General features: G+C 30.8%; 16 protein-coding genes and 1 non-coding gene across 21 annotated transcripts; 9 read left to right on the top strand and 8 right to left on the bottom strand.

Moving 5' to 3' along the window:
- The first annotated feature begins 4692 nt into the window (after positions 1–4692).
- On the top strand, positions 4693–8157 carry LOC137817315 (receptor-like protein kinase HERK 1). The gene has a single exon (XM_068620567.1). The coding sequence runs from the start codon at positions 5298–5300 to the stop codon at positions 7809–7811; it is 2514 nt and encodes an 837-aa protein (XP_068476668.1). The 5' UTR covers positions 4693–5297; the 3' UTR covers positions 7812–8157.
- Positions 8158–11371: 3214 nt separating this feature from the next.
- On the bottom strand, positions 11372–11797 carry LOC137817331 (uncharacterized). The gene has a single exon (XM_068620593.1). The coding sequence runs from the start codon at positions 11795–11797 to the stop codon at positions 11372–11374; it is 426 nt and encodes a 141-aa protein (XP_068476694.1).
- Positions 11798–14874: 3077 nt separating this feature from the next.
- LOC137817333 (histone H4) lies at positions 14875–15664 on the bottom strand. The gene is made up of 2 exons (XM_068620595.1): positions 15578–15664; positions 14875–15467 (listed from the first exon to the last, which is right to left on the bottom strand). The coding sequence occupies exon 2, from the start codon at positions 15428–15430 to the stop codon at positions 15119–15121; it is 312 nt and encodes a 103-aa protein (XP_068476696.1). The 5' UTR covers positions 15431–15467; positions 15578–15664; the 3' UTR covers positions 14875–15118.
- Positions 15665–25205: 9541 nt separating this feature from the next.
- LOC137817343 (small nucleolar RNA Z247) lies at positions 25206–25344 on the bottom strand. The gene has a single exon (XR_011081951.1). It is a non-coding gene; the product is annotated as a small nucleolar RNA Z247 (small nucleolar RNA).
- A 2818-nt stretch (positions 25345–28162) lies between these two features.
- On the top strand, positions 28163–33752 carry LOC137817323 (uncharacterized). The gene is made up of 6 exons (XM_068620579.1): positions 28163–28717; positions 29448–29525; positions 29608–29688; positions 31684–31838; positions 31932–33211; positions 33406–33752. The coding sequence occupies exons 1-6, from the start codon at positions 28292–28294 to the stop codon at positions 33528–33530; spliced, it is 2145 nt and encodes a 714-aa protein (XP_068476680.1). The 5' UTR covers positions 28163–28291; the 3' UTR covers positions 33531–33752.
- Positions 33753–40423: 6671 nt separating this feature from the next.
- LOC137817341 (zinc finger protein CONSTANS-LIKE 1-like) lies at positions 40424–42895 on the bottom strand. The gene is made up of 3 exons (XM_068620629.1): positions 42492–42895; positions 41704–41877; positions 40424–40983 (listed from the first exon to the last, which is right to left on the bottom strand). The coding sequence occupies exons 1-3, from the start codon at positions 42822–42824 to the stop codon at positions 40759–40761; spliced, it is 732 nt and encodes a 243-aa protein (XP_068476730.1). The 5' UTR covers positions 42825–42895; the 3' UTR covers positions 40424–40758.
- Positions 42896–58272: 15377 nt separating this feature from the next.
- LOC137817320 (ruBisCO-associated protein-like) lies at positions 58273–59243 on the top strand. The gene has a single exon (XM_068620575.1). It carries the CDS (start codon positions 58326–58328, stop codon positions 59127–59129), a length of 804 nt encoding a protein of 267 aa, XP_068476676.1. The 5' UTR covers positions 58273–58325; the 3' UTR covers positions 59130–59243.
- Positions 59244–67466: 8223 nt separating this feature from the next.
- On the top strand, positions 67467–73683 carry LOC137817317 (kinesin-like protein KIN-5D). Its single transcript, XM_068620569.1, has 22 exons — positions 67467–68046; positions 68159–68288; positions 68587–68742; positions 68829–69305; positions 69600–69697; positions 69802–69958; positions 70059–70128; positions 70284–70360; positions 70448–70501; positions 70590–70670; positions 70760–70871; positions 71010–71096; positions 71184–71359; positions 71445–71606; positions 71681–71788; positions 71861–72019; positions 72126–72209; positions 72306–72511; positions 72603–72704; positions 72785–72894; positions 72991–73142; positions 73249–73683. Exons 1-22 carry the CDS (start codon positions 67871–67873, stop codon positions 73468–73470), a joined length of 3156 nt encoding a protein of 1051 aa, XP_068476670.1. The 5' UTR covers positions 67467–67870; the 3' UTR covers positions 73471–73683.
- A 1723-nt stretch (positions 73684–75406) lies between these two features.
- Positions 75407–81199, bottom strand: LOC137817316 (uncharacterized). The gene is made up of 3 exons (XM_068620568.1): positions 80564–81199; positions 76117–80378; positions 75407–75824 (listed from the first exon to the last, which is right to left on the bottom strand). Exon 2 carries the CDS (start codon positions 80281–80283, stop codon positions 76129–76131), a length of 4155 nt encoding a protein of 1384 aa, XP_068476669.1. The 5' UTR covers positions 80284–80378; positions 80564–81199; the 3' UTR covers positions 75407–75824; positions 76117–76128.
- A 1268-nt stretch (positions 81200–82467) lies between these two features.
- LOC137817318 (phototropin-1) lies at positions 82468–93841 on the bottom strand. Of its 4 annotated transcripts, none has more exons than XM_068620570.1 (24): positions 93413–93841; positions 92068–92743; positions 91563–91745; positions 90676–90767; positions 89148–89472; positions 88635–88854; positions 88445–88515; positions 88155–88261; positions 87736–87785; positions 87476–87580; positions 87188–87247; positions 87011–87100; positions 86592–86668; positions 86156–86240; positions 85730–85810; positions 85426–85529; positions 85030–85079; positions 84657–84763; positions 84425–84556; positions 84079–84130; positions 83616–83728; positions 83187–83327; positions 82861–82968; positions 82468–82785 (listed from the first exon to the last, which is right to left on the bottom strand). In XM_068620570.1, exons 2-23 carry the CDS (start codon positions 92679–92681, stop codon positions 82864–82866), a joined length of 2964 nt encoding a protein of 987 aa, XP_068476671.1. In that variant the 5' UTR covers positions 92682–92743; positions 93413–93841; the 3' UTR covers positions 82468–82785; positions 82861–82863. The 4 variants fall into 4 exon arrangements, with proteins under 4 accessions (XP_068476671.1, XP_068476674.1, XP_068476675.1 ...); XM_068620573.1 differs by having other exon boundaries at positions 92068–92737; positions 93413–93835; XM_068620574.1 differs by lacking the exon at positions 87476–87580 and having other exon boundaries at positions 93413–93828.
- A 4438-nt stretch (positions 93842–98279) lies between these two features.
- LOC137817322 (uncharacterized) lies at positions 98280–100538 on the top strand. Its single transcript, XM_068620578.1, has 3 exons — positions 98280–99367; positions 99641–100183; positions 100305–100538. Exons 1-3 carry the CDS (start codon positions 98351–98353, stop codon positions 100407–100409), a joined length of 1665 nt encoding a protein of 554 aa, XP_068476679.1. The 5' UTR covers positions 98280–98350; the 3' UTR covers positions 100410–100538.
- A 2022-nt stretch (positions 100539–102560) lies between these two features.
- On the bottom strand, positions 102561–105383 carry LOC137817342 (probable serine/threonine-protein kinase PBL5). The gene is made up of 5 exons (XM_068620630.1): positions 105194–105383; positions 104340–104590; positions 104008–104197; positions 103498–103889; positions 102561–103215 (listed from the first exon to the last, which is right to left on the bottom strand). The coding sequence occupies exons 1-5, from the start codon at positions 105270–105272 to the stop codon at positions 102787–102789; spliced, it is 1341 nt and encodes a 446-aa protein (XP_068476731.1). The 5' UTR covers positions 105273–105383; the 3' UTR covers positions 102561–102786.
- A 3121-nt stretch (positions 105384–108504) lies between these two features.
- LOC137817321 (enoyl-[acyl-carrier-protein] reductase, mitochondrial) lies at positions 108505–112394 on the top strand. The gene is made up of 8 exons (XM_068620577.1): positions 108505–109022; positions 109866–110009; positions 110099–110201; positions 110395–110494; positions 110738–110814; positions 110901–110979; positions 111827–111945; positions 112085–112394. Exons 1-8 carry the CDS (start codon positions 108614–108616, stop codon positions 112176–112178), a joined length of 1125 nt encoding a protein of 374 aa, XP_068476678.1. The 5' UTR covers positions 108505–108613; the 3' UTR covers positions 112179–112394.
- A 542-nt stretch (positions 112395–112936) lies between these two features.
- On the bottom strand, positions 112937–117116 carry LOC137817327 (mitochondrial hydrolase YKR070W). 2 transcript variants are annotated; one of them, XM_068620588.1, is made up of 12 exons: positions 116957–117116; positions 116747–116859; positions 116610–116645; positions 116353–116426; positions 115980–116020; positions 115787–115858; positions 115470–115671; positions 114576–114671; positions 114415–114482; positions 113966–114167; positions 113792–113875; positions 112937–113233 (listed from the first exon to the last, which is right to left on the bottom strand). In XM_068620588.1, exons 1-12 carry the CDS (start codon positions 117040–117042, stop codon positions 113174–113176), a joined length of 1134 nt encoding a protein of 377 aa, XP_068476689.1. In that variant the 5' UTR covers positions 117043–117116; the 3' UTR covers positions 112937–113173. The 2 variants fall into 2 exon arrangements, with proteins under 2 accessions (XP_068476689.1, XP_068476690.1); XM_068620589.1 differs by having other exon boundaries at positions 116747–116850; positions 116957–117105.
- Positions 117117–127826: 10710 nt separating this feature from the next.
- LOC137817330 (uncharacterized) lies at positions 127827–131650 on the top strand. Its single transcript, XM_068620592.1, has 4 exons — positions 127827–130420; positions 130511–130607; positions 130687–131303; positions 131445–131650. The coding sequence occupies exons 1-4, from the start codon at positions 127827–127829 to the stop codon at positions 131482–131484; spliced, it is 3348 nt and encodes a 1115-aa protein (XP_068476693.1). The 3' UTR covers positions 131485–131650.
- LOC137817329 (uncharacterized) lies at positions 131634–132779 on the top strand. Its single transcript, XM_068620591.1, has 4 exons — positions 131634–131928; positions 132012–132253; positions 132336–132542; positions 132616–132779. The coding sequence occupies exons 1-3, from the start codon at positions 131634–131636 to the stop codon at positions 132423–132425; spliced, it is 627 nt and encodes a 208-aa protein (XP_068476692.1). The 3' UTR covers positions 132426–132542; positions 132616–132779.
- On the top strand, positions 132471–133767 carry LOC137817328 (uncharacterized). Its single transcript, XM_068620590.1, has 6 exons — positions 132471–132542; positions 132616–132708; positions 132780–132881; positions 132962–133171; positions 133261–133425; positions 133505–133767. The coding sequence occupies exons 1-6, from the start codon at positions 132471–132473 to the stop codon at positions 133535–133537; spliced, it is 675 nt and encodes a 224-aa protein (XP_068476691.1). The 3' UTR covers positions 133538–133767.
- Positions 133768–144179: the final 10412 nt, after the last annotated feature.

Raw genomic sequence — 144179 nt, 5'->3', positions numbered from 1 at the left:
CATTATTAATATTATTTTTTATTTTTCTATTTACTTATTTATTATTATAAGTTTTATTATTATTATTACCTTAATTTATATTAATATTGTTATTAATATTTTGATTATGGGCATTTATTAATAGATATTAGTTTATTTAAATTATTGATCAATAATTATTTGTCGATAAATATAAAATTTCTTACATAAAAACACTTCAAATTGAAATATCTTTTTGTCCAGTCAATGAATTGCATGTTTAATTTATAATTAAATATTAGAGAAATTAAATAAATTTTTAAAACAAAATTTAAAGTTGATGTCTTATTCTCAATTGTTAGCTATAAAATTAAAGTTTTTATTTAAAAAAGAAAAAGAAAAACGAAGGTATAATGAAAGAAAAGGAGAAGAATAAGTGAGGATTCAAACAGAAAAGGATTTTAAACTATAAACTCAACAGATTTCTTTCTTTATTTTCTTCCTCCACTTCTATATTTTTTTTTAAAAATTTTAACACTACCCTTACGATTATATGATAAAAGTATGATATTTTCTTTTTTCTTTTTAAATGATGATAGTTATTTGTAGTAATTGGTAGTTGATGATAAACTTTGGTAATTATGATAAATTTTATGATATTTTTAGTAGTGATGATTTTTTTTTAACTTACTAAATTTTTTTAAAAAATAGCTATGTATAAAAATAATACAAAATTCAAAAAAATTACATTAAAAATATTAAATACAACGAATATTTTTGTTTATCCTTTTTCACACACTCAAATAATGTACCTATTCTCTCTCAAATGTCACTATTAAAAAAAATAAAAATATTAGGACTGAAAATGAAAATATGTAATTAAGGGGTAAGTTATTTTAAAAGTGAGGTTATATTTATTTTAGATTATTCAAAAAAATTAAAAAGGTTAAAGGTGAAAGTCATATGGAGCTGGAGAATTTATCATATTTAATACATGTCTCTTTTCTCTTGAGTCTTTAAAACTCACCTTAACAAACCCAAATCATTCCCATTACACTTATCCTTTAATTTTTATTCTCACCTCAATTGAAATAATTTTTAATTTATTTACTCAAAAAATTTGAAACTCAAAGAATTTGTATTTCTTTAATGATTTTTTTACCTTGTCCTCAATGAATACTACTTCATAAATAATAAGGTATAATATTTGTACAATAAAAAATAATTTATCATAACAACCATTCTTATTACCTAACCAATCTTATAAAACATTTAAAATATTTTTTATTATAAATTGATATTTTCTTAAAATTACTTAACCCAATGATTAATTATAACTGACTCGAGTTAGATTATCAAATAAAAATAAATAAATTTAAATAAACCAAACTCAAGTAAATTTATTCAAGTTAAATAAAAAAAATTAGATTAAACTCATTATAAAACAATACTTTTTAAGTTAAATTTTTTATTTAGTTAACATAAATATCCTTTATATTGTCCATTACAAAATATTCAAAATAATTAATAGTATTAATTAAATATATTATATTTATTATATATGGTAGGTAATATCTGATGAGATATTTACATTATTAATAGAAAAAAAAATTGGAGAGAGAAAAATGTGGACAACATCTGTATTGTAGCCCTAAATTAAAGGCACGAAATACGAAATGTGCATTCCTACACATCTCTTTCCTACCACCGGCTTCTACTTTATTTTACAAAATATGAAAACAATATCGAACTGAAATTAAAATCTAACTTAAAATAATCATAATTATATTTCTAGAAAAAAGTAACATCAAAATTCAGTGGTTGTTTAAATTACATGAAATAAATGTGATATAGGAAAATTTTATTGATGTTATTTTAAATAAAAAATAACTTGAAAGATTTAATTTTTTACATTATGTTATTTGAAGGATAATTGTATTTTGACTAGTTAATAAGATAATTAATTTTTAATTTATCTAACTATTTGTATATTAATTATTTAAATTTTGAGGTCATAAGTTTTGAATATTACATTGACCTAGTATACTTTATAAAAAAAAAAGTAGGAAAAAATAATTTAAGAAAGTGTTTGCCATGTGTCAAGCAGAGACGCAGGTTGGTTGGTCCACGCATAAAACAAAAAACCTAAATGAATGCTCTATCTATTTCACTTCACCACGCGTTTTCAGTTTTGCTGGCTAACACTTTCTCAAACCTAAATAATGTTATTCATTTTCAACTTATATTTTTCTATCATCAAATTTTATAAAATTTATGAATAAATATGCTTTTTATCTATCTAATTTTATGTAAAAAAAATAAATTATAATATAAATTTTAAATTTATTGAATACTCGTAATAAAAAAATATTGGAATGAATTTTTTACATTAATATTAATTTAGATATTAAAATATTTCACATAGATTGTTTTTAATATGAATTAAAATTTTAAAATATTTAAATATTATAATACAGACTGAAAATTAATCTGTTACATAATACAGACTGAAAATTAATCTGTTACATAGAAATCACTCATAAAAATTCATTTTAATAGTTTTTTTACTTAAAAATATTTAGAAATCTAAAATTTGAAATAATAATAAAAATCAATTTATAGTACAGGAACAAAATATTTACGACACTTAAAATTTTGACTATGAATAAAAATTAAATTAACATGAAATACATTAATAAACAACCTATTTAACCCCTAAATCTAGATTTATTTATTTTTACAAAGTATATTTTTTTATTGAAATTTTAAATATAAATAAATTTACTAAGGTACATTTTTATTATTTATGCAAGAAAACCCCTAATGTATTATTTAGCACTTTCATTTATCTTTTCGATTTTGATCTCAATTGAAAACTCCTTCCCTTCCCTGGAGTGTTTCAACAATATTTCTCAATTTGACTTAAACTTTCACATTAATGACATGGGCATCAAGAAAATTAAATGAATATGTTCGAATGCAAGTATTGATTTTGTAAGATTGTAACTATTTCTATACTTCAAAGTTTAGTGTATATTGCGAATGCCACTTGCATTAATATAATTTTCACAACTTAAACTCCATTGCAATATTTTTGTTGAATTAGTAACAAAAATAATTTCATTATTATATGACTATTATTTCAATAACGGTTATTAATAAAAAAATCAATTTAGACAAGTCTTAAATTAGTAAAGACATAATAACCTAGTCCACTTTATTAGACAAAAGTTGACCTACTTACCTACATGATGGCAACTATCATTTCCTTTCTAAAGAATGAAAATTTTACTATAATTTTAGACTCACCATTTACATAGCATGAGTGACTATATTGTGTCCAAGAATCAGCATGAAAGTTTTGATGGACTTCACAGAAATTTTTGTACCTTTCCACCAAACTCATTCACCAAACTCAACTTTAAAGTAATAGTGGCAAAAATTTCAATTTAATTGAAGCTATTTTAGTAACATAAGATGAAAAACGGTGTCATGGAATGATACTAATCAACTATCAAACTTTGACATTAGTAATTTGTTTCATGTGCTAACAGTTTTTTTTTTCTCCTAACACATTCTTTTCTTTATGCTTTGTTTGAATTTGAGGGATAAGTAAGGTTGTTTGTATCAAGAGAAAAAAAAAGTGAAAAATGAATGAAAAAAAAAGAGAAAATTTATGAAAATTATTTTATAATGTGATAAGTGTGATTCATAAATTTTTATTTTCTAATTGATAATAAATTAAGACTATAATTTTGTTTAAAAACTATATTTCTTAACCACTTTGTTGATCCAATAATCGATTATAAATCAAACACCAGGATCACAACACAAACATCACACCATCACCAGCAACACAAGAACAATAAACCACGAGCATCATACCAACACCACCACAACAAGTTGTTTCAGCAAACCACACCACCTACAAGACAATAATCAAATGGGTTCAACCACATCATACATTGTCCAAGGGTAGCCATGCAAAGAGATAAACATACATGATAAATGTTGGAAATCTCACATCAACTAGAAATTAGGAAATTTCATAGTATATAAGTGGGTGTAAACATCCTCTTATAAACCGGTTTAATGGAGTTAAATTAGCTTTAAAGTTCACTTCTTAATATGACATCAAAGTCTATTCTAATGATTGTTTCTTGATAAATTAGACTAATGTTACAAAAGACCATGACTCAAATTTCTAGATGAACAATATTCACCACAAAGCAAATAGAGTGTTAAGGTACATTGTTCACCAGAATTAAAAGTTTTATAATTATATTTTTCTTATATTCCTAGTTTACAAGAATCATAGTTTTTTAATATGAAAAATATTATTTTTTTTATATCTTTTTAAAATTGATTACTCAATCACGACCAAATTTTGAAGTCTTGGGTGTTAGTGGAGTTTGAGAAGCTTCAATTTTACGCGATAAGATTACGGTGGATTGAGTTTTTCTCCACTTTTGCATGTTGGCACTGTTACTACCATATTGATACTTTCACACTCTAACAACGACTTTTTCTTCCATTATTTGGATCCATTCCATTTTCACATGTTAACGTGAATTTACTTTCATCAAAATTAAAAGTTTTTATAATAAAATAAAACATTAAAGTTCAAACTACCATACCAAAAAAAATCAAAATTGTCAAATCAAACCACACTGATATTTTTATAATTGTTAATTATAATTAAAATAATTGCAATTTTTTTTCCCTTTTTATTGCTCTGGAACATCTTACCTAAACACACTACTTGACCTATCTCACTTTGTTTAATCTCTCTACTTGCAAAACACATGCTTTCACCGAAAAATCTCGCAACAAACCCTTTCGTGGTCTGACCCTGCTTCCACCGATTTTTCCTTCACCAGCTCTCTGTTTTTTTCTAATTCCGAAATATTAAACAAATGTTTGAATGAATGTGTCAATAGTTAAGGTTGTCATCTGGATAATTCCAGCTTGTGCTGAGCTAGATTCATGCTGAAATGGATTTATTCTTCCCATGTCAGTAGCAGTATTAAACTTTCTCTCAAAACAACCAAAAGGGTCTCTTCAGAATTCAGATTTCGTTTTTGCTTCTCTACCTTGGTTCATGTTGTTTATGCTGGAACTGTAAGAGCAATTCCAAAGGTGCCATCTTTTTCTGTCTGTTTCCCTCTTTTTCTCTGTGTTTGACTTTGTATGGTTTTCTGGTTGATGGGTCGAAGGTTACCAGTTCTTTTTCTGCCTGTGCCATGATCTTCCTAAGCTTCAATTAGCTTCAGAGAGAGAGAATTGAAAGGAAAAATAATAATATCCCCAGTGGTCTCTGTTCATTTGTTGAGGCCACAATGACTTATTGGAGAAATATTGGTTTTTTTCTCTGTGTTTTATCAATCTTCCCCCTTGTATGTTTTTCTGCCACCTTTGTTCCAGTAGATAATTATCTCATAGACTGTGGAGCATCTGCAACTACTACAGTAGGCAGGCGCAATTTCACAGCAGATAGTTTGTCCAAGGATCTGCTTTCTACACAAGAAGATATTCTTGCCACTAATCCCTTAACATCAAGTTCTTCCTCTGATGATTCGCCTCTCTATCAAACTGCAAGAATCTTCCGTGGATCCTCAAAGTACACCTTTCCAATTAAGCAAAAGGGGAGACACTGGATCCGTCTATATTTCTTTCCATTTACTTATGAAAAGTACAATTTGAGTGCTGCAAATTTCACTGTTGCCACACAAGACCATGTTCTTTTCAGTAGCTCCAACATGCAGAAAGATCCTGTGATGAAGGAGTACTCTGTGAATGTGACCTCAGACAACCTTGTTATCACCTTTGCCCCTTCTGGCAATTCCACTGCCTTTGTGAATGCCATTGAAGTTGTTTCTGTCCCCGATGACCTCATTGTTAACGATTTTTCCGTCTTGGATCCATCGTTAAGCTTATCTGAGCTGGTGACGCAAGCACTGGAGACAGTTTGGAGGGTTAACATGGGTGGTCCAACTGTGACCCCTGTGAATGACACCCTTCAAAGAACTTGGATTCCAGATCAAAGGTTCCTTTTGGAAGCTGACCTTGCCACATATGTTTCTAATATTGGTGCTGTTCGGTATGAGAAAGGTGGTTCAACAACAGAAAACACCGCTCCCGCTACTGTTTATGGTACCCTCGCACAGATGAACTCAAGCTTTGATCCCCGAAGTAATTTTAATGTGACATGGAATTTTGATGTGAGTCCTGGATTTCAGTACCTTGTTCGATTTCACTTCTGTGATTTGATCAGTAAAAGTCTCAATGTACTCTACTTCGATGTTTATGTTGACTCCAAGATGGCTGCTGCTGATGTTGATCTCAGTCTTCATGGTAATAATGTTTTGGGTGTTCCATATCATAAGAATTTGGTCACACCGTTGGCTGTCAGCAATAAACTTCGTGTAAGTATTGGTCCTTCTGATTTAAGTAAGGATTTCCCTAATGCTATTTTGAATGGGCTTGAGATCATGAAAATGAACAATTCCATGGGCAGTCTTATCACAGGAGCAGGACCTGTGGCTATTAGTTCAGGTTCAAGTTCTAAGAGCATTGGCATGATTGTGGGTGTGATTGTTGGGGTAGTTGCTGCGGTTGTCTTGGCTGGAGTTTTCTTTGTATTATGCATGAGAAGACGAAAGTTGGCTCGGCAAAGGAAGTCAAAGACATGGGTTCCTTTATCCATCAATGATGGAACTACTTCTCATACCATGGGAAGTAAATATTCTAATGGCACAACACTAAGTGCTGCTTCAAACTATGAGTACCGCGTGCCTTTTCTTGCAGTTCAGGAGGCTACAAACAACTTTGATGAGAGTTGGGTTATTGGGATAGGTGGTTTTGGCAAAGTGTACAAAGGAGAGTTAAGTGATGGCACAAAAGTAGCAGTGAAGAGAGGGAATCCACGGTCCCAGCAGGGGCTTGCAGAATTCAGAACTGAAATTGAAATGCTGTCTCAGTTCCGCCATCGCCATCTGGTGTCTTTGATTGGTTATTGTGATGAAAGGAATGAAATGATCTTGATATATGAATATATGGAGAAAGGAACTCTCAAGAGTCATTTATATGGCTCAGGTCTGCCTAGCTTAAGCTGGAAGGAGAGGCTTGAGATATGCATTGGATCAGCCAGAGGACTTCATTATCTTCACACTGGCTATGCTAAAGCTGTTATTCACCGTGATGTGAAGTCTGCAAATATTCTACTTGATGAGAAACTAATGGCTAAAGTCGCTGATTTTGGACTATCAAAGGCAGGGCCTGAAATTGACCAGACACATGTGAGCACAGCTGTCAAAGGTAGTTTTGGGTACCTCGATCCAGAGTATTTCAGGAGGCAACAACTAACAGAAAAGTCAGATGTGTATTCATTTGGGGTAGTCCTGTTTGAAGTTCTTTGTGCAAGGCCTGTCATAGATCCAACACTTCCTAGGGAAATGGTAAACTTGGCAGAATGGGCAATGAAATGGCAGAAGAAAGGACAGTTGGAGCAAATCATAGATCAAACACTTGCAGGCAAAATCAGGCCAGATTCTCTTAGGAAGTTTGGAGAAACTGCTGAGAAATGCTTGGCTGACTATGGTGTTGACAGACCTTCTATGGGAGATGTCTTGTGGAATTTGGAGTATGCTCTCCAACTTCAAGAGGCTGTGGTTCAAGGTGATCCTGAAGAAAACAGCACTAATATGATTGGTGAACTCTCTCCACAGATCAACAATTTCAGCCAGGATGCAAGTGCTTCTAATGCACAATTCGAAGGCACGAGTCTGGATGATCTGTCTGGTGTTTCTATGAGTAGGGTCTTCTCACAATTGGTGAAGTCTGAGGGTAGATAGATGGCTCTAGTTATCCTATCTTATAAATTATGTCTCATCACAGTGCTCTTATGTTATGATCTTTGTTGTTTTTCTTCTGATGACTAGTTCTCTTCTTGCACATGGAAGACTAGTTATTTCATAGATTTGTAAAGAAAGATTGAGTTGAAACATGCTTGGTTAGTTGGTAATCATAGCATCTCCTTGTTAAACCTCTGCCTTGTCAAGTTTGAATTGGACTACGGTGAAAATCTAGTGTAAGTTATGCAATTATTCAGGTGCATCCCTATCAGCCACAAGTTTCTCAAAGTCCTCTGATTAAACTGTCATATAGAGTTGGTTTATATAAAGTTGGGTTACATGTTTTGATTTGTTTTTGTATGTTACATATTTTTTGTTACCAGAGAGGGTACTGTCGGAGTGGATTTTAGCCTAGTGCAAGGATGCGGTGTCTCTGAAATATGCATTTTGCATGGTTTGTTTCAGTCATTCATTTACTCCACCTTATTTCTTATGTATTAGCTATTAATATATTATTTGTTTATCAGCATTTGCAAATAATGTGGCATTTGTTATAATCAATTTCCCTTTCAGTTAAAACTTGTCTTAAAGAAGATATAGCATTTTCCCCTGTCAAATCAAACTCCTTGTTTGTTTGCTCTCTTCAAAAGGGTTTAGTTTTCTAATATTTAAAACTAAAAAACAAATTTGATACGGTTTTTCTCAATTGAAGTTACAGAATTGTTCCAAAACATATAAAACAGAAACAGCTCTTATGCAGTAGCATCTGGAAGCCACTCAATTCTGCATTTCTGTCCTTTTAGTACAAATTGCATTGCAAAAGCTGCATTAAAATAAGTTATTCACATATGATTTACTTTAATTCAGAAAAATGTTTTCCAGATAAGAAGTTTTCATAACTGAGCATGTCTTAAGCACTTAAATTAATACACTTTTTTTTTATATTTTGTCTGCTATTTAGCAGTTCATATATGACACAAAAGTCCTACAAGAAAATGAATAACAAAATGAGAACCAAACGAAATAAAATGACCCGTGAACCTAATGTTTTCTGATTCTGAAATTATATAAATATGTGATGTTCAGTTCACTAGTATGATTCATCCCTAATGCAGTTAATAAGTTCATTGAATTGCAAAAGATGCTGATTTCTGATAAAGAATAAATATTCACCACAAAAGATGCTGATTTCTTACAAATCTCACACAAATAATTGTCACAATGGGCATTATGCCCATATTTACCATTACAAAACGCAATAATGCAATACAACCACTTCTTTTCCCCAGCCATGATCAAAACTTAATTAAAATTTGAAAATTTGGTGTTATGTTGGTTCTATTTTGTTGACATACTATTCCCAGAGCTGGTCCCCAACCCCATAATGAAAAATGCACTTGTTTTCATTTAGAGTTATTCAATAGTGGTAATAAGAAACTCCATGATTATAAAGATTTAGACCCAGTTTAGGTCCTTCACTGCCACCACCACTTCCAGTTCCACTCACTTCTAACACCCTTTTCACCTACTACCAACTCCACTACCTGCAAGTCATCATCAACATCAACCAAGAGGTGCTCATAACATCACACATGAAAATATCTACACAGAGATATTAATAACACATTGTTCAACCTACTTTTCAGAACATTTTTCATTAGTTTGCATGATTGTGACTGGTGCATCTTATTTGATGATTTTTTTTCATAATTTTATAGTTTCAAGTAAGTTTTAATGAAGAACAAAGGATGTGTTAAGTGAAGTCTTTTGTTAGCATTCCTCTAATCCGCTTATAGGAAAAGATGTATTTAATAAACATAGAATAAGTAGTCAAAAAACCTTTTTTTTAATAATAATTTGTCATTTGAATAATCCTTACATGTATATTTTATTGTGAAAAAAAGTAAATGTTAGTGTAATTTTTATATCATCTTTCAAAATTGTCATCTAATCGAAAATTATTAACTTTTTGTTACAATTATCTTAAAATTTTACTTTAAATAATTTATAATTTATTATGTAAAATTTAACATTCATAAATTTTAAATCTAAATCTTAAATCCTAAACCATAAATTTTAAATCTAAATCTTAAATCCTAAACCATATGACTAATAAAATATAAATAGGAGGGTGTCTAATGACAAATTATTAGTAAATAATCTTTAATATTTATTTCAAATAGTTGTATTATCTTTGATATAAAGTTTTTTTCATAAAGTTTTTTTCCATGAAAATAAGATAATTTTTTCTTTTTTTATTAAAGTATAATTATTTTTTAGAAAAATACAAATATATAGAAATTGTGTCACAACTTTTTGATACAAGAAAGAAGATAAAATCCTGTTAAGATGTCACAATTTTATTTAATTAGTTTGAAGTTTTATCTAGTTACACATATGAGAAATCGTGTTTTCTTGACATAATCTCTTTAAATAAAATCATTCTAAATATCTGTAATTTTATAAAAAAAAATCATAATAAAAGAAACTCATTTTAATAAAAAAAAAATCACTTTGATAAAAAATTCCATTTTCATAAACTTTGCTCTTCTTTTGGTATTATACTCTCTTTTTTTCAATCCCAAATTACTGTATATAATAAATTTATTGTTTTTTATAATAATCATGTAATGCAGTAAATTTAATTATTTTTACCCAACTCGTCACCACGTGCCTCGCCGGCTTTTCCGACGGAAACTCCAAAGGCCGCCACGTTAATTCTATATTTCCGTCAAATCGTTTTCATTATAAAATAATAAATAATATATGCGTGAGAATAAATTTTTTTATATTATTCTTTAAACATGAATATAAGATAAAATTATTATTTTGAAATAATCATTTTAAAAGCATATTCTAATTTCTCTGATTAATTAATAAAAAATAACTCTGCATTAATAGTACATATCTATTAAATACAATATAAATATGGAGTAATTATTTGTCATTTCATGTTATTGGTGAATTGCATTAAAAACCTCGAGAATTAACATAATAACACACCAAGCGTCTCTTTTTTCAGCCCCATTATTACTTATATTCTCCACAGCAATGCATACATTTATTAGTTTCTACAAATAACTATCTTTGCTTAATTAAATGTTAGAATATTTTTTCTTAACTATTTTTAATTCTAAATAAATTTCCTATCAGCTAATCATATATAATTACTTCATAAGATTAATTTGTCTAACACAACATAACACCTCGTAGTGCAGTGGAAAGGGCCAATATACACTTGTATGGTACTAAAGTATTTACAAACAAATCAACTAAAAATAATAATAATACATATTAGACACATAAAAAAAGCTTTATTCAAGTTCTTCCTCACATAATCACAAGAGGTAACAGCTTAAATCAATCTGCAGCAGAAAGAAAATTGGCAAAACACTGCTGCAAATTTGCTTGAAATTTGTATACAGCACTTCTTTATCTTTTCCTTCTGTTTTGTTTTAAATCAGAAAAAAAAGGGAGGAAAAAAGAACATAGATAGAACAACATAGTATAAAGTAGCAGAACATGAAAAAGGACAGAAGCATGTAGATTGAGAATTTGGATTAGAAATCATGCAGAACATCAACCTTAGCAGAGCAGGGTAGAAATGTTTGAAAGATTGAAAAAGCAGCAAAAGTAACATCCTTGGCTCTCCCTAGAACCCTATTCTTACCCTTCAATTTTAGCTTATTACTCACACAAGCCACCCCTTCCTTTAGTTTATTGAAACACTTGAGGGTCTTCTCTGTGACACCAACTTTCTTCTTTGAGAATTTGTAGCTCCTCAGGTACATTTGCCTACAGGAGAAGCTATCAACTCCTTTTGTTTGCACATTAGAACCTACACAGATGTTAGAATTCACACTCTTGACAAATTCTACATCAGATTCTGGCCACTTGTAGAGGTTTACATAGGTTGGCCTAAGGGGAAGTGTTGTTTTGTTGACAGAATCAGCCATAGGTTTTGGGAAGGTTCCACAGCATAGCATTATAGCATAATAACAGTAACCTGAAGCTTATGTAGTGAAAATTTGAGTTGCCCTAGAAACAACATGGTGCAATGGTTTTGTATAAGATAAGTGCGAGGGGATGTGACAGAATGAGTTTTTTAATTATCCAACCAGATATATTGCTGTTCCTTTTCAATCTCTCATTTGAAATCATCCTTTGACAATAGAATGGCCCTATAACCTATACCTTATACTCACACATTCAAGGCTTCATAATCGCTTTTCTGATTATGAAACCTAATGCTCTCATCAATTCTTCACTCTTAATTTGATCCTAAAACACTCTTAATAACTAATAAAAACGTAGTATCCATACTTAGAAGCACAACAACAAAACAAATCCAAGTATACCAAAACTGTTTGAACTTGTACTAGGCTGTCTTCTGTACTTCACATAAATGTTGATTCTGGTGGATTATGATAAGTAATCATATTTGCATCACTTATAATAAAAATATATATCATCTCTACTTTTTGTAATTATTTGTTTAAAAAAATTATCTCTACTAATTTGCAGAATTTATTTAAAAATAATAAGTTCAGAGCTTAGTTTTCGGAAAACATTTTTAGAGAATTACGTATATAAGAAAACAAGAACAAAGAAATGAAAAATGTTACGAAGGTGCTATTAGAGTTTATAGGAAGAGAAGTGTGCGAAAGACAGATAATAAATAATAACAAATATAAGAAATTTTTGGAAAGCACCTTACATTAATTATTCAATAAATAAATGCATCTTATCTATTGTAGACACTAATCTCTAAAATATAAAACAAGAAAATATGAATTTATATATTATATAATTATAAATTATATATATGACAATCAAGATTTATGTGTTCAAGTATGTTTAAGTTTTTTTTAGTAGAAAAATGTTTTTCATAACTGTTTCAAAAAGATTTGTTCGTTATTTTATAATCACAATAAAATATTATATAATAAATTTAAATTTAAAAAAATTAATGTATTTTTTCTCTTTAAAATTGTGTTAGAACCGTGTTAAAATTGTCAGAAGTCCAACAAATATTTTTTAAATTGAATATTTCACTGACACATATCTTACAAATGTGTACGAGTATCGGTGTCCGACACGCCATTTAAAAGACGTGTCTGGACCTCATAGAATACATGTACGTAAATGTGGATGTAAATTTGTATTCTAGAAAAGAAATTGCATCATGGATTATCCTTTCAATTATCTATACCTATATATATATATATATATATATATATATATATATATAAAGAGAGGGATTCCTCTTTTTTTGTGGTGTTTATCAATTTTACCTTTATATTAATATTTATTTTATTGTTTTATCTTAGACATTTCAATCATTTTATTCTTTTTTAAATATTTAAAAAATAATTAATTACTTTTAAAAATAATTAGAATTTTTTTAAAAAAAACTAATATTCTATCATTTTTGTAAAACACAATTACCAATTTTAAATTTTTGAATATGGAGCAGTTTATTAAATGTTTTTTTACTATGTAGAGCAGTTTTTTTCTATATCTTCATCTCTTTTAAAAATCATAGTTGTTATTTCTTCTTATCATTTGGTTTCTTATTCTTTTTTTGCAAAAAATTATAAATGAATAGCAAGCTATTAAAGCTTTGCGTGGATGATCTGGATAAATATGTGAACGAAGAACGAAAAAACCTATTCCTCTTCACTCCAATTACATCTTTCTTCAGAGATCATCTACTCTTTTCATCACAAATGTGATGTCACATATCATCACAAATATGACATCAAAATTTTCAAATTTACTAATAAAATTTTGAGTCTATGAATTCTGACGCGATCTTTCTCGCGCTAGATAGGAAAAAATTCACACGAAAAATTGAATCTTCATAGGCAAGAGTAATTTGTTGTTGGTCTCGTCTTTCCTTTAAAATCATTATTTAGAGACAGTACTCACATTCTCTTCTTGACAAATTGGCTTTCTATTACTCTTTATCAAATTGATCATTTTCTCATTTTTTTTATTTCATTAAATTGAGAATTATTAATAAATATATAATAATAAATCAATTTTTATTTATTGTGTAATAATGTTATGATTCTAGAAATGTCACTCATAAAAATAAAGAATGCCAACACATCCGCTCTTTTTCCGCTAGTTTTAATAAACAAAATAATCACCTTAATCTCAGTTTGGTTAAAACTAAATGAGAAAAAAAAAGACAAAAGACAACATAAAAATTTGTTGTGGTAAAAGGACTCTAGAAAAAATAAACCGTAATCGTATACTATTTGATATTTGTTTATTATATTTATCTTTCTATATTTTTTTCTCCTTTCATCCAACCAAATACATAACTTGTGTCTGGACTATAAATATTTAGAAAGCCAAACACTTTTACAGAGAATTTAAATTGTTTTACGGTCAAAATTTAATTTTTGATTAAAAATATTAGTTTCTTATTATTCGAAATTTTAAAATTTATAAAACCACTAAAAAGTTACAAAATTCTCATTCTTTCTCTAACATCTCAATCTTTTCTTTCACATTAAAATGTTTACATTTTACGGATATTTAATATTGATTTTCAATTTTAAATATAACACCAATATTTTGAGTATAGCAGAAACTATATCTAATCTAAGAATTATAATTTAAAATATAAGAACACAGGATTAGGTTTAACATCTCAAATTCTTCTCCCCAATTTTCGTTCATAAATTTTATTTCCATCTTCCTCATTAAAAGCAACACAAAGAAATCGAAAGTAGAACTTAAAAATGGCACATATATAAACATTTCATCACATCGAATCTGTTGACATTGCTCCAACCAAAAACATTACAAATAATTTGTGTGCATTTGCCCTTTTGATGATGAGCAATCGATTCTTGTGTAGTTTTCAGAATCCATCAATAGAGACAACTAGAAATGCTCTCCAACAAAATCAAACTGAAGCAGAAAAACATAATCAAATAAATAACAGTTTCCCTAAACAGAATTCGATTTCTTCAAAACTATGTTAGACAATATAGCATTCCAAAGTGAAACGCATAAAATTGAGTGACAGATGAAATTGGAGATGCAATGAACTGGGAACTGAAATCAGATAAAATTCTAAATCTCAAGAGAGCTAGTTACATCACATCACATGATCAAACAACCCAAGTAAATTACCTATTGCACAAAACATAAATCTGATAATCACAACTAGGTTTTCCCTTCCAGCTACAGAGAAAAAACCAAAACCTAATTTCAATCCCTGCCATTTTTTCTTGACAGCAAGACTTTTCCCCAACGAGGAAAATCAAGCGACCGTACAAACCAAAACCCTAACCCCCAAATCCGTAGAGGGTCCTTCCCTGTCTCTTCAGAGCATACACAACATCCATAGCCGTAACAGTCTTCCTCCTTGCGTGCTCCGTGTAGGTAACGGCGTCACGAATCACGTTCTCCAAGAAGATCTTGAGAACCCCACGAGTCTCCTCATAAATCAAACCGCTGATACGCTTCACACCACCCCTGCGAGCCAATCGCCGAATCGCTGGCTTCGTTATTCCCTGAATGTTATCGCGAAGAACCTTACGATGTCGTTTCGCTCCTCCCTTTCCCAATCCCTTGCCACCCTTTCCACGACCAGACATCTTACTGAGCACAACCTTGACAAATTCGAATCAAATTCTAAACAAAAACAAAATAAATTTAGAACCAACAATCAAATAAATTAAATAATTAATAAGCAAATAAACAAAATTGAAAACTAAGCCATGTTATGGAAAATAGATTTTTACCTGTGTTGGAGAGTTGCAGGGAGAAGAAGCTATGCGTGTTGTTGTAAGATGAAAGTTTGGATGTGGATCGTTTTTATAAGGAGTCAGTGACACTGTGTCGATCCGTGTGCTGGGTTTTCTAGCGCGTTTTCTACCGTTGATTTTGTTTGTATGTACAATGCAGATGCGAAAAGGGAGTTCATGTGGATCGATGACGTGGCTTGGTTGGTTTAGTGAAAAATGATTCTTGCATTGGCGGGTTTTAATTATTTTGGTGCCGCCAAGCAAAAAACGCCTTACCCACCAATGTTTTACTATAATCATAAATCATCATAAAACTAAATTACGTTTTAAATGCACAGAAAATTATTTGTTTGATTGAATTTAAAGATTACTTATGCTCTCTTTGATTGAATTGAAAGGTAAAAAAATAGAGTGAAAGTAAGAATTGAATGAAAACACTTCAGGTTAATAAAATCTTAAGTTGTATTTGCCTATCATATAGTAACTCATGTCTAATTATTTAAAGATATTGTTTATTATATTTATTTTATATTATTTGAAATATAATTTTTTTATAATTAAAGTTATATATAGAGTAATAATGAAAAATAAATTAATATATTTTTATTTAATGAATTTTGATAAAATAAAGTTATTTATATGTTCTATTATTATTTTTATTTTTATTTTTTAGATTAAGAATAAAACTTTATTGCATTAAGAAATAGTCATAAAATTTGCTGCATTAAGTTGAAATTATATGCTAATATGTGAGTCTATGCTTAGGAAGGCACAGTTTGGTATCCTACGAGATGAAAGACAAGGATCAAGGTGAGGTCTAATGAAGTATTTATCAAGTAGGTGAATATCTAGATAGGTTAAAACAATCCCTATATTAGAGTAATCATAGGCTAAAGTTAGACCTATTTGATTATTGCTAAACAACATCAAGGTTATGTAGTAAATATATATCTCTTTGTATGCCATAAATAACCAATGTTCTCAAACAAATATTTATAATTGTACCAAAAATTTTAATGATAATTACTCATTTACCTAATCACTCTTAAAGTAACTTTGATGTTCATAGTGAATTATCAAAAGTGAAATATGAACTCATATGTTTGATAAAGTGAAATTGAGTCTCATAATTATAGATCAATTCATAGACTCCTTTGTATTGTATGTTAAGTTTGTTAAGATTGATATTTAAGGTTTATAAATACTTCGTGTTTTTTTTTCATATGTACGTGTCATGTGAGAATAGACAGAGTTGTTCAATGAGATCTTTATAGTGTATGAAAAGAAGGGAGGGAGGAGAAACTGAATATAATATTAATTGTATTTCCAACAAATAGGTAATGGGTATTATATATAAAGGCAAAGTTAGGTAACCTAGTGAGTATAGATATCATGTATACCCTTAACAATGTAAATTCTTAGTTTTATCTATTATGGTGAATAATTCTTATTGTTGTGGAAAACTTATATATTTTTATAATATATTGTGTAAATATTTAAAATGTAGACATGCGTTGATTATATTATGATTAATCTTCTTTTTAAAAAATTGTTGTTATTAAAAAAAAACTACACTCACAAATTATAATTAAATAACAATGAATTATATAATAATTTAGGTGTTACATAATACATCCATACTTTCCAAAAACTTTTTTTTTTACTTTAAATACAACAAATTAGAAAAGTTAAACCCAATTTAAATCATTTTTTTAGTTCTTACAGGGTTGCCAGTGATTTTCTACATCCATGAATATTCTAAGAGGCATGAGACTTGATTTTATGTAAAAGTCAATTTAATTTGTAATCAATGTCATGTTTTAGGTCCTATTAGATTTTTGTTCAGAAAAAATGTTACAAGAACAAACCAAGTATAAGTATAAAGTCTAAAGAAAAAAGATGATACTATAACCCCTTGTAGAATGAGATTTCTAATGCACCAAAAGAGACATTGAGAGTAAGATAAAAAAACAACTTTCTTATGCCATTACATAATCTCAAAAACAAATTATTTACAATAAAAGTAAGATTAAATTGATAAGTCACCATAAATGGAAAGATGTGGGGGTGTGGGAGGGAGATAATTGGTGAGATGAGTAAAAACTCTCAACACATTCATGTCTATGACAATAAAGATTAAAACAAAGTTGGATTTTGGATTTGAAAGGTGAAGGCTCAGCTTCAAGGTAGTGTGTTTCGTAAATAGAGGAATTTTTTTATTTTATTTGGATTAGGGAGTGAAAATGAGAGAGTGAATTTGAGATGATTTGAAGAAAAAATGCAAAGAAAGTTAGAGTGTTTAAATTAAAATAAATAGAGTGAAAAGTGTGGGAAAAGTTTATAAAAGTTTGTGAGTGATGTGATGGGTGTGATTGAAATTATATTTTTTTAATTGATAAAAATGTAAGTTTATAAATTTATCCTTATATTTAAAAATGGTTAAAAAATTTATTTATAGATTATAATCATTTTTAATTAAAATATTATTAAAATATTTATAATTATAAAATATTTGATAAAAACTTATTTTATATTAAATAACATTATTACTTTTATCTTTACTTTTTTTAATTAATATAATTATTATAAAAAAATATTTTTTTATTTATAATTTATTATATATATAATATGATTAATTATGTTTTTTATAATAATTTTTTTTTTATAATTTTGATTATACTTTTTATACTTAAATTGTAATTTTATTTTAAATTAAAATATAATAATTTAAGTTTAAAATAAGAAGTATGAAAAAGTAAATTGAAATTAATTAATTATATAAATATAAAAACTTTCTTCACACATATGTGAACAAAGTTTTGAATGAAAAAATAATCCATTTTTTCTTGTGCATCGTAAATATATATATATTTTCCGTCAGTAAACAAACACATCGAATATATTCAACAACTTCATTAATATAAACTATATCATCTTATAAAATGGATTTTTAATTTAATTTAATTTCATAAAATTAACTTATAAATTACATTTATTTTTTTTATTATAATTAAATTATATATTTAATTAATTTTTTTTTTTATAATTTAATATGTGTCATGCCACCGAATTTCAAAAATTAGACACTTGATTTTACTTTAAGTTAATTTATTTAGGTGTAATTCCATAAGTACTTATATAATTTGATTTTACTTTAAGTTAATTTATTTAGATGTAATTCCATAAGTATCTTATATAATGTATGATAAAATATTTTTATCAAACTAATGTTACAAATTTTCCACACTACAACTGAATAGTCAACTTAATCATAGTTTTAATTTGATTAATTACAATTGACTAAAAATCAACTTTTAAAATCCTTTTATAATGAACTCTAATTTTGTTATTTTGATGATCATATATTTTGCCGATAAAAAAAACAAAAAAAAATATCATATATTATGTTTATTTTAATAATTAAGGTTTATTTTTTTATTGTTTCACATAGTTAATAGTTGACTTTGGAAAAGGTGATGTGGTTGACTTTTCTCTCTTACTAATAACCTAATCTCTACCCAATAAAATGTTAATTTTTATTTAATTTAAATTAACAAATTTTGAAATATGTAGAGATTATTAATCATAGCTCTAGCCTTACCCCTTACAAAAAAATATTAAACACTAAAGCTTGATGGATAGTTCCATCAACTATTCATCATTTTGTTCCATCAACATAACTTCTTGTACGTGTTAAACCACAGACATTTAATATGTTCACAACTTTGCCAAATTATACATAATTATATATTGATTAAAGTTGTGTTTAATAACAACAACATTTACACATCAAGAAATTTGCACAACTTAGATGCTTTAGGGTTTAAACTTATATATTGGTCACGGATCATAACACAGCTTATATGCTTTAAACTTAAAGTCTAATACTAAAGTTGTAATTAATTATACCAACTTCATTCATAAAGAATTCGTGTCTCATGGATAAAACTTTCCCATAGTAATACCTATTTTATTTTTTGTCAAATTTATAAAACTAAATTACATCACAATAATTAAAAAAACACTGATAAACTATTCAGATAATATTGATAAACTATTTGGATAATATCACTACACATGATGATCAAACTTCGTGCTGAATTATTGTTATTTTTTATGGAATATATTTGAAAAATATTGATCAAAATAACAAAACTTCTACCATTTTTGTCCCCAATAAGTAACAAATATTCATCTCAATAACATACTGTGCAAAATAATGACTAAAAGACCACGATTTATTATAATAATTCAGAATTCAGTCACATTTTCAACTTGATTTTTTATTTAAAAATAAGAAAGGAGAATTGGTAAATTTGAATTTTTAAAAAATAATTATTTAAGAAAATTGGTTTAGAAAATAATTTCTTTAAAAAAAATTAGAAAGGTAACTCTTTGAAATATAATAATTTAGAAAAATAATTATTTACAAAACATGAATTTTAAGTGTAACTACGTAAGTGCACTCAATCCCCCCTACGTTTTTTATTCTCTTTTTTCATATTCTTTTCTCTCCCTTATCTCTTAATTTTCTCTTCCAAATTTTATCTATTTTAGAATCTGATCGGAGCACGTTATAACTAAGGAGTTAATTAACATTTCTACATTTCTACCCATTACAATTTCAAACAGAGTAAGTTCATTTTTACTCTAAAGATCTCTTATTATCTGTTTTTGTTTATGTTTTAGTTATCAATCTTAGTGGGTCAGTTGAGAATAACAAAAGTTTGCTAACCGTACCTCTCTATGTGGAGGATGTATTGTATTTATATTCAAAAAAGGTAGCTAATTGCGTACAGAGTTGGATCCATGATCCGATTCTTAAGGCAACTAACCAACTAACGCTATTCTTAAGCTAAGACTTGTTCAACTTCTACAAACGTGTTCCACTTCTACTGATGTGTTAGATTGACTAATTCTAACAGTCCTCTTCAATCCCAACAGGTTTTATACATGTTGAGATTGTTACAATGTGTAATAAAGAGAGTTCTAGACAGTGGTTTTGTTAGGATATCAGCCACTTGATCACTTGATGAAATAAACCGAACTTCCATTGCTTTGCGTGCCACTTGTTCTCGAACAAAATGGAAGTCAACTTCAATATGTTTTGTTCTTGCATGAAACACTGGATTTGAAGTTAAGTATGTAGCTCCTAGATTGTCACACCAGAGTCGAGGAGCTATTAATTGATACACACCAAGCTCCTTCAATAATGATTTTATCCAGATCATTTCTGCTGTCAGATTCGCAATGGCCTTGTATTCTGCTTCGATGCTCAATCTGGACAATGTGGCTTGTTTTCTAGAGCTTCAGGAAATTAGATTTGCTCCAAGAAATACAACAAAGCCGCTAGTTGAACGTCGATCATCAGGACAACCAGCCCAATCAGCATCAGAAAACCCAGACAACAGCATTGTTGGAGACTTCTGAATTCTGATTCCCAAATCTAATGTGCCCTTGACATAACGAAGGATTCTCTTTACAGCACTCCAACGAGCATCAGTAGGCGTATGAAGGTATTGGCAAACCTAGTTGACAGCAAATGCCAAATCAGGCCTGGTCATTGTCAAGTATTGCAATGCTCCCACAGTACTTTTGTATTTAAATTGTTCTTCAATTGATAAGAGTGTTCCCTGCTCTTTGAATAATTTCTCAGCTGAGCCCATTGGAGTGGACATGGGTTTGCATTTTTCCATGTTTGCTTTCTTCAACAAATCTAATGCATATCTTCGTTGTGACAGTGTGAGGCCATCTCTTGCCTTATTGACTTCAAGACCCAAAAAATACTCAAGATCACCTAAGTCTTTTACAACAAAATCTATTTTCAACTTCTGAATCAACCTTTCGGTGGCTTGATCAGTGGAGCTCACGATAATTATATCATCAACGTATATGAGCATATAGATGGTTACCTCTCTGTTTTTAAGGATAAACAAAGATGAATCAGCTACAAAAGCTCTAAAGCCTAATTCCATAAGCTTTCCAGTCAGCCTTGAGTGCCAAGCCTTTGGAGCCTGTTTCAGGCCATAAAGCGCTTTCTTGAGTTTGCATATGTATTCCTTTGGTTTATATGGGTCTTGAAATCCCGGTGGTTGTCGCATGTACACTTCCTCTTCCAAAATTCCATGCAAGAATGCATTTTGGATATCAACTTGTCTCATATTCCAGCCTTTGGTTACTGCTAATGAAAGAATAACTCTGATTGTTGATGGTTTGACCACGGGGCTAAAGGTATCATTGTAATCAATGCCAAATCTTTGCTTGGACCCTTTAGCAACCAACCTTGCTTTCAATCTTTCCACTGATCCATCCGTTTTCCTTTTCACTTTATACACCCATCGACTATCAATGAGATTTATGCCAGGTTTTGGTGGAACGAGATCCCATGTCTCATTGTGTTGTAATGCTGAGAGCTCATTATTCATTGCTTCCCGCCAGCCTGGACTTTGTAGAGATTCCTGCAGGTTTTGAGGTTCAGTAACTGTATCGGTCTCAGTAGCATTCTTTAGTACAGTTATTGTGGTTGGATTTTTGACAGTGACAGCACCAGTAAACTTTCCTGAGGTCTCTGAATATCTGACAGTACCACCAGTGAATTGTTTTGCTTGGACAATGTTATTTTTCAATCTTGTTTTCATTGGGTGTTGATTAATCGCCTCAGATGTTTGATGACTTTTTACGGCAAGTGCACCGCGTTTGTCAGAAGTAATAATTATCCATAAGGACGGATATCGATCCCACAAGGAACAGTGAATTATCGAGTACAATAATCGCTAAATATAAAAATTAGAACAGTTAAAAGAGTTTTGAATTAATTGTGTTGGCACTGATCAATAAGAAAACAGACAAAGAATTAGTTGTTTCAATTGGAAAAATAAGGATTAGTTTCATCTCTCTCACTCTCAAGTATTTTGATTAGCATGTCAATATTAAGTTCTTTGATTGAAATTGATGTCCGTATAGAAATCATTTATATCGATTCCTCGCATATAAAATCCTTAAGAATGTCCCCTAACTATCGATCCCTCGCATAATTATAAGAACAACTTAGAACGAAGCTCAGACGTTTAATAGCAATTAACATTTCAAGTCTATTCCTATCACTCAAATATGTTAAGTATTGTTGTTTAGGTCCGAACCCTAAAAATACCTCCCGGTCAGATTTAAGATTCTCAATTTGTCACGGAAAATTAAAAGTAAAACAACAATACCAATAATCAATCAAGAACAGAATATTAATATATAAGATATCACCTCAATACATAAGAGTTTGAGTAGATTACTCCCAATCCGTAGAATTAGCCACGCATACTTCTAGTACCTTCCATTTTCCCAATTGGGTTACAATTCACTCTATGGTGTTTTCCTCTCAATCTAGCACACTAAGGTTGAGCCTTTAGCCCTTTATTTATCCTAGTTTTCTAGGGTTAGGCTAACGGGCTAAATGATAAAACATAAAAGGCCCAATCTTCATTTGCATCTTTTTCCATTATGGGACCTTCTATCTTTATCTTTTTAGCTCAAATCATTCATCTTTAATCTAAATCTCCAATCTTCCTTAGAAATCTGCAATTAACACCAAATTTGGGAATAAAATACTCTTATTCAAATAAAGATCATAAAAAATGTAAAAAGGTATAAATTCATAAAGTAGGGATTATTTTTTATGTAAATTAGCAATAAATCCTCATAAGTGTCTATATTTTAATATGAAATATTACTGAAATTAGACACTTATGAATGTTTCACCATCAGAAGTTTCTTGTTCGAACATCTGTTCTTGGAAATTGGTTGGACTGTTCTCAACTTCCTGTTCTGCAACAATTTATGGACTTATTGTATTATCTGCAGGATGCCAGCTTATACCAGACAAGTTGTTATTAACAACATTATTAGATTGACCATAAATTATATGAGAATCATTAACAACTGGTTCAATATTTGTGAGAGCATTTTCAGTGTAAGGAACGGGTTTAACGAAGGCTGGAAGTAGAGCAGGCTTGTGTGAATTTTTGGTTTGGATTGATGACTTAGAATTTAATTCTTCAAAAGGAAACACATTTTCATCAAAGATTACATCTTTAGAGATGTAAATTCGTTTTGTACTTCTATCTAAGCACTTGTATCCCTTATGAGAAGAACTATAACCTAAGAAGACACACCCAGTGGTTCGAAAACTCAGTTTCTTGGTGTTGTAAGGCCTTAAATTGGGCTAGCAAGCACAACCAAACACCTTAAGCATGATCTAATTTGGATTTTTTGCAAATAATTTATGAAGTGGTGTGTCTTGCTGTATGATTCGAGATGGTAGTCTATTTATAAGGAAACAAGTTGTATTGAAGGCTTCATCCCAATAGGACAGAGGCATGTTAGCTTGGGCAAGTAAAGTAAGGCCAGTTTCCACAATGTGTCTGTGTTTTCTTTCTACCAACCCATTTTGCTTATGTGTGAGGACAAGAAATACGATGCTCAATTCCAGTTGTTTTGAAATATTGGTGCAAACGATGGTATTCACCCCCCCCCCCCCAATCTGACTGGACAGAGCGAATTTTGGTGCTTAGCATGGTTTCAACATGTTTTTGAAACTGAAGAAACACAGACTCAACATCAGACTTGCATTTCAAAAAATAAATCCAAACATATCTACTAAAATCATCAACAAATGAAACATAATATTTAGAATTATTCACTGAAACAATGGCTGGACCCCATACATCAGTATGAATCAATTGAAGAGGTGTTGTAGATACATGTTGAGACGAAACAAAGGGTAATTGATGTGCTTTTCCTAGTTGACAAGCATGGCAAATTAAGGAAGAAGAAACTTTAGTATGTACAGCTAAGTTATTATTTTTCAATATTCTAATTGTGATTGGGGAAGCAGGATGCCCAAGTCTTCTGTGCCATTGTTCTTTCGAAAGTTTGGCTGTCAGGAATGCTTTGCTGGAATTATTTGGTAAAGTGTAGAGGCCATTCTTACATCTACCTGTGAGCAGAAGTTCCTTCGTGGCTCGGTCCTTAACAAAAAAACAGTTTGGGTGAAATTCCACAAAGGCATTATTATCAGATGTTAGTCTTTGTACTGAAATCAAATGTTTATTGATTTTAGGAGCATATAGGATATGTTTCAGTACAAAAGATCTAGATGAACCAGAAATTAATGAGTTCCCAATATGAGAGATGGACAAACCTGAGCCATTTGCAATTTGAATCTGATCAGTGCCATTGTAACGTTCTCTGGTGGTAAGTCTTTCTAACTCGTTGGTGATGTGATTCGTGGCTCCAGTATCTACGTACCAATTTGCATCACCAGTATATCCACTTGTGGCCACAATTGCTTGTTTAAGATTGTCTTCGGCTTGATATGCCTGATCAAATCTGTGCCAACATTGCAAAGCACCATGGTTTGGCTTACCACAAATCTGACAGACGTTGTCTGAGTTGCTTTGTGCCTTTGATGGCTGACGTCCAAAATTGTTTCTAGTGTGCCATGTTTGTCCTCGGCCACCATTTGATTGACGACCACGACCACCACGACGTCCATTAATTCCTCCTCGATTAGGCATTCTGTTGACATTGTTAGCAGAAGAAAATTGCTCAAGAGTACCATTACGCAGATGATGCATCTCGTAGCTCAGCATATGAGCATACACATCGCTGACAGTGTAAACATCTATTCTAGTTGTAATCCTTGTGACAAGAGGATCATAATCTGGACCAAGTCCTTGCAGCATGTAGGCGATGAGTTCTTCATCCTCTACTCGCTTGCCAATGGCAGCAAGAGTGTCTCCGAGACGTTTTACTTTCGAAAATAGTCAGCAATTGTCATGTCCTTCTTTTGGATCGTGGAGAGTTCCATACGGATCTGCATTGCTCGTGCTCGAGATGTGGAGGCAAATTGCCGCTCTAGCGTAGCCCAGGCTTCTCGTGCAGTGGTGATTCCGACCACCGTGCTGAGAACTTCCTCGGTAACCGATGAGTTGATGAGACTGAGTACCAGCTGGTCCTGGGGGTACCAGACTGTGAATTCAGGATTAACAATAATTTTGCGGCTCCCTATTTCTTCACTTGACTCAACAACAATCGTTTGGTTTGGTGGTGGCATGGATCCATCCATAAACCCAACCAGCCCCTGACTACGTAAGTAGGGAAGGATTTGAGCAGACCACAACAAATAATTTTCTTGTGTGAGTTTAACATTTATCACTTGGCTGATTGATGGTGAAGACATTGTATTGATTTGAAGGGAGTTCGACATGGTTAGCAGCATAAAAGATGGATCTCGTGGATCTCTAGTGCTCTGATACCATAACAAGAGTTTGTTAACCGTACCTCTCTATGTGGAGGACGTATTGTATTTATATTCAAAAAAAGGTAACTGATTGCATACAGAGTTGGATCCATGATCCGATTCTTAAGGCAACTAACCAACTAACGCTATTCTTAAGCTAAGACTTGTTCAACTTCTACAAACGTGTTCCACTTCTACAAATGTGTTAGATTGACTAATTCTAACAGAGAAGATTAATCCTCTCAACTTATTTTACTATATACTGAATTTATGTTATGTTATGTTTATTTAACTTGCATTAGGTCCTTAAATTTTGTAACTTATCCAGACTGAGAGGATAAAATTCTAGAAGTTGCTTGGAAAACAAACAATTAAGGTAATGGAAGTTAACTTTAGTTTTTAATAACTCCCTAGACTAGAAGATCTGGATGTAGAGGGGACGTGGTCCCATTATTCAATTTCTCTTGCAATGATGTTGTGTGTTTATACATTGTGTTGTTTGTTTGTATTTTATTTAAACTTGTAAAAATATTATATTTTGAATATTTAGTATTTAAATGTTATTTTTTATGTTAAATAAGATTTTAAATATTGTGGATCGCGTTTTGAATGATACTGTATGATGAAAATGATATGGAATTGAATTCATACATTTCATATTTTTTTTATCAACTCATACATTTCGGATAATGCAGGGACTGATGTTTGTTGTATATTAAGTATTGATGTCTGTGTGGTAATAGAGATCTCCGAACTTCACTAATCATCTAAGTCACATAGACTAAGATATCATGTAGTGAGAAGCTGATAGGGGAGTTAATGCACACCGTGACATATGCACGACTTGTGTTGTATTGAACTTACTCTGATCATTTTTGTTGGATTCGTTGATAATCTTTGGATTATGTGTTAGTTTTTGGTATGACTTACTTAATACGGGTCTTCCGGAAGGCGTCAAATGTTATTTTGTTTGTTGAATATCTTGAATGTGTAGATCATTGTGAGATATATGTGATTTTTTATGTTAGGATTTGAAAAAAAAAATGAATAATTGAGAAATTGATCCATGTAATATAGTTTCCTCTTTTGATTTAATTGTGTATATTATAAAATTTTATTTTAACTAGCTTATCCTTGTTGTGTTGTGAACTGCGATGATAGTACTATATGTACACGAACATATGATCATACATGTGTTCGAGGTTTTGGAGAGCTTTAGGATATTCTTTTGAACCTTATATTATAAATATTTGTATTTTCATAAGTCCTAATAATGTATTAGGAATGTTTTGAAAATCTCTAAGTCTGTACAGAAACATGTAGAATATGTATTATAATAGTTAGATGTATTTTTTATAATAATTATTTAAAAAATTATGTAAATAAGAAAAAGTTGTTAACAAACTTAATATTTACAAGTTTGAAAATATTTTTTTTTAAATTTTTATACAAAAAGAAGGGAAGATTCTTTTAAAAAAAATAGTGAAGAATGTTTGATACAATTTAAATTATTGATTTGTGAATAATAAATATAACAATTAAAATATTTATAAATGTAATAGTTATTAAAAAAAAAGTAATCATTTATAAAAATATTTTTTTATAAAGAACATTATTTCTTAATTTTTTTTTTCCATATTGTTATTACCATAATTATTTTATTAATTGTGTGTATCATTGAAAACAAATTTTAAAATTGTGTAAATAAAAAAATTGAAAATTGGCTTAGAATATTTTTTAATATAGGATTTTTGTTTACATTTTTTACATTTACATCTACTTAATCTGCATTCTAGTTATAAATAAATAGTCATTAATATTACATTTTCTAACAAATTAAAAGTTCTCATTTTTATTTTTTCAATTAATTAGTTCTTAAAATAGCTACTTTTATAAATAATTATTTTTTAATATAATTAGTTTTCTAAAATAATATTTTTTGAATATATCTATTTCTCAATATAATTATTTGTTTAAACTTGTATTTCTTAAAATATATGTTTTTACAATTTTATCTCATCCTTTGCATATTTTTTCTACAATAATTATTTTTAATAAAACATTACATGTATATAAAAAAAAGATGAGTTTTTTCATAAACTTTATATAAATTAGTTGTAGAGTTTAGAAAATAAATTAAAAATATCTTATAATTTTGTAAATTTTCCAAACCAATCTCATAATACATAAAAGATATGTTTAAATAAATTATTGATAAACTCATCAAACGAATCATATCGAATATATTAAATGGAATGGATATAAGATATATATTACCATGTAAAAAAGGAAAAACACATAATTTTTCAGAACACTCAAAATCAAAATCAAAATCAAAATCAAAATCCTATATTACGGTGGCAAAACAAAACCCTCTCTGAATCATAAACCCTGTGTATGCGTCGCCGCCGACAACAACCATGGGTTACTTCGATCTCAACATTCCCTATCCCCAATCGTCACCCACCACCAAAGTCGCCGAACAAAGCAACCGCACCAGGCTTGCGGTGAAGGCCATGGAGTTGGGTTACAGTGGAATCGCTTACAACCGCACGATCAAAGGCGTCATGTCCGATCAGCACCGTTGCTCCATTCCCCCTCTCAGCCTCTCCTCTCTCCTCAACGTGCTTCCCTCTCTCACCCTCTCCGCTAATCTTCACCGCTCCCTCCTCGGAATTCCACTCTCCACTCCCTTCCGTCAGTACACGCGCCTTACCGTTTGCGTCGATAGCTCTTGCCAGGCTCAGGCCCTCAATTCGGGGAACCCCATTTTGAAGACCTACGATCTCGTCGCTGTTAAACCCTTCAATCAGACCGCGTTTGATCTTGCGTGTCAGAGCATGGAGGTTCGTTATATATCATGTATCCTTCATTACTGAAAGTTGTTTTTAGTCCCACATTGCTTAGGTATTCAGATTTTGAAAGTAAGGGTAGTTTATAAATCGGGGGCTAAACTGTGATGGCAGAGCAGTTAAATGCAGTTGTCTTTGAGGTTGGAATAATTCTGTGGTTGTCAATACCCATGTTTTGTTTCTTGTTCTCTCCTTCTCTTAGTCAACCTTTTTTTTCTGATACATGCCTTTCTTTCAATGTTTATGCATTGTTTATATGGTTTCAGAAGGTTTTAACTGGTTGATAGAGTACACTCTCGGGTTTTATATTCCATTTATACAAGTTCTTTATTAGAAGAAGAAAAAAATTATAACCTTAATGCTGCTTGTTGATGTTCAATTTTCAGGGAACTGAAAATCTGCTTAAGAACTGAAAATTGAAAACAACTAAACAGTGTGTGAAGTTTAATATTTTCTTCTTCTTATAAAACCCCCTTTATACTGCTATAAAAGGAACATGAGAATTTACACTACCAACCAGTTGCCGCGTTCTGAAACCTTCAAAACGACCCATAAACGCTGCAAGAGAAAACCCAAACCCTCAATCAGAAAAAAGAAGGACTGACTGAGCACCAGAAATGGAGAACCGAAGTTACCAAATGTGGGTGTTGACTTTTAGAAAACTCTTAATCTTGACGGAAGGCTAACTTCAAATTTTGAACTCTGATGTTGAAAACAATTGCAGGTGGATATTATCTCGATTGATTTTTCAGCTAAATTGCCTTTTAGATTGAAGCAGCCTATGGTTAAAATAGCAATGCAGGTTTGTTCTTGACTATTAACCTTTTATTTCCTTATAACTGAAATGGAAGGTGATAATTAAAATGTGGCTTATTGATATGCAGCGTGGGGTTTGTTTTGAAGTTTCGTATTCTGATTTGTTTGCTGGTGTTCACAAAAGGAGACAGTTAATTGGCAGTGCTAAGGTGATTTTTTTTCTTCCCTATATACTCGTCTGAATTCATTCAAGATTAAATAATTTTTGGTTTTTGTATTGTTTCCGATTTATGCATGTATGGTTTTAAAATAATTTTAAAGGTGCTTGATTAGTAGAATTACTTCATGCTCAAGCTTGCTAGTGTTATTAAAATTAAAGGCTTTGAACTCTAGAGATTATATAACTGGTTTCCTGCTAGATTCAACCACCTATCCATTCTACATTAAGGGTATATCATATGGTATGCTCACATTGCAATCCCGTAGAAGAAATAAAATTGTGAAGTTTCAACTGTTGGAGACTGAGTAGTATATTTATTTACTAAACGCAAACCCTAGCTCCTTCAGAGGTTGTATAGAACCTCTGCTCAGGTTACAGCCAAAACAAAATAACACAATGCATCAATTTACTCATACCAGCCTCTACGTCTTAAATATTCACGAGGAGTTTAAGTCTTACAAGTGATAAATAGCAGGATGATTACTATTGGGATTTATGAGATGGTGAGGTGATTGCTATTATGAAGTTTTATTGTATGGTTTATATAATGTATAGACAAATAACTTTCTCGCAGCTCATTATTTTTCTTGAAATTTCCATTCTTATATTGTAACACCACAATGTTTTTGAAATCCTTTGGCCCAGTCAAACACACATATCATACCTCTTGAGTGTTTTGTTATAATGGTTCTCGTTTTTATTTAGTTGAGTTGGTCATGTTTTTTTGTAGTGATAGACTGTTAAGTTTTGAGAGCTGACGTTTTTGCATTTTGTTTTAGAAACTAAGAAAACTTATGTGTTTTTAATTGAATCTATGTACTTCTAGAGTCTGTGTTTTTAAGTGTGTGGGGAACATCTTCTGTATTTATAAACAAGGGCTCAGAAATAGAATTGATTGATTGATAAATGATCAGGCTTAAGCATGAGTCTGCTAAGAATGTTAGATAAGCTTGTTTTAGATTCTTGATGTGATTGAATCAACATATACTTGATAATTATTGTTGATTTTGTTTAGCTAAAAGCTAGTGTGGGCATGGTAGGTAAAGAAATTCCTAGTGGACTTGAAGGAACCCATTAGTTCCTGTAATGAAGTTTGTTTATATAATCTAATAGACCTAAGTAAGAAGATTTTACCACAAAAATTGCTTTGGTCCGCATTACCTCTTTGTCTTACTATTCTCATTGCTCCATTGCTGGATTTTGCTTGTGATATACAATAGTGCCGCCAACAACACACAAGAGTGGATTGACCACCCATTGCAACGATGAGTTGTGTTGTGTCACACATTGAGGTTGCAGCTTTCACGCAACTTTTCATAGATAGAATGTGAGTGTCGCAACATTGTTGTTGTCTAGATTTAGGGGTTAAAAGAGAAGCCTAAGGTGGCAACATTTTTGAATTAGTAACAATGTTTTCATTGAGGATGTAAGACCCTATTACAAGCCCAAACTTAGTACATGGTCTGCTGGCATAAGACTGTCTAGAATCTCAACAACGAAGAGGAAAAAAAACTACAGTAGAGAAAGTAACTCAAATGAGGATGAAATGTTTGACATTGTAGCTGAAGATTATGTTTAGATGTTTTTAGAATTTAGGTTGGTTGTTTGGTGTTGTATGGTTAACCCTTATTTAGTTTGATTCCTTTGTGTTGTTTTTGGACACAGTGTTTGGCTTATTTGCTGTATTGGGATTGGTTGTATTGTATGGACCTCTTCGTTATTAAATTTAATCAGAACCTATTTTAAGGTTTAGGCATTTTTCTTTACTTATCAATGCACGTGCACACATACACACAAACAAATGGTGGTCATCCAATATCCTGCTATGTGGGTTTTGGGAGTTGGCCGCTCTGCTATTAACTATTATGCTCTTGCCTATCATTAGTCCCTCATACAATTAAGTATTTTGACAACCGTTTTATGTTATTACAATAATGGTATTAAGATATGTCCAGAAACTTACACTGGTTAAACAAACATGTAGTTGTTGATGGAGTGGACTCGGGGACGGAACATTGTATTTTCAAGTGCTGCTCCTACTGTGAATGAGCTCAGAGGACCTTGTGATGTTGCCAACTTGTTGTCATTGTTTGGACTCTCCAAGGAACGAGCTAATGCAGCTATTTCTGAAAACTGTAGGTATGGAATTTCCTAAAATATCCTTTATTGTGTTTGGGTCTGGAGGTGGGCAATGTTTAAGATGTCTTGAATATCATATTGAATGATTTGCAGGATTCTTTTAGCTAATTCTTTAAGGAAAAAACGGTTTTATAAAGAGGCAATACGAGTAGAAGTTTTATCAACAGATGCAGCATCTCATTCTAAGGAAGAGTTACTGCAGTGGGATCCTATCTCCAGTGGTGAAGGTGATATCCTGTTGAATAACGTACAAAATTCTTCTTTAGTCTCCTGTAAAGCATCAAAAACTGAAAAAGCCATTGACTTTACTTCAGTGGTCAATAGCCTTCCATCTAATGGTTTTGAAATCAAGAATATCTTACCTGCAAACAATGTTTTACCTGCCTGTTCAGCCAAAAAAGTAAACTTCCCACCTGTTACTGAAAAACTAAATCAGCCAGCACCCATACCTAACAACTTCACTGAACAGTCCAACATACTTGATATTTGTTGTGAGCAAGTTGAAAACTCCTTATCAGATGCTATAACAAGAAGTCACAGTTTGAGCCGTGATTATGTTGTTGAGAAAACTATGCGTAGTGGAATATCTGATGCTGTCAATTTTATGGAGAAAAACATTCCGACTGCTCTTGACTCTGCCTTCCCCAATGATAAAGTACACTTTCTTCCGGTTGCAAAAAAAATAAATCAGCCAACACCTGTGCCTAACAACTTGACGATGCAGCCTGATAGGGTTGATGTTTGTCCTAAGCAAGGTGAAAGCTCCCAACCACTGAAACAGAGTGATGATATTTCGGAGAAAAATATACGCAATGGAACTACCAAAGCTTTAAATTCTATGAAGATGGAAATTTCGACAAAGGCCACAAAGTTGAAACAAAGAAGTTCTATTGATTCAAATGCTGATTTCATCCCGTTTGAAGCAAAATCATTTGATTCAGAATCAAACCCATGCATGTCAAACAATACATTGAATATTGTAAAATCACATGAAAACGAGAAACTGTCTGGATCTTCACAAGAAGCACGTAATACTGTTCATAAAGTAGAAATCTTTGATACTATTTTTCCTGCACCGGTTCCTGATAAACACTGTAATGACAAAAGTTCTGACAATAATTTAGTTGAAGTCGGCAAGATTCATGAAGCTTTGCCAAATGAAGACTTAAAAACGTCTATTTCTGATACTTCAATGGAGGATAAACAGTTGGACAAACTGCATGATGCAGTTGAACACGAGAAGCAACAACTGAAATCTTATGATGAGATGAAAGTGGAAGATAATTCCAAAGCTGCCAACTATTTAAATCCAGATGTTGTAATGAAAGATAAAGAGATTAGTGAAGTGAGCACTGCCCCAGTTGGTGTATCAGGTACCCCCACTCATTGACTAATATCTCTATCTGGGTTGTTGTTGTGCTTTCCTTCACAGAAGTTTATTGATTAGCATTAAACGTTTATTCATTTCATTTCCTAATTGTGTTTATTCCTGCGCATAGTGTCTATCACGTTTCCATTGTACGTTTTGTGATGCAAATATAATCAAGTGTATTTTCGTTCTCTCCAGGTGCATTGAAACTGAAGCGAAGGGCACCTAGGCGACTACCTTTATTCTCCTTCAAGAGATTGCTAAATCCAACTGCCTTTAAGAAGAAAGTTAAAAAAAGCAAGAGCAGAACTAAGCTAAAGTAATTTTTTTTCTTCTGGATTCTTATTGTTACTTGACATAGTTTGAGCTAATTCTTTTATAATATGTGTTAATACTACGCATATTTACTAGAGTATGAGGAAAATAGTGTTTAAATACCACTGTAACAGGAAAGTAAGAAATATTTCCAATTTCATTGTCTCTCTTTTGCTTAACCTTCAAATCTTCAAATGGGCAAAAAGATTATTATATAATTTTATTTGTTTTATGCTGTTTACTCCAGGATACTGCAATGTATCTCCATTTGTAGAGTATTAATAGAAGCAGGTAATACTAGTTTGTCTGTTTGGAATTTGACGGGGAATACGTTCCAACCAGACAGGAACTCTCCCTCTCACTTTGTATTCACAAAAGAAGTTGAAAATTTGAAGAGCTTTATGAGAACATGAATTCGTATTAGGATATTTTTGAATACTAAACCTGACATAAATTTCCAATCTTGTGTACGCATGAGTTTCTGTTAATGTAATTAAATTCATTCAAATAATGCAAACATAAATTGAAATTAATGTATCAAAGTTTAATATATCAGGGTAATTTGAATCGTTATAGGGGAACATTTCATGGTTGTATTTTATCTTTTTCATATTTTTCTTTCTTGAAGAAATACATCATGTTCATATAATTTAATGATTAATTCATACTTCATTATTGTATCACTTTAAGTCTATTAGATAATATGTTATTTGTTATATAATTTTTTTCCATCAAATCACGCACTTATAAATATCTTATAAATTTTGGCATACATAATTACAATAGCAGTTATCTAAATAACAACAAAACTACAAGGATAATATAACAGTTTAAGAATTTAATTAATTTGGTAGAAATTTAACTTTTACTAAACTTTGTTAGAACTTTCAATTCTTTGTTTGAAGTTATCTTAATGAAAATTTACATTAAAATTGAAATGATTTACATATTGATAAATATGCAATATAAATTTAGTCATATTTTAAATTTTAATAATTTAATGAAATGTTAATTTCTTGTCAAAATATATGGATTTTTATAGACACTTAGTTTATTTTATGAAAACATTAATTGTTTTACGCAAACTTTTACAATGTTAATAAGTTGATTCAAATGGAATTGAGTTTGATTTTCTTAAATAAAATTTTGAAGTCTAGTGAAAGGAAAATACATTTAAAAAAACCCATTAAAAATATATGTGGAAAGTCAATAAATATGTTATCATATTTTCTCTTATGCTAATAGTTGCCCTAATTATTAATGAACAAAATATACTATTTAGCAAACTAATAAAAGCTGGTCTGATGGGTAAGAATTAAACTCGTATCTCATACTTTATAGGTTTTATAGGTTTGAATTTCTCAAACCTTGTAAACACTTGTTGATTAAATATATATACAGTCTTTGAATATTAAGAAAGTGTTAAATTTGGTGAAAAGTGGAACCAAGTGTGGATTTAAATATTTTCTTTAATATGATTTTTTTTTAAATTATATTCATAAATGATAATATTTATCGAATATTTTATACAAGATCAACTCGAGTTTCGAGTTTTTTAATACTTAAATGATTATGAATTAATTATTGTGTAAATGATATTCTTAACAACATGTTGAATTAAGAGGTTAAAATATTAAAAAGTTAAAAAATTGAGAAATTGAGAGATCAAGAAATCGAGAAATCAAGAGATAAAAGATTGAGAGATCAAGAAATCGAAAAATTGAGAACTAGAACATAAAAACGCATTTAAAAAATTCAAGAGCTACAACATAAAAACTCATTCCAAAAATTCAAGAGCTACAACATAAAAAGTCATTCCAAAACTAATATTGTTGTGAAATTGTAGGTGTTGTGGGTGAGTTCCCTCTTGTGAAAGGGGAGAAGTTTCCAAGTAGTGGTGAGGCCAAATTGATATTGGTAGGCATGTGATGTTAATATTTATACTATATTTATAACTTTGATGCTTCCTTTATGAAGCAACACTTGTACCACACACACACATATATAGTTTTCTTTTCATTTTGGAGTGGCCCCTCTCACATGATCTTCTCACTCAATCAACTCCACTCATCATCATTAATTAAGAAACCCTTTTCCAACCTTGTAGTTGTAGTTTTACATGTCTCATTTTATAGCTAGCTAGAGTAGCTCATTATAATGCCATCCATTATTCCCATATCATGCACTTCTTTATTCTTTCTTCTCAAGAAGAAGAGGTGTGAAGTGGGGCTCCCATAAGTTATCATCCACCCTTTGCTTTTCTGCCTCCAACCATACTCTTACTCCTTTGCTAATGGAATGTGCTATATATGTATATATATCACCACTCCCCTCATAGTAGTCTTTAGATTCCAAGAGATAGGTTAACTACTTGTGTTTCTTTTATTCTTTCATTTAATTAGGTTAAGAAGTTCAACCTAAAACTCTTGATAAGTCTAACCGAAAAAATCATCACTAAAAGAAAATTATTAAATGTAAACAAATTTTAGAATGAAAAATAATTAGCTTATATATTAACTAAATTAGATACTATTTTATAGACTAAAAAATTATTAATATTTAGTTTTTAAATTAATATCTAAGTAGTTATCAAAGTTTTAACTATCAATTTTATAATCTAAATATTTGTAGTTTAATCTTATATTACAAGAAAATCATGAAATAAAAACTAATTTTACAGACAAAAAATAAAAATAATTAGTTGCTATAGTGACTAATTTAGAGACTAAAAAAATTTTGGTTTCTAAATTAGTTTCTATTATTGTTAAATGGTTTCTAAATTGGTATCTAATTAGCAACCAATGTTTTTGCTACCAAAATTAGAATCTAAATAATTGGTAGTTAAAATCTTGGTAGCTAATTAGATACCAATTTAGAAATCATTTAACAATTACAGAAACCAATTTTTTTTTTAGTTTATAAAATAGTCTCTAATTTAGTTATTATAGCAACTAATTATTTTTTGTCTCTAAAATTGGTTTATATTTCATAATAATTTTCTTGTAGTGTTGGTAGTTAATTAAATATTAATTTAAAAATATTTATCAATAATATAATATTAATAATTTTTTTTAGTTTATAAAATAGTATCTAATTTAGTCAATATAGAAATCAATTATTTTTTTTTAAATTGATTTTTATGTAATGATTTTTTAATAGTGCATTAACACATTTTTAGTATTTCTTTTAAAAACAAATTTATCATTTTATTATTTTTAATGAACATGTAGCAAAAGATATAAATAAGGGGGAAACAAAAATAAAGAGTAACAATAATTTGGTTTCAACTTTAGTTGTAATTTTGTTGCAATTTATGGATATTAAATGGAGGCCATTAACCTAGTGGCTAACACACCGCCGGCTGAAAAAAAAGATGAACATGGTCAGAGCAACATCATTTTCATAACCCTAACTTAACTAATATTTTAATAAGGATGCTAATAACAGATATTTTTCACTCATTTTCAAATCATTCTAGTTTTTACCTAATAATTTCAAATTTGAATCTTGAATATGCATGTTTGTTTATATTAATTATATTGTGTTTTTTTAAGTAATTCATAGCTTGTGAAACTAAAAATAATAATTTTTAAAAAATTGAATGGATGTGCAATGTTAATTAGTGTAATTTTTTTATACTTAATAAAAAATTAAGTCGTCTTATTTATATATATGAATGTTTGTGTGTGATTAAGATAGTGTATGAACATATTTTATTCTTAATACATTTGATGTTTTTTTATTATTACTTTAAACAGTACTCAAAAGAGATTTGTTATGAAGATAGTATATATTTTGTATTAACCCTGAATTTTAGAACATGTTCAGGTAGTATCTATGAACCCTAACTCCTAAGTAATGATGAGTATAAAGTAGAAAACAGAAGCTAAAATTTTGTGTTCAAGTTAAATATTCCGAAAGGAAAAGAGACTATCAAAAGCAAATCAATAGAAAAATGGAGGTTGCATGCTAGAACATGCCCATAACAAAAATTATTTCAAATATTTTTAGAAACTTGGGTTGTAAAAAAAAGTACACTGATTGATATGGAATAAAGCATTATACTTTCTTAAGGATGAGACAAATCATGGATATTTATCAGAACTTGCATGGAATATATTTAAAACTTTAAAACTAAATTAAATATGACGTTTGGGGGCGTTTTGGGTTGGTGTTGTGAGTGAAATTTGGAGACATAGGAACTCGGTGACCTTCGACAGGAGCGTGGTAGATGCGCTCGAGGTATTTGCACTGGCACATGTAAATGTTTGGTCTTGGATTTTTGCAAAGTCCTGTTGTAATTCCTTTATGTACCCCAACTGGGTTTTGAACCCGGTGGATTGTATGAGGCTGGTTGTTTAATGCTTTCTTGAGTTTGTTTGGTTGTTCCTTATTTAAGTTGAAAGGTGTTCTTTTGTTCGAGGTTGGTAAGGCGCTAGTTCTTTGTGTATAAGGGTTGGACCACCCCTAAAGTGGTTTCCATTTATTTATTTTTTATTGCTGATAAAAAAAATGATTTTCTTAAATTTGTTGTTAACTAATATGGTGAAATTAGATTTTAATCTTACAAGCAAATATATAATTTATATTCTAACTCTTTTATATGTTGCTCGAGGATAATTTTTGTGGTTTAAGTGACTCATTGTTATTACAAGTTCTTCAAATCATTGTAGGAACTTTTTTTTTAGAGTTAACACTAACAAGACCATACTTTCCTGAGTTTATTATTTGAAATTACCTTCACTTAGATAGTTTGACATTAAAGTATTTGCTATGTTAAAGGTAGAAATCATATTTACTATATTCTCATATACAACAGCATAATCAACATAATTTTTTATATCCATAGAACGACAAAATTTTTAATTCAATCTTAAATTACTTTAAAAAGTTTTTTTAATCCAATTAATTATTAAGAATGGTATTATCGATATCCCTTCACACATCTAAATCTATCTAAGTAGGAATTATGTTCAATAAATTCTCGTTATGGTGAATTTTAAGCAAATTTTAAACCTAACTCAACCTTAGAAATTCAATTCATAAAATGAGATCTTCACTCACTTATCTACAATGAAAATTTTAATAGACTCTAAAAATTCTAATAAACTCTAAGTAAACTTTAAACTTAACTCAATCTTACAAATTTAACTCATACGATAAGGTTTACACTTACTTATATATTATGAAATTTCTTATCTTTAATCGATGTGAGATCTCCAACATTAATAATTTAAAAAAAAATACTACATAGAATTAAAATTAGAAACAATATTATGAAAACAAATATATATATATATATATTAGCTAAATGGTTTCTGTATAAGTATTTATAAGAAAATTGTATGTAAGAAGATGGAAAAAAGAAAAAAAGATGTTTTTATTCTCTTGTGTGTATATATACATCACTTGTATAGGAAATATATACTAGTGTAGGAGTCTCTCTTCAACTTACAATATTGCATTCAATAATTACATATAATTTGATAATTATTATTTCCTTAATAATATTTGTATAATTTTATCCAGTAGTATTTTTTTGTTGGGTTGAGATTTCTAAAAAGATTTAAATATCATCTAGAAAAAACACACGTAATACTTTCAATATGCACATTGTGTTTGTGATGCAAATCACAAAAATAATACATTTTATTATGAATGACAATGTTGCATTTAGTGTGCAATGTTAATATTTGATATCAAATCAATAGCGGAAAAGAAATGGTTGTTTAAGCATGTTACTTTCTAGATATTGAAATTTCTCTCAAACTGAGTTAGAATCGAATTCACACTGAGTCTGAATTGAGTTTGTGGCATCTCACACAGAGTTATTGTTAAATATGAATTATGAAAAACGTTGTTTCAAATAATGATAACGATGTTCCAATTTATTTAGTCAAATAAATTAAGATTAGTTTTATTTGAATTGAAGTTTTTTTTTTTGGAGGATAGGTGGTGGGTTAATCATAATCCTTGAATCCCATTAAGATTGTTATGAATGTGTTGTGTCTTTGACCACAAAATGCACAAAGCATGTCACGTGGAAGTGATTTTGACCCATGTCTTCACTGTTTCAGCGAAAGTGCATTGTTCAAAAGCTGCAACCTTCAAACGACATTGCTTATGCCTTATGCTGTGTTATGCTTAAACCTTTTTGACTTTTTTAGTCCTTTTCGGAGCATTAACACCCCAACATTTATTTAGATATACCTTCTCTATAAATCTTGTTCCTGTTCTTGCTAAGTATGAGGAAGATCTGGGATCAGGTATTACAATACTGTGTTTAATCCTTCCTAACTTTCTGCAATTAATACTGATAAAAATATTTATCCAAATGGTAACGGATACCAACATGTTTAAATGCATTAAGTTTAAATAATGATTAATAAAGCTAAGCCGTAAGAAAAATTAGATAATACATTTTTAATTATAATGTAAATGTTAATCTCAGTCCAACAGTAATAAACCATCATTATTACGTCATAAATAGACAAAGGTATGTCATTATATGTTTTTATTGCATAAAATCAAACACTTTCTTAAACGTCGAAACACCTTTTATAAATATTCTCTTGATTGAGAGTCGAAGGTAGAGAGCAAGAAGAAAATGGAGTTGGACTAAATCGGAGAAATGAATTGTTCAATCAATAAGAGATTCTCTCAATCTCCTTTATATAAGAACAATTGGCGGACATCTGAACAATTGACATCCACCGTGGATAGTTTAACCGATCGATGATGCATAACGAAGGATGAATAATTGTGAACTTAAAACTACTGCTTAATTGGGGTTGCAGTTGCCATGACAGTGGTTGAACTTGAAAACAAATTGGGAGCGTTTCATTGTTGTTGTGTCCCAAATACACAGTAAGAAAAAAGTGATAGGTACATCCCCCCAGAGTGCAATGCAAGTGATGGTCACTTTCTATTCTCTTTTCAAGCAAGTGCTTCAACAAAAGGGATGTGATGATACATGCTGCAGACTTTAACCACAAGTACAACAACTATTGCCAAAGTTTTCATCCAATAATACATTGCTGCTGAATCCTATAAAAAGTTACAGGGCACTCAAAAACATCACCCTAGATTAAAAGGCTAATAATAAGAATTGCATTGAAGACTCAGAGAACTATATTTACATTACTACTTTGATCTAAACTAAATAAAGTGCACCACAATACTTTGAACATGGAAAACAAACCGAAAAACAACTGAGTTATCAAATATGCAATTATTCTAATAGAATACACCATGGGAGGAACAACTTCCTTGAGACTCCTGACCAAAATTTGCAGCAACTAAGGAATCTAAGATGGTGAACCAATTCTCATCTTCTTCTTCCTCTTCATCTCCACCAGTTTGGCTCCACTGAATTGAAGTGTTCTTGTCAATTTCATCATTCCTTGCAAACCTTCCTCTGATGCGTGGCCTGCTGTCTGCCAATGTTTTCCTGCAAGCATACTGATTCCATGCCAAAAGAAGATAAGTTAACATTTTCACCCTAGTTTTTTCATAACAAAAGAGTATAGGGAAGCACCATTAGAGACATTATAATTTATAACATTACACTATAAATTGATTGTAATATAAAGGGTATATGGTTAATTACACGTTTGATTGATCCTGGTAGTACTCTTAAAGAATAACACAAAATCCATTGGAAGATTTTCATACTTAACAAAATTCTGGACCTGTGGTGAAGCACCAAAACACACCTAAAATCACACTTACTTGTAATGTTTAATGTTTTGTATGGCCACCAGGTGTCTAATAAGCAGAGAGTATGGTGAACAAATTGTCAAATTCTTGTCCTGTTATATAGAAAATGTCTCACTTCTTTTCTGAATCAGGATTTTGTCAAATGGATTATCTTTTAACTTTCTTAACTTCTAATTCAACCTTGGACATGATTTTAATTTTAATCATAGATCATGAAGCCAAACACAGTGTTGTCCACTACATTCGTAGATTTGTGGTCCTTTTGGAATATATAATTTTAGTTGATGCAGTACAGGACTTTATTCACAACAGTAAAACATAGAAAGCTACTAAAAGTTTATGGTTCTTTTGGAATAAACCTTGGTGCATAAAAGTTTAACAGTAAAACATTGAAAACTACTGTAAGTAAATAAATATAATAAAACAGTGATTGTAACTCAAAACATTGAAAACATAGTGAACCTTAATTTTCTTGTTGAAATTCCTCTGGTTCCTTTTGCTTCTGTATCTCTCAATTCTCACCTTCTTCTCCTCTGGGCTATATCTACAGGCTCTGTTCATACCTTCTATGATCATACTACTTTCGCTTGATAACGGACTATCCGAGAGGTGATTATGTTGACCTCCATTAATCCCCTGAACAAAACATTCCATGTCTTTAAAATTATAAAAAAATCATGCATAAACAACCGCATATTACAGCAAATAATCAAGAGGAAGTAAGCATAAGCAAAAAATAAAATAAAAGAATCTCCCAGATTCTCATTAACACCAAATTTTAGTACTAAAATAATCTAACCTCAGTGATCAAATCAATTCAACATAGCTACATACATTAAATCAATTCCTTCCATTCACGGTTATGCTTTGTCTATTCACCAGTCCTTATTACGCAATCAGACTGTTAAACCAGTGTATTGCAAAATTTGACTATTCATAAACGAACTCTACAATAACTTTAAGCTGAAAACAAGGTTTGAACTGAAATAAAAAAGTAAAAGGGTACATCGGGTGACATCAAATTTTGAATTTTTTTAAGTCTGCAAATTTTTTATCGTTTTTTTTTTCTGCAGTAGGTATTTTAATCTACCAGAGTCATTATTTAATTAAACCAGTTTGCACCCAGAACAAGATTCTTCACAAAGTTACGATATTGGTGTTAATTTAACCAGTTTGCACACAAAGATTCTTCACAAAGTGATCTGCACAACATGTGAGTGAGTGCATGAAATGAAGAAGAAAAGGTGTACCTGGAGATCACCGGTACTGCAAACTCTCCTAACTGGAGCATCATGGGAGTCGAGCAATTCGGCGAAGAGAGCAGAAAGAGGGTGGTGGGTGCCATTGTTGTTGTAGTTGAAGGAATTACTGTTGACACTCCTCTGCATAAAGTTGGGAGTGGCCACAGAAGTGGGAGACCCACCATAACTGCTATAGCCACTGCTACAGTTACTACTACTGTTGTTGTTGTTGTTGTAATAGCAGTAACTGGTGTCGAAGTTGTTGAGTTGGGAGAGGGTGTCGAAGTGAGTGAGTTGAGGGAAGAGAGAAGAAGGTGATGCAGTGGTGGAGTGTTCAAACATGGCGGAATGAAGGAGTTGGTAGTGAGAAATGAAGAGAGGGATTGAAGGAAGGAAGATAAATGGTTGAGTGAGTGCAAATGTGTTGCATTTAAACACTTGTGAATTAAGCACAGTGTAACACAGGAAATTATTACACAGTTTAAAATATGTTATTAGTGAAGGTGTGATTGACGTGGAGGATGACGTAATGATTTGATTGAAGTAGGGAAAGAGGGTCGTTGACCTTCACACTGAGAGGGTGAGAATGAGAATTAGGTAAAACCTATGAATTAAGATTAAAGATGCTTCTTTTGCTTATTACTATTTGTCACACTCAACTTCTTTCATCCATTTAATTTGCCCTACCCTCACAATTACTACATTTTCTTCAAAATTTCTACCAAATAAAACAAAAATTATCTAAATAATCTAAATTTTACATAATTAACATCTACATCGATAAATTGATATGATAAGTCTCATAAAAATAATAATGTAAAATATATTATTTGTTTAACATGAAAGACATAATGTACCGGTCGGAATCGAACGAAACCTAGTTTTAGGTTTCGATACTCGATTCCGATCTACTAAAATATTCAAAATGCATTAAGATCGGGAGAGAATTAACAAGCATAAATGTAAAAAAAAAATAGGTAGTACGTTATTAATCACGATTCAAACATTAATATGGTCCAATAATAATGGACTTATAATAAACATATAAATAATCACAAATTTCAAGTAAAATATATGTCATTATTGCGCATTAATTACATCGAAATCGAGTACTTATTTGAGTGTCAGAGCACCTTTTGCTGGTATCTTCCCTATCGAAAGTCTAAAAAAAAGGAGAGCTTAATTGAAGTGAAAAAGCAAAAATAAAGAAAAGAAAGTAACTCAAACTAGTTTGAGAAATGCAAGAAATGGTGTAAACCCCGATTAAGACAAATGAGTAAATTATTTAATGAAAAAAATCCTCTAAATCTCTTTTGTACGAGAATAGATTATATATTAAAATTATGTATTATCTTAATGGTATGTTAAAATTTATAAAAAAAATAAACAATAGTAAAATGGTAACTGTTTTATACGGACTATAATTTAAAACAATAAATTCTATTTCAATTTATATATTTCATGTCATAAACATAAAAAAAATAAGTATTTACATACTCACAATAGTTTAATTAATACTATAAAAAAAATCATTAAATAATAATTAATTTTAAAGACTAAAATAATTAGTTACTATAATAACTAAATTAAAAACTATCCTATAGACTAAAAAAATTATTGATTTTTAGATTAGTTTCTATTATTGATAAGTAGTTTCTAAGACTGATATCAAAATATTTGGTAGAAAAACCTTAGTAGCTAATTAGATATAAATTTAGAAACTATTTATCAATAATAAAAACTGATTTAGAAACCAATAATTTTTTTAATCTTTAAAATGGTTTATAATTTATTTCTTGTCTATAAAATTATTATTTTTTAATAATTTTTTTGTATTGTAACTTTATAATCTATTTATTTTTTTCAACCCAAAAGGGATTGTTCTACATGTATTTAACAATTTTTTGTTTATTTCCTTGCAAATAGGATATTAATGAGACAAAAAAAAGGACAGAGAATACCCATAACATACAGACAAATCTTAATACAACAGACAAATCTTAATTAGTGTTTCATTTATTCTACTCTTAATTAAACAGATGTAACTTAGTTCAATAATATATACAAATAGTTCCAATTTTTATAATACTTGTATTCATTTCTTATAAATAAAATATACATTTCATTAGGAATAAACAACTTAAAACAATGTCTAGTATATATATATATATATATATATATATATATATATATATATATATATATATATATTTATATTTGATTGATTAATTAACAAAATTAAAATAAATAACATAATTATCAAATGTAAATTTACCCTTAAGGAGTTAGAGGTTTTAGGGCTCTTTCAATAAACTTAATCAAACATATTATTAGTAGTAGAAACACATATATTTTTTATTTTTATCATTTATATATAGTTATATTTAATATTAACAAAATAAAAAATAGTATTTGCATATTTATATTTATATTTATATTTATATTATTACTATAAATTTAAAGTTCATTTTAATAAACACAATATACATTAGAAGGTACATAAATATTTAATATTTTGAGTGCACCTATTATAATTGTAATAGAAAGATAGTTAACCATTCAAAATTATAACATATATTTATGTATAAAATAATTTACAATATCATAATTTTACAAATTATTCTTTAAGTGGGAAACCGAAATAAAGATTAATATTCACTTTTCCGTCTCCTATCATTTCAAACAAAATAAAGTTTGTGTTAATGAATATACTTATTATTAAATTATAATAATTAAGTAAATTTATATTGCTTAATTAAATAACATAATTTATCTTTTGAAAGAGTCTTTGTAATTATGTCTAAAACACATCATTTAGAATTTATTGAATTTAAAAAATAAAAAATACATATATAATGATAATAAAAATAAAATACAGGATAATTTTTTGAATTTTTAAAAATTAAAAAAATACACATATAATAATAATAAAAATAAAAAACACAGATACATAATTTTTTTATTAACACAATAAAATGTGGGATAAGTATATAATAATATTATTAAAGGAAAACAAACACCTTATAGATAGAAACACATACAAAAAGAACAATGTATGAATATTTTGCTTTGGCACAGTATATCCTATAATAGGTTATACAATTTTACAATCCATTCAGCAATTCATTTGTAACATTTTTTTTTACAAATCTTCTGTTTTTTTGTGCATGAAAATGTTTTTAGGTGGACCAATTATTTATTTATGTTTCTTCACCCTTCCAATAAACCATACTCATTTTTTTAGGTTTAGTGACATTATATCTAAAAGAAATTAATTTTAATTACCATGGCTTCTTTCAATTTATTTAATAATACAAGCAATCTGAAAATAAATGATATAAAAGAAAGATATATAATATAAATTGAGAAAGAGACCTTTTTAAAACCTTAAACAGTATAAAAATAAATATCCAATGATTCTCAATAAATTTGATAGCAAGATAGTACAGAGTCTCACACATGCTCGAAAGAATGATTTTTAACATTTTCTCCCGTGATACTTTGGATTATATATATATATATATATATATATATATATATTTATATTTATATAATTCCAAAGGTTACAGAAAACTGGTACCTAAGAAGCATTTGACCCCACCACTTGCTGTGATTAATTATTTTTCAACATCTCTTCCATGTGACACTCATGGACACTGGCAAAAGTGCAGCAAAATTTTAACATTTTATGGGTCTGAATGAAAAATAATATATATATATATATAAGATTTTTTTCATACAATTATAGTAATTAATATTTTTTTTCTCGATTACACTTGAAGGAATCTCCATACGTTTTAATTTTATAGATTAAATTTGGAGTTTTGACATGCTTAAAATTATTTGAAATAACTCTGATATTTAAATATTATAAAATGACATATTTTATTATAAATACTACTTTTATACTCATAAATACATACAAAAGTAAAACATTACATGTGAAAAGAGTTTAATTTTTTTTAAAGTAATTTTTTTAATATGTTATCTCTTTTGGAAGTATTATTAATCTGTAAAAAAAATAATATCAAATGAAAATATAATTTAAAAAAATCACTATTAAAAAATCATTAAATTGAAACTAATATTAAAGAAAAAATAATTACTCTAAATTAATACTATTTTAAATATTAAAAAATTATTTATATTAAATTATTTTCTAAATTTATAAAATGGTTTATAAATTGGTATTTAATTTGCTACCAAATACTTAAGATTATAAATTTGATAGTTAAAACTTTAGTAGCTAATTATATACTAACCTAAAAATTAGTTTATAAATTTATAAATTACTTTAGATATCAATAATTTTTTAGTCTTTAAAATAATATGTAATTCAATCAATACCACAATTAATTATTTATTTGTTGTCTTTAAAATTAATTTGTATTTAATGATTTTCTTGTATTGAATCATAAAAAAAATAAAAAAAATTACATTATATTATATGCATTTTGAAATGATTTAAATTTTCTAATCCTATTTTAAGTTAAAAATTTCTATATGTTCTAATCTAATTCTTTAAAATTTTGTTACTCATTTATTTTTAATTTCTTCAATTGTTTCTATAAATAATGATTCTTTTTCTCTAAATACTTGCAACATGAAATAAATTATGAAGTAATGTGATCCTGTATAATATGCTAAAATAATAATAATAATAATAATAATTATTATTATTATTATTATTATTATTATTTTAATTAGTTATCTCAAGAATTTGTAATGTTACCTATCCCACTAAAATCAAGTATAATGTTACTTGTTTAAAAGACATACCTATTATATTTTTTATCATATGGAAATAAAAATTACTTAATTATTTATCATAATCCATGTAGCTTTGTTAATTTTACTTGTGTGTTTTCTACTTATTTTGAAAAAAATTGTTGATGAGTGGAAGGTGACAAAATATGATTCCAGATGAAAATCAATAATTATAACATATAATTAAAAAGACAAATAGTTGTATAATTTACAATGTGATTAGAATAATAATTTTTTTTAATTTACGTGACAATAATCACTTGTATATAAATGTACATTTATTATTAAGAAAATAATAATTATTAAATTATACGTAATTATTGTATGTAATATTTTATAATATTGTACGATGTTGTATTTAATTATATGCAATTAATTTAATAATGTTAGGATCTCATGATTAATGATTCCTACCTAATTGAACTGAAATTTGAAGAGAAAGTCTCCCTACACTAATATATATATATATATATATATATATATAATAATAATAAAAACTTCTTCTTTCTTCTTACCATCTTCTTACCTACAATTCTTTTTAGACATAGTTATTTAGTCAATAAATCTATTTCTTATCTTTACAAAATTTCTAACATTTTAGATTTATATTCAAGTATACAACATAATAGAAGTGAGATTAAATCTAATGTTGACTCATGAATTATAACTTCAATATGTAATAATTACGATCTCTAACGATATGTTTAAGAGTTATTTAAAGGATATCATGAAAATACATATAAACTTTCAATTTTGTAAAGAAAAACACGAGACTTATAGTGCTTTACAAGCTTTAAACAAAACCAAACACAAGTATTTAAAATGACAATGCAATTTATCAATATTGATTAATTAGTTTAGATATTTAGTTAGATTCTTAATCATAGTTAGGCCGAGACAAAGTTACCTAGTTTTAGGTTGTTAGGGAAGATTTAGAATTTGATCATGGAGATTCAAAGTTCAAATTTTCTCCACCCATCATCATTGGGAGATGAACAGCACTATAAATATCTAGTATTTTGGTGCATGTTGTTATCAAAATGAGAAACCCATTTCATAAACTCCTTACCTAAGAAAGTATTTATTTATTATAGTACAACAATTTTCTAACTACATACCGTAAAATATTATCACACTAAACTATTTTGTGGATATATTTTGAAGAGGTATTCATAAACTAAGATTAATTAAGGTAATCCAAAGCGTATTAGGCTAACATTGGAAACTTTCTCCATTATATTTTTGAGGCCCAATAACTTCCAAAGACAAAACTTGGATTAAGATGCTTCTATCTTTTCTCATCAATTTTAAGTCTTGGGGTTCCTTCTGAATAGAGGCACCAACTTGCAGTTCCTTCTGTCACTAATTGATGTCTCATTAAATGCTAAACTGACACATTTCCTATGATTTGCATATGGAAACAGTTGTTTTACAGTAAACTGGAGTGGGAACAGAAATAGTGTTTTACCATACTTCAAAATAAAATAAAATAAATATTTAATATTTGTACCTGTTTACTTTATGACTCATCACTTAACTTTTCAACTGGATCGTTACTCTATATTTAATAATTGAAACGATCTAATCAGTAAATTTTAAATGACGAGTGATTATTTATAAAACAATGAATAACAGTTATATGACTAATCCAAATGATTCATAACTCAAAGAAGAACATCCGAAGTACAATCTATCTTATTCCATACCTTTAACTCTTATACTATAGAGAATTTGTTATCTTTATGCTCCTATTAACTTAAGCATAAGAGAGTTATTTTCATGTGAACCTCCCATCTCACATTAGAGATCAGTTGGAACTTAATTTCAAAGAACAACTTAGTTCTCACTGAATTGCACTCCCGAATTTATTTCTAGTAATTTATTTCTAGTAGGAGCACTACAAACATTCTTAGTTTCTCTTTGTATATATTTATAGTTTTTATTTTATTTTTTTATAGTTTTAGTCTCCATTCATTCTTTGTTTTACTTTCTGTCTTTTTAATTATATTTAAAATAAATGTATTAAGGACGTAATGTTCGTATATATCCAGATTTTTTACTTTAATTTAAATAAAAAAGAAATATTATTTCTTATATCTTTCACTTACTTTTTTTTTTTCTTTATCTCTGTTTTTTTATAGTAATTTGCATTTTTTTTTCTTTTGTTTATCTCTGTTTTTTTTATAGTAATTTGCATATGGAAACAGTTGTTTTCTAATAAACTGGAGTGGGAGCAGAAACGGTGATGGAGCAGTGCAGAGGCATTTTTACGAAGGTAGGTCCAATGGAATCGTCGATAATAAAGTAGCATCTATGGTTCTTTGAACAAAAGCATAAAATGATTTGGCACCTAGACTTGAACGAATACAGAAAACAGAGTTGCATGAAGTGAATGTTACCAGAAATAAAATGATTTAGCAAAAGAAATAGGTGAGTGAGTGTGAATGGGTGGGACAATAACCAGACGGATTCGAAACTAGAATTTGGGTGGGTAGTTCGGGAACAATGTTGATCCCAAAGAGCAATCGATTGCATTTGGAGGGTTCCATTCATGTTATGAAACATCTTTGTCACCATTTTTTGGTCCCCACAACACGTTCTGCATCTGCACACAATCTTTTTCCTCTAACTCTCACTTCCGTAGAGCATTCGCAACTTGGATTCACCATTTATTTTCCACACACATTTCCCTCATTTCATATGCTTTTTCTCAAATAAACATGTACTACCACCATAGCATTTCAACTTGCTTTCTCTTGTTCATAGATCTAACTCATTATTCTTACCAAGTCACACATTTCTTCTTTTACTTCTGAAGTTTCCAACATCGTTTATAATTTTCTGTTCTGTTATACCAAATTGGTTTTAAGTTGATAGTGTTCCTTCTTTTTAAGAGTTACATGACATTGTTTTGGTTCACTAAACATTAAATATTATCATCATCCCATATTGTCTCGTACCAGTATCACACTCTTGTGTCATATAGAACAATACACAATTTTTCAATTTCAACTAATTATTAAAACGAGTATCAGATGACTATGTATATTGTTTGCAAGGAATTTATATTTCCAATGATGATATAAAACTTATATTATTTTGTTTTAATTAAAAAGACTTTTTTTTTTAAAAGAACTGCAACACGAGAATTTATGAATTTTTTAAAATTATTCTTGCTAGATGTGTTTGGATTGAGGATAAAATTTGTACCAAGGGGAGAGAGGATAAATTTGTAAGGAATAGAAAATATGTTTGAAGTTGTTTGGATTGATGGATGATAGAGGAATTTGTAAATATGATTTGTTGAAATTTATGAATAATATGATAATTCACTACAAGAAAATCATGAAATAGAAACCAATTTTTAGAGACCAAAATAATTAGTTGTAAGAAATTTTGATTTATAAATTAGTTTATATTATTGTTAAATAGTTTCTAAATTAGTATCTAATTAGCAACCAAAGTTTTAACTATCAATTATTTAGTTTCTAAATTTGGTCTCTAAAACCTTGGTTGCTAATTAGATACCAATTTAGAAACTATTTAACAATAATATAAACTAATTTAGAAATCAAAATTTATTTTAGTTTCTAAAATGGTCTCTAATTTAGTTACTATTGCCACTAATTATTTTGATCTCTAAAAATTGGTTTCTATTTCATGATTTTCTTGTAGTGATTGCGAGAAAATTCAGAAATTATTTTAAAGATGTAGAATGTAACTTGTAAGCTTACAAATTTATCTTTGTTATTAAAAAATATTTGAATAATGAATTATGATATATTTTATTTGTGTAGATTTAAATTAATTATATATATATATAATATCTATAATTATTTGTATTTTTTAATATAAAAAATAAAAATATAATAGATTGTAGTAAATTGAAATAAATTTATTAAATATATTAACATTTATGAAAATAATAAGAAACACTCATTCCTTCCTCTCTGTTCATCTCATACCTGAAAACAAAGAGAGGGTTAATTGTAGAATATTATGATAAGATTCGGTGCATTCAGATACATCAACCTAATAGTATCAATTGAAACATTTTGTAGGAATGGTTTACCCAAAAACTTTCACATCTGATTTTTGAATCATAATTAAATAAGTTGACTTTTATATTGTAAATAGTAAAAATAAAAGTCTTCAATGAAAATGTTATCCCATAAACATTTATACTTCAGCAATCATTGTTGCATAATTCTTAGCGTATTAATTAGAAATCATATAATCTACTCTTGGCATTTATCTCTTAAAATCTTCTTAGAACAAGTCTAAACCATCTTAATATGCTTTTATTTATGTTATAATATAAATATTATAAAATTGTCATTCAATAATAGCATAATATAAACATTTGGTTGAAAAAGCATTAGGCAAAGTGTGTTTACACCCTCTATATGGGTTGACTTTTCATCAAAGGTTACATCAAAAGGTCAAACAATATTCTTGATTCAATTGCAAGTGGGGTTTGTGTTTTCCAATTTGATTTTTGAAGAAATGAAAATTGATTTAGCTATGGTATTGGAGCATTGAGTGAAAGAACTTTATGAAGAGTTAGGGTTTGTTTGTTTGCAATGAGAAGACGTTGAAGAAAAAAGGAGAAAAGAGGAGAAAAGAAAAGAATCTTGTAGCACCGGCCTAATGGGACTAATACTATCTATCCAATGAACAGTGTACACCCAAACTAGGTATGGCCCAATAAGGCCCTTTTCTATAGGTTTGTGGGCTCTTTTCAACACCATTAACAGTCTCCCCCACTCACTTCACTCATTCATTTTGACTCTCTTGCCATTCTCTTCTAAATAACCTTTTTTTTTTAATAAATTTCACAACTTTCCTTCTAATATTCATTCACAATATAAATTGAAAACACCCATCAAAAAGGGTAGAAATAAATAAGACACAAGGAAAAGAAAAATGGATGGTGTAGTGGGATGTCAACACTACTTTCTTCCCATTGAGAAAGACAAGAAGAATAAGACCCATACCCTACTATATGTTCACAAAATTTCCCAAATTCTTAATGAATAATGGCAATGGAAAAAATGAAAAACTCAATCATTCTTTCACACTTTGTCTTTGCAGCGCTATAACGTTTAGTACTCGAATTTTGAATTGAGATATTTTCTCTACCTCTTCTTATTTTGAAAAAGCAAGAGCACCATGCATTCTTGAATTGATAATCATCTTTCGGCTAACTTAGTTTCCTCCGTCCGTCGGGACCAACAAAGGATAGTACATAAATATGCACTGAATCCAAATTCAATACATAATTTTAGTATTCAAAGAATCTTCTTTTAGATTCTTCTTTTTCATTCTATTTTGAATTTTCAAAAGGATTAGTAATCTTTAACTTTTTTAGAAATCCTTCATCAGTCGTTGTGAATGATCTATTTTTTTCTTAATCTCTATGACTTGTTTCTACGGAATCGAGATCAAAAACACTAAAAATAATAAATAGAACCATCTTATTTGATTTGTTCTCAATAGCCATAAGATGATCATCTTCCACATCAATTAAAGATAAAAAAAATTATAATATATAATTAGGTGCAAACTTCATCTTATAAACTAGTTTTATAATATCGACTTAAATTTAGAGTCTACTTTTTAATATTTTATTATTTAATGTCCATGTAAAACATATGGGTGCATTTGTGACTAACAATAACACACTTGCTTGAATGTCTTTTCTAAGAACTTTGATTGAGGCCTCAAGAATTTGAAAAGGGAGCTAACAAAGATAGAGTGGAAAATGGATAGAGATCAAATCCTTACACTTAAGTTTAGCCTGTCATCTCCTACATATCACTTTCTTAGTTGTCACATTGCTAAACTTTAATGGCTCACATTTTCTCTGTCAACATCATTTTTATTAGAAACTATCTCATTGGGCTTTGGATATCTACAATTTGCCAATGCTCCTTCTCATGTGTCACTTCAAATTGGACCTCAATGGAGCTTCACTTCTTGGCCCCTTTCACCTCCAAGCTCCACGTTCATGCTCATTTTCTGCTAGACCATCACTACTTCAACATTCTTTCAATTCCTCTTCGTTTTAATGTATAAATATGTATGCAAATACAACTTTAGTTCAATTTTATGATGTTCATTCACCTACATTTTTGTTACATTTTATAATGTTCAATTAGAGTCACGTACATTAATCACCTCATAAGGTAAGGAGAAAAAAAATACCCAAGTGAGATAAACTAAAACATATTAATTAGCACATAACTTTAACCAACTTCAAGGAAATAGCAAAGCATATTGGACATATTCCCAACAGTTAATGAAAAAAAGGAAGATTGTAAAGATATCAAAGATTAGTAAGAATAATATTTAACCATTATACATTCTCTTACGAGCAAAAAGAAAATTAGAAAATAAACTATGTATTAATGCTTTGTTTGGAGGAGAGAATAAATTTAAAAGAGGAATTTTGAAAGAAAATTAGATTGTTCGAATGAAGGTAAATAAAGTGAAAATGAACATGAAAGTTTATGAATTATGTGATGAGTCTAATTGAAATTTTAATTGATAAAAAAAAAATTAAAAATTTAATCTAAAAATAATTTTAAAAAATATAAAATAAATTAAAATAAAAGATCATTATAAATTGTAATAGATAAAAAATGTATTTGAATATAATAATAAATTAATTTAAATTTTAATATAAAATAAATAATGCATTTCGATATATTATTAAAATAAAATATTAATATTCATTTATTATTTTAATATTTGTTTAAATTATTTATTTACAAAATGTAATTATTAATAAAAGTAAATTGTATTATAAAACAAACAATCTATTAAAATTATATTTTTCAAACTTTGTTCGTAATTTTAAACGAGAAATTTAAGTCTTAATTCTTTCTCGATGAACATTAACTTGAATTTCACGTTTTCATTTCATTTCCTATTAAACATGATTTCTCCGTGTTTTTATCGATAGAGACAAATATAAAAGTATAAAATATAATTATATTAGAATCACATCATTACCCATTACTCACCATGATAAATTTAATGAGTTTTAATGATAATTAATTTTACAGTTATATCAACAATAAATTTTTTTTATTGATTCACAATGTTAAATTTTGGGTGCATAAACTTAAAAAGAGTGACAATTTATTGAAAAATATTGTATTTAAAGTATAGAAGAGTTAAAAAAGTGGGGAAAAAAATGTAGGTGCCCTATTAATCTAAAGCTTCCCAAATAAATAGGGTGTTTGTGATAAGAAACAAGTTATAGTTGGGAATGTGCATAGGTCAACTAAAATCTTAGTTCTCTATAAAATAGTTAAGACTTCAACTAATGAATAAGAAGACATGATGATGATTGTGGAATGTTGAGTCAAAAGGACCTTGTTGGCTGTTAGGCAGTGTTTGGATGCTAATTCACAATCACACACACAGACAAATGTTGCAGTATGAAGAAGCTCTTATACTATGTCCACCGATTTCATAATCATTCATCTATCTTAATTTCAACAAACCATTTAGCATATTTTCTTTGTTGCTGGTTTCAAAATTTATCTAGCAGTAATAATTTCCATGGTTCAATCATTCGAAAATAAAGTAACAAAAGTGCAACCACTCATTTTTTTCTTCTCAAAACTCTACACGTATTTACATTAAAGACCAATGTTAATGATCAACCCTTTCACAAGTGGGATAAGAAACATAAAAGTTGTATAGTGGAGTTATCAAACAAGTTAACTTAAGAGATGATATATGGTGTAAAAAATTCATTTCATTTATTTATTTTTATTAAAAATAAACTTTATATCTTTATAAATTTTATAAAAAAATTTACATTCACTTATATATTATAAAATATTTTTTATTTTTATTGATATAGAATTTTTTAGATATAAAAATTTTCATGTTAAATATTACTATGAATTTTTTTTATGTAAAAATTTTTAATATAGAATTTTTATATACAAATTAACATCTCATCTAAGTATCTAAGTATTATATAGGATCTTTACAAAATTATGGTCTTGTATTAAAAAGTTTATTTTAAGTTTAACTAAATTTTTAAAAATTAATTTATAAAATATGATTTATTTTGTATCCTTTATATACTATAATATAGGATTATCTTTAGTTAACGTATATCTTTTAACATTTTTCACTTGTATTTATTAGAATTACATCTTAAAGCTTAAACAAATTGTTTGATTCTAAGTCTGAGTGAAATTTACTGGTAACCATTGTTAGCATTAAGAAATATCTAAGTTAATGACAACTTTTGACCTTAAATACACTACTCTTTTAATTAATTTATATTATTAAAAAGATTGTTAATTCAATTAATAACATTAAATTTGGTAATAAATTAGAGTTTTTTTTTCAAATAACCTTCAGTAGTATGGGAACTTCAAATTAGTTTTTTTTTTTCACTTAACTAAAGTTATCTTTCTCTTCATTTCAACCGTGGAATGAATTATTGCCAGAAAATGAAACGATAAAAGTTTATCTTATAACAAAATTTTCATTGAAATACGGTGATGTGATGAAAGTCTTCAATTTAATATTTGAATATTTTATATAACATGAAATCTTAAAAATAAAAAGTATTCATTTATTAAAATTAAATTAAATTTTAAATATATAAAAATGAAAGTACAGATAAAATTTTGGAAAAAAGTATTTTAAAAAAAATTAACATGGTGAAACTTACTCAAATAAAATAAAGAAGATCTTTACACTAAAATTGTTCTAATTATGGGACACAAGGATAGAAAAAAAATGAGAGGACAACACATCAATTGGGCTTTGATACATTCATTGGGCCTTCCTTGTAAAATTTACATTATAATTTAGCTTTAGCTTTTGTTATCCTAAATAGAAAAAAAAAACATCTGTTTACACCATTCATGTAGAATTATCTAAATATGTGTTTAAATATAATTTAATGCGATTTAATTAAATATTTACATGTTTATTATTATATTTAAAAATTAATGCTGTTTGAAATGATTTTTGAGGGGAAGTAATGCTAATAATTTTTTAATAAATGAAATTGATAATTATCTTATTTTAAGAATAAAAATATACAGTCAACATCTATTTTATCAAAATAATTTTACAAATATTTATCCAAATATTTATCCAATCAGTGTGTGAAAGGCAATAGAAGTTCTTCATTATTTGGACATATTAAATGGCCCAATGGGTATGTCACAAAGGATAGCCCAAAATTTTTCATTATCATGGGCCTTCGCTTCTCTCTGCGGTTCGCGTTCCTTAAGAATACTCTTTTTCAAAATTAATATTTAAAATGTATATTTCGATAATTAAACTCTAATTTATTTTCCGAAATATTTTACATTATAGAAAATAAATACCAGCAGCAACTAAAAGTTTAAAAATTATAAAAAAAATTCTAAGAAATTTAAAATCAGAAATTATTTTTAGAAAGAAAACAAAAAATTGATCACGTGCATGCTTTGTCCAACACGTTATCAGTAGCTTGTTATCTATTTTTTTTTTCTCACTTTTGATTATAATAGCAATTAATATTTATAGACATGGATTCATGGTTTAGGTTTTAGGGTTATCATAATATAGTATTATGTGAGGGTGCTTCTTTCTATTGTTAGATCACTTCCCATTCATTATAGAATAGTTTTTCTACATTTCGATTTTTTTTATTACGAATTACACAGTTTTATTATTCTTTTTATGAGTATTTTTTAGGGAATTACTTTAACAAGTTTAACTTTTATATATTTTATTTTTATTTTGTATAGGTATTCAATAAATAAGAACTTATTATCGCGTCTATTTTATATTAATAAGATTTTTTATATAAAAAAATATTGAAGTGATAATTTTTTTATTATATGGTAAATTATTAAATAAAATTGTTCAACATTATCAAATACTGCAACTATGAAAAAGATGTAAAAATGAGAGAAATAATAATAAATGAAACAAGCTATATCCCACACGTGCGAAGCACATCTCCAGGTCGCATTCTTCAAAATTATAAAAAAAAATATTGAAATTTATTTTAAAGATTGAGTTATATTAACAAATACTTTTACATATATACAAGTCAAAGATTAATCAGTGAAGTGGTAAATTTTCTCTACATACGTACATATTTAATTTTTTGTTTAATCAGTGTTCACTTTATGGCTTACTACTATTTGTTGATGTCTAATTTATTTTAGATATTTTATTTCCTTTATTTCCGACAATAATCTGACAATGGTAATGCCAGATAATTTAGGTATTGTATCTCTCTCTCTGTATCTCTCAAATTGAATCATGAAAAAAATTAATTAAACTAAACTTTTTGAAGTGAAAAATCAGAGTAAAAAATAAAAAATAAGAAATAAAATTTTGGTTAAAAATGAAAAAATTGACAATTATATAGTCAAATACATCAATTTGTAATCTTTCAAAATTTATTTATTTATTTTACATGAATTTATATTTCAGAGAATTACAGAAATTGATTATAGTGATGTTATTTTTCAAACTTCAAGTGGGAAGAGTAACTTACTCTTTTTCTTATCAATAAGACTTCCTTATAAATATAAAAAATATTTAGAGAAATATTTAATTAGCAAGTATTCCATTCTGAGATAGCCATGAGAGGAAGGGAAAGTAATTAAAGGTTTCTGAAATCCAGGAGCACATATCCAAAAGTAGCCAATGAAGAGAAAGTATTTGTGTTTTACTTAGCCAGAGTTGGTGAAATCATAGCATCATCAAATTGCTGTTTCATTAAGTTCCCTAAACCTTACCCTAAACCTTGCCTTTAACTTCTTCCTTTTCTCACACCTTCATTCATATATTACTCACTAAATCCACCATAATAATAATAATTTCACTCTTTTAATTTTAATTCTACACTACCTATATTTGGAAGAAAAAGTCATGTAAAAAATGAATAAATTGTTTCATATTTTACATCAAAATCAATTAAGGAATACTTCATCACCCAAGAAGCCCTGCACCAGTAGTATATAAGGAGCAACTTGGGTTTCCAATTTCCCACACACAACAAACCCAACCTTAAACTGTTTCCTTCACACAATGTTGTCCATTTTCCGTCAATACACCTTCGACGACTCCTTCGACCAGGTCTTCGTCTCCAACAAGTTCCTGAAGGAGTACCAGATCGCCCTCACCTTCGCCACCGACTACGACGACGACGACCACCCCACCAACGGCCTCTTCCGCCCCACCTGGGACCTCACCAAGGTCACAGCCCAAGCCATCGAGCTGTTCAAGGAGAAGAGCCGCCACATGGACGTGGATGTCAAAGTCTTCATCTCCATCGGCAACCGCGGCAGCCACCAGCCCTTCAAACCCCTCGACAACAAAACGTGGATCGCCAACGCCACCAGCTCCCTCACGGAGCTCATCCAGAGCGAGGAGCTGAACCTCCACGTGGACGGCATTGACGTGCTGTACGAGCAGATCGATGCCTCCCCCGGTGACTTTATCCAGTGCGTGGGACAGCTGATAAGGAACCTGAAGGAGAATGGGGTGATCAGCGAAGCCTCCATTTCACCGTCTGATCTCAACAAGGACTTCTACTCTCGTCTCTACTCTTCTGTCTCCTTCTTGGTTGATTTTGTGGATTACCAGTTCCAGAAAGAGGTTGAGTTTGTTACGAACCCCTCTTTGCTGTTGCAGAAGTACAATGAACTCACCAAGGTTTATCCCAGAAAGAAACTCTTGGCTGGGTACAGCGCAGAGAACGAGGACTGGACCACTCTTTCACCCATCGTCTTCTTCCTCGGGGGCATGGACATTCTCAAGAAGAGAAAGGCTCCTGGTATTTCCATTCATTACCATAATTACTATGCTCAATCTTCTCCTCATCAAGAATGAACATCATCACTTCTATTACCATCAAGAGTGATATATATATATATATATATATATATATATATAGTTGTTTATCCTTTCTGTTCTTTTCTTTTACAAAAATCTCATGTGTTCAAAGTTGAGGTGAATGATAACACTTCTGATAAATAAAAAATATGTAATATTCACTGGTGTTGTTTTGTTTCATTGTCATGAGTTATCAGTGTCATTCCAACATGCATAAGCTCAAAAATAAAGATTACGAAAAAGTTACTTTACACATCTAAAAAAGGAAACAAAAATTATACTTTTTCACATCCCTGTCAAAATAACATCCCTCAAAAGGAAAGTATCCTTTTTACACTCCCTATTTTACCTAAAATAATAAAAATAGAATTTTATAATAAAAGAATAATTTAAAGAGTTGTAATTTGGATATAAGAGAAAAATGATGGTGTTAAGAAAATTAAAATATATTAATTTCTGTTTTAAAAATGATTTTTTGGAATAAAATTGGAAAAACAATTTATTTAAAAAAAAAATATTTTGTAAAAGAAGTTTTACAAAACAAAATTCAGAAATATGTTTAAGAAAATAAATTCAGAAACATACTCAAAAGTTATTCCGAAAAACTGTTTTGAAAATATGAAGAAAGGTATCTTAAAAATATAAATCTAGAATAATTCTGAAATACTAAATTAATCAAGAAAGGTATTTTAAAAATATAAATTTAGAATAATTTTGGAATACTAAATCCAAAATAAATTATATAGCTTCACCCCTATCTAAAAAATAAAAATGACATTTTTATTATTATCAATAATAGGTCGCAGATTAAAATTAAGGTCATAAAACTCAAACCATATAATACAATAACAAATGGGAAATTTACAATAAACAATTAAAAAATAGAAAAAAAAAGTGCTTCTGAAGCAATTAATAGGGATGGAAAAATCTTAAGGCAATACAAGGATGTCATTAGAAAGACTTCTCTTATTACTGCAGTTTGCTTTCTGATTAACTTTTCTCTTCAGAGATTTCCATGATGCATTTGGTTTTGTATTATGTGTTAACTGTTTTATAATGGGATTGGAAAGATACTTTTAACAGGATAATATATTTTTAATCAGATTTATAAATTCTTAAAAAAAAACGTATAGTTTTAGATAAATTTAAATTTTAAAATTTTATGAAAGTGATTAAATTACTAAAAATTAGATAATTTTAAATTTTATTACAAGAGTAAAATTTGAAATTATTGGTAATTTAAAATTTATGTCTATTTTTTTGTACTGTTTCTTCAATTCAATTTTAGTCAAAATATTATCAATTTTACTGTGACTAGGATTGTATTGATTGAAGATAAATGAAAGTGGAAGTTTTTTATATATTAAAATTGTGTTTATTTTTTAATTAATATGAATATTATTTTATTATGAATGTAGGTTAGAGTTATTTTTTCATTGATGTTAATGAAAAAAAAATCAATATTAACAGTGTTTCTTGATTAATATTAATACGTTTTTGTTTTTTATTTTATTTTTTGTTATAACTAAAGTGATTTTGAATTTATATAATCAGTTATTTTTCAACCAACATTAACTATAATTATTTTATAAGTTGATTATTTTTTTATATGTGCGGATTACGATTTTTTTATGTACATTTTGTTTATATATATTTTTTAAAACAAAGAAACATAGTAAAAATAATATAACACTTAATGCCAAACCAGTTAACTTGTCTAAAAAAAAAAAACAAGAGGTCATGTGAGTAAGAGAATCTTTTTATTACACTAAATTAATTATTAAATAAAATTTAACTTTAAAAAAATAATTATTTATTTATTAAATATAATTTTATAAATAAAAATATGATTAGTATTTAAAAAAGTTTTATTATTAGTAAAAAGTTATAAATTAATTTTTAAATTCATATCTAATAAAATTTTAGCTATTAATTATCCGAGGATCTAAATTAGTCTTTTTTACAAATTAATTTATAAACTTTTATTAAATATAAAAATTACTTTAAATACTAATAATTTTTAATTTATTAAATAATATTTAACTTAATTAATATAATAATTAATCATTATTTTTATCTAAAATTAACTTTTATATAATAATCTTTTTTAAGTGTTAGAAGATGTATTAATAATTACCGTTATCCCCAAATAAAACAATAGATTAAAACGTTTATTTCAAATTTTATTTAAATATTTGTAAGCTATCAAATCTCTGATATTCATAAAAAAACCCAATTACCTTATTTTAAATATTACAACTATTATATTAATTTCTTATTATTATGGTAAAGTAATCACTATCATCATAAATGTAATCATAATTATTACCATCAATCATCACATGTTACTGGAATTATTAGTATTATGTACAGCTATAATCATTGCTATTATTATATATCACTTTCGTTTGTATACTAAAACTCTTTTCAAATAAAGAAAAAACATAGTTTGAAATCACTTGAATAATAATCTCGAAATTAATTTAATTTTTTTTATTAAACGATAGTTTATTCATAAACTTTACCTGAAAGTTGAGCTAAGTAATAAATTATGTTACCGATACTAAGTGTAATAAAAAATGATAAAAGACAAGATAATACAATGTAATATCATCATGAAGTTCTAAGTAGAATATAAATAATATTACTTTAATATATATAATAATAATAATAATAATAAATGACATTTTATTAATAAAAATAAAAAGAGTTTGACCAAAGATATAAACCCTAAATCCAGCACAACAACTACCACTACGATAACCATCACCATATCACCTAAGTATCAAATGCGAGAAACAAACACAATGCTATGTTTACAGGGATAAAATAGTAATTTAGAATTCTATGAAGATGCATGTTTAAAACATGAGGTGCAGAATGCAGAGGTTATGGGGCTTTTAAGCCCAAAGTCCATTTGTGTGAGACTTGTGAGTGATGATAGTGTTTTTTTCCCTTCGAGTTTCCGAGGGTAATAAATTTAAGTACTTAGGTCATAAACGTTCATATTAATATAATAATGTATCATCACATTAATTTTATAATTTTGAATTTGTCTCTTAAAAATGTAAACTTGACATTAAATTTATCCTTCCACTACTCTAGTAAGTTATTATAAAAGTATTTTAACTATTTGAAGATTAAAGTATTTGTAAGAGTAATGTTATTTGAATCTAAAATAGTGCTTATGCTTCTATAAGATTTTTATTATTATTATTATTATTATTATTATTATTTTACTATTAATGCCCTGCTAAGGCCATGAAAAAAGGTTCTATATAGAAGGCAATAAAAAACTAATGCATGTATGATTCCCACAAACATTAACTTGGCTTTTCGTCATTGCTTCCAGGTGTTATGTGAAACACGTTGACCAGTACGATAATTTTTTTATAAGTACCTATCTTGTAATTTGATAAAATTTGCAGGGAGAGAATATAATAAACAAAAGTATAAATTATTTTTTGAGTTAAAATTAATACAATAAGTAATTAAAAATTATGTTGCTGTAATATATATATATATATATTATTACTTATTATTTATCTATTTCTGTCAATTAAGGGTGTTTAAAAATGAATTAATTTAATTTAAAAATTGAAAAATTACAAAATGGGAAAAACCTTTTTTATTTTTTACTTTTTTGTAAAAGTAGGTTGTTAAGCTCATATGTCATTGATTTGGACTTCAAAGTGGCAGTTGAAAAAGAAAAGTGAAAAAATTATATTACAATAGGAAGAAATGAACTATAGATGATGTTAAACTAATAATCTGAAAACGAACTCAATCTCATTATGTTGTTCAAGAAGGTATTCGACAAATTATTCTCCTAAAGAACTTACATCAATATCTTTTTCAGATTTAGTGTAGTCTTTCCACATTTTTGTATTTTTTTTAATAATATTTGTTTCATGTGATGACAAATGATTGTTGTTATTTGAGGTGTCAACCTACTGAGATGTCAAGTAGCATAGTTATGCATAACATGAAAGTTTTTTTATAAAAAAAAACCTTTTTTTCTCTCTCCAAACTAGTAGTTTGCTATCAAACTCTTCATTTACTTAACTTTTTATATTAATTTTTTAAGTTATGTTTATTATTAAAACATAAATAAACTTCCCTTGTTGTAATTCAACTATCCATTGAATTTAATTATGTTTTAATATATACAGATGTAGATTTTTATATTTATGAATTAAAAGTCTTCTTGATGTTACTCCTGTTTATGGATTATAATTATTTTTTTAAATCATAATATTTTCAATCAATATATAATTAATTAACTTTTTAATATAACTATTTCATTGTGAATTTATGACTATAATAATAAAATAAATTTAATTTGAATAAGGTAATGGGTGGTAAACTATAATACATCTTTCCAACATTAATTAATACTTATCTATACTTCAATGAATACATAGCAAGCATTTTCCTGTAAAAAGATGAAAGTACAGATATTTGTTTAAAGTGTACATTCACATGGAGCACCATTATTCAATTTACATATTTGTCCCATTGAAAGCATGCTTCCAACTTCATCAACTTCTTCCAAAGCAAAATTGGACCAATACTCTCTTTTTTTCTTTATTTTTTTAATCTTACTTGTAAGTGCAATTACCTGTTCAATTTCAAATAACCCTTTAATTGTAAACACTAAATATTAAATGATTGTGCAGGCCCATTATTTATGACATTAATTTTTGACATTATTTTATTATTATTAATATTATTTTTCCATAAAATAATATTTTGTGACAGTATTTATTACAATAGTAGCCATAACAAAATCAAGTTTAAATAAGCAAATAAAAAACTCAACGTCTCTACTATTGAAAATATCGAGAAAATTCCAAGGAGTCTAATGTAGTTTATTATTAAAAATGTTATATTCACTACAACTTAAATGAAAAATTATAAAAAGCTAATTTCAAAGTTTTAAAATATAGAAAAGGAAATTTCTAATTCAAAATTTGAATGGTTTAATTATTATATATTATAAAAGTATGATACAAACTATATTTTAACTAAATTATAAATTTATAGTTTTGAGAAAATACCGTGTTAATAAGAAAAACAACTGTAAAATATATAAATATTAAGTCATAATTATATTTGCACATGATTTTAATAAAAATGGAAATAAAATAAATAAGATACGGGGCATTAGATCACATAATATATAGAAACATTTGTTTTGTTTTTTTAAATTAGCTATCTTAAGAATAAGTTTAAAAAATTACATTAATTATATAATACATTATAACTAAACTTTATTTATGCTTAAGAAAGGAAATTTATATTGGCAGGTTGTGACAATTTATATTTGTATTAGGTTGGAGTGATTTCTAAATTTTCCTTAATAACCTAGCTTGCTTAATTTGAAGGAATACGGAAGAGTATGGTTGGTGTTACTGATTTACGAACTTTCCGAGAGCAAAAATGGCACTGAAATTTTTTTATGTTTGCAAAAATGGCAAAGGTGGAGAACAAATTTGTGAGGAGCAAACACAGAGAACCTAGTCATGTGTAGATGTCAGAGAAGAGGCATCCATCTGTCAGCAAACTAAAAGGAACAGTGACGTGAAGGGTACATACGAAGCATAGACAGAGATAGAGTGTGTCTTAAGTAACAATATTTAAGGATAGTGTTCCTATAAATAATCGTATTAATAGAGGGGTGGTGGATTCTGCATCAGTATATATACACTTTTAACTTTATGCTGTAACTTCCTCTTTTTTTCACATGACCACATTTCACCTGTTGAAAAGTGGATACCTATATGTTTGCTTACAACTGACACATACTGTTCTTTCCCAATCTCCATATAAATAAGTATCAATATTGCTTTATAAATTGGTTTAACAATTTGATTGGGTTAACCTTAAAGTTTTGGGGAATTAAAATCCAATCTTAATCTTACTTGTGAAAATGGTCCCTCCCATGCTGTCATTGATGTCAAGATGATGGTTTGAAGTCGTTTTCGGGTTAAACAACGTTGCAGGCCGTGTTTTTTTTTTTTTTTCTTTTGGGTAGGATGCAGGCCATGTTAATGTGAAGTTAGACTGCTACAATTAGGGCTGATAATAATAATTGTATATATTTTTAAATCACCCGTTTAATATACTAAGACAATTAATTAATACACATGACATTTAAAATATAGAGTAGTATTTATTATCTATTTACCAGATTAGGTGTGGCTACCAAATGTTAAAAAAAAATTGAAAATGTTTAAAAATCTCATATCGACTAGAGATATACCAATAAATAGAAGTGAATGAGTACAAACCTAATTTTATGAGTCAATTTCAAAAAATTAAGTTAAATTTAAATTTTATTTTTTAAAATAATATTAAAATCATTTTAAATTTATTTTAATATGAGTTTGTTTGATAGATCAAGTTGTATCAGTCGACACTGTGATTGATTGTCCGAGGATGTAACCTAAAAGATCTAAAAAATATCTCCAACATGTAACAGATGGGAACAAATGACACACTTGTATAAAAGGGGCATGATAAAAGAGTAAGGTACGGGTTCAGATCCCAATATAACACACTCTTGACAAAAAAAATGACTTGAGTGTCGGAGTACAATCCCAGATATCCCTAGTCCGACTGAGTGCCAACATTAAAGGAAGGAGACAGAAGAAAACACGAAGATCACCGACACATCAATCACTCATCAACAAACCTAAGTAGTATTTGAATCCCTCACTATCCTCACAGTACACAGGTCACTCATCATCCCTTATCATGCCATTATACTCATAAAATAGAACTATACTTCTACTAATTTTGATGATGACTGACTCATAAAAAGAACTATATATACTTACACTAATTTGGATGATTATTTACTTGCACTTTGGATGATGATTTACTTTGACACATAGTCTAAACATCATGAGTGAAAAGAAAAATCTTTTCCTTTCGGTTCACGCCAATTTGCGTTTTGCTCAACCATAAATCAAATATAGTATTTGGCGGCATGGCTAACTCCCAAAGCTTGTTGTATTTTGTGAATAACTCCATCATTTTAAGTTTTGATCTAAATTTCAAAATAATGTGTTAGACAAAAAAATCTTGCTGATTGATATGAATTTTAAACATATTGAGTCACAAGATTAGAAGGTACTAAGAAACGAAAAGGAAGAAAAAGGAATGGAAGATAGAATCACAGAAACCAAGTGGCATGTGGCTCACTCTATCAAGTGGGGTAACTTGTACCACTACTATACCACATTGCTAAACCCCACTCTGTCTTTTCTTTCCTCAGCCACCAAACTTCCTTCTCCCGTTTCCTTTCTCTAACATTTTTCATCAAATTTTTCACTTTAACTTTGCATTGCTTTCATCATGTTCTCTATTCAAAGACAAGAACGAGGAAGATTTCAACAATACCAGCCACTTAATTATGCTCCATCCTATCTCAACTCCACCCAATCTCGGAAGATAAATACTTCCAACATTTCACTCTTAACTAATACACCCCTCACGTCGAGACTGTCAACTTGTGTTTGAGATAACATATTATGGGTGGTCCAACAGCTCGACAGTGGGTGGCCTGATAAATCTAACAAACACTCGTTAGGATAGACTCGAAATGACTCTGATACCATATTAAGAAGTGAATTTTAAGCCTAACTCAATCCCATAAAACGGGTTCATGAGATGAAGTTTGCACTCACTTATATACAATGAAAGACTCTAATCTCTAATCGATATGAGATCTCGAACAAAAATCAATATGAAAACCAAACTTAAAAAAGAAACGCTTATTAGACTATTCAACTTAAAAAAAAAACCCTTATTAGACTATTCAGCAAGGGAAGATTAAAAAATATAATCAATTATCAGTGTGTAATTTCCTTGTAAGCAACCAATCATGCAGTGGGTCCTTGGGCATTTCGCGTGCTTTTCTCCTCAGTGATAGGAACCTTTTTTCTTTGCAGAATCATATCATAATAGGAACAATAACTCCACGCAATAATCGCAGGAAAAACCTAATTCTAAAACAGTGATTAAGGGACCTACTTCTTCTTAAAGCAAGTGTAATCCCAAATCTAATCGCACTTAGAAAAGCTCTTGAATTCGGAAAAATTGTAATTCAAAAAAATTCAAAAAAAATGTAAACAATTTCTATTTACCTAGCTTCTCCTCTTTATAACGGTCGGATGATATGATACGTGAAACGTCCCACATAGACGCCGTCATCCCCGTCCTTCTCCTGATAACTTTCCGTCAGTTATTTTCAAACGCCCCTCAACGATCTTCAAAATTCAATTTCCATTTTCCTTTTTTATATTAATAATTTACTTTTGTCTAATTGCACCACTTTTTTTTCCCTTTCAGCTCCCAAAAGAGGTACTCTCTCTTGATACTATTAGATATACACATTAAGCATAAAAAATAGTAAGAAAGATATCTTAAAGGCATTGGTTGTGTTGTGTGTAATGTGAACAGTCTTTGACTCCACCACTTCTCACGTGAAGTTCCGTTTGAAACAGAACACACTAGAAGGCCGGCACACTGTAACTTCCGATTTCAACTCCGCAGCGGATTATTCTTCCTGCACGATCCGCACATTTCATTCTTCTCTTCGCAGCTTCACTCTCACACTTTCACTCTTCCGTCGCGCGGATCGCACCGCAAATCGCACGCAGTGAGAGGACGCCGGAAGAAGCGTTTCACTGATCGCGATTCGCCGAACCGATTTAGAAGGTGGAACCGCAATGGAGACGCAGCAGAGAAGAGGAGCAGGCGGAATGATACCGTTGTCGCCGTCGCAGACGCCGCGCTCCAGCGATAAGCCGGCGCGAGATCTGCGATCTGCGGATTCAAATTCCAGCACTCATGGCAAGTATGATAAGGACAAAGGCGTCAATGTGCAGGTTCTCGTACGGTGCAGGTGAGTTTGACTCGCTCTAACTCGCCGCTGACTCGGTCATTGAGCTTGTTTAGCGTTTTACGGCTCCGAAACTGAAAAGTGAAATAAAATAAAATCGGTGTCGTTTCTGCAGGCCGTTGAGTGAAGATGAAATGAGGCTGCACACGCCGGTTGTGATATCGTGTAACGAAGGTAGACGAGAGGTTTCAGCTGTTCAGAGCATCGCCAACAAACAGATCGATAGAACCTTCGCGTTTGACAAGGTTTTCTGCATTTTCCTTTTTTTTTTAAAATTATTGTTGTGCTCTTTGAATTGAGGATAATAAAGTGTTGTTGTAATTTGAACGGCTTATGCATTGAAGGCTCGAGTTAGGAGAGAGAATTTCATTAAATGTACTTTCAGATTTCCAGAAGACAACAACGTTGAGGAATTAAATTTTGAATTCGGAGTTCTTTAATTATTGTGACATTACTATGTACCTACTCTCTTATCAATCGTAATCATGATCTTGATAAGATTGTACCGTGCGATTATGCTGATTTTGGGCTATTTTGGCGTAGGTGTTTGGTCCTAACTCTCAACAGAAAGAGCTGTATGAGCAGGCAGTGTCTCCAATTGTGTATGAAGTGCTCGAGGGCTATAACTGCACTATTTTTGCGTATGGACAGACCGGGACAGGGAAGACTTACACAATGGAAGGAGGTGCAAGAAAGAAGGTTATTCATGTCACCTAATAAACTCTGTTATTTTCTCATTGCTTTGTATTGAAATTTCTTTCTTTCTTTGCTGCTTGATTCTGCAGAATGGCGAATTTCCGAGTGATGCTGGTGTCATCCCGAGAGCTGTGAAACAGATTTTTGATATATTGGAAGCTCAGAATGCTGAGTATAACATGAAAGTAACGTTTCTAGAGCTTTACAATGAGGAAATAAGTGATCTTTTGGCCCCTGAGGAGACAACAAAATTTATAGATGACAAGTCTAGGAAACCAATTGCTCTAATGGAGGACGGGAAGGGGGGTGTTTTTGTCAGGGGTTTGGAAGAAGAGATTGTTTGCACTGCAAATGAAATTTACAAGATATTGGAAAAAGGTTCTGCAAAGAGGCGTACAGCTGAGACTCTTCTCAACAAACAAAGCAGTCGTTCTCACTCCATATTTTCTATCACAATTCATATTAAGGAATCCACTCCAGAGGGTGAGGAAATGATTAAATGCGGGAAGCTAAATCTTGTGGATCTTGCAGGCTCTGAGAATATTTCACGATCTGGTGCAAGAGAGGTACAGATGATTAAATGTTGGCACATGCATTTAAATGGTAAAAATGTGAAAACCTCTGTTTGACATACTTCCTGGGAGATAACTTATTGTAGTCGGGATGTAAGAATATTGATAGTGTCTAAATTGTGTAATATCGCTTCACTGTATTTCTGAAATTGAATTACCATTTGGGCCTTGTCTATTTATTTAGTGTTTTTCACTGCTGACATCATCTCTGCCTCTTCGTTCTATGGCATTTGTCTGAAAAAAATCATTACTTTGGAGCTTCACTATGAAAAAAAATAATACTTGCAGAGTAGAGCAAGGGAGGCTGGGGAGATTAATAAAAGCTTGCTTACACTTGGTAGAGTGATTAATGCTCTAGTTGAGCACTCAGGTCATGTTCCATATAGGTATGAGTAACTGCAACTTTTCTAGTCAAATCTCTTTTTCATTTTTTGATTATTTTTAAATGTGGAGAGTGATTTTATTATTAAGATATATCTTACTATATCAGGGATAGCAAATTAACCAGATTGTTGAGGGATTCCTTGGGTGGTAAAACCAAAACGTGCATTATTGCAACAATATCCCCTTCCATTCACTGTTTGGAAGAAACCCTTAGTACCTTGGATTATGCACACCGTGCAAAAAATATCAAGAACAAACCAGAGGTGACTTTTTATAGCTGCTCCTTCGTTTTGATCAACCTTTTGCTCCTTTTATCAGGTAGCAGAGCATGTCTAATAGTTTAAAGTTGATTTTTTTTTTCAGATTAATCAGAAAATGATGAAATCTGCAATGATTAAGGATTTGTATTCTGAAATTGACAGACTAAAACAAGGTCGTTGACCGTTCCATATTAATGTAGCTTCTGTCCCTTTGTTTTTATTGGTGCTCTTTTTTCTCTAATAGTCTGTTGGTTGTTCTTTCTCTTTTTTTCCCTCTGGTTCAGTGCTGAAATGTAGTCTTTTTCTTCTTCTTATTTATGTTAAACAGAGGTGTATGCAGCAAGAGAGAAGAATGGAATCTATATACCACGTGATCGCTACCTTCATGAAGAAGCAGAGAAGAAGGTTTCCTAATAAGTGTTTAAATATATGAATATACTGTTATAATTCTGGAAATATTCCTAATCTTAAATTTTCACTATGTTTTTCTAGGCCATGGCTGAGAAGATAGAACGCATGGAACTAGAAGCAGAGTCTAAGGATAAGGTATATTTCATTATTAATTATACTCCTACATTTGTTTTGTTTATTGATTACTTAGCTATTGAAACACGAACTGGCCATATGTGTGTAGCAATTGATGGAGCTTCAAGAACTCTACAATTCTCAGCAACTTTTGACTGCTGAATTAAGTATTAAACTTGAAAAAACTGAGGTAAAAGTGGCTGTGCTAACTGCATTCTTTAGTTCTGGACATTTTATCTATTCAAGAATTGAACTTACACCTGACATCTGTATTTTCAGAAAAGTCTAGAAGAAACTGAGCAGTTGTTGTTTGATCTTGAGGAGAGGCACAAACAAGCAAATGCAACAATTAAGGAAAAGGAATTTTTGATATCAAATCTCCTAAAATCTGGTTAGTAATTGTGCCATTTGTGTGTTCCCTATTAGATACGTTTTCTGGGTTGGTTCAAATGCTACTCGTTTCATGCCTTAGGTAAGATCATTATACTTCCAATCTTTTAATTTCAACAAATTTTCATACCTTTTCTAGAGAAAGAACTTGTGGAGCATGCTATTGAACTACGATCAGAGCTTGAGAATGCTGCATCAGATGTGTCAAACCTGTTTTCAAAAATTGGTGAGTGTAATTCTCTAATGGTTTTCTAAAATTGGAGAAGCACATGGTTCTGACATCATGGATGAAATTGCCTTTTCCAACCTTCAGAGCGGAAGGATAAAATTGAAGAAGGAAATAGAATACTTATCCAGAAATTCCAGTCTCAGTTAGCTCAACAACTTGAAGTTTTGCACAAGACAGTTTCAGCTTCAGTAATGCATCAAGAGCAGCAACTGAAGGACATGGATGAAGATATGCAGTCTTTTGTATCAATGAAAGCAAAGGTGGGTTAACAAACGATGTGATTGTATTCATTTGTTAAACTTCAGTTTTCTGATTTGTGAACTTCATTTTGGTATGATTTTGAAGGCTACCGAAGATCTTAGAGAACGAGTAGGAAAGTTGAAAAACATGTATGGTTCTGGTATCAAAGCTCTGGATGATTTAGCTGAGGAGCTTAAAGTAAATAACCAGTTAACTTACGATGACTTGAAATCTGAAGTAGCCAAGCATTCATCTGCCTTGGAGGATGTAAGTTGTCTTTAACCTTAAGTTGATTCTAATTAAGATTTCTGGCCCTTTTTAACTCAATTTATGTGGTTCAGCTTTTTAAAGGAATTGCCTTAGAAGCTGATTCGTTACTAAATGATCTTCAAAGTAGTCTCCACAAGCAAGAGGCCAATTTAACAGCTTATGCTCGTCAACAACAAGAGGTCTGTTATTTTTAGTTTTTTGACTGAATTGCTGTGATATATATCCTGAAATTTATGCTATTTTTCATTCAGGCGCATGCTAGAGCAGTAGAGAGTACACGTGCAGTATCTAAAATAACGGTGAACTTTTTTGAGACAATAGACAGGCATGCATCTAGTCTGACTCGAATTGTGGAAGAAGCACAATTGGTCAATGATCAGAAATTGTGTGAACTTGAGAAGAAGTTTGAGGTGCTCGGAGTACCTTCTTTTTGGAGAATTTTGCATAAATCATGGTTTGATATGGTTTACACTCATTTTTCTTTTCTAACCTTTGATGCTTCTCATTCTTTTTTAGGAGTGTACTGCATATGAAGAAAAGCAACTACTGGAGAAAGTGGCAGAAATGCTAGCAAGTTCAAATGCAAGAAAGAAACAATTGGTAACCTTTGCTTTTAAATATGCTAAGTTTACCTGTAATGACGTCCATGAGTACATATGATGAACATAACGTTCCTTTTGATATTTATCATATCAGGTTCAAATGACAGTCAATGATCTTAGAGAAAGTGCAAACTGTAGAACCAGTAAACTGCGGCAAGAAGCATTAACCATGCAGGATTCCACTTCTTCTGTCAAGACAGAATGGAGAGTTCACATGGAAAAAACAGAATCCAACTATCAGGAGGATACCTCTGCTGTAGAATCTGGGAAGAAAGACCTCGTGGAGGTTCTTCAAATCTGGTATGTATGAGCTAGGATAATGCATATTATATTTCCAGTCTATTATTCTCTTCTATTTAGCGATTCCTGTACTGAACAAAAACTACTGCAGCCTCAACAAGGCAAAAGTAGGTTCACAACAATGGAGAAAAGCTCAAGAGTCTTTGCTTGGTCTGGAGAAGAGAAATGCTGCTTCTGTGGATACTATTGTTAGGTAGGTCTTGTATTTCCCAATAAAGATCAATGAAAGAAAACACATTTTGTTAACCCTTTTTTGAATTGCTATGTGGCCAGGGGAGGAATTGAAGCTAATCAAACTCTACGTTCCCGTTTCTCTAGTGCCGTGTCAACTACACTTGAAGATGCGGGAATAGCAAATAAGGATATTAACTCATCCATTGATCGTCAGTATTTTTTTGTGTTACATCTATGCGTCATCATTGTTACCTAGGTATAAATAATACAATAAACGTCATCTGAAAAGTTAAAAACACTTGCAGATTCATTGCAACTTGATCATGAAGCTTGTGGGAATCTGAACTCTATGATTATTCCTTGCTGTGGTGATTTGAGAGAACTAAAGGGTGGTCATTACCACAAAATTGTAGAGATAACTGAACATGCAGGGGAATGTCTTCTCAACGAATACGTGGTAAGAAAGTGACTTAAGGACTCAAGTATAGTATGTTTTAGCCTCGACAATATTTCACTGGTTACTGGTTTATAATTTTTCATGTTTAAATTACGGTGCCATACAGGTCGACGAACCATCTTGTTCAACACCAAGAAAGAGACTCTTCAATTTACCTAGTGTTTCATCCATAGAAGAACTAAGAACCCCATCGTTTGAGGAATTGTTGAGGTCATTCTGGGATGCAAGATCTCCTAAACATGCAAATGGAGATGTTAAACATATCGGGGCATATGAAGCCGCTCAATCAGTGAGAGATTCCAGAGTTCCTCTTATTGCTATTAACTAGGGACTGTCGGAATTCTGTAAATAGCATATTGTTCAGATGTAATTGCATAAAATTATATATTCATTTATTTTATTTTTTTGAAAAATAGAGGAAAAAGGAAAAAAGAGGCCGGAATATGTAAAAGGTTACACTTTTCTACAGTAACCTATCTCATTCATGTCATTTTGAGATTGGTAGCACTACATAATATGATTTTGGGGGTGTTTGCATTCATTTTTGACATTGCCATATCTGCAAATTGTCTAAACATATGTTGAAGCTGTGGAACAAAAAAATTGTCAATGGATTTTGTAATAATTTGTAGTGGGAGACACGCAGTACACAGTACGCCGAGACAAACGAAGATAAGATGAGCATGAACGTAACATTTCATGTGTTGGTGCCTAAACAGATAAAGGAATTTGCTTTGGTGGTTGGCCTAAATACGGGTGTCGGATAATGGCTTGTCAGGAATGAGAGACAAAAACCAAAGCTAGGAGGGGAACGGGCTTGTACAGGCTGGTAACACGTGAACAAAGAATTCTCTTCATAATTGGGTGTACGGTCAAGGGAACAACTAATTGTCCAAGGTTGTGTTGGGTTCGGTGCTGATAACTGGGTCCCATGTTATGGCTGTCTGTGAAAAAGCTGCAGCTTCTGGTTGGAATACTCTGTACCTTTTGTTCTCCACGTTACCAAGGTGTACCACTGTTAGTAGAAGCTGTTTTTTTGTAAGAATATCTGGTAAGTTCTTTGGTTAATCACGATGTTATGAAAAAATTAGTTCTATCTATGGATTAAGAAATATATTTATGAAAAACAAAAACTTCCATACTCACTTATCAATGTCTTTCTGACACACTATACCAGGTTACATTAGGACAACTTTTTTCAACCCTGAAAAGTTGGAAACATCATTGTTCAACTTTTCCTTATTACCCCGAGTACGAGCAGCCATTGGATTTCACGTTCTCTCAACAATTGGTCTTTGATTGGACGTCATACACATTAACTCAAGGTACTTCATTCAAAAATATATCTTTTAGGATGCTCACAGTAAAAGTGTATTTGTAATTTTACTTGATTGGTGTGAGAAGTATACACAGACAGCACACTAACTCTTATATTTTGAGGCATCGTCAAATATATTTAGGGTCAACTATTGTCAAATATGTTTAGGGTCAACTATTGTCAAATATGATAACTGAAGTTCTATTTAATTTGTAATTCATTAATGTTATTCAACACTTAATGTTCCTTTATATACATGATGACGTCCTTCTCGTCATCCTTCTTATTTGAGGTTCACCATTCTTTCACTAGATGTTAACACTTCACTCACGTTATTGCCCAACTTCACATCAAATGCCCACAAAAACCGTTAAAACTAGTTATGGTTGCTACCCTATAATGCGTGTCCTATATTTCAATAAATAAATAAAATTATTAATATGCATAAATATAAAAAACGTTATTTTTCTAAAAAATCTTTCTTTTTATTTTCAATTACTTTTTCTCGTTATATATACAAATAAAATCAAGTCATATAAAAAGTTGCTAAATATAGCATCCCATCCCAAATCTTAGAATTAAGCAAAATATATTCTATAACGAGAAGTTAATGTGTTTGGGTCACCCTTCGATGCGTTTTAAACATACTACTTTCAGCACAGGAACCATCGCTTGGTTACTTTTCCGTTTAAATACATATAAATTCGTAGTACCAATATTTGAACTGTGAAACAACCATACCTGTAATAATTTGCTTGATTTATTGTGTTTTTCATTTTGTTGACCATATAGTTAAATTTGTGCTCGACATAACAAGAAATCTATTACTAAATTACCAAAGCTATTTTTTACAAGAATATGGACAGCTGAGTGAAAAATAGCAGTTATATTCCATCTGTGAAACTCAAGACAAGATCATCCATGCATAAAAATACGAATCAAGCAATGAGAAATAACGTCTTATGTTTTCCATCTGAGTGTAATTAATATTTTGTCCTGTTCATTTGGATGAACAGATTTATTGGATGTACTGACATCATGTCTTTAATTGAGTCATATCTACAGATAAAATAAGAATACTGCGATGCAATACAACAACGCCACATCGCGCTCCTTGATCCATCACACAAGAAGCTCACTTCAAATCATTAGAAATTTCAACCCAAAAGGTATTATTTATGGGGGATGTAAAGCCGTTAAAAGCATCCAGCTAACCTAACCAATTCTACGATCTTCAACAAGATCACATTCTATTCTATTTCTTTGCGATCAAATCAATATACAAAGATACTGTGCCCGCATTATATACAAGCAACAGTGCAAAAGCCAGGATGACCGAACTCGAGTGCCGGTGGACCAAAAGCCTGCACAAAGAAAAAGTTACAGATTTCATAAGCACTAATAAATGGATTCAATATCGGAGAAACAAATTGAATATCCTCTATGTAACAAAAAATACCAAGAAACCGTATTCTACTTCAATTATACTTCTCTCAAACAACCTAGCAAACTTCTCTAATGTCTTTGTTTCTTTAAAAATAACTAGACTCTCAATGTGCCATAGACAAAGGAGTTATGATATTTCAGATAACAAATAGCCAAAAGGCAAAGAGGAATATACAATCAAAATAATGTCAATGAGGTAAATAGTTCTACCTGTAGAATTCTTCACAACAAGCTTGCACTCAATAGTCCAACAGGCCTTTCTCTACCAAAAGATTCATCATCAAAATCTTCGTTTGTTGAGTTTTCTTGGCATAACTCCCGAGTAGGATTTAAACCAAGAGACTCCCAAGCCATTGAATTACCATCGCAGGCATTGCCTTCTTCAGAAGCAAGATTGACATCAACATGGGTCTCTTCATTCAGCCTTGCATCGGTAGAAAGAAGTTCCATTCCCTTATCGTCATCAGTGCATGGTGGTGGATCCACATTGAGATCTGAGCACAAATCATATCCGCTTTGTTCCCCAGTCCCTTGACAAGCAACAGTTACTGTTCCTTGATCAGATTGATCTGCAGCATCCTTTTTCTGCCTCTTCCATTTCTTTGTGGACGAAGTCCCATCATCCTCAAAATCTTCTTCTTCTCTTTCTCTGTGTAAGTAAACCCACAGTTTTCTTTCCCCATCAAATTGTACACAAGGATCACGTTCATAATGCAATCTATCCAAGGCCCCACTAACTACTTGGTTAATTTGCGCATCAGAAACATCTTCAACAATGTATTGAGAATCTCGAATTAAAGTACAAACATCTGCTCTAGTGCCAATACTTCCAGGTAACCTAGCTGCTGCATCTCTTACAAGGCAAAGAATTGTAACATGGGGTGGCCGATCACGTTTCAACATAAAATGGTCTCGGGCTTTTGATGTTGGCTTACCACCACCTCTTTTCAAAGGTGCCACAATAGATTTTTTACCATCAGCTGCTGTATAGGAAAATGCTCTGTCAGGGATTGAGTACCTAAGAACTTCCTCCTTACGAAAATAAGCCCTCACTTCCTCTGAACTAGGGCTTATGGTGTTAAGACTCTTTTGAGCCCTCAGATCCCTAAACCTTTCCTTCTCATCAAGGTTGACCTGCATCAATGCCAAAGGTGGAGCTGGAAGACTTCCTATTTGTTGAAGAGTTTCCTGACCACATTTCAACCAATTGGCAAAGGAATCAACCAACTTGACAAGCATCTTATGAGGAAGACCCCAAGCTTCAGGAGAAGTCACCTCCTCAATGGTATCATGGTCATGTGAATTATGAATAACTGGGCCAGTCCATGACCAACTTTTGTTAGATTTTTCATAAACAGCTAGTACCTTCCAACCCTTTGCTCCCAAGGGTGCTGTTTTTGAAGAAAATATCTTCAGAACCCCTCTGACCAAATCCTGCAGTGGTTCTTGGGTCTCGAGAATGCAAGGATCACCAGGATTTGATCTCACACGATTAACAATCTCCTGAACAGTAAGAGAGAGCATGTTCAGATGGTCAGTGGACTCGCCATTGGCATCAATCTTACTGTTAGAAAGATCACCATTTTCAGTGCCTTCTTGTGCTTTGTTCAGTTCTTCTATGGGTTTCCCCACTTCTAGACTGTCTTCTGCATGTGGACTAATCATTGCCATGCGGACTGCTGAAAGAAGATGTACAATAGAAAATGAAAATCCAGTATGGACTGTTGGTGTGATCAAAGTGAATGTCTTTTTTTGTGGCTTGGTTTCCAGTTCTCTGTCTGCTGTCCCCATATCAGTAAGACGCATATCAGAATTATCCATTTCTGAACTAATCCTCTCGATCTCTATTTTTTTCTTTGATTTTCTTTTTGAGTAAGTCAAATCATCTGTTGGGGTGGCTGACAAAAGATTGCCATCTTCATCTCTGCCACCAATATCATCATCCTTCATTTTTCGCTTCTTTGATGCTGAGTTGCAACCGAGCGGAGCCTCGGATCGCTCATTTTGATCACCCTTATATGCAGCAACATATTTCTGTCCTTTTCTCCCATGCCTACTTTGCCCAACTTCATTATTATCCACAACCAACCGTCTTTCAAATGCATCATCCTCATCACCAACATAATCATGCAAATATTTAGACCTCACAATGGAATGATCGAGGTCAGTTCTCCCTTTCTTCTTTCGCTCAGCAGTGTATGCATTTGATGAGGGCATGTCTAACCTTCCAATGGGATCCCCTCGTATTCGGCCATTCTTACCTGTTTTGTATACCTGCTTCCAATCATCATCACCATCATCAAGCATGTCTGATCCCAAGGGATAGCTCTCTTCAATAAATTTACCAGCCTGTTTATGAAAAGCACCGCCATTGCGTATTTCACCCTTCTGCTTTGCTTTAGAAAGGTAATTATCTACACCATGCATCTGCCCCCGCTCTGTAAAGCCACCCTTCTTTTTGAATTGCGTTATTACATGTGGCTTCAAATCTGTAACAAATTTGGCCTTCTTGGGATCTAGGTGAGCCTTTAACAATTTTGAGCGAGAGCCGGCAGCAGTACCCATCATGTAAGCATATTTGCTCTGTAACAAAGGAGTGTCATCCTCCTCGTCACCCAACTGTTCTGATGAGTCTGATTCAGTTTCTTCACTTCTTAAAAGCAGGTTACCCCTCAAAGGCATTGTCTCTTTTCCTCCATTCTGCATAGAAGTCCCCCTGATCTTCTCCTGCAAGGATTTTGCCCTGAAGTCAGATGATAGAAGTCTATCATTAACCTGTGGGGAGGATGATCTGAAAGGAGTGTAACTAAGATCAGGAGACTCTCTCCCTGCCTTCCATTTCTTGCCCTTTTGATACCAATCATCATATTTAAATGAAGAATCCATACCGAATTCCTGTCCTGGTGTCTCATTGCTACAGAAAAGTTCATCATAATCTCCTGAATCAACCGTACTACCTTTAAGCGGTAACTGTGAGCTCCTAAATCTGGACTTTGCCTGTTCGCTACCAACAAACTGTTGAACATTTTCTGGAGGATACTTAACATTCCTAGAATATTCATACGAACCTCTCTTAGAAGATGGCTTTGCCGGGAAATTTTTTAAATCAGAAGTTTGGTGGGCATTTCTAGTGTATCCATGCAGATCAGTCCTTGAAGACAGAGACAGACCCATCAAATTGTCAGTATCCATCTCATCACCTCTCAGAAGGTCATGCCTCTTTCCCCTTTTCCGGAAATTAGATTTATCAATCATGTTGCCACGTAATAAATTGCGATCTTGAAGGGCAGTCGGCCCATGTGACATCTCCTCATTGTTGTCACCATTCCACTGCTGATCCCTCATCCTGAGCATTGACCCTGAATCATATCCCGCTGACTTGTTCTGATGAGAAAGAGCAGAAGTTGAACCATTTACACCAGGATTCACATCCAAAGTAGGGTAGGGAGAAGATATGCGACCGCTTGGGTCCTTTACTGAAGGTGGCTTTGAACCAGCCAACTTGAGTATGCCTTTTGGATTTTGCTTCCCAAACTTCTCTTGTTCAATAGCAGCTGATCGTACTCGTGGATGGATATCTGAACCAGAACCCACCCCATGAAAAGGATAGCGACCCATTTTCTGTGAAATTTTCCTATCCTTGTTCTTCCTGTTCCATATACCTTCACCAGACTCCTCATCTGAAGAATCAACTTCCAAATCTTCCTTCTCGTACATCAAACTCTTTTGACTTCTCATAATGTTCAGGACACGGAGCCTTTCTTCAATACTGTATCCCCTACAGTTAAGCCAAGCATCTCTTATCTGGCAAAGATTGCTGACCATGTTGTTCTGATGCTTCCTCAGCAGATGATAGTGTCGTCGCTTCTGAAAAGAATTCATGCCCTCCCTGTAAAGCGCAACTCTCGGCTCACATAAGCCACCCTTCAACATATCAAACAACTTCTTAATGGGACTCCCAAAATGCAAGTTACAACCAGTGAAAACCTCTTTCAAGGTCTGCATAAAAGTCTCTTGATCCATGTCAGGAAGATACTTAGCAAGTTCAAACCTCTCCTCCTCACTCAATAAGTCATTCCACACATCCACCGACAGCACATCTTCAAGACCAGCAAGATCGTACAGTTCCAACGGAATGCTGCAAGTCTGGTTCCCAATCTGACAAAACTCCGCCCCAGTCTCACCCAATTCCAGCAAATCAAAATCATCAGACCCTGCCCCAGAGTCAGCATCATCAAACTCGTCGTCGTCGTCCGATTCCACGGCAGAGTTGCGCCGCCGAACCACCTCTTCGTCACTGGACATACTTTCCCTACTTCGAGGAGAACACTCGGAATCAAGCCTGGACACCTTAAAGCTATTCTTCTCAATTGCCATGAAACATAACACCACAGTGCCGCCAAAAAACACGTTCACGAGCCGACCCAAATTCAAAAACTCGAACCCCGGACGAACAAATCTCAATCAAAACCCTAACAATCGCAAGACCACAAATTCAAAACCAAAAACAACACCCAGTGTCAACTTTCCCAAAACGATAACCCCACCAATAACAGCAACAATAAAACGACAAACACATTTCAGAAAAAACCGAAATTAGAAACAAGAATCACGGAACACCACGAGCAATCGGAGATGAGGGGGAGGAGCAGAATACCTGAATCGCGACAGAAGAAGCGCGGAAGGAGAAATTGAGGCAGAGCCGAGGACATGGTGGGAAAAGAAGGAGGCAAAAGGGAAGGTTGCGCAGTGCGATATTGAAGAATGGCTTTTGGAAACCCTAAAATTGTTATATAGTGAGAAGAGGGGGAAGACAGAGGAAGGTGGAGAGGGTACGAAGAAGACGTAGATGACGTGGACGGAGATGGGCCGTGCGATTGAGAGATTGATGATGGGAGTGGGAAAAGACCAAAAACTCCCACCGCACCAAACAGGGATGAACGCAACGCAACGCAGAGAAAGAGGCCGCACCAAGAAAAAGTGACTCAGTGACTGACTTTGAAAAAAAAAAAAGGGTTTGGTTTAGTTTTGGTTCGGTTTGTGTGTGTAAGAGAAGATGACTGAGAGCAAAGGAGCCAGGTAGACCGTTGTATTGTGTTGCGTGTGCGAATGCCTTCCCACTCTACCATGCGCCCCTGCTTCTCCAATTTCCCACCGTCCGATCATACGCGTCAGATCTCTGCGTCTTTTTCCTTCTTTTTTCGTAAAATGTTCGTTAATGTTTATATACCTGAAACCAAACGGAACTTCACTCAATTACTATAAACTGCAAAATGCTAACACTGCTTTTTGCGCCGTCTTCAACACACATGTCTTCTACTTATGCCTCTTTCTTTCTCACTTCAATTACGTTTCTTTTAATTAAATATTTTATTTACTTTCTATTACGTTATTCATTCATTTTCTGTTGTTACAGTTTTTGTAACATTCTTGTTTTCTGTTTTTTCTATGAATTATGATTTTGGATAATTTTTTTATACAAAATTGATAAGTGATATATTATGTGCATGATTTTAAAGTGAAAGTCATGTATAATAAATATGATTTTAATAATTTGAGAAATTTTATTTTTTGCTACTTTAGTGCTGGAACCTATTTTTGTGATAGCTTTTGCATTGCGTTATTTTACTTGATCCACTGAAACACTATAGGAGGGTGCACATATCATAAGACCATGACAAAAAGTTACCTCGAAGAGTGGTTTTGTTTGTACCTATCATTTTGTAAATCCTTTTTTAGTATCTTGTATTTTACATGCATATTTTATACACCCTTGTTTCTTATCTACGTTCAAATACTTTTTTCTATATATAATAAATGCACCAATATCATGTACTTTCTATAGACGCCGATGTAAATTATTTTTAGCAAAACCTTATAAATAATAAACTCATGTTTTATATCAGAAAAAAGGTATTTTCTATAGACGCCCACTCTAATAACTTTATCTTTTTTTTCGCATAAACATCTTAATCTTTCATATATCTTAATTTATTGACTGATAAATATTTTAAAATTTAATTTTATCTCGATTAATTCATCCCTAAACATTATATCTTTTCTGCATAACCATCTTAATTTCAATTTTATTTTAATTGATTATTAAAATTTACATGAAAGATTCTAACAAAGGAATAGTTAATGAATGTTTGATTGATTTTGAATATAAATAGTTTAAATCTGACTTAATATTAAAAAATGTAAACGGAGTAATTTTTAGGGATGAATTAAAATTAAATTAAATTGATTTCTCATTGTCCCAAAGTTACGCTGTCTCTAACCAGTAAGTAAAATTAAGTATTGAATTAAATTACTTCTAAAAATATTAATTGTATATAATTAAGCCGTAAGCTTTTACATGGCTTGTAAATGTATTTATTTGATATTTGATTTTAAATCTTCTTAAATATAGAACTTTTGTTTTAGTTAACTTGTGTTTACTAAATAAGTTAATTTTATTTTTAAGATCTTTTCGTAGTTATGTTAATTTTTTTTTAAAAGAAAAGTAAAAAGATCATTCAGATGTATATATGATTCACACTTTTTTTTTTCAAAAAATGATTTAGCAAATCAAATTTATTATTATGTTACAATGCATGTTTTAAATTATTCTTGAAATATACACCAATTTTCACACTAGACTAGACTAATATAATTTGCTTGATGGTTTCAGTTCCTAATCCCTCCCTTAATGGAAGGTGAGACAGCTTATAATCTAATAAAATTACATTAATTTTAGAACTTCCATTGGTAATCTCAGTGATCAAGATCAAACTTTGCACCACTGAAGGGAGGGATTGAATTCCCTTAATTGTTCAAAATCTCAAAGAATTCATCATTTCTTCAATGCCATATCATATATAACTTCATCTTCTAATCCTACAGGCCACAATTTACAGTCAATATAATGAAGTATAACCACAAGATATACACAGAAAGGGATGAAGACATTACCTTTCAGAAAACATTTGTCTGCAAATCCTCTAGCCCAGGATCTATATCTTTGGCTTCTTTTTCTTCTTCAGTTTTCGGTAAGAGAGGAGCATCAAGTTGAGGAGGTTTCTGACAAGATAATCACAAGTTTAACTCTAGATGTTGAAGTAAGGATTGTTATAATAACCCAGATGCAATTTCTTAAGTACTTTTGATGTTATTTTAGCTAATTAAGTAAGAATTTATATTAAAAATTAACATAAATTACTAAGATGAAGCTTTGACTTTAACAAGAGAACAGCAAAATCATCAGAAGAAATGTATTGAAAGTGGAAGTATTATGTTACCATGCAACGAACTAGTGCCCAATTGACACCCTTGAAGAAAGGATGACGTTTAATTTCATTTGCTCCTTCACGTGACCCCAATCTTTCTTTGGGATCTCTCTGCAATAACCAATAAATCAGCTGCTTTCCCTGGAGACTTACCTGCATTAACACTTATTGCATGTTAAAACAATATTCTCATTCCGTTTGTGTTCACAGAGTGCAAATTCAGCATGATTCATATAACTCCTAACTCATGTTAGACTGAATAAGATTTTATTGGACTTTAATGTCAATTAGATGCATTTGAATAGCTTAAATAAATATATTTTTTATAAGCTTCTATCAAGTGAAGAAATTATTCACAGGCTTGAAAGAGATGATACTAGACTCTCAATTTGCATTTCCCAATTAGATCACTATTGAAATCTAGCTAAGAAGAACACTTACTGGTTTACTTTTGGGAAATTTGAGATCCTTGTGAAGAATATTAGCAAACGTTTTTTGTCTTGTCTTTCCCCGGAATGGAGTATATCCATAAAACATTTCATATACAAGAATACCTAAAAAAAGGATATTGAAGTTAAGCAATGTGAATTATGTGATATAATTTAAATTTGCTTATGTACATAATCTATGCTCATGATTTATGTGTTGCCCTTATTGAAGAAGCTTCATAAACGTTTGAGTGGATTTTTTATAACTATTCAATTCAATCATTTCTAACCTCCATGTCATTAAATTAAATCGGTTATGCTTGACTTGTTAATCGTCAAATTGAAAATAATAAAGAGATCAAACAACATAAATATATGCATATGTAAAATGTATTAAAACAGCCTTTGGTTAACTTTTTGTAATGTTTAGATATTTATTTAGATTCACAGTTGTTTTTTTTTTAAATTAAAATTACCTAGCGCCCACCAATCAACAGCACTAGTGTGACCAGAACCAGTTATAATTTCCTGCACAAGTTGAACTATCAGTTACGATAAAATCTAAACAATGCATAAAAAACTCCAAAGTTCAAGTTGTATGAACAACAATAAAATAACATATCAGAAGAAAAAAGTTTTACTGTTTCGTCCAATAAAACTTTTTCTTAACAAATGCGAAGTATTGATTATATGTGTAAATACATTGTATGCATAATAATAAAGTACATTCAACACAAAATGATGTATTTGAATCAAGCATATATTGAACCATAGTTTTTGGTACTCAATAATATAAAAGAAGTGGAGTAATTAATAACAAACCGGAGCAATGTACTCTTCCGTGCCAACAAAAGAATTTGATGCTCTCATTGGTTCAGCCATAAACACAGGAACCTCCTGATTTCTCTGTTTCTTCTTCTTCTTCTTCTTTGAATTGGAAGCTGGAATTATAAGCTGCAAAGAGACAGACATAAACAAAAATATAAAACTGTTTCATATGCCTGAATTAAACTTAAGAAAGTATTGTTTCGAATTAAAACTACATTATCAATACCTGTGGTTTACTAGAAGTTAAACATGACAAATCAAAATCTGTTAGGGACACATGCCCATTGCTTTGGATTAACACATTTTCAGGCTTCAAATCTCGATATATTATCCCTGTAAATACTCACCAAAAAATGTCATGTTAAAATTTGTTCTAATGAGAAAATGTCTTTGTATACATCAGAGTTTTTTAACTGTCAAAATTTCTTTGGGCAGAAATTTAAGTAGGTCAGCATATGCCACTTGAGTGATTCCGAAATATTTTGTTACTAAACATCTCCCAAGTTGCAAGACAGTTTAAAAAATTAGAAGAGAAGACAACAATGGTTATCATGATGCCATATAGTGTACACATGTATAAAAGGCGAGTAAGAGCCTACCTTGGCAGTGAAGGTACTCCAATGCAATCACTACCTCAGCTGCATAAAATCTAAAAATATTACGAACTTAATGTCAGTTAAAGAAAAGTAGAGAAACACAAGTAGCAGAATGTTTTGAAGAACAATCCTTTGTTTTATTCAAATTTAAAAATAAAGGGTTCGTAACAACTCAAATTCATTAAAAAAGGAACTAACAATCTCTATATTTCCCTTTTGGTGCATTTAGGTAGAGAAATGAGAACCCGAGAAAGATTTGGTCAAGAACTCGTAAAGTTGGATTTGGTCACGCTTTTAAACATAAAAAAAATCATTTTGATCAAAACTCTTTCCTATTTTCTTCATTCCATCATATATATATATATTTGTATAACTTCTATATGAAGTAGTATAGTATACCTCGCGGCGTCTTCCTTTAGAACCTTAGTTGGTTGCTGGTCAAGAAGCATGAATAATTCTCCGCCAGGACAATAATCAGTTATTAAACAAACGTGTGATTTGGTCTGCAAGTTAATCAAGTTAAATAATCGCATGAATATCCTTAATACTCTGCAATTCATGATGAGATGTAGTAGGAAATGAAGGCATTAGTTCAAGTTAAGACAATGTAATTCGTTAAGGTTGGTATGACATATTTTAACTCTATGATAGTTGATCCTAATGTTCCTACCAGTTATGTAAAAGTAGTATTCAAGTTTCTAACCTGGAACGAAGCATATAATGCAGGTAGAAAAGGGTGGTCCAGCTGGTCAAGAATTTCTCTCTCTGCGCAAACTCTATGCACCTGTGGAAAGTGTATAAAGGCCAACTTATTACAACAGCAGGGGTAGATGCTGTTATACTATTTACACAACTTCAATTAGAGTAATCATTTTGTTACTTTAAGATAATTAGAAACACGATTATGTATGTGTGCTGTCTCAAGTGAACTAGTATTTCGATGCTGAGAAATCCTTATTGACATAATAGAAGTTAAATGCCAAAAGGAAGAGAAAACGAAGCCAATACAATATGTAATGTTTACTTTTACAGAAAACATGTCGGTAGGACGTGTAAATAGATCCAGAAGTTAGCAGTGAGAAGCTAAACGAAAACTCAAGTTAATTAATCACAGAACTCATATCAGAACCTTGTTACGATTGAGCATAACACCCTTATCCATAGCCTTCATGGCAAAATATTGACCTGTTCCACGTAGCTCCACCAGATGCACACTGTAAGCCAATAATATGTAATAATATCAATGCCACAGAAGCTTTCTTTGGAAAAATAATGGAACAAAAATAAATAGTCTATCACACAAATCAACAAAGAAATTCTAATGAAGATCTTACATAATTTGCTCGCTTTAATTTTCGATTAACTAAAGAGATAATTTATCAATAAGGTTTTTTTATATATGCAGAAATTACTCTAGTTGAAGTGACGAAATCTTCAAATGTTAAGTCAGTCAAATGTGGTCAATTCATTTCATACCTGACACTTAATTTAGCTCCCATGTTACCAGTACAACTGTACAAGCAACTCTGAAAGAGGGAAATGCATTAGAGGAATAAGGGAAAAACCTGCCAGTATCTCCTGATCCTAAAGGTTTAATCGGCCTAAAGTGCTTTAAGCTTATCTGTTCTCCACTTTCTAGGACCTGCAAAAACATGGTCACAGAACAATTTGCAAAATTAACATAAATTGGATCTGATATTCAAGTGACCAGGAAAGTCCAAAATAACCTATGAAATACAGATGGAAGTTTAATGGTTTCTTGGCATGTTCACCAACAGAATAAAATAATCTTCAATATATAATTTAATTTAAGAGAAAATTATTATCACTTCCTACATCCTTGAAATTTAAAGAAACAAAGAAAAGAACAAATAAACATGAAGTATTCATCAATCTGCCCCTCGTTTGTATTTTACAATCGTATAGTGTAAGAAATTCCAAAAAATTGATAAACGCGACGCATTCTCAAATACGAAAGTAATACCTTCTGGATAGCTTTCCATGCAGGGTTATCCTTCCTATGAGGTTTGGGGTGAACTGCTTTTGAATGATTTGTCCATAAATCGTCTGGTTTCTGGGATGCGCCAAAAGGGTGGTCATTTCACCATTGAAGTCAAAAGCTCTTCAGAAGAAAAAGATAACTGATAGCAGTAGATGTTACCATATTAGCATCCGGAAGATCTCTCACTGCCACATCAACATTTTCTGCAGTTTGTTTGACCTGAGGATGGATTTCAAATGTACTTGTTATATGACAAAAGAAAGAGCTCATAATAGATGTAAAATTTTTGCGGTGGAAATCATAATTCATAGGCTTTATTATATATGCTTTCAAATTTAAAGCCTACTATAAAAAAAATTTAATGAGAATTTAAAGCCTGATTTTTTATATCGATGATAACTTAAGATAATGTATGAATTCATATAAAGAATTTGAGTAGGGACCTACCATTTGTTCTCCCTCCTTTGCAGTATCTTCTGCGATGCCGTTCTGAAGAGGCTCTACATGTTGACTACCATCTAGTTGAACACCAATAAAATACTGCACTTCTCCCTGTTAAACCAAGAAAGAAAAGAGACAAAAGCTAACATTCGTATTCTGCTATGTCAAAATATAGGTGAAAAGAATACGATCTACTACCCAAAACAAACTTTGTACGTCAAGATCTAAAGGATGTAACATCTTCAGAGGACTATCATACGCTGTACCTTCTGATCACGCATAGGTTGCAAATGAAACAGGTTCCAGAACTTCTTTCCTGGGTTGAACAGAGAAATCTTCAATAGCAAGTGGAAAAGTGATCGCAAGATTATTGATCTTCACGTTAAATATATTTCTATATATCCTTTGTACGCTAAGCAACGCATTCAGGATTCTAGAACACTATAGCAAATGCTGTGAACTTTTTTTTTTGAATGACTAGTACTAGTGCAGGTAAATGTTATTCGTGAAAAACAGAGATAACAGTAGTTTTATTTCTTTATAATTGTATGTATGATATTGAATAGCTTGCAGTAAACATTCCTATCATTCGAAACTTAATTAGATACAATAGTTATAAATCCAACTCTATAAGAAATTAGCCTACGGAAGTTGTTTTCCCAGCAGAAAATCAACACAAGCTTACCACTCTTTGTATAATTAATCAGTTGCACGGTAACTTCTGTTTGGTTGTCAATTGCTTCTCTAATTTTTCTCACTGTTGCTGGATCAGTTTCAGGTCCTTGTAGAAACCTAAATAGCCAAATAGCATATTATGTAAACACACTCAATTGTGACATTATAAAATTACTTTTTGATCATTTCATGTTGGTAAATCAATGTTTTTAAGTTTTCAGAGAGAATTAAATTTGAGTCACCAGCTTCCATTTAGCATAAGTATACTTGCCGTGTAATAACATTAAATTCAAAGCATACCTGCAATTCCTTCCCAAGATTTCTTCACGACTATATTCTGTAAGCTCTAAGAAGCTATCCGATGCAAAGATCTGAAAAAGCAAAAACCAAGTACAAACTTTACAGTGTCACATGTTTACCTACAGTACAAGAATCCAAAGCAGAAGGGGAACACTTTTTCACTGTAGTACAATGATTCAGAGAATCTTACTATTGGATTGTCTGGAAGCCTTGGATCAGTAATGACAAAGTTTTTCTCAATACGTTCAAGCGTGGTAGCAAGATCAAGACCTTTTCTCTTTTCCCTCTGCTTTTCTTTGTCATCTACATCAAAACTATCAGGCCTCTCACCATCCTCACTATCAGAGCTGACATCCTCAATAACATCATTTTCCATGCTTTCATCGTTGGACTCACTTTTCCGCCTGAACCTGTAGCATGCAAATATATCACAGTGAATTGTGTTATAATATGGATGAAGGTTTTAAGAAACTGTCGTAATTACAACTCTGTGACAACAACATTTGGTTTTGGAGTCTCAGAAAACAACAGCATTGTTACAGCAATTGCAACCATATTAGCCACTAAACTGGAATAAAGTTTCATAAGTATTTTTTGTGTTGTTCTCTCTGAATTCCTATTTGAAACATAATTTATAAAAAAATTGTTATTATCATATATATAGAACCAGAGATTAATAACATAATTAAATAACAATATATACCCCATGAAGGAACGGCGCTGAGAGTTTTTCAGTTTATTTTCAGGCACTTCACTGATTCGTTGCATGGAAATTTTTTTTCCTCCTTCTGATTTGCGTCCTAATGAAGCCTCACTCTCGGATTTTCTTCTTAATGTTCTTTTTGCTTTCTCTTTCTCCTCCTCCTCCTCCTCTTCTTCTTCTTCTTCATGTAGTGATTGTTTTTCTTCCTCAGCAAATCCTGATTTTGTAATGGAGGGTCGGCCTGCGGATTCACTCAGTGCTCGGGGGCGCTTCATGATCTGCAACAACTCAGATACTGAGTTTGTAGCCTTCTCTTTCTGGCGTGCTGCAATACAAGGCAATCCAATGCACTAGCTGTTAGAACTGCTACGTAAACACCATGAGAATTCTATTAACTACTACTGCATGGCCTGCTCAATCACATATTTTGGACTTTCACATTGTAAATTGGTTCATGTTGAATCTTTATTACCATTTTTGTTTGTTCTGTATGCAAATGCCAATTGAAATTATGTTACATATTCATGAAAAATGGAAACAAAAGGTCAACATTTAATGCTGATTCAAATATGGTGGTGTGGGTTAGAAGGAAACAATATTTTACTCCCCTCACAAAAAATGTCCATTCGTTCATACTCTTCCTCACAGTACCATAATTTACCTTTTGAAGAATAATATAGGTCATTCTTGACTTCAAATGAAAGTCTAAATTTAAATTATATATTTTTTATTCACATTACTGTATCTTACATTAATTAATTATTGTTGTATCCTACGTAAAATTTAATGAATATTTAAAGCTATGATTGAGTTTATATAAATTTAAAATATTCATGCAATATATACTTAATATTTGTTAGAACATCTTTTAATACTGCCAATTTTAGGATGGTGGTTGTTGATATCTTATTTGACATTAAAACAAATTTACTCCCGCAAAATCATCATTTTTGAGTAATTCATACATTATTTTAATTTCAAAATTATAATTTAAAATATTTATTATATTTCAAATATTGTTAATATGGTTGTATTTGAATGCCCTGCTATTTTCTGAAAAGTAAAATAATATCTTTATGTACTTTTGGACATGTGCTTTTCAATAATTATGTTTCTTTATTTATTTTCATCGAATTATAGGTATATATATTAGAATAAAATATGACATTATAAATTATATATAATCAGTTATTTAGTTTTTTTTCGGCTTGGTATTATATTTATTATTATATATAGTTTTTGCTTGTGATATATCTTGATTTAATAATTTTCAGAGTTTCTAATTGAAATTTGAACTTTTTCTTTAATTTGTATGTTTGATATTCTGTATATATAAATGGTGTGTTAAGTTTTCGAGTGAAATAGATATAAAACTAATTTATAATATATAAGTGAAAAATTATTTATTAAAAAAAATATAAGAAGTTCAATTAAATTTAAATTCTTTTAAAAATCTATGAATTGTATTTGTTTATACGTGGATAAAGTAAGATGAGAAATGATGAGGTGTGAGTTTGAAATATAATACCATCGTATCGAATCAAGGATTCCGGTAATCCATTGGGACGTAGAGTCTTCTCCTTCAACCCCTCCGTGTGCTTGCTAACCTCCACTAACATTCTGCAAAAATAACAAAATTTCAAATTACCACCTACCCAAACAACATTCATTCTTTTACACCACTCTAATTCTTTTATTTTACATACAATATTTCTAAAACATATAAAATCGATTTATAACATGAGATTTGTACTCACCAGACAATAAGTAATTTGATAAGACTTACAAACACTTAATAGGTAATTTGATAAAACTTACAAACACTTTTTAGGATATGCTTTAAATAGTTATGATACTAACCTAATCTTATAAAATTGACATATAAAATAAAATTTGTACCTATTTATATATTATGAAATGTCATAATCTTAATTAGTGTGAAATGTCTTTTAAATTTAATGTAAACTTATAAAATCAATTAAAAAATGATTATACCAATGTATATATTCAATTTTTTAAGTCCATATAGGATCTGCAATGCAATGTATTTGTTATGTCAAAACTCTTTGTATATTTATAAATAATTTAATAATACTATGATAATAAATAACCATAAATCTAATAATTTTTCATTAAAATAGACTATAAATCACTCTAATATTAAATTAAAATGTTGAACGTTAAGATGATATGAGAGTTTTGGGAAAAAAGTGGTCCAGGTAAAATGCATGGAGGTCTCGCGGGCCACGCTCTTTTTACTTAAAATGTGACGCAGAGACCACGGGTGCCATGAACAATCAAATGAGTCGTCAATTTTGGTCCCAACCAACTAAAATGAACCTCATAATAACACAAACTTACACCACAAAAATACACATGTAAATCCAAAACTAAACAAAAAAAAAGGTAGCTTACCCGATAAATTTGAGGACCTTGCCATCTTCATCCTTAATGGGTGTAATGGTGAGAAGGTTCCAGAAAGGTGTCCCATCCTTCTTGTAATTTAATAGCCTTCCGCAGTAAATTTTCCCAGCTTCCAATGCTTCCCTTATCTTCGCCACATCACCACAATCAGTCTCTGCACCCTGTAAAAACCGACTGCACCCCCACTCCACAGTAAAATCCTTATTACAATTTTTTATTCCAAACAAAACCCTATGCTTTACTTAATTTTCTTTATGCCCTTTTCTTTAATTTTTTTACATTCTACAGTAAACTCACAAATATACTATAATATCATCTCTTCAAATCTTAAGTAAATGACAATCGAAATAATAATAATAATAATAATTGTAGATTTTAGATATTTTTTTGAATCGTGTTTTAGTTTCTTAATTGATATTGTTTAAGACATTTGTTATGAGACCCTAATTTATGAAACTGTAAAAAGTGCAGTGAAATTAAATTATGTGAAAAATACCAGTTTCTGCCAATAACTTCCTTGGACGTATAACCCGTCATTTTAAAGAACCCGGCACTGGCATACAGGATCGGGCAATCGGGTTTGGTAGCATCCGAAACCACGAAAGTTTGTTGGAAAGCCGACAAAGCCCCCATCACGTCCTCCGAAATTCTCGGAATTCCACCCACCACGTCGCCGCCGCCGTCAGAGGAGGAGTCGCCGGAGGTTCTGGCGGAGTTCTGAGAGTTCTTCCTGGAAGACGAAGCGGCGGCGGCAAGTTTGGCAACGTTGGGTTCCTCGCCGCCGGAGTTCCTCGCCGCCACGCCCTGCGGCCTGCCGGTCTCGGTGTCGGTTCGGAGCACCAACCCCCACTCCGCAGCCCTCTGCGCCGCCGCGCCGCATTCCACTTCTGCTTGCGGCGCCGGATTAATCGCCATCCACGACGTGGCGGCGATTTCATCGCGCGATTCCTCCGACTCCGTGTACGATTTCCAAAGCGGCTGTGAACGCACGCGCGAGTTCGCTGCAGTTGAAGTGTTTGGATTGAACACTTCGAGCGAGCCACGTGGATCTCTCGGAAATGATGATCTGACTGATGATACTTTTTTCGGCGACTTTTCTGACGGCTCCATCGCTACCCCTCCTCTGTCTCTCTCTCTCTTCCAAGTTTGCTATATATATCGAAACTCTGCTACTACAACCATTAAATCCGTTACTATATAACTTCGTAATAATGTAGATATACCAATAAATGATTCCTCATTTGCTTATTTTTTTGTTGTGTTGAAAACATTCTGAATTAAGTTCTAAATTGGATTAAGACTTGAAAACACACGGGGAACAAGATAATTGGGTAGTCGTGTGAGTCAGTAATTGCAATGGTGACCTTGGAGAGTGATGGTGCAGTGGAATGGAGTTGTAGGGTTTTTTCGTCATTTCAAGTGTTCATTCAAGTCATTTGTGTTCTTTCTGCAGTGTTTCATCATTGCAAGGAATTTCAATACCCGCACATTTTTAAGGGCAGTTTTGGCAACTGATAATGAGATGATTTTCTATCATTGGGACCTCAGAGTTGTTTTCTAACATAATGGCAATAATAGCAGGTAACTGCTTCTGGCTAGGCCCATTCAACACGTAAAGGAAGTCAAATTATTGAACCAAATTATCTAGAATGAAAATTAATGATAGTGGTAGGAAACTGAAATTCAAGACGCCAAAGAAGCATATATGTGGAACACAGTTCTTACAAAGCTTTTCAGCACCTGAGAATTTGCAAACTTTTCTAGTATATATACATATGCAGTACTTGTTTTCTAAGTTTTACAGGATTTAAACACAAGTTGGCACCAGAAAATATATATACCTGAAACCGAGTTCTGTGGTGTGCTTGGTGGATCAGGAAGATTGAAATTGTGAGGTGGTTAGACGCAGTGGACTTGGTTAAATGATGAGAGCTTGACTTTTGTAGAATAGCAACAGTATGCAGCATAGAAAAGAGGAGCTAAATCATTGTCAAAAAGGTTTTGCCACTCAACCCAATACTCCAATTCCCACAACCCTCTTCATCACTTTCAAGGCCTCAGTGATTGGGACACCAAGATCTTGTTACTTTCAGGAGCTATAACTAGTGGTGAATCTTTTGAATAATTTGTTTGTACTCTAGGAGAATGAAGAAGCTGAGAATGAATGCTCTATCTCACTCAGGCACGTTGGTTTTGCATGCTCTCCCTAGGGAAAGAGTTGTATGGGTGTGTGTGTCTGGTTTAGCTAAATTATGACAACGGATAAAAACAAAAAGAGAGAACCTAAAAATGAATAAACATCTAGTAATTTGCGGACAATAAGTTAAAAAAAATAAAGTTTATTTAATTTCACATATCGACTAAAAACTAAAGTATTTAAAGTATTTCAAAATATAAGTGGGTGCAAACTTATCAGAATGAGTTAAACTTAAAGTCCACTTCATAATATAGTATCAGAGTCATTGGTATCAGAATCATTAATTCATTCTAACGAATGTTTGTTGGACTTATCATGTCGGTTCTTTTACCATTGGGGAGCTATTTTTTTCCTATTTTATCAAAATGGGGTTTGTTTCAAAAAAATTACAAAATGAGACAAGTCGTGTCAATTTGACATGATTTCATATGTGGAAGTCGTGCCAAATTGGCACGACTTTGTGCACGTCAACTTGAAGTCGTGTCAATTTGGCACGACTTTGTGCGTGTCAATTTGGCAGATTCAGGTTGATGTGTCAAAGTCTGCATATGAAGTCGTGTCAAATTGGCACGACTTACTCCATTTTTGTAATTTTTTTGAAACAGACCCCATTTAAGTAAAAAAACAAAAAAAAAAACCTCACTGTGATAAAAAAAAAAAAACCATCATGTCATCTGTTATGGACCATCCATAATATCTTTTCTTAATGTCATCCGTTACCAGACTACCCATAATATCTTTCCCTAATAATTCTTAACAATAGTTAAGTGAATAATTAATAAGAAACGAGCTTGATCTTAAGAGGTTCCAACCCCACCCACCTACCAAAATGACAGACACAGAAAGTGGACACGTGATGCCATGGTGGTCGATGTTGGACGAGGTATTTCACAACCACAAATTAACATCAATAATCCATAAAGAGTAATAATTTCCCTTTAAAGTAGGAAGGAAATGGAGATTTGACGTTTCCCTAATTCTTTCTTTGACGTGGCTGGTTACTCCATAATTAGTGACAGCAAGCGATTGAAGTGGTCTTCACCATCAAATTCATAAGGCCAAAACTTATTAGTTAGTAGCTATGTATGTCCCAATCATTTTGGGAGTTCTAGAAACACAAACGTATGTCATATGGAAAGAAAGAAAATGGAAACAAAACATATTTTCCTTTCTGTTTATAGCTAGAATTTAGAAATCGCAGATAAATATGTTAGAAAGTAAGAAAAAGGGGTTGTGAAAAATTACAAAGTTAATTCTTCTTTATATGAAGAGTTTCAGTGCAAGTTTGTTTTGTCTTAATACTCATATATCTTGTAAGATTAATGAGCCCGTTAGCAACACATCAATATTAAACCACTGAATAAGCTAAAACACAAAGGATTTCCCAAGAATTACGAATTAAAAAAAGATTTATATAAAGATTTAAAATATTCCTTAACTGATTAAATTTGTAATTTTTATCATATATGGGTTCCCAATTCTAGCTAATTTTTTAACTTGCTGTTAGCATTAGGACTATGCGAAGACCAAATTATCTAATGTTCTCTTCGCTGCTTTTATCATTATATCTTTTTGCACATATATTATATCTAATCTATGTGAATTGTAATATCTTAATTGAGTATTTTTGGAAGAAGGGTATACCTAATCTTGAATAATAAAGTTTTTTTAGTTACTTTTTTAGGGATTCCTATGTTGCATATTATAATAATTTTTCTCTTTTTTTTATACAAATGACTGCATATTTTATTTATATACTTTTTTGTTGATTAAAATTTTTTTATCTATCAGACATATTTCACTCATTTTATTCTTTAATACGATGTTTTTTATGTTTCAGTATCGTTAATATAGTTCCACATCACTTAGAAGTTGAGGTCAAAGACAGTTTAAATACTCTCTTCTTCCTCAATTCATTGAGGCGTCTTTTAAGGACAAAACCGTGACAGAGTATCGACTTTCAAAACGGACAATACTTCGAATATGATGATTAACCCTAACGATGATATCTCTCGAATTAAAGTCGGAATATAACATTTGAATGTTGATGATGAGAGGTGCATATAAATATATAAATTAAATAGTTAGGAGGGTAGCTAAGAAAGAGAGATGGAGAAGAGATGGGGATGTGAAATGTAGGCCCTTGGCCATGTGAAGTGGTAGAATCATGTTATGAGAGGTTGGTTGCATTTAGGTGAGTGTGGCATATGTAAGTTGTCGCTATTATAGTCTTAGACTATTGCTACAAACATATGTACGTAGGTAATGTTGAAACTCCAAGAGCTTGTGTCCTTGGAATAGCATATTCAATCGCTTTCACCTTTTACCATTCAGAATAATGGGCTCCCTTTGGGTTAATTATGTTTCTCATATACCTATCCTTCACCATCATTTCACCTTGTACTTACTCTTCCTAATTCATCTAACATAGACAAGATCTTTGCATTATCCCTTTCTATGTAGTGGCCCCCTCACCCTACCACCCTTATTCACCCCAACAAATTGAAACTTATATGTAAAACACACCACCTGTGGACCAAATATATGTACCAATGGGATTACTTATGGAAATTTCTTGTCTTCCATTAGGTTGTATATTTCTAGGTTTCCAATATCTCTTTTTTATTCTTTTATTAGCTATCAACCACATTTCCTATCTACATGGGTTAAATATGTTTTTTTGTGTTTCTACTATAATACAAAATTGATTTGCGTTTTTAGTCAAAACTTTACATCATACCGACGCTTGTAGTATGAAAATGATTAGAATAAGTTATTTTGTATATGGAATTGATTAAATTTGAGGTTCCGCTTCATCAACCCATTGGATTTAGTTATAGTGAGCATCAGTTTGCAATTAAAACAACAACAAATTTAAATAAAAAAACTAATTATCTTTTAAAAAAACCTAACAGAAAAACCCATTCCAATTATTTCCATATTTCCTATTTATATAAAATCAGCTACTCCTCTAAATATCTAATATAATTTTTTTCTTCGTACACGTGTCCACAATTATGTGGTCCAACTACACCTACATAAAATAAATACATCTACACCATTTTAATACAATTTTCCATTATATATAGGAGGACTTTCAATTTATTCTAATCTATTTCACATGAAGTGTTTGACCATATTAGTTCTTATGGGGAAAAATTTGGTTTAATCACTCTTATTTTAAGTGATCAAGTTTCAAATCCTCACTCTATATTACGTAACTATCATTTGTCATTAAAGCAAAATAAGAATTTCAGGAGAAAATATTTAAGTACATCTATCACCTACACAATGAAAACTCCAGAAGAAAGAATAATATTTTAACATATCTCTCTTTTAAACTATAAACCATGATATTAATTGAAAAGACAATACTTAACCTAAGTGATATTTGTTTAGCAATTGAATTGTTGTTGGAGTGATAGTTGAACACTTAAAAAGTAAAATTTGCAAAAAACAGAGTAAAACATAAGAGATTGAACAAACAATCTACACCAATCCTAATCTTCCTTACACACTTCTAATGGTCAAAACAATTGTTTAATCTGTCAACTCAAATATGGACCAAATTTGAACTACAAGTGAATAATCTCAACATCATTATACAATACTCATTACATTCTCAATGCATCTTAACTAAGCAAGTTGAATATATATATATATATATATATATATATATATATATAATTTAATTAAATTCTTTTACTTCAGGTAACTTGTGATGTAAGAAGTGATGTAAGAAGAATTGCTCTTCTGGAAATTCAATATTTTCTTTTATATTAAAAAAGCATATGTGAAGTTTTAAACACTAAACCCAACACTTGTATGCTTATATATTTTTTGGCCCAAATGTTATTTCTTCTTTTAAAAGATAATTCTAAAACTATGTCATAAAATATGTAATATATATGGACTTTTTTTTCCATCTTCTAATAAGACATGTAAGATTACCCTTTTATTTTTTTAAACATTTACCTAACTATTTTTTAAATTTTATATCACTATTTATACATTATTAAAATTATGTCTTTAATTTCCTACTTTACCCTTTAAAGTTCACCATATATTTATAGAGTATAATCTAAAAAAATGATGAAGTTTGTGGTTGTGTATTAATTAATAAAAATATTATTATTATATTAAATTATTATAGTTTATAAAAATATTATTTTTGTGTTTGTGGATTAACAGTTAAGTTACTTTTTATAAAAAAAAATAAAAAAAAGAAGCTCTTCGACTTTTCTTTTCATCTTTAATTACTTTAAATTAAATAAATCCCATTAGATCAAAACAAATAGGGTGAAAATGTTGATAAAGAATTTAACCAATATACAACAAAAAGAAAAATTGTATTGTCTAATATAATGCAATTGTCAACCAAATATGCACTAAAATCGCATTCGACTTCGCTTCTCACCATAACAAATTTCACTTAGAAACACTAAAGTAAGACAAAATAGTAAGAATGATGCCTTGTTTCTGTTTCTATGATCCGAAATATTCTGAGCTTGAAAGTCCTTCAATCTGAAAGGAAATTCAAAATCTCATACTAACAAAAATCTCAATTCTAATTGAAAACCAAATGTACTCTTCTTCCCATCAACGCATGCTCCACACAGGCTCCAAAACAATCATCACTTGGTTGATCCTAATCACCATTGTTCTCTACACCCTTTATTCTTCCAACGTTATCCTTTTCAGCAATGATCAAGAAGACTGCACCACTTCCACCACCAATCTAAAGGAAGCCACCCAAGAAAACCTTCAGATAAGTACTTACAACGATACTTCCTCAAAAACTATAGATACCGATGAAGGCGTTGAAAAGAAAAAACCATTAGTAGAGAAATTATCAAGACAAAGAGAGGTTGTTATTGATAATAATGATGATGATAATGGTGAAGCTGAAGCTCATGCAGAAGAAAAAAACAAAGAAGAGGAAAAAGATAATAATTATCCCGTGGTAGTTAGATTAACTCCTAAGCAAATGTCTGGGAGACAAGAAACTGAGGTTAAACACATTGTTTTTGGGATAGCAGGTTCATCAAACTTGTGGCATGTTAGGAAAGAGTATATTAAGATATGGTGGAGACCTAATGAAACTAGAGGGGTAGTGTGGTTGGATCAGGCAGTGAGGACTCAAAAAAATGAGAAGTTACCTAATATTCATATCTCTGGGGACACTTCAAATTTTAAGTATACAAATCGGCAAGGTCAAAGATCAGCTTTAAGGATATCAAGGGTGGTGACTGAGACATTGAAACTTGGGATGAAGGATGTGAGATGGTTCGTGATGGGGGATGATGACACTGTGTTTATGGTGGATAATGTGGTTAGAATTCTTTCTAAATACAACCATAAGCACTTTTTTTATATTGGAAGCTCATCTGAAAGCCATGTTCAGAACATGCATTTCTCATACGCCATGGCGTATGGTGGGGGAGGATTTGCCATAAGCTACCCACTTGCCCAGGAACTTGCAAAGATACAAGATCAATGCATTCAACGATATCCTGATTTGTATGGTAGTGATGATAGAATTCAAGCTTGCATGGCAGAGCTAGGTGTGCCTCTAACAAAGGAAGCTGGCTTTCACCAGGTAACTGATGATATTGACACATCTTTTAATATGTATTCTCACTCCCATAGTATCAAACAACATTGTTGTTGTTTGGTACATTTGTTGTTATTACTGCTACAAATGTTATTAATACTAATTCCACAGTAGTATTAGCAGACCAATTGTGCATGGCTTTTACTTTCATGAGTTATAAGATAGAGTCATGTTATTCATAAAAATAAAAGGTGAGTGACTTTGGTCTAGTGTTCATATTATTACTATGTTATGATTTATTTCATTTTGGTTGTGCAGTATGATGTGTATGGAGACTTGTTAGGGCTTTTAGGGGCACATCCAGTGGCTCCACTTGTATCATTACACCACCTTGATGTTGTGCAACCAATATTCCCAAAGATGACAAGAGTATCAGCCTTAAGACATCTAATGGAATCAGTGAATCAGGACTCAGGCAGCATAATGCAACAATCAATATGTTATGACAAACACAATTATTGGTCAATATCTGTTTCATGGGGCTATGTGGTTCAAATCTTAAGGGGAGTATTGTCCCCTAGAGAATTGGAAATGCCATCACGAACCTTCCTCAACTGGTATAGAAGAGCTGATTACACTGCATATGCTTTCAACACAAGACCTGTTGCAAAGCACCCATGTCAGAAGCCCTTTGTTTACTACATGACCAAAACTCATTACGACTCCACCACAAAACAAGTTGTTGGTGTTTACAATCGTGACAACTCGAAACCCCCTTTTTGTCGATGGAGAATGAATTCACCAGAGAAAATAACCTCCGTTGTAGTTACAAAAAAAACAGATTCTTTGCGTTGGAAAAAGGTACAGATATTCATAAATTTATACATGCATACACTAAAATTTTGAAGACTGAAAAGAAAAGAAAAAAGATGAGAAACCAAAATTATATTCATTTAAAAACTAAGATTTTCTTGTTTTGCAGTCACCGAGAAGAGATTGTTGTAGAATATTATCGTCACACAAGAGCGCAACTACTATGTATTTATGGGTGGGAAATTGTCAAGAGGGTGAAGTCACTGAATTGTAGCATGTGAACCCTCACATATTGTTTTCTCTTTTCTCATTTTTCCTTCTAATACACTTCAAGATACATAGAAATAAATAAGTATAGAAGAAGATGGAAATTAAACTTCCAAATATGTTTGTAATTTTTAGTCTTTAGTTACACCAACACCCTCCAATTAACACTATAAAACTGGTTTTGCTAATCTTTTGTCATCTTCTGCAGTGTTTTTTCTTTTTTTCTATGTGTAAATTATAAAAAACATGTTAGCAATTGTAGCTAAATGTAATATAACATGTTCGATGTTGTTTTCTAATGTTGATAGAACAATATAGTTCTTCAGCTTAAAAAATGTTTGTAGTTTTTACTTTTTGTTTACTTTGTAATTATAAAAATTATTACATCATTTTTACATAAATATTTATATACTAAAGTAAAATATAATAAAATGATACTTTATAATATCAGTTAAAAACAAAAGGAACTTATTTTGGTATAAACAAGGCCAAACATTATACTTTTTTATCCAAAAATTCAAAATCATATTATAACTTTTCCATATAGAACATGAGCATATAAATTATCAAAAAGCAAGACCATGAAAAAAACATTGTTTGTTTATTATCTTAGAAGTTATTTGGCTTTACAATCTCACCTAATTTCAAGAAATACTTCAATTGAAATTTTAGGCATACAGATATTTAAAGTCCATTTAACCCAATAAAAAGTATGGTTTGAGCCATCCAAGTGAACTTTTGAACTAATAATAGTTAAATATAAATAATATAATGCTTATTAACACAAAGTCTTTTTCACAATACCTTTAAATGATATACTAACATGTACATAGTGAAACTAAAGGGAGATATCATTAAATAGAGATTATTATTGGTTGTTATATTAAGTAAATTAAAAATCATTTTAAAAATTAAAAAAATTATTAATTTTTAAATTAAATTTTATTAATGATAAATAATTTCTAAATTGATATGTAATTAATTAACAATTTTTTTACTATCAATATTAATTTCATTTGACCGACTAAAATCAACTCTGGAAAAATATGCAAAGAAAACTTATTCAAAAACCCTTCTCGCACTATAAGAAAATCATGAAATACAAACCAATATTTAGAAACCAAAATAATTAGTTGCAACAGTAACTAAATTAGATACCATATTAGAAACTAAACAAAAAATTGGTTTCTAAATTAGTTTCTATTATTGTTAAATAGTTTCTAAATTTGTATCTAATTAGCAACCAAGGTTTTAACTACCAAATATTTAGTTTCTAAAATCTTAGTTACTAATTAGATACCAATTTAGAAACTATTTAACAATAATAAAAAATAATAGAAACTAATTTAGAAACCAATTTTTTTGTTTAGTTTCTAAAATGGTCTCTAATTTAGTTACTATTGCAACTAATTATTTTGATCTCTAAAAATTGGTTTCTATTTCATGATTTTCTTGTAGTGTCCTTACATAGAAATGTTATACTATATATCATAATATCTAACGTAGATTCAGATATATGTGAAACAATGAATGATTATTTCAAAAATCTATAGAGAAGAAAGAGACAAAAACATTTAAAAAAAAATAATGATTTTACCAAATAAAATTTGAATAATTGATTATTATTTTTATTTATAAGCTATTTTACATTCCACTTATTTAGTATATAATAAAATATAACAAAATATAATAAAATATAACAAAATATAATAAACTATACCCACTTATTTAGTATATAAAAAAATCTTAAAAATATAAAAATTAATATGTATTTAAAAGTTTATAAAAAAAAATTAAAACATAATAAATATATAATTATAATTGTCTTATACCAAATTAAAATTAGGTGTTTTAGACATAATCAAATAAAAGATTATAAATTATATTACAAAAGTATCAATATCAATGCTTTGTAAATTAAGTAATTCATTAATACTATATCTAAATTAAAACTCTATGTCCTGCATATTGCCAAAATAAATAAAAAATATTAAATGATATACTATTATCATTAACATATTAATGTTTCATAATATTTCATCCATAAATATGCATAAAGTATCATTATAAGCCTCTTACACAACTAAGATAAATCATTATATTCAAACAACTGGTATAGATTATGCAGATAATAATGGCCAATGAACTGCAGTTATCATTTAAGAAGAAAAAAAGTGGATTATTGTAGCAGAGGACAAATTCTAAAAGATGGATAAACTAAAAGTCTCAAGGAGAGAAATCCATCTTGTGTACAAAAAAAACCAGCTCACATGTACACGAAAGGAGCCAAAAGCAAAGAACTTTCCCTTATTTGAAAGCAAAATTTGATAGCTAATTAAGCACTTTACAGTATGAATGTCCAAAAAAACATCACTTTTCTAATCTCAAGAACTGTCATTACTATAGAAATGTTTATGACCATCACTTCGCAGTCTTGGAGAAGATAGAACTTCTATATAGCTTTCTGTCTCAGAACCACTACTATTGCCACTACTACCAAGTAGTTTATGATCAACTTTTCTCACTCTTGGATCAGAACCATAGCTAACAGTTAGTCTATGATCATTGGTTCTTGCTCTTGAAGAGAAACCAGAGCTTTGAACTGAATGAAGTTGGGGATCGTACTTCTGGGATTCAAGGTAATTTAGAGCTGTGACCACATCAGCTATCACAGGCCGCATACTAGGTTGTTCTTGAACACACATGGCAGCAATGGCAAGAACTTGGTACAAACCTCTTACTGGATAGTGACCTTCAAGCAATGGATCAACCATCTCCGAGAATCTTCTTCTGTTCTTGAACAAAGGTCTTGCCTGTAAAAATACATCTATGCATTACAAGGTAGTGATTTTGGAAGACAATGGATCAATATAGACATCAACAAAGTTGGATGAAAGAGTGTCTCAACCCACGGACACTTCAGAAGTGTCCCAACCCTTATACAGACATTTTATAAAAGTGTTCCAATCCTTGTACAGACACTTCAAGGAGTGTCTCAACCCTTATACAGACATTTTATAAGGGTTTTCCAATCCTTATTCAGATGATAATCAATATAGACATGACCAAAGTTGGATGAAAGAGCATTGACATACCCATGCAACTAGATTTTGTTCTTTAGGAGGTTTCATGTGGTCAATGGCCTTCCTACCTGTGATGATCTCCAAAAGAACAACTCCAAAGCTATAAATGTCAGACTTGAAGGTCAATTGACCCGTCATTGCATAATCTGGGGCACAATACCCATATGTTCCCATAACTCTTGTTGATACATGGGTCTGATCACCACATGGTCCTACTTTTGCCAAGCCAAAATCAGATAACTTGGGATGATAACCCTCACCTAATAAAATATTGGAGCACTTCAAGTCACGGTATATGACTGGAGGCTTCATTATATCATGCAAATACTCTAAACCTCTAGCTGCACCAGCTGCAATTTTCATTCTTGTATTCCAATCAAGTGGTTTTCTACTACGTGGAAGATCTGACAAAATCACAGGGACAAAGAACATATATAAATCACAGGGACAAAGAAAACAATTCCCCACACATTTTATTGATTCTAGCTGAAGAAATCAAGATATTAGGATAGCAAAATATACCCTGCAAATGGTTCTCCAAAGACCCTAATGGCATGTACTCATAAACCAGTAGCCTTTCCTCTCCCTCAGCACAAAACCCAATCAATGTGACCAAATTAGGGTGATCTGCCAAACTCAAGGTCAATACTTCAACAACAAATTCCCTAATTCCTTGATGCCCATAAAGGTCTAGTTGCTTTATTGCCACAACCTACGCAGACACACCAAAACCTTAAGCATATCAAAACTAAAGTGACAGACATCATATGAAAATATTGTCATAAACATGCAAGACATGAAAAAAGGTGGATTAAAACACATTATATTCATTTGGGTATCCAATTTTGGCGAACCTGATTTATTTTCTCTATGAACCCCTTATAAACCTTGCCAAACCCTCCTTCACCCAGAAAGCAATCTGACATAAAATTCCCTGTTGCAGTTGCAAGCTCATCAAAAGTAAATGTTTGTGCCCGATAACTTTTAACTTTTCCTTCATCAGAAATCTCTTTTAAATTCAAATTCTTTGCGTCCATAGATAGTTGATCAGGTTTACGATGATTATCTTCACTTTTACCATTCACATTCAAATCAATTTTGGAAACTACAACACACACACATGCATACAAAATTAGCATCATGTGAGATTGGGAGATCAAACAAAATTATGCTTAAATTCATCTAAGGATATCACAAATAACAAAAACCTATAGCAATTCAAATTGAAAAAAGAACAAAAAAAATAAAATTAAATGCACCAATTGGATTATATGGATCGCACCATTCAATCAACAACAACAAAAATAAAAAAAAACTCATGGAATGGAACAACGAACAATTAGAGAGTTGAATTTATTTCATCCACATCCAAAACTCACTCTAAAATTTTCGAAAACCGGAAAAACAAATTGCATTATTAAACAAATCAAAGAGAAACTAGTTTCAAATTCTTTTCTTCCACATGTCAAAACTAAACAATTTTTTTTTATTCTAGAATGGAAATAGAAAGAAAAAAATACCAATTTTACATCGATGAAAAGACAGACCCTGGATTAATTCACGCCAAAATGAAGTACAAATTTTATTTCTTTTCTCATTAACTAGAAAGATTAAATGCAATCACAAATAATAGGTGAACCTGTTCCATCTCTGCCTTAGTAAATTGCATGAAAACATTAACATATTGCGATCCGTTGGTAAAATTTACCAGCAACAATGTTCTTCTGGGTGCGATTAACGTTGTTGGATTTTTTGCTTGATTTGCCTGTGCAACGAAAGCAACCCATGTTTTTTTTTTTTTTTTCGTTTTCTCTCCGTTCAAGGCTTAAACCAAAGAAAGCCCAGAACGGACCTAAACATGAAAAAGAAGTATCACAAAGTGTGTATGAAAAAGAAAAAGAAAGAAGATCCTAATAATGGTGTGGCCATTTTCTAGGTGCTTAAATATATTCTGCGTAGAACAATGTGAACACTACACGGGTTGTAGAAGAAAAATGAAAAAAAAAGAGTTACCAATTAAAAGAAGCCATCAGAAAGTTAAAGGGCATTTTCATCCTTTCAAGGGGTTGCAAACGATAATAATCTCAAAGGCTTGTTTGGGTAGTTCAGTTTTTCGTTCACTTAAAAAAAAACATGACATCTTTTGTGCTCCTTGGTGTTAACTGTTGACATATTTAGTATGAACGTCTTGGTCAAAATCTGTGTTTGGCCCTTACAAGTTCCTAACTTCTAACCATTTTCATCACAATCTACTTTTATCTATCAACAACATTATTTATAGACATTCTCAATATATTTATTATAATTTTAAAATTATAAATATTTATAAAATGTACAAGTTGTCTTTTAAATAGATATCACAATATTTATTGAGAAAATGCACTAAATTTATCCTAATAATAAGAATATGGAAGCATCTTCTCCATTATAGCTATTTCAAAATCGTGAAAATAAACATGGACACAATGCAAAACATAAATAATTTACATCACAAACAATATAAATTTCATGGATGTTGTACAACATAGACATCACTAATTTTCAGCAGAAAAACTATCTCATTTCTTCCTTCTTTTCCATTAAAACACGTTTTAACACCTAAAGTCAACAACTAGCTAAGGTAATTAAGTTGGAGATTTGAAAATATATGCCTTGTGACTCGAGCTACCATAAAGTATATATGTAGCTAGTGAAAGCATGTCAATATACTCATACTAGTAATAACATATAATATCATTATACATATTGATCTTCAAATAAACTTATATTTAACCACAAATCATGTCATAACTACATACAAGATATCCTTTGGAATATTCTAAAAAACTATGATAAACAAGTTTCGCGCTAACACCTAATATATTTCTACCATACTTTAGTTTTGACTTGTGTCCTCAGAGTGATGCAAATCATTTTTTATCAGGCCAAATGCATAATTATTACCAAGGCAGGTGTAAATCTTCATCAACTTCTTACCACCTAAAGTCTTGTCTACATGTCTAGCGAACAATAAAGTCAAGATACATATATTAACATGAGTTTTGTATTTATCATTTTCAACCAAGACATGATACCACCCTAATTTCGTTATAGTAAAATATGTATAAAGCATACAATATAAATTGGAACACCAAGCACGACATAATAACATAATCATCATCTCAATAGATTGTTGGTTGAGCGAGTTACTTTTGCTCGAGTGAATTACCTTCTAGCTTGAGCTACTTCACCCCCATTACATAATCATTCATTTTGTTTGAGTGACGTCTTTGTAGCTTAAGCGAAATAAAATTTGAGAGCAACACCTATTAGGACTCTCATCACTCGAGCAACCATCTTATCACTTGAGCAACCACCACTTTGTTGAAACAAATCTAACAAGTTCCAGAAACTCATTCAATGTCATGGTACACTTAAGCGTCCAACCAATGTTTGAATACCTAAAATAAGTGTCTCTTACAAACACACGTTCAAGACATGTTGTGTACCTATCCTCCACCAAGCTTAGGCGTTCAAAATTCAATAATCAAACTTTAATTACATCCAAAATAATTACTATATTATTACCACCTAAATAAAAACTCATACAAAAAAAACATATAATTCATACTCCATTTTTACTTTCACTTATTATCAATTTACCATTTTCATCATACAATTCATTAATATCACCTTTCATAGAAATTAAACATTTTATACCAATATCACATTATACACAAGGATCATTAGTTCTTCTTACTTGGATTAAAACTTGTTTTATCCGATGAATATTTAAGAATCACATTCAACAATAGAAACACCTCCCTTTAAACACTCATTCAAGAATAGAACGAGAAGTAGTATCTTCAAAATACTAACAAAAATAAAGATACTTAACAAAAACTAAACTTTGATCGGTCCAAATTTCCTTAAACTTTTTGAATACCTTTATCTAATAATCCATATCAGAAACTTGGGTCATAATAGAGAGAATTAAATTGAAAATTTTAAAATGAACTAAAAAATAAATAAACATGTAACTTTTATTTTATTTATAGATCTAATATTAAAATATTAGTGGGTTTTACACTAATTTTCAAACTCTAAAAAGATGATCCATTATTATTAGTGTTTATTGACTATAATAGTATTTTTCATGGTTGATAAACTTTTGCACTCCAATATCTATTCTCAAGCTGAATATGAGAAATATTCAAGTTGGCAAACAAATTTTAGTTTACTAATGTTAAAATTTAGATTTGTATACGAACGACTCTCATTTATTATTTAACGTTGCTTTGATATTTTAAAAATATTACTATACATATTAAGATTAGAATTTTTATACAAAGGAGTTCTTTTTTATTATTTTTTCATTAAATCTCAAATGTAAACCGGAGATATTCAAACAACTTGTTGGGCCAGAGATATACAAACATTGTGCCAAAAACAAAATCAGAGGGTGTTACGTTTTGCACCCCATGTTTTCAAAATGTGCATCCTCATATGATAGCGAAATGACGAAAGTACCCTTAAAAAATACATTATGAATTGCTCCTCATATAATATATTTTCCGGATTCATAAACACCTTTTTTTTGAAATATGTTCAATTCATAATACATCTTCAAAATTTAAAAATACCTTTCTAAATGTAAAATTTTAAAAATATTTTTTATTTTATATTTTAAAACAAAACATACATACAAAATAAAAAATCATTCCAAAATATATATTTTATAATATAAAATTTGTCTTCCAAAATACATGTTCTAGAATGTATTCTTAATTATATAAAATTTATATTTCGAAATTTTTAGAATATACAATCTAAAATATAAAAAAACATTACTTTTAATATGTTCAAGTACAATTCACAATATGAAATAAAAACTGCAAATGAAAACCCACTAATAATTTATTTACAGTAAGGTAAATTTGAAATTCTAAATTTTATGGGGGTGCAACTTAAAAAGTATGCGGGTGCAGAATGCAATACCCAACAAAAGCCTGTTACAAAACAACAATCCAAACCTGGCCCACCGTTTTCATTGACTACTCTACAGGTCCCTGTTTCTTCGAACGACGTCGTTCCAAAGCGCGAACGAGTGCGACCGGAGCGAGAAAGATTGAGACAGAGAGTGATCGCAATGTTGCGACAGTTGGGAATGCACGCGCCGCGTGTGGCCTTTAACTTCAAGCCGAGTAGGTTAGTTTACGGTGGTGGCGGCCAAATATTAATCACACGAGCATTGTCCTCCACCGCCGTGTCGCCGCCGTCGAAGGCGATCGTGTACGATGTGCACGGGCCACCGGACACGGTGACTAATTTGGTGGAGGTTCCGGGCGTTGAAGTGAAAGAAAAGGAGGTGTGTGTGAAGATGCTAGCTGCTCCTATCAACCCCTCCGATATCAATAGAATACAGGGCGTTTATCCGGTGCGGCCAAACCCACCGGCAGTGGGTGGACACGAAGGCGTTGGAGAAGTTTTCTCAGTGGGCTCCTCGGTCACCTCTCTCTCTCCCGGTGACTGGGTTATTCCCTCTCCACCCTCTTTCGGTACTCTCTCTTTCACTTTTTCACCTTAGTATGATCAAAAGAACGAGCTTCTCCATAAATCGTGTAAGAAAAACAAGTAATAAGATCAAAATGAAATGGGAAATTAGCTTATACACATAAATTAATGACACAACTTAAAAATAAAAATTCAGAGAAACTACTTCGACAAGTTAAAGGTAATTTCAGCTTTCTCTTCTAGAAATACTTTTCTAAAACTTCGTCCGAATGTCTTTTTGATGAAACTGGTTCTTAAACTAACTGAAAGCTTACAAGTAGCTGAAGCTTATAAGCTACGAGCTGAAAACTTACAAGTTAGTTTTATAATATTAGTTTATATAAAAAATTTACACATTTAGTTATTTTGCCTAGGTAAAATGAGATTTCAAATGAAAAAAAAAGGACTACTAAAATAAGTGTAAATGTGAAACAAATTTATGTTGGTCATTCTTGCGGATAAGCTTGTCAAAGTTGTTTCAATTCAAGTGAAAGCAATTATGGCCTCTTAGGTGGCATTTAAGATTGAATTAGGTTCAAATCCAAGAGTTGAAATGGCATAGAGCTTATCTTAGCAATTATAGTTGAGCCTATTAGACCACCCTATGTATCGGACCATTGTCATACTATCTAAATTGTCTAATTCTGCTAGCTTCTAATTCAAGTCTTTTAGTCTTTCATGTGGAGGAATGTGTTGCACATCAACACTGAGTAGTTTTCATATGAGCAAAATAATATCTGAGTTGGGCAACTCGTGCCTCTTAATTTTTCCAAATTCAAATTCTTAAAACTTTGCAGTTTTCATTGTTATATTTGGAAATTTTATTTATTTATTTTTGCCATACATAGGGACGTGGCAGACGTATATTGTGAAGAATGAGAATGTTTGGCACAAGATAGAAAAGGGTGTGCCTATGGAATATGCGGCTACAATTACTGTTAATCCCTTGACTGCACTTCTCATGCTTGAACACTGTGTTACTTTGAACTCTGGTACATTTTCCTCTCTTGCTGAATTTCCTATAATTTTTATTTGTGGTTAATTAGTGGATTATAAATTTATTTGTTCTGGATGTCAACAGGAGATGCTATTGTGCAGAATGGGGCTACCAGCATGGTTGGCCAGTGTGTCATTCAGCTTGCCAAATCTCGTGGCATTCACAGCATTAACATTATAAGGGACAGGTGCTCATTGGAAGGTTCTTTGCTAGCTTTGTTATTAGCTTTTAGCTTTTGAGTGTTTTTTCAGACTATGGTTTGTTTATTATCATTTTTTTTTCCATTTCTTAAATATAATTTTATTAACATATCCTTATTTTTTATTCTGGCATATTGGTGAAGAATCTTAACTTTGCATCACAAATCCTTTTTGCTGCAGACCTGGGGTCAATGAAGTAAAAGAAATGCTTAAGAATTTGGGTGCTGATGAAGTTTTCACTGAGAGCGAATTGGAAGTGAAGAATGTCAAGAGTCTCCTGGTATGCCTAGGCTTATTGTGTTTGTTTTGTTCTATGCTATGATATACGTATCAATTTTTCAGATCAATGATAGTCATAGGTTAAGCAGTTGAGAAGGGTGTTTTGGATGTATTCTAGCTTTCTTATTTGAGGTTTTGCTATTGCTTTTATGCGACGTAGAGGAAGTTAACAAAAAAAATTTTTGAAGATTATTTATCTATATTGAATTCAGATGACTTATTATGCATCAAATTGACATGGTAGGGTGGTATACCTGAACCTGCACTGGGATTTAATTGTGTTGGTGGCAATGCTGCTTCTTTGGTACTCAAGTTTTTGAGGTATGACATGAGATATTGGATGAAAAATTTAAGAATGAAAACTCTCTCTTCTATTATGATGATTTATGTGAGTTCATACTTTCCAGACAGGGAGGAACTATGGTGACATATGGTGGAATGTCTAAAAAACCTGTCTCTGTGTCAACATCATCCTTCATATTTAAGGTCAGGCATTAATTTTCCCTCTTGTAGTTGGTTACTTCAGTTTATTATGTATAGGAGTTAGACTTAATGTTGAAGGGGGACCAACGCATGTTTTCTTTCCAATGGGAGGCCATAAAATATTTTTATATACCTGAGAGGGTTCTAATTAGCACTTAGAACTTGGAAGTGATTCTGATTAAGAACGGTTCAGCTTTCAAGTTAAGAAGTTAAGAAAACTACAGCTCCCTCAGTACTTGTTAGTTCATGAACCTTCTAATAAGTCCATATTTTTAGCTTATAAACCTTGTCTTTAACAAACAACATCAAACCTAGCAGTAAAGAGTCAAAAATGAATTTTAGGTGTGTGCTACTCATGCAATTCTGTCTAGAAGTTCAATGTAATTGAAGTTCTGGTAACAACTTTTAAGACATAATTCTAGAGTTGTGGTTCTTTTGTGCTGCGAATATGTATCGGGTGGTATCTCTTGTTGAAGAATTGATTAAATAGAGATATCAAGATATCCAGACTTCCATGATTGGATGAATGGAATTTTTAATATGGCCAACAAATCTTCACGTGCCTGTTTGGGTGACTAAGTGACCATATTTTTTATTTTTTATAATAGAATAAAAAACCGAGGAGTTTAGAATGCCTGCCCATGGTTTGAAATGCCATCTCTATAACGTAATATTTGATTATTTAAATTAAAAAATGAGTGGGAATAGCAAGAAAAACTACTCTTGTTGGACCGTGGACCTAGCGAATTCAGATCCCTTAATTTCATAACTTAGTTTTGGTCTAACCATTCAAACGCCTATATTCTTAGTAGAGTAGCACCTTGATCTTGTAAAAACCACATATTTGCAGGATCTTTCTTTGAGGGGATTCTGGTTGCAGAAGTGGTTGAACGCAGATAAAGCTGAAGAGAGTAGAGGAATGGTAGACAGACTTTTGAGTCTTGTGCAAGAAGGAAAGTTAAAATACAAGTATGTTCTCTTCTGTACGTTTCAAGGGGGGTTGAATTGGGTTATATTCATTTTGTAAGGTCAAATTGCTTTTAGAAGTTCTCAAAATTATGTCTCATTATTTGGCATACCAAATTCATATGATGCTCACTGTTTGCAGAATGGAATTGGTTCCCTTTGACGATTTCAGCTCAGCATTGGATAAATCTCTAGGAAAACTTGGGAGCCAACCTAAGCAAGTTATCAAATTCTAAATGTGTGGATGTTTATATACTGATTTCTGTTGGATAAAAAACAGTGTTCTGGAATTTCCGAGAAAAAACAATCTATCAAGGAGTTACTTCTTCAAAGGGATGCAGAATATATTTGTAGTGCAAACAATAAAAAATAGAGTTTAATTTTGGTGCATTATCAATATAAAAATTCTTACATTCTCAATCAAACAGATATCATCTAAACATGACTTTTAATTGAGTGTGATGGTGTAAGAGTGTAAGAATGTCCAACATAGTAGAACTATATATTATGATGAAATAAATCCGAGAAACTTTATTTAATCACAATAATTAAGTGAACATACTCCTAATCCTTCTCAAATAACAAGCAATTTGGAAGTAAGATGCTTGCAGTTACTGGTGAGAATTCGAGCATTTGTGCCAGTAAGCTTTGCATTAAAATATAAAAATTACGGAGGAAATTAATTTTTTATATAAAGCAAACAAATCCTAAGTCGGAATTTGTTTAGTACATGATTACCGAGTAATTTCGACATAAATTTGTTGTTAAGAAATTGGATCTACATCTACTTATTTGGAAGATTTTTTGCAATCGAAGTCACCATTAACTATTTAGTTGCTATCTATTTTGTCACTGCCTCGTGTTCTTTAACGTTTAACCTGCTTTAAAAGTGTAAACTTAATTGTTTTAAACTGTAATAACTTTTGTTATCTAGAATAATTTTAGTAATTTTGCAGGCTCCCAACCAATGCTAATAGTGAAATCCCTTCCAATCTTGACAGAAATTATAAACTCAAGAAAGTGTAGCTAAACTAATGCTTAGAAATTGCAAACAAACACGAGCCGATGAAAAAAATTAAACAATTTCACCAAGTATATCATGATGAATAGCATGGAATAGGCCATAAATTATTGCATTATGTAGTGATCACAATTTCCTATTACTTTCAAAAATCTTTTTAGAACCCTTTTCCATAAAGAATCAACTCCTAGCCATATAAAGCAGACAGGGCTATGAAGCGCATTCCTTTGCCAATATGTAGTCCACAGCTTCTTCGACAGTGTCAACCACCTGCGAAAGCGAAGTTGTATTATAATCACCACAAAGTACTTTCCTTTACAATGACAACGTTAGTCACAAATTTAAATCATCCGTTCATCACCACCACAATACAGGGTTGTATTGCCTTGATTACAACTACCCACATATTTCAAACTATGGTTTGGACAATCAATCCAAGCTGCATTACAATCGTGAGCACATTCCTTTAGAAACATATGTTCTCCATGGGTACGGAGACATGACGCCAGTAATTCCTAACCATCGGTCCTGTCCTTTCCCCAAAAAGTGAAAAAAAAAACTAAAGACACAAAGAAATAATAATGCTGTTCATCCCGGTTCTTTATTGTATGTATAACTCAACTGATAGAAAATCTGCTTTAGTTTTGATCAGGCTATCACTAGTTCCCATTGTGGGCACTACCAGCGCAAGTAAAAAAATGTCTTCCTCTATCTTACGTTACATCTCCAAATATTAATGACTACATCAGTCTCAAGAAACTTAAAAGTGCAAGAGGAAAGAAGGTTGACATATTTGTGAAACTTTTCTAGAGGAACACAAGGAATTACCAGATCTGCTGAAAATTTGTCATGATTGTCCTTCCCCTTGAAAACTCCAGTTCTGGTGAGAATAGAAAACCAAGGATGCCCCGTCTGAAATGCAATATTTTCATTAATAGTACCATTTGTCAACAGATAACTTTTACCTATCCCACAAGTGAAATCCAACTACATGAGGCCTACCTGTCGAGCACCTTTGATATCAACTGCAGGATTATCTCCAATCATGTACAGCGTTTTAAAAGATGAAGTGTTATCATGGTTTCTATTGTAGAAATCCTCATAAAGTGATGCCACGAGTTTTTGTAACACAATTTCTGCATTCTTGAATACTGATGGGTGTGGTTTGCCAAAACAGGTATACTCCAAGCAATGTGGGTGAATCCTGCACACAGAGCAATTAATGGGTATAGATAGATGAAGATTCTTAAGAACCAAAATATGAATTTAATCAGAGCACCAATGCCACTAAACTAATTTAGTTTCTTTTTTCTTTTTCCATGGATTCGTCTCAGACAGACATGACAATAGCTTCCTGTGTTTGTATGAATGAGTGTGTACTTATGTATTCAATTTAAAGGAACCAAAAAGTAGAGAAGATCCATTAACATTTAGATAATAGGCAATCTTACCTATTGAAGACGGATTCTAACGCAATCCTGAATGCTCCCATGCCCAGACGTTCAGAAGGAAATTTAGTCTACCTTTTGTGGGACCTTGTCAGTAAGTATGGTAGTATAGAATTTTAAAATGGCTCCATTTAACCTGTGTCTTTCTGAAAATATCAACCAACCTGGTATTCAAGGTCATCATTTGCAAAATATATATGTGGTTGTGGTCCAACATTTCTTCCAGGAAGGCCTCCTGTTTTTAAGATGTCACAGAGTACCTGAATGAAAAACCTTGGTCATTCACACAGATCCATCAAATCCAAGCAAATAAAAAAAAAAATCTAGGAATCTCTTATAACCCAAAGTAGAGATTTTAAATATATTTGCTCTAACTTAACAGAAACACAAGACAAATAAAAAATAATTCAAATATGATTATCAGCAGCTTGGAAGTCTGAAGTGTCAAACTTAGCTGTATACTTCTCTTAATTTTTTATCCTTGTACAGTGAAAGTATATATTTACGTATCCCGTGTCCTTCTTTTTCTCTGCTTCTTTTGATTTCATTTCATTTCTTTTGATCTAGCTGTGAACTGAAGAGAAATCCCAAGGCCCATGAATAATAACCACTCTCAAATACTTTTCCTAGAAATGACTGTGAACATGACAATATATCTAGTCTAGTGTATTAAAATCTAGATGTAGTTTAACACTAGCTCATTTTTCTCTATTATACATCCACTAAAGTGAATGGCTTTGATCACTGAACCGACACGTAGGTAACAAAAAATGATGAGCAGTTCAGTTTCCTGTTAAGGAAGAGACCAAATTCACTTATCACTAATTGTCATGTTTAATTTCATATACAAGTCTTTCTTTAGTATAAAGAAAAACATATAGTACAGTATTAACTTTTCATTGCTTACAGTATAAGCTGTTTAATTACGCTATTGCTCTTCCTAACAGTGGGATTCATGTAAACAAGCCACAGAATTTTAGTAACTTGTATATACATAGCTAAATATGTAGCAAATATAAAAGACAGTTCATATGGATCACTCATAAAATCTCTGTAACCTGTATATCCCTGCTCCAATCGACAGGGTCACTAACTACAAATGCTGCCTGAACCCTTTTAGAGAAAACATCATTCCTTGGAAAGCTCTCATTAAACTTTGAATTCTGTATAGCAGCCAGCTTGGTAGTCCATTTCTTGTATGGAGCCAGTGGATCAATGTTTTCAAAGCACGAGGCATATTCATCCATTGAAAGAACACATCTGAATAAAAAAATTAACAAGAACATAATGATAAGAAACTGCAGATGATGTCAGATTGCTATGCTAACTCATCATTTTCATAATTATCAAACAAGCCAATTATCTTAAACCTTACTTAAAACCATATTCAGTCATCACAGCTGCAGGCTCCCCTTTTCCCACAGCAACAACGAGATCATTCTCAAATCTGTATGGCGTCAAAATTCTATGAGACAAGGACAAGTGCTGTCAACCTTATTGGTTTCAGCGTGTACTTGTGCAAAAGACAGTTGAGATATGAAACCTGATCAGAAGAAGTATAATCATACCTCTTGACCAATTGTTTAAATGGTGAATGGCCCTGTAAAACCTGTACAGCAATCGGAATTGGTTTAGGGAAGAACATTTTTTATTTCAACAGAATTTAACAACAACTTGACAAGGCCACTTGTGACTTTCCAGAGACACATGCATACAGCAAACAAACCAGGAAATAAAACCACACACGTATACATAACTAGGGGAAGAGAAAGAACGGTCAGTGTAGATTACTTCATACTTCCAAAATCAACAACTCTAAATCCTGTAAACCAATTCTCCTAATTACAAAATCCAAAAAGTATCAAATATTTTCTTATGTTCATAAAACATCTACTTTTACATTGTGCTTTCAAAGGATACAACATGTTTATTCGAATATACCTGCGAAGGCGAGACATTCACACCCAACAGTTGACTTAGTTCAAAAGCTCTTTTAGCTTCAGGAAAGCCACCACCTACATGAAAACTTTAAATTAACATAAAAAGAACTGGCGCGTCATTTCAAACAATTTATCAGTGCGGGACCGGTCATTAATTGAACCACACTAATGCAATAAGGAACAATCAAATATCCGTCTAAACCTAACGACACAGATAAACAATAGTAAACTGAATAAAACAAAATTATAAGAACTCACCATTGGTGAGGAAAACGTACGGGATTTTCAATCCACCTAGCAACATAAACAGATCAACAAATTCATGAGTCGGTAACAGTGAATAAGAAATGCCGAAAACGGAAACATAGAGTTTTTTTTTTTTTTTTGGTTTTTACCATCAGCGCTGTATAACTTTCTGAGCGCTCCGGGAGAGCCACCGACGGGGGAATTTCCGAGCAAAAGGACTCCATCGATGTCGAACGCGATGCCGAATGAAGGCCTGCTAGGTCTGGATCAGTTAACATATTCGAAACCGTGAAAATTAGGAGCATAATGATGCAATGGGAAAAGAGAATGAGCAATGTGAGATTTCACGATTGACGAACCGTTGGGATTCGTGAGAGAATGCGCGCGAGAGTAGATACGAAAACACTGTTCGCTTTCTGGCTTTGGTTAAGAGATGGAAGCTCATTGTTGCAGAATTATCCTTTTGCAACTTCAGAATCAGCAGAGTAAAAGAAGAGTTTGTAGGATAGACGGAGACTGATACGTAGAAAATAAATCAATATATTATATAATTATAAATTATATAAATTAATAATAAAGATTCATGTGTATAATTATTTTTTAAGTAGAAAAATAATTTTTATGACTGTTTTAAAAAAAATTATTTTTTATTTTTTAATCATAATAAAAATTTATATAATAAATTTGAGTTTTTAAAAAATTAATGTATTTTTCTTTTTTAAAATTGTGTTAGAACCGTATTAGAATTGTCAGAAATCCAACAAGGACACTTCACAGATATGTGTCATACGAATATCGGTGTCCGATATAAGTATCCGACACCGACACACCATTTAAGAGAAGTGTCGAGCTTAATAGTTTCCCATACTTTCTGACGTCGACATCAACAACCGAAGGGTAAATTCCCTATCTAGCATCATTTAGACTTTTATTTTCCTAACTAGCACCCTTTTGTTTTTATTTCCCTATCTAGCACCCTTTTGTTTTTATTTCCCTATCTAGCACCCTTTTATTTTTTATTTCCCTATCTAGCACCATTTCAAAAATAAATAAATAAATAATAATTTATTTATTTATTGATAATTTTAATTTTGAATGCATTAAAAAATAAATATTTTTAATGTTTAAAATAGATAGAAATATAATTAATGAATAAAGAAATGAGTTTTATAAAAAAATGTTTATTTTAAAATTATTTTTTTTAAGAATGAAGAAAATAAAAAATTAAACCCTACAACAACATAAAAGTTGAATCTATAAACATAAATTACTATTTATTTTTATTATTATTGATGATGTAATCATGTTAATTTCAAATAAAAAATACATGACATAATTACAAAAAAACCAAACTCAATTAGTATTAATTAATAATGGATACACAAGTAATATTGAAGTGTCTATCCTAAATGCAAAATCATAAAAAAAAACTAATGCAAATGTTACACTTAATGTTTAAAAGTGAGAAGCAAAAAATGAAAAAAAAAGTCTAGAAAATAAAAACAGCAACAATAAAAAAAATGGTAGAAAAAAAATAATTACTAAAAACATAAAAGATATAAAATAAAGGCAAAACAAATTAAGATAAAGATAAAATATATAAAAATAAATCCAAATAAGATAAATATAAGAGATATAAGGCGATACTAAATAAGTATATGTTGATCATAAAAATGAAAAATAAATGAAAGATGATAATTCATTTAATATTTTCTTCAATGGTACATTAAATAGTTTGTGCAAAATGAAACATAATTAATGACGAGAAGTGCACAATCCAGTAATGTTGGGACATATTCTTTATGTGTCTTGGTGTTTGACAATATGAACATTTTTTTTTTCCAATCATGTTGTTCTTTTATGTCCATATCAGTCCTTATTTAACTTTGTTTTTTTATAATTATGTCCTGTATTTTTTACTTGAAATTAACATAATTACATCATCAATAATAATAAAAATAAATACTAATTTATGTTTATATATTCAACTTTTATGTTGTTGTAGAGTTTAATTTTTTATTTTATTCATTCTTAAAAACATAATTTTTAAACTAAACATTTTAAATTTATTACTTTTTTATTTTACTTTTGTAAAAACACATTTCTTTATTCATTAATTATATTTTTAACTATTTTAAACATTAAAAATATTTATTTTTTAATGCATTCAAAATTAAAATTATAAAAAAAAATTAATTTATTATTTTTTAATTTATTTTTGAAATGGTGCTAGATAGGGAAATAAAAGATAAAAGGGTGCTAGATAGAAAAATAAAAACAAAAGAATGTTAGATAGAAAAATAAAAACAAAAGGGTGCTAGTTAGAGAAATAAAAATATAAATGATGCTAGATAGAGAATTTACCTACAACCGAAAGCTATTCGCTACTAAGTTTCTTTGTGTGGCCTAATACGTCAAAACGGGTTCGCTATGGATCAATTTAGATTGATGGGCTTAGCCCGTAAGTGATAAGCCCTTACACCTATAAGATATCTTAATTTCTATTTAGGCTTTTGCTTACTGCAACCAATGAATTCTAACCTGCATGCAATTAAGTTTTGAAATTTTATAATTGTTCTTCGTTTCCGAATTAAAAATCTGGAATTGAAAAATACATTATGAAAAAATATTCCATAATAATTTTTTTGTGTTTAAGAAATGAAATTATGTAATAGAATTAAAAAATATATTCTGAAATATAAATAATACATTTCAAAAACATATTCTGAAAAATGAATTTATATTTTAAAATATAAAATTTATGATATATTTTAACCTTCAGTACTCCATATTTATAAACTAAAGAAAACATTGTTATCATTTCGTGTCAATGTAGAGTGCAGGTTAATATTTTGTTAGGTGAAAAAACAAAAAACTTCTATTTAATAATCAACTAATTTTATTTTCACCAATATCAACTTATTTTGAAGATAGTATACAAGTAAGCGAGGATTCCAACTTCAAACCTTGTTCAAGAGATTTGAATATCAAGCCATTTATATAAATATTCTTTAAGACAACACAGGTTCTACCTCAAACTTTATTCCAATGAAAGATCTAGAACACTCGTGCATATTTTATCATTTATTTTCAACGATGTTTGGCACGTGAAGTAATCATCACGGATACGTTATTTTTGCCAAAAATCTGCATAGTTTAGAAATAGGATGGGATCTAAGTTGAGAAGTGAGAGAAGGAAAGTAGGAGGAATTTGGAGAGCGTGTGATTGAGAACAATTAATATGTCGGCGTCTCAGAATGGAGAACTTCTCCGTTATTGCAGTGATGAAATTCGTGCTATACGCGACAACTATTATGAAACAAAATTCATGTTTTGGAAATTTGAAAGCTTGTCTCATCATGACGTAAAGATAAAGAGAAAAACGTGACAGAAGATAATGAGGGCTGCTGAACTTCTTAAAAGTGTTGTGGGTATCAAAAGTGTTTATATACACCAATTCTTATAAGTCGTCGTCAATATTTAAATTTATAGTTTAAAAAAAAAAAAAAACTAAACAAAGTTTCTCTCTGTAAGATATCCCATTATAAAGCACCCTACGTAAACTCTAAATATACAATCCATTGAAGGACTCTTACATGAAAACCCAATTAAATAATACTTTAGTTATCATACTAGTCCATTGATAAAAATAATTCTTTCTCTCCCTCTTAGGAACTCAAATCTTAGTCTCAATTTCAAAAAATAATAAATTTTTGAATAGTATTGTCGCTCGTCTCTATATAAATAGTAAATTTTTCGACATCTTTTATTACTATCATATTAACTTGAACGTTAAAGAATCTTTTATAGATATCTTCACCATCCGATCGAGATCACATTAAAAACTGAGATCTGAGAAATGATCGAGATCTAAGATTTCAAGATTAAAATAAAAGAATACACAACAAGAAAATCATTAAATAGAAACAAATTTTAGATGCCAAAAATAATTAATCACTATATTAATTAAATTATATTATTTTATAAATTATAAAAGTTATTAGTATCTAAAATAGTTTTTATTATTAATAAATTTTATAAATTAATTTCTAATTAGTTATCAACTAGTTTTTATTTAATAATTTTTATGCAGTGATAAAGACATTTTTTTAGTCCATACAAAAATATAGAGAAAGAGATAAATGGATATTATAATAATAATAATAATATTTTCAAGTATTCATATATAGAGTTGTGAAAATATTATTACTTGTGATTTTAGATACATCATATGCATATTTTGGCTTACTTGAATGATGGAAGTTTAAAGAAGAACAAGGAAGTTTAACTTTTTCTTAATTTTCTAATGGTAACCTGAATCATTTTGTTTATATTTGTAGTTGAAAGTTACCTTTGCAAGAACAGACCCATGCGCCTAAAAAACTTGATTCATCGCCAATGAAACGTGTGTATTTATCTCACAAAAGATTAGGAAGAGAGAGAAATGTTGATAAATCTCAATTTCAATATAAAAGATTAGGCCAAGGAAAAATGTATCTTTCTTTCTGTAGACGTATTTTCCTTTTCTTTCTTCTTTTCTTCTTTCATATGCACAAACAAGTGAAATAAAACTAATTAGTTAACTTCCAAATTCTAACAATCTAAACAACCTAAACATTCATTTGAAATTTACTTTCAATTTTATCCATTTCTTATTTTCTCTACTTTCTATTATTGTCGAATCGTGCTTGATACAAGATAATTATTGGTCCTTCTTTTCTTTACTAGATAATAATCGTTGGTCCCAAGTGTTCTTTTCTTTACTTGTTCAAATGAGACGATGATTGTTAACACACTCCCGTGTCCAATGTAGGGTCAGTCAATACAAAGGTATTGAAAATTGAAATAAAAAATGAAGTTGAACTGAAAAATGAAAAGGCCTAACATTACAAACCAAAACATCATCAAACCATCAAAATAAAGCAAGAAATGTTTACTTACAACACCAACAACTATGTATAAAGTACAACCAAACAATAAAGGGATTAACCCCTAAAAAACATATCTCCAATTATAAGCACGAGATCACTGATCAATTCCCATGTGATGAATAACTAATTTTTTGAATTATGAAAAAACCGATTAACCTGTCATGTAAAAATCTAACTGGACCAAACTGAAAAGTATAATAGTTCTGATGCAGAGTGTGTGGGAACTCAGAGTTAGGCTTCAGAAGAGTAGCCACTTGGAACAGGTGGGGTCGTGGAAGTTGAGCTGAGAACAGCGGCGCCGCCAATCTGTTCGCGGCCCTCCTTGATTTTCCGACCAGAACACCATAGCGCCGCCACGACGCTCTTTACTACCATGATCGTGATTTGCCCTCTCTTCGGCACGACCATGCTAGTGCCCTTTTGTTTCGCGTACGTTAGATCCATGAGCAACGAAATTGGGACAAAGATTGAGGCAAGTGGAAGAAGCAGAGCGGAGAACAATTGCTGAGATACGAGTTTTGTGTGTCGTGGAAAGTGTTTGTGGTGTGTGAGAAGCAAGATTTTCAGTCTTATATAAGTGCTGAAATGTTCAGAATCCTCAGATTCCAACTCTATATTCCAATCTTGGAACTTAAGCTTCTCGCTTTTCTTTTCTTTTTGTTTTTTTTTTTAAATTAAGCGCAGTGATGAGTCATCACTGGTTAAATTGTGCTTTCCTGGCATATTTCTCAGTTTTGGTTTCACATTGGCCAACGTTCATACACCTGTTAAAAAAGAAACCCAAATGTCCAATTTACAATATAACTTATAAATACTTAACTCTTTTTATCTTTGATAATTCTATGATCATATCATTAGCAACCTAACATGATTTTAAAATTTTTGAATCTTAATACGAAGATTACTATGGATTTGTATTTTAAATAGATGAAATAAAATATTTATTTATAAAAAAATAAATATTATCATAATTATATAATATTATTTAATTTTATTTGAATGAATCTCAATAATTAAAAGAAAATAAATAAATTTAACGCGATTGAAAAAATTATTATTTAATATTACAAGAAAGTTTTTCAATTTCCAATATAATCAAACACAAATTGATAAATGAGTCCTAATAATAATTTAAAAAAATAATTGATGTAAAATATTTAAAAGTGTTTATTTTTTAAATTCAAATATTGGAACTATCACTTAATATTTGACATTTTATTAACTAAACAAATTATCATTTAATTCAACGAATTTTGCTCTCAGCTTTTTTAATATTAGTTTAACATGATCCAATAATTAAATATTATAAAAAGATAACAAATGCAAAAATCTTTAAAAACAAATTTATATTTTTTTAAATCAAATATTAGAAGATATCTTAATAATTAACATCTTTATAACTCAATAAATTATCAATTAACATGGAAGAAAAATAGTCTATTTCTAATAAAACAAAACACCAATTACAAAATGAGTAATAATAATTAAAAAAAATATTGTAAAATAGTAATTGATGCAAATTATTTAAAAACAAATTTATTTTTTTAAAATTCAATATCTCAATCATCATAGCATTTAACTCAATACATTATCATTTAACACTATACAAAACTTTTTAAGTTTCCAATCAAATCAAATAGATAGTATGTAAATGAGTAGTAATAATAATTAATAAAACACTATAAAAAAAATTAAATACGGTAAAAAGTTCATTGATGTAAAAGTATTTTAAAAAAATTACTATTTTTTTTACACCCAAACACCTAAAACTGACCTTATAGAATAAACAAATGATCGTCTCATATCAAAGCATTTTTCAATATCCTTGAATCCAAGGTCATTCCTTCCCAACCGACCAGAACATATGTGAATTTTATTTGAGTAGGTCAATATTTTCTACCTCAAAAACGAGGTGCATCATCACGTGAGACCTTAACAACATGAGTGTCACTTATGGCCCTTAAACAATCCTAATGGAAACCAAATTTCATAATTTTAATTAAACTTAAATAAATCAAACATTATTCAAAATTTAAAATAACTTTGTCATAAACAAACCTTAAAGTAATGGTGAAATCGATTGTTGTTATAGACATGCATTTGTACAACAATATTATTCACTTGAATTAAGAAAGTGACGGGAAACTGCCACACCGATGGAAGAAGAATGAAACACTCTGATTCTTCACATTATGTCCAATAATGTGAAGAAATTTGACAACTTATTCATCCACGGTTGCTCGATATGCATCTTTAACAAATTCAATTTTCTTAATTTGTTCACACAATTCAATAAAGACTTCTGGTCCCATGCAAATAATGTAACAACATCGTTCAGTGTGGACCAAGTACTCTATCAATTATTGTCTGCGACACTCTTTTTGTGGTTGGAACTTGGTGATAGAGTTCAATGTATTACCTTCCATACGTAACAAATTCAATACAACAACAACCATACAAAGGATTATCACTGATGCACCTTGAGTATTTCTTTTATTTTGTTGTTGTATTTGTGCAATTAAGTTCATGTTTACATAACCAAAATCGTTAAAATTTGCAACTATGTCCTCAAAATCAAAATTTATCATCTCTGCCTTGTCAAAATGTCTCACGGAATTCATATAGTTATTCATGTAACACTACAAGAAAAAAAGGTTTTAGTGGAGGTTATTTAGCGGAGGTTAACATAACCTTAGGAATTGATTTAATTAATGGAGGTTTTTTTCTAAAACCTCAACAAAATAACGGAGGTTTTTTAACCTTATTTAAATTCCAAAGGTTTATTATAAAACCTTGGCAAAATGACGGAGGTTTTTTTAACCTTCATTAGTTTCCGAAGGTTTATTTTAAAATCTCCGCAAAATAACTGAGGTTTTTTTAACCTTCATTAATTTCCATAGGTTTATTTCAAAACCTCTGCAAAATAACGAAGGTTTTTTAACCTTAGTTAATTTTCAAAGGTTTACTTTAAAACCTCTGCAAAATAGTTGAGGTTTTTTAACCTTTGTTAAGTTTCATTAATTTATTCTAAAATCTCATAAAAAAATAATTTAAAAAATAATTTTAATATATTTGATAACTAAATTCTTAAAGTTTTTGAAAATGTAACTTTAAACATATAAATTTTTTTAAAAATATTATTGATTTTAAATATTTATTTAATTAAAATTAATTTTATTTATTTATTTTATATAAATATTTTTAATAAAAAAAGAAAAATTATCTTTTTTTTTAACTTTTCCATGTATTTTCAAACCTCAGGAAAATACTCACACTTTTTACAACTTTGGACTAAAATGTTCATTCTCCTCTTCCACTTCCACAGTACTTCTCATCCTCTACCATAGCTTCTCATCCACCGAACCTGTTTCTCCTCCACCAGATCTGTTTCTCCTCCTCCACCGGATCTGTTTCTCCTCCTCCACCACGAACCTGCTTCTGCTGCTTCACCACGGACCTGCTTCTGCTGCTTCACCACGGTAATTTGTTTCTTCTTCTAAGGGAGTGCAGGGTTATGGTTCAGGGTGTTTCTGCTTCTAGGGTTATGGTTCATAGTTAAATCTGCTCCAGCTCAAAAAAGAAAAGAAAAAAGGATCCCAACCATTTGTTTTCATTCACTGTTTCTGATCCAGTTTTTCCAGTTATTATGTTTTCACATTTGTTTTCAATTCTGCTTTCGGTAGGTTGCTTGGGCATATCTATGCTTGCGGTCCATGGATGCATAGATTCCAAGATAAAGACAAAGGCTTATTAGAAAAAGGACTAGTTCAAATCAAACTGGTCCTTGAATCTTGTTTTTTTGTTGTTTGGTGATCCTGACGCTGATATGGCTTTTATTATTGGGACCTATCTTCCTTTGCGTTTTGATAATGCACATGGTTGTCCTGATTCTTGCAGATTATGCACTTTCATTAAAACTGAAAATGCCATGCTTAAATTGTGATACAAATTCCTAAGATGAGATATTTTGTTGAGTTTAATGAACATGCAGTAGTATTATTCGTGTGTAATCATAAATAGTTTTATGCTCTGTCAACTAATCAGAAATAACCATGTACTCTTCTTTATTACCATGTACTCTTCTTTCTTCCCTTAGGCAATTGCTATCTATCCTTAGAAAGGGAAAAAAGTGGAATTTGTCCCTATGAAACACCAACTCCAGCATGGGACACCAGGACACGACTAGTGTCCTAAATAGGACATACTATGTGTCTGTTTAAGGATAGATTAAGCTGCTCAAAGCGTATTCTTCCAAAGCTCTTAATGTTTCAATCACTTGAATTTCTCAATCCATGGAAAATCAAGGTCCATGGACAAATGGACAAGTCACCTCCACTGTCTTATCTATGCTTTTGTTGTTTTCCTGTTGTTATTCTTGTCAAATCCTTGTTGTATATCTGCTGAAAGATATGTTTTGTTTAAAAAAATTGAACTGCTGGCATTATGGAGTATTCTTGTCAAAATTAGTTTAATTTATTTTCAAGCTGTAGATTTAATATTCTTCTGTGTAAGATCTGATTTTATGTCTTGGCTTTCAGGTGCATCACATTTTTGCTACTGCCGGATCTGACGGTGCTTTTAATTTCTGGGACAAGGACAGTAAACAGAGGCTCAAGGTTCCTGCTTTGTTTAATACTCTATTCTTACTTGTCCTCTCATTCTTACAGTAAATTCATCTTTACTAATTTGATCAGAAACCTTATCACGGTTTTTAGATTGCTTACTGTTTCACTCCTTATATGCATTAAATAGAATGGCAGTGAGATAACTGTTATTTGGTTTGCATATCAGCCTTCCCCTGAATGTCTATCAACATGTTGCTGGCTTAAGCGGTTACTTGGCTGTTAAATATTTGAGCTTCTTTAGAGACATTAAAATGCATTTCTTATGAGTTTTTTTTACTAGATTTGGATATTTGCACCACTTCTACTGGCCTAATTTTAATGTGATATAACTATCATTCGTGATTGGCCTCTTCACTATCTAGACATAAAAAAGGCCTTCTAGCACAGTTAGTTGCAATAAGAGGTTTTACTAGGTCTGGTGACACATGCCTTGTCTACATCTTTCATTTCTCTTTGTATGAGCAGAAACAGTTTCCCTGTGCTTTGAGATTAATCATTTTATCCTCTCCCTCCATTCTCCATTTGGCCTATGCATTTATCTTGTTTATGCTAATGACATTGTCATTGCTGGAGATGACTCTGCGATATCCACCACTAGCTCAAATCCCTCTGAAATATTTCTTAAGCATTGAGGTCGCTCAATCATGCTCTACCATTGCCATTTCTAAGTAGTCTATGAATATTTGTGGCCCTACATTCTTAAGAGAGTATCCTTTTCCTGAAATTTCTTACTGTTCTCTCTCTAAACCTTATCTCTTTCTATTAAACCCTTTTACCATTATTTAATTTTTAAAATGTTACTCAGTTTTAATTCTGGTAAGGGAAAGCTATTACAACAAACCAAAATAACAGGGATAAAAACAAAAAGAAAATGCAATAGTATAGAATAATACTACAATTAGAAGATACGTTACAATGAACCTTATCTCTCAAAACCTTATCTCTTTCTATTAAACCCTTTTACCATTATTTAATTATTAAAATGTTAGGTAAGAGAAAGCTATTACAACAAACCAAAATAACAGGGATAAAAACAAAAAGAAAATGCAATAGTATAGAATAATACTACAATTAGAAGATACTAGTTCAAATGTTGCCAGTGGCCCCACTTTAAATTGCTTACGATTAGAATTCTACATATCTTGGGTTTAGCAATTAAAAAGTAAGAACAAGAAGATGCAAGACCGCTCCACTTGTTACCAAAATAAATCCTTCAAATAACATTTTCTTAATTAGTTGGAACTACGTAAAATTATGAATAGTACAATACGATACCGTTTTAGAAATAAAAAATATGTAAAATTTAAAAATCGTTATATAATAATCTAAAAATTGCAATAGAAAAGAAACAGAGAGGTTTGAGATGATTTTTGAATCTTTTATACTGGAGAATCTAATATTCTTATGCATGAAAATAATGAATTCAATAGTTGTGGTCGGACTCTATTATAGATTTATGACCACATTTTCCACTTATTTTGTTATTTTCTTAATGTATCTGAAAAGTATAGTGATTAATTACTCTATCTTATTCACTCTTGCTGCATTTCACTTTATACACTTATTTCACTTCTATTCTTTTACGCATTCTAATACTCTTGTTGACACATGTGTTTTTTTTTTAACTTTCATGCTAGGTTTGCTTTATTTTTATCAAACAATTCCATTTAGATATGGATAAGTCTTGGATTAACATGCCTCGAAATACATGTCAGTACATGGATGGATTGAATAAATTTTTGGACTTTGCATTTGCTAATAAGAGCGTTGAGGGTAAGATAATTTGCCCATGTCCGAAATGCAATCTTAAAAAATGGCAAACTCGAGAAGCAACACATGAGCACTTGATTCTTCATCCTTTTCCAAAAGGTTATACATTCTGGCTTCTACATGGCGAGACAAGTTTTGTACAAAATACGACTGAAACACCTCCAGTTTTCCAATCAAATGAGCATAAAGTTTCTGGTAATGATCTCATGCGTGTCATGGTTAATGACGCATTCGGAAATTTTTTCTATGATGATAACGTGGAGGATGATGAGGATATGCGTCCTAGATCAAGCGAAATGATGCCTGATGAAATTGCTGAGTATCTGAATTTTATGCATGATGGGCAACAAAGTTTGTATGAAGGATGTGGCAAGTATTCTAAACTTTCTTTCTTGCTCAAATTGTACCACATCAAATGCCTATGTAGAATGACTGACAAGGCAATGTCAATGATATTGGAGTTGTTAGCAGATGCCTTTGATTATGCTAAAATTCCATGTTCCTTCTATGAAGCTAAGAAAATCATTAATAAGCTTGGCCTTCATTACACCAAAATTGATGCTTGCCCAAATGATTGCATGTTGTACTATGGAGAAGACAAAGACAAAGAAGTTTGTAAGAAATGTAATGAATCTAGATGGAAAAGAAGAAAGAAGAACAAGACTATTGATGGTACTCTGAAAAAGCAAAAGAAAGTTCCTGCTAAAGTTTTAAGATATTTTCCATTGAAGCCACGCTTACAACGAATGTTTATGTCTTCTAAAATAGCCGAGCATATGCAATGGCATGCATCAGGAAGTACAAATGAAAGCATACTAAGGCATCCGAGGGATTCTGAAGCATGGAAGAACTTTGATCTAATAAATCCTCAATTTGCTTCAGATGCTCGAAATGTTAGACTTGGTTTGGCAGCTGATGGATTCAATCCATTCGGTGATTTGAGTACAAGTCATAGTACTTGGCCTATTGTACTCATACCCTACAATCTTCCTCCTTGGATGTGTATGAAACAAAGTTCATTCATTCTTTCCATGATCATTCCCGGTAAAAGAGCACCAGGAAATGATATTGATGTATATTTAAGGCCATTAATTGAAGAATTAAAAGAGCTATGGAACAATGGACTTAAAACTTTTGATTCATATAGCAATGAAGTTTTTAATATGCATGCAGCTATATTGTGGACCATTAGTGATTTTCCTGGTCTTGGAACCTTATCTGGGTGGAATACACATACTGGGTTGGCTTGCCCTAGGTGTAATTTTGACACTACTCCTAAGAAGATTCAGGGTAAATTTTGTTTCATGAATCATCGACGTTGGTTAAATGCAAGACACAAATTCAGATTAGCCCGCATTCATTTTGATGGAAGTGTGGAAAATAGAAATCCTCCTTTGACAATATCAGGAACAGATGTCTTAAGACAAGTTGAGAATGTCAATATCATATTTGGGAAAGAACCAGAAGTTGAGGAACTGGGGAAACGACAACGCAGAGATCACCAAGCTATTGATGGCCCTCTACAATGGCGAAAAAAAAGTATATTTTTTGAACTTCCTTATTGGGTAAACAATTTATTGCACCATAATCTAGATGTTATGCATATTGAAAAAAATGTATGTGATAATGTGGTGTATACATTATTGAACCAAGGAAAAAAATCAAAAGATAACCTAAAGGCACGAAAGGACTTAAAAGATTGGGGTGTTAGACCTGATCTTTGGCCTGATGAAAATAATAAATATCTTCCTGCTATATATACATTGACAAAAGAAAATAAGCATACATTTCTGACAACACTAAAGAACATCACTGTTCCAGATGGCTACTCAAGTAACATTAGTAGATGTGTTGATGTCAAACAATGTAAGCTTGGAGGATTGAAAATTCATGATTCACATGTTTTGATGGAGCAACTTCTACCTTTAGCAATGAGAAAGACACTCCCTAAGGAAGTGTGCTATGTTTTGATTGATTTGTGTTCATTTTTTAGAAACTTATGCAGTAAAGTTTTAAAAGTGGATGAACTTAACCAACTGCAAAATAGAGTTGTTCTCACATTATGTCACATGGAGATATTATTTCCTCCTGCATTTTTTACAGTCATGGTTCATTTGATTGTGCATTTGGTGGAAGATGCCAAGCTTGGAGAACCTGTCCAGTATAGATGGATGTATCCCATTGAGAGATATTTAGGAAAGTTGAAATCTTATGTGCGTAACAAGGCACAACCAGAAGGCTCAATAGCTGAAGGCTACATGGCTGAAGAGTCTTTAACCTTTTGTTCAAGATATTTAAATGAAATTGAGACTGTATTTAATCGAATAAGGCGTGTTGATGATGAACCAGACACTATATCATCTAGTGCAAGCACTTTGTTTCCACCTGTTGGAAAACCAATTGGGTCTTTTACTTACTTCTCTTTATCAGCAAAGGAAAAGTTACAAGCACATCGTCATATATTGACTAATTGTGCCCAAGTTGACCCTTTCCTTCAGTAAGTACTTTGACTTTATAACTTATTATGATTCATCTGCAATTGAACACTAACCATGTAATTATTATTTATTTAATTTAAAGAGTTTAGAGACATTATACGAAGACAATTAAGAAGTCGTACACGGTCATCCTCTGTGATAGATAAGAGAGTTCATAGAGAATTTGCAGAATGGTTTTCTCGTCGTGTATGTATAATTTATATTGTTGACTTTTGATTATATTGAATATATAGAATTGTTTTGATCATATTTTCCTCTTTTTTAGATAAGAAATGAGTTGAATGGACCTCACTCAGATGATTTAAAGTTCTTAGCTATGGGGCCAATTGATTGTGCAAAACGTTACAATGCTTACAATGTAAATGGCTTCAAGTTCCGTACATTGGAGAGAGATGAAGGACTTAAAACACAAAACAGTGGGATATTTGGTACTTTTGGGACAAGGAGTTATGCAAGTAGCATCGACAATCAAATGCAATTTGGGGGTGTGCCTTATTATGGAAAATTGGTAGACATAATTGAGATAAACTATAATGGTCGATTTTCTATTACTTTGTTCAAATGTATGTGGGCTAATACAACTACTTCTAGAGGGATTATGACAGATGATCTTGGATTTACACTAGTAAACTTTACACGTTTGATACACATTGGTGATAATGATGATGATGAACCATACATCCAAGCTAAAGAAGCACAAATGGTTTATTATGTAGTGGATGAATTAGCTAAAGATTGGAGCATTCCTGTGCATCTAAAGCCACGAGACTTATATGACATGGGAGAAGATAATGATGTCACTTTTCATGAATGTGAAGCATTTGTACAAAACAATTTTGAAACTTTATTTGTCAATGGAGAAGGGAGTATATCGTTAACAAGGTCCTATTTTTAATTGAACACTTGTATATTATTTTTGTTTAAATTATCATCCTTATTGCTTATACATTATTGTTTATGCATGCATTATATTATGATTTGTTGAATTTCTATTTTGACTTGTATTAATGTTATTATTTCAAGAATACCTGAAGATGAAGAAAATGTCCATCAAGAAGACTAGAGCAACAGAACATGATACTCTCAATAACACTTTTGACCAACTTGCAGCCCTTAATAACTCAAGTAAGTTCATACACAACTTCCATTTAGTGAGATGTTTGTACTTATATTTTAATTTGGCATTCTCTTTAAAAATATATTATTTTTCACATGTATTCATTTAATTATTATGCAGCACCTCATGTGAATTATCATCCTATAGAGAATAATAATAAGAAGCCTCCTCCCCCACATGCACCTCATAGGTTGATTTCTATTACTAAGAACAATTTTGCACTTGAATTTCAATTTGATAATACAGATGAATCTGTCCAAGAATCTACATCTGAACCTACACCAAGGTTACAATCTGATGAAGAAAGGGAAGAAAATGTGGGTATTGAGATGCAAACTGAACAATCAAAGCATGTATCACGTAAAAGATCATGGCTTGTTGATGTCATTGGTAAGCTTGAATCAATACATTGCAAACTCACATTGTATTTGTTTTTTATGTTCGTCCTCTTAAACTAACAATAATTTTGACAGATAGTGAAGGCAAAAAGGTTAGGAAACAATTAACAGCAAATGATGTTTGGTTTTTATCTGTTGGTGAGAGGATTCTTGTTAACTGGAATAACGAGAACCAACCAGTTGATGACAGTGGAGCATTGTTGAATAGGTTTTTAGGTCATGTTGCAAGAAATGTTAATGCATTTCCTATTAGCTATCAAAGTTGGAGGAAGATTCCCAAAGATTACAAAGAAGATATACTTAAGAAAACCATTCAAGTAATTATTTTTGGATTTTTCTGTGTTTTAATTGATATTATATTGAAATTATCTTAAATTTACTTGTGTAATAATTTTGAAGGCTAAGTTTGAAGTTGAATCTGATGCTCATGTAAGATATATCTTCAAATCACTTAACACAAAGTGGACTGAGTATAGGCAACAACTATGACAACAAAGAAATGATGGAACACACAATAGAGATGAAATTATTGCAATGTGTCCAGAAGTAATGAATAAAGACCATTGGGCTTCTTTTGTTGACTACCGTTTAAATTCAAGGACAAAGGTAATAAAAACTACTTTATTATTTAAAGTGTTGATTTATTTATATTTAGTTCTTTTACTACATGTATGCTTAGGAAATTGCCAAAAAGAACAAGGATAATAGAAAGAAGCAAACAGTTCCTCATACTGGTGGATCCAAGAGCATTGCACGGAAGAAAGATGAGATGGTAACTTGATTCTCCTATAATTTTTATTATATCATATATCATGATTCATATACTTTTATTACATTTTATAGGAGAAAGAGCTTGATCGCAAAGTTAGTAGGGGAGAAGTATGGGTAGCAACACATAAACATGCTAACGGAGAATTTGTGAATGATGGGGCAAGAGAGATTGGGGTAAGTATCATTTTTGTAAAGATGAAAACTCAACCAAATTGGATGTGAGCTTCATTTATAACTTTTTTCATTATTTGTAGGAAAAGATTCAAGCATATGAGTCAAATACATCTTCCCTCTCACATGATATATCAATTGATGATTCACTAGCTCATGCCTTTGGAAGTGAAGAACATTGTGGTCGTGTTCGAGGGATGGGATTGGGACCTTGCCCTTCTCATGTGTTTGGATATACTAGAAATTCTCGCACTGGGATATCTTCAACTACTTATAGAGAATTGGAGAATCAGGTTTTTGAACATGTATTTTCTTATGTAGCAATTTTTTAATGTGTATGGTTTTCTCACTCTTTTTCATGATAAATTGTGTTTTAATATAGGTTATTGCATTAAAGTCACAATTGGATGAACAAAATAAAAGATATGAAGAACGTGAAAAAAGATATGAAGAACATGAAAAAAGATTTGAGATAATGATGAATTTTTTCTTTCAAAGTTATCAAGGTCAATTGCCTCCTGAGTTGACTATGTTCAATCGTTCATCGGTAATGTTTAAAAAATTTAAATAACTTGTTTTATTTTTCAGATTTACATTTCTAATTGTGATATATGTTTATATTGTAGGTGTCTGATCAAGGAAGTGTGCCAAAAAATTAGGAAGGCAAAACCAAAACCATAATAATAATGCACCAAACACACTCATTCAACAAATAAAGAATTCATGTGGGATTAGAACGTGATCAAAACCGATCCTGCAGTCATATACTGGTTTTATCTTGTTCATTAATGAGTTTAAACTGGTATTAATGAGTTTAAATTTTGTGGAAAAAATGAAAATTTTGCTGGATTACTTCTTATTTTGCTTTAACTTGTTTTTTTTAATTGGTGTCTTGATCCGTTGATGTGTTTGATGTTGATTTATAGTCTTTTTTAGTTTTTTTTGTTGGATTTGAAAGCTTGGTAGTGTTATGTTTAGGTGTTTTCCTTGTTTTTGTGTTGGCTAGTTTTGACAAGGTTGTTGGATCTTTCTTTTGAGTAGTGTATGAAAATGATTAAGACAAATTCCTCCTCATGCTCCATCACTCATAGCATATTTGCATGGCTAACCTAGTCATGTGTAGTTCAAGCCTTCATTTGAACATCTTGAAATAGCATTTTTTACACATGTGCTATTTGTTTCTGATCTATAATGGCATTTGGATTTGTCCACTCATTTTCTTTGTCACCTACAATTACTTTATTTAATGTAAAAAGTGATTTGCCTCGGTCTCCATCAATTGAATTGTGGTTTCTTGGTCATGGTTTTCATGAGCACTTGTAAGATGGTAGTAAAATACCATTAGAAAGAGTTGAACGATGGAAAAAGATTGATTCTTAGCTTTGTGCCTTGTTGTGCCATTATGTGGAACACAATATATTAGGCACTCTTAGAGCTTGTGTCACTCGTTTCAGAAGAAGGCTAAGAGCTTTATGACTCTGCTCATAAATTGACATCTCTTAAACAAACAAATCATGACATGACTTGTTTTATTATTGAAGTCCAATCAACTAGTAAGGAATTGAAAATGGTTTTGGATGTTGAATCTTCAAAAGAGATTAAGATGAAGTTGGATGAGTTCTATATGGTTAAGATTCTTCATGCCGTGCACCTTGATTTTGATTAAGTTTGAGTCCGGTCAAGAAATTTCATCAATTTCAAATGGTTATAGATTTATGACCACATTTTCCATAGGTAATGTCAGATGTGTTGGTTATGTACATGATATGTCATGGTTATAAGTCATTAAATTGATACAAAGTTGAGATTTATGACCTCTTTTTTTCTTTTTTCTTTTTTTTTCAGCAAAGCTAGTTTAAATTGTTAAAGATTCTTTGTCCAGGTAAATGAATAAAAAAAAAACAAATTTCATAATTTTGAAACCTATGGTATTTTTTAAGGAGGTTCTAAAACATTTTATGGACGTTTTGAAACCCATGGTATTTTACGGGGGTTTTGAAACCTATGGTATTTTACGGAGGTTTTGAAACCCATGGTATTTTACGGAGGTTTTGAAACCCATGGTATTCTACGGAGGTTTTGAAACCCATGGTATTTTACGGAGGTTTTAAAACCCATGGTATTTTGAAAGGCTTTTCCTGAGGTTTAAAAAAACCCTGGGGAACACATTCCCCAGAGATGGTTTAGCGGGGGAAACTACAACCCTGGGTAAATGACTTAATGGAGATTTTAACCCTAGATAATGTAAAAATAAACCCTTGTTAAAACCATTTTTTCTTGTAGTGTAATGTTTAGCTTTTCATCAACAAACATAATTACGGATAAGTGTCAATACAACATTACAAATACGATTACCATTTCGGTGCAAAATTACATAAGTACAGTTAGTAAAAATTAATTGTGATAAGTAATAAAAAATGACAATATATTTTTAGTTTAAATGACTATCTTATTTCAATAGTATAATATACAAATAGATAATATAAATATTTATAAGTATAAATATTAAAATGGATTATGATTAATAAAAAAATAATTACAACAATATTTTAATTTAAATTAATGTATGATTAAAGTTCTGATTACTGAAAAAAAATATAAATATTTATAAATTTAAAATTTGAGTATTAAAATGGATTTTAATTAATAAAACAATCAAATAATAACTACATAAATAGTTTAAATATAAATTAATGTATATTTCATTTTTTATTAATAAAAAGTCATATAAATATTTCTAATTTAAAATTTTGAATATTAAAATGGATTTTAATTAATAAAATAAAAATTACATAAATAATTTTAATTTAATTAATGTGATGTACGATTTAGTTCTGATTAATAAAAAAATTATATAATATTTCTAATCTTAAATTTTGAATATTAAAATTGATTTTAATTAAGAAAACAGTAAAATAATAATTACATAATTAGTGTTAATTTAAATTAATGTAATGTATGAATTCAGTTTTGATTAATAAAAAAATCATATAAATATTTCTAATTTTAATTTTTAAATATTAAAATGGATTTTAATTAATAAAAAAATAAAATAATAATTACATAAATATTTTTAAGTTAAATTAATGTGAAGTATGACTTCAAATTAATAAAAAAATCATATAAAGATTTCTAATTTTAAATTTTGAATATTAAAATGGATTTTAATTAATAAAACAATAAAATAATAATTACATAAATAGTTTTAATTTAAATTAATGTACGACTTAATTTCTGATTAATAAAATACTCATATAAATATTTATAATTTTAATACTGTTTACGACATAATTTTAATTCTCTAATATAAAAAAATAAATTATATACATATTTATAATTTCAAAATACGAATCATTAAAACGAATTCTCATTAATAAAAGAAAAAATAATAATTACATAAATATTTTTAATTTAAATTAGTATCTCATATAAATTAATGTATGGCTTCAATTCTATAATATAAAAAAAATTATGTAAATATTTATAATTTTTAAATCTTAATCATATGGATTCTCATTAATAAAAAATTCATAAAGATAATTACATAAATATTTTTAATTTAAATGACAATCTCATTTCAATAGTGTAATATATAAAAAATACTTAAATATTTAAATTTTCAATGTTAAAATGTATACTCATTAATAAAACAAAAAATTAATAATTATATTAATAAAATAATTACATTATTATTTCTAATTTTAAAATTTAAATATTTAAATGGATTATGGATTCTCATCAGTAAAACAAATCTGGATTACTATTTATAAGGTATCAATTAAATTCTGAAAACTATAACATAAATTAGATTATTATATTAATATTTCTAATTTAAAATAATATATTTATTAATTCTGATTAATAAGAAAAAAAATATTTTTTTTAATTATTCTAAGTTCAAATAATGCATTAAATTTTTTAATTAAAATAATCTATGAAAACAAAACTTATATTTACATCTAAAATTCGCATATGGTAATTAATTTAAATAATAAGTAACTTCTGTATATAATATAACTTCAAATTTAAATTATGTAATTTAATCTTTTACATCGTCGTCGAGTTGTTGATTTATTGTATGCATGGTGTTTAATGTTAAAATTTGGTGAGAAAAGAAATAAATAAAAATACAATAGATACAAATAATTGTGGTTTAGAAAACACATGATTGCCTAAATGGTAAAAGAATAAAAAAAAAACAAATTTTCATAATTTTGAAACCTATGGTATTTTTTAAGGAAGTTCTAAAACATTTTATGGAGGTTTTGAAACCTATGATATTTTACAAAGGTTTTGAAACTTATGGTATTTTATGGAGGTTTTGAAACTCATGGTATTTTACGGAGGTTCTTAAACCCATGGTATTTAACAAGAGTTTTGAAAGGCTTTTCCTGAGATTTAAAAAAACTCTGGGGAACACATTCTCCAGAGATGGTTTAGCGGGGAAAACTACAACCCTGGGTAAATGACTTAATGGAGGTTTTAACCTGGATAATGTAAAAATAAACCCTTGTTAAAACCATTTTTTCTTCTAGTGAATATATTAAAAAAAATATAATTTATAACAACTTTTTACATATTAATTAATAATTTGTAAAACATATTCAACTAAATCACAAATTTATTCAAATTAACCAACTATAAAATTATTTAAAAAATTAAATATATAAAAAATAAAAACAAACAAAATATTAAATTAGAACACAAACAAAATATAAATTAAAAATAAAATTACGTACTTGGAGAAAAGAAAAACAACAAGAAGGGAGAAAAAAAAACCCTTTTTTTATTTTTTATTTTTTATTTTTTTATTTTTTTTATAAAGTTTTTGTGTTAGGCAAAAAATAAAGAAGGGAGAAAAAAAAACCCTTGAAAACACCCACATTTTTATTAAAAAGTAAAGAAAAAATCATAAAAAAACAGAAAGTGTAATATTTGGAGAAAAAATATGAAGATAACTAATTATGCTTTTTCTTAAAAAAGCAACATAACTAGCCACACTTTTTTGGAGTCTAATCAACTTTCTCTTCCCTTAAAAAACAAACATAATCGATCATGAATAACATCTTAACAACATAATCGATTAGGTCATTTTAACACAGAACATAATCGATTTTCTCCTAAAAATATAAGCTAATTGATTGTGTCGTGTGCTTAATCGATTATGAACTGTTTTTCAAAACATAATCGATTAGGTATCCAGTGTCTTTCCAGTTATAATCGATTAGACAATGAGAAAATTCATAAAAATATTCAACTTGACTTTGAAGATACACCTCAAACTCGTAAAAATGGCACATCCCACTGACTTTTGCACTCTACTCACTCACCAAATTTTCCAAATCGAATTATCCAAACAATAAAAAAACAAATATGTTGTGTTTTAGAGATTCATAATTATATAAATAAGAGGTCATGAATGTAGGATACTTGTTCACGTATTTATGATATAAACCTAAACCATGCATTCAACACGATTTTGGAGATTCTTAAAAGTCATTGCATGCATAAATAAATGTGTTATGCATGGTAGTGAGAGTGTGTGATCAAACCACTCAAAAAATTAAGAAAACTGAGGGAACAAAAGTAATACACACAAGATTTTCTCTTCTTTTATTCATGTTTGATCGAAAGAAACTGTAGATGTTAGATAGAGAATGGTGCAAAGTCAATAACAGAACACAGATTCAACCTCACTACTCTGACCTAAAAAAGAGCAAAAACTTAGTGAGAAAGGTACGGCTGTGGCTGGCTGAAACTTTCTTCCAATGAAAGATCTAGAACACTCATGCATATTTTATCATTTATTTCCAAGTTTGGTTTGCCAAGTGAAGTAATCATCACGGATACATCTTTTTTGCCAAAAATATGCATAGTTTAAGAACCAAAAGTTGACAAATAGGAGAAGGAAATTAGGAGGAATTTGGATAGCATATCATTGACAACAATTAATATGTCGGCGTCTTAGAATGGAAGGTCCAATAAACTAGCAACTTCTCCGTTATTACAATGATGAAATTCGTGCTAATACGAGTCAACTATTATGATACAAAGTTCATGTTTTGGAAATTTGAAAGCTTATTTTATCTATAATCTAAAGATAAATAAGAAAAACGTGACAAATAATGAGGGCTGCTGAACTTGTTAAAAATGTAGGTATCAAAAGTGTTTATGTATACCAATTCCTATAAGTCGTTGTCAATATTTAAATTTATAATTTTAAAAAAAGTCATTAAACAAAGTTTTTCTGCGTAAGATTGTTAATGAAGTGTTGATTAAATGTTTTGATTTTTAGGAAATCAAGAATGTTGTTTTTAACCTTAATGATAATAATGTTCCTGATTCTGATAGTTTTGATGGTGTATTTTATCATTTTTGTTGAGAAATTATTGGGATTGATGTTTGCAATGTCGTCCAACAATTTTTTTAAACAAAATTGGGTTCTTCCTAAAATGAACAGTAATATGGTATCTCTTATTTCTAAGATTCAGGGTGTTGAATCAATTAAAGATTACAGGTCAATTGTTGTTGCTAATTTTAAATCTAAGATTATTTCCAAGATTTTGGCAGATCGGCTTGCTCTTGTGGCTGCCAGAATAATTTGTATGGGTTTGTGCAGGGCAGACATATTCAAGATTGTATTGGTATTGCTTCTGAAGCTATTAACATGTTTTCGAAAAAGGTTCAGGAATGTAATGTGGCTTACAAAGTTGATATTCATAAAGCCTTTGACACTCTGAGTTGGAAGTTTTTACTATTAGTTTTGTCATGCTTTGGTTTTCATCGCTCGTTTGTCTGTTGAATTAGTAATATTCTTCGTTTAGCTATGCTTTCAATCAGAATAAATGGGAATTTGGTGGGATTTTTTCCTTGTAGTAGAGGTGTCAGATAAGGTGATCCTTTGTCTACTCTACTTTTCTGTCTTGCAAAGGATGTTCTTAGTAGAAGTCTTTCTAAGCTTGTGAATGATAAGAAGATTTTACATATGGCTAGCCCGTCAGGTTTTCTCACTCCCTCTCATATTCTATATGCTGATGACATTTTTGTTTTCTGTAGGACGGATAATAAGTCTCTTAGGAATTTGAGTATTTTTCTTAAAAGATATGGTGATTTTTTTGGGTCAATATGTTAATAATTCTAAGAGTAGTTTTTTCACCATGGATAATAATGCAAGATTTGTCACCAAAATTCAGCGTATTCTTTCTTGTAGTCATGGTTGTTTGTCTTTCACTTATTTAGGAGTGTCTATCTTTGTTGGTGCTCCAAAGGGTCAATTTCTTCAACCTTTGACTGATAAAGTCAAACTGAAGCTAGCTTCTTGGAAAAGTAAATCTCTTAGCATGATGGGTCGGATTCAGTTGGTCAATACAGTGATTATGGGACTTCTAGCTTATAGTTTTAATTTGTATAAATGGCATGTTTCTCTTCTTAAGCAAGTTGAGCAATGGTGTAGAAATTTTATTTGGACTGGAGATATTTTGACAAAAGGCATAGCTACTGTTAATTGGACTACACTTTGTTCTCCTTTTGAGAATGACAGTTTGAAGATTATTGACCTTCACCATGAAAAAAATATTTATCTTCTTAAGCTTGATTGAAATTATACTTATAGCAGGGAACTGTTGTTTTTGGATTAGTATATTTGATAATATAACAATTTAAATGAAAATATTAGGTGTTCTCAAGTGCTTTTCGCTCACACTGAAAATTTAGTTCAAGCCAAATTGTTTGAGTAGCTCGCGAGTGCATTTTCGCTCAAGCCAAAATTTTTGGATAGCTTGCGGGTGCATTTTGCTCACACTATGAGATTTTCGCTCAAGTTAAAAAAAATTCTAAAAAAAAAATAACTTAAACTGAAATTTGCACTTGTTTTTAAAATATTGGTTATTTCTATTTCATAATTTTTAGTTATAAATTATGTAAAATTTTGTTTTATTTATATTTAATTGAAAAAATCTTTAATTAGATAATTATTTGAGTATTGGATGAAATTTTGTGTGTTTTGAAATTCTAAGGCTTGGTATGACTTGTTTGTGTGATTTTGGATATTGTGAGATGTGAAATATGATTTTTTAATCAAGACATAGTATTTCCAAGAAAAAAATTATCACCTTAAGGTTGTTAGGATGTTCATTAACTAGGAATTGGTCTAGAAGAAGATATCCTGACTCTCCTGAAATAATGGAATCATATAAATGAAGTTATGCAGATGGTAAGAGCCGAAAGAGGTTAATATGAATGGGTAAGTTGTTTGAATGATAACTAACTTGACCTGACCTGATATATGAATTAACCTTGTCATACTAGGAGAGAGATGATATTGAGATTGTTTATGCGCATAGTTGTGTGGATTTCACAATGAGATAGTATGACAGATGCAGATCTCTGAGTCTAAGTTAATGCACGAGTCTTCTGGAAGTAGAGTTATAGGCACTTATGAGGATTTATTGCTAATTTACATTTAAAATAATCCCTAATTTATGAATTTATACCTTTTTACATTTTTATGATCTTTATTTGAATAAGAGTATTTTATTCCTAAATTTGGTGTTAATTGCAGATTTCTAAGGAAGATTGGAGATTTGGATTAAAAATGAATGATTTGAGCTAAAAAGATAAAGATAGAAGGTCCCAGAATGGAAAAAGATGCAAAGAAAGATTTGGTCTTTTTTATGTTTTATTATTTAGCCTATTAGCGCGACACAATAAACAACCTAACCCTAGAAAACTAGGATAAATAGAGGGCTAGAGGCTCAACCTTAGGGTGCCAGATTGAGAGGAAAACACCATAGAGTGAATTGTAACCCAATTGGGAGAATGGAAGGTGCTAGAAGTATGCGTGGCTAATTCTACCCTTTGGGGTTGGGAGTAATTTGCTCAAACTCTTATGTATTGAGGTGATATCTTATATATTAATATTCAGTTCTTGGTTGATTATTGGTATTGTTGTTTTACTTTTAACTTTCCGTGACAAATTGAGAATCTTAAATCTGACCGGGAGGTATTTTTAGGGTTCTGACCTAAACAACAATACTTAACATATTTTAGTGCTAGGAATAGACTTTAAATGTTAATTGCTATTAAACGTCTGAGCTTCGTTCTAAGTTGTTCTTATAATTATGCGAGGGATCGATAGTTAGGGGACATTCTTAAGGATTTTATATATGAGGAATCGATATAAATGATTTTTATACGGGCATCAATTTCAATCAAAGAACTTAATATTGACATGCTAATCAAAATACATGAAAGTAAGAGAGATGAAACCTAATCCCTATTTTTCCAATTGAAACAACTAATTCTTTGTCTGTTTTCTTATTGATCAGTGTCACCGCAATTAATTCAAAACTCTTTTAATTGTTGTTCGATTTTTATATTTAGCGATTATTGTACTCGATAATTCACTGTTCCTTATGAGATCGATATCCGTCCTTAGGGACAATTATTATTTTTGACAAACGCGGTGCACTTGCCGTAAAAAAGTCAACACCTTGTCGCAAAGGGTGAGTTAGGCTTCAAGCCCACTTCTTAACATGGAAGATGACATCCCGACTTGTAAAAAAAATGCATGCATCTATATCAAATAATTTGTATGCTTTTTGATTGGGAGGATAACCAATGAAGATGCACTATCGAGCGCGCGGATCAATATTTTGCTTAGGTGAAATAACAGTTGCTTAACAGAGACAACCAAAAGTTTTTAAGTGAGAAAGTGAATGTGGGTGATTATATAGCATCCCAAAATGTGATTTATTTTTTAGTAAAGGTGTTGACAAACGATTAATGATATATGTGGCGATTAAAACACATTCCCCCCAAAATTTTAATGGTAAATGGGACTGAAATAGAAAAGCTCGTCTTGTCTTTAAAATGTGTCTATGTTTGCGTTTTACTACTCCATTTTGTTGAGGAGTGTAGACACATGTGCGTTGACATTCAATACCTTTTTTGAGAAAAAAATTACGCATAGAAATAAATTTCAATCTGTTGTCAACGCGGATGGTTTTAATACATGCCTGAAATTGATTTTGTGCAAAAGTAATGAATGATTCTAAGAGATGTTGGGTTTCAAACTTGTGATTCATAAGAAATAACCAAGTACATCTAGTATAGTCATCGACTATAGTGAGAAAAAAAAACGTTTTCCAAAATGAGTTAGGGTTTTATGAGGACCCCAAATGTCACAATGCAATAGATTAAATGGAAAATGAGATTTTATTGTACTTAAAGGAAATGGTAGCCTTGTCTGTTTAGCTTTGGGACAAATACTACAATTATTATGATTGGTAATGAGATCTGCAAAACGCAACCATGTGGAGTAAAAACGACACAACAATTTAGTGAACTAGTTATCTTACTAACGGACATGAGATTTAAATTAAAAGAAGGAACGCAAAGAACATCTTTGAGAATGATATTGTCATTGAATTTAATTGTGACCGTAGATGAGATGGGCGCAGTTGAGACTGTGGGCAGATTAACATTTGGAATAAATGATGATGAAGTGTGTGTGAAAAATTGTGAATCGGATGCAAAATGATTGGTTGCTCCACTATCCAAAATCCATGGTTTCGTAAAAGCATAATTAATAGACGAGTTATGGGCAAGCAGACCTGCAGTGCTAACAAACGTGTCACTTTTATCGTTATTTTTGAGCGAGTAAATAGCATTTGCCAATTTCTGAATTTGCTCGACGGTGAAGCCTTGTACGAGTCTTCTATCGAACTCGTTACCGGTGCCTTCTTTGCCAGACATGATCTCTTATTTAGCGGATACAAAAAATGGAGAGGTTGTCAGAGCACCAAGATCGGTTCTCTGATACCATATAAGAAAATTGTATGGAAGAAGAATGTGTATATTTACATCACTCCATAGGAAATATATATTAGTGTAAGAAGAATTTCTCTCTCCAAATTACAATATAATTAGGTAGTGATATTCTATAATTATTAAATTAATTCCAGGTGCATTGTGACGAGTAGAGTAGGAGAAGAAGGTTGATCGAGTGAATATTGGACAGAAGTGGTAAGTCAATGTCAATAGTGGGCAAAATACCTTGTAATGGAGGTGAATATTGTGTTTGTGACGGTTGGTAGAACGGGAAAACACTCTCATGGAAGATGACATCCCGACTTGTAAAAAAAATGTCTGCATCTATATCAAATAATTTGTATGCTTTTTGATTGGGAGGATAACCAATGAAGATGCACTGTCGAGCGCGCGGATCAATTTTTTGCTTATGTGAAACAACAGTGGCTTAACAGAGACAACCAAAAGTTTTTAAGTGAGAAAGTGAATGTG

The sequence above is a fragment of the Phaseolus vulgaris genome, unplaced genomic scaffold, assembly GCF_000499845.2.
Source record: "Phaseolus vulgaris cultivar G19833 unplaced genomic scaffold, P. vulgaris v2.0 scaffold_30, whole genome shotgun sequence".
NCBI classification, from domain to species: Eukaryota; Viridiplantae; Streptophyta; class Magnoliopsida; order Fabales; family Fabaceae; genus Phaseolus; species Phaseolus vulgaris.
This window is presented reverse-complemented; position numbering and strand designations above follow the sequence as displayed.

What these genes read in the sequence shown, in the direction of transcription:
- LOC137817315 (XM_068620567.1), top strand. Translation starts at nt 5,298, where the DNA reads ATGACTTATTGGAGAAATATTGGTTTTTTTCTCTGTGTTTTATCAATC.
- LOC137817331 (XM_068620593.1), bottom strand. Translation starts at nt 11,797, where the DNA reads ATGCTATGCTGTGGAACCTTCCCAAAACCTATGGCTGATTCTGTCAAC.
- LOC137817333 (XM_068620595.1), bottom strand. Translation starts at nt 15,430, where the DNA reads ATGTCTGGTCGTGGAAAGGGTGGCAAGGGATTGGGAAAGGGAGGAGCG.
- LOC137817323 (XM_068620579.1), top strand. Translation starts at nt 28,292, where the DNA reads ATGGGTTACTTCGATCTCAACATTCCCTATCCCCAATCGTCACCCACC. An exon ending in TGGTTAAAATAGCAATGCAG is followed by an intron (nt 29,526 to 29,607) that starts GTTTGTTCTTGA and finishes ATTGATATGCAG; the next exon opens with CGTGGGGTTTGTTTTGAAGT. An exon ending in GCTATTTCTGAAAACTGTAG is followed by an intron (nt 31,839 to 31,931) that starts GTATGGAATTTC and finishes AATGATTTGCAG; the next exon opens with GATTCTTTTAGCTAATTCTT.
- LOC137817341 (XM_068620629.1), bottom strand. Translation starts at nt 42,824, where the DNA reads ATGTTTGAACACTCCACCACTGCATCACCTTCTTCTCTCTTCCCTCAA. An exon ending in GCAGTACCGGTGATCTCCAG is followed by an intron (nt 41,878 to 42,491) that starts GTACACCTTTTC and finishes TGTTTTGTTCAG; the next exon opens with GGGATTAATGGAGGTCAACA. An exon ending in ATTTCAACAAGAAAATTAAG is followed by an intron (nt 40,984 to 41,703) that starts GTTCACTATGTT and finishes GCATGGAATCAG; the next exon opens with TATGCTTGCAGGAAAACATT.
- LOC137817320 (XM_068620575.1), top strand. Translation starts at nt 58,326, where the DNA reads ATGTTGTCCATTTTCCGTCAATACACCTTCGACGACTCCTTCGACCAG.
- LOC137817317 (XM_068620569.1), top strand. Translation starts at nt 67,871, where the DNA reads ATGGAGACGCAGCAGAGAAGAGGAGCAGGCGGAATGATACCGTTGTCG. An exon ending in ATTCATCTGCCTTGGAGGAT is followed by an intron (nt 71,607 to 71,680) that starts GTAAGTTGTCTT and finishes TATGTGGTTCAG; the next exon opens with CTTTTTAAAGGAATTGCCTT. An exon ending in GTGGAGGTTCTTCAAATCTG is followed by an intron (nt 72,512 to 72,602) that starts GTATGTATGAGC and finishes AAACTACTGCAG; the next exon opens with CCTCAACAAGGCAAAAGTAG.
- LOC137817316 (XM_068620568.1), bottom strand. Translation starts at nt 80,283, where the DNA reads ATGGCAATTGAGAAGAATAGCTTTAAGGTGTCCAGGCTTGATTCCGAG.
- LOC137817318 (XM_068620570.1), bottom strand. Translation starts at nt 92,681, where the DNA reads ATGGAGCCGTCAGAAAAGTCGCCGAAAAAAGTATCATCAGTCAGATCA. An exon ending in ATCTTGGGAAGGAATTGCAG is followed by an intron (nt 88,262 to 88,444) that starts GTATGCTTTGAA and finishes TTGGCTATTTAG; the next exon opens with GTTTCTACAAGGACCTGAAA. An exon ending in GGGCACTAGTTCGTTGCATG is followed by an intron (nt 82,969 to 83,186) that starts GTAACATAATAC and finishes TTATCTTGTCAG; the next exon opens with AAACCTCCTCAACTTGATGC.
- LOC137817322 (XM_068620578.1), top strand. Translation starts at nt 98,351, where the DNA reads ATGTACTCTTCTTCCCATCAACGCATGCTCCACACAGGCTCCAAAACA. An exon ending in AGGAAGCTGGCTTTCACCAG is followed by an intron (nt 99,368 to 99,640) that starts GTAACTGATGAT and finishes TTGGTTGTGCAG; the next exon opens with TATGATGTGTATGGAGACTT. An exon ending in ATTCTTTGCGTTGGAAAAAG is followed by an intron (nt 100,184 to 100,304) that starts GTACAGATATTC and finishes CTTGTTTTGCAG; the next exon opens with TCACCGAGAAGAGATTGTTG.
- LOC137817342 (XM_068620630.1), bottom strand. Translation starts at nt 105,272, where the DNA reads ATGGGTTGCTTTCGTTGCACAGGCAAATCAAGCAAAAAATCCAACAAC. An exon ending in TCATAGAGAAAATAAATCAG is followed by an intron (nt 104,198 to 104,339) that starts GTTCGCCAAAAT and finishes GTGTCTGCGTAG; the next exon opens with GTTGTGGCAATAAAGCAACT. An exon ending in TTTGGAGAACCATTTGCAGG is followed by an intron (nt 103,890 to 104,007) that starts GTATATTTTGCT and finishes TGATTTTGTCAG; the next exon opens with ATCTTCCACGTAGTAGAAAA.
- LOC137817321 (XM_068620577.1), top strand. Translation starts at nt 108,614, where the DNA reads ATGTTGCGACAGTTGGGAATGCACGCGCCGCGTGTGGCCTTTAACTTC. An exon ending in AGAATGTCAAGAGTCTCCTG is followed by an intron (nt 110,495 to 110,737) that starts GTATGCCTAGGC and finishes TTGACATGGTAG; the next exon opens with GGTGGTATACCTGAACCTGC. An exon ending in GAAGGAAAGTTAAAATACAA is followed by an intron (nt 111,946 to 112,084) that starts GTATGTTCTCTT and finishes CACTGTTTGCAG; the next exon opens with AATGGAATTGGTTCCCTTTG.
- LOC137817327 (XM_068620588.1), bottom strand. Translation starts at nt 117,042, where the DNA reads ATGAGCTTCCATCTCTTAACCAAAGCCAGAAAGCGAACAGTGTTTTCG. An exon ending in ATGATGACCTTGAATACCAG is followed by an intron (nt 114,483 to 114,575) that starts GTTGGTTGATAT and finishes CACAAAAGGTAG; the next exon opens with ACTAAATTTCCTTCTGAACG. An exon ending in ACAAATTTTCAGCAGATCTG is followed by an intron (nt 113,234 to 113,791) that starts GTAATTCCTTGT and finishes TCGCTTTCGCAG; the next exon opens with GTGGTTGACACTGTCGAAGA.
- LOC137817330 (XM_068620592.1), top strand. Translation starts at nt 127,827, where the DNA reads ATGGATAAGTCTTGGATTAACATGCCTCGAAATACATGTCAGTACATG. An exon ending in CAGAATGGTTTTCTCGTCGT is followed by an intron (nt 130,608 to 130,686) that starts GTATGTATAATT and finishes CCTCTTTTTTAG; the next exon opens with ATAAGAAATGAGTTGAATGG. An exon ending in GGGAGTATATCGTTAACAAG is followed by an intron (nt 131,304 to 131,444) that starts GTCCTATTTTTA and finishes TATTATTTCAAG; the next exon opens with AATACCTGAAGATGAAGAAA.
- LOC137817329 (XM_068620591.1), top strand. Translation starts at nt 131,634, where the DNA reads ATGTATTCATTTAATTATTATGCAGCACCTCATGTGAATTATCATCCT. An exon ending in ATGGCTTGTTGATGTCATTG is followed by an intron (nt 131,929 to 132,011) that starts GTAAGCTTGAAT and finishes TAATTTTGACAG; the next exon opens with ATAGTGAAGGCAAAAAGGTT. An exon ending in TACTTAAGAAAACCATTCAA is followed by an intron (nt 132,254 to 132,335) that starts GTAATTATTTTT and finishes ATAATTTTGAAG; the next exon opens with GCTAAGTTTGAAGTTGAATC.
- LOC137817328 (XM_068620590.1), top strand. Translation starts at nt 132,471, where the DNA reads ATGTGTCCAGAAGTAATGAATAAAGACCATTGGGCTTCTTTTGTTGAC. An exon ending in ATGGGGCAAGAGAGATTGGG is followed by an intron (nt 132,882 to 132,961) that starts GTAAGTATCATT and finishes CATTATTTGTAG; the next exon opens with GAAAAGATTCAAGCATATGA. An exon ending in CTATGTTCAATCGTTCATCG is followed by an intron (nt 133,426 to 133,504) that starts GTAATGTTTAAA and finishes TTTATATTGTAG; the next exon opens with GTGTCTGATCAAGGAAGTGT.